This window comes from Chiloscyllium punctatum, chromosome 22 (genome assembly GCF_047496795.1).
Source record: "Chiloscyllium punctatum isolate Juve2018m chromosome 22, sChiPun1.3, whole genome shotgun sequence".
Lineage (NCBI taxonomy): Eukaryota > Metazoa > Chordata > Chondrichthyes > Orectolobiformes > Hemiscylliidae > Chiloscyllium > Chiloscyllium punctatum.
Window position 1 is genome coordinate 58,644,813 of NC_092760.1, and position 121,896 is coordinate 58,766,708.

A 121,896-nucleotide genomic window follows, 5' to 3' on the forward strand; every position below is an offset into this window, starting at 1 on the left:
GAAGTTCAAGTATTGCTCCTTTTCTAATAGATACATTCACATATTGAATAAGAAAGTTTTCTTGTACACATTTAACAAATTCCAAGCCCAGTCTATGTTTGGAAAGTTCAAATCCCACACCATTACAACCCTACTCTTTCTACAGATATCTGAAATTTGCTTATATATGTCTTCTCAATTTCCCACTGACTATTGGGGAAGCCTATAATGCAATCCCAACAAGGTAATCATCCCTTTCTTATTTCTCAGTTCTACCCATATAACTTCACTGGACGATCTCTCCAAGGAATATCCTCCCTCAGAAAAGCCATAATGTTTCCCCTAACCAAAATGCCACTCTTCCTCCTTTCTTGCCTCCCTTGCCTCCCTTTCTATCCTTCCTCTATTAAGTCCTGTCTATCTCTGAACCATGTTTCTGTAATAGCTATGATATCCCAGTGCCATGTTCTCACCCATGCCCTAGGTTCATCTGCTTTGCCTGTCAGACCTCTTGCATTGATCCATTCGGGATCATTACACACTGAGTAGACAAGCTGGTCTTTGGTTGAGTTGCAGACAAAACAAAACTCAATTGAAGATTAATTCAATAGGCATTATTGTTAAGTCAGCAACTGTAAAATCTATGTACTTAAGAGTCATAGAGATGTACAACATGGAAACAGACCCTTTAGTCCAACTCATCAATGCCGACCAAATATCCCAACCCAATCTAGTCCCACCTGCCAGCACCTGGCCCATATCCCTTCAAACCCTTCCTATTCATATACCGATCCAGATGTCTTTTAAATGTTGCAATTGGACCAGCCTCCACCACATCCTCTGGCAGCTCATTCCATACATGTACCACCCTCTGCATGAAGAAGTTGCCCCTTAGGTCTCTTTCATATCTTTCCCCTCTCACCCTAAACTCATGCCCTCTAGTTCTGGACTCCCCCAGCCAGGGAAGAGACTTTGTCTATTTATCCTATCCAAGCCCCTCATGATTTTATGAACCTCTATAAGGTCACCCCATAGCCTCTGACACTCAAAGGAAAACAGCCCTAGTCCATTCAACCTCTCCCTATAGCTCAAATCCTCCAACCCTAGCAACATGCTTTTAAATCTTTTCTGAACTCTTTCAAGTTTCACAACATTGTTTGGATAGGAAGGAGACCAGAACTGCATGCAATATTCCAACAGTGGCCTAACGAATGTCCTGTACAGCCGCAACATGACATCCCAACTCCTATACTCAATACTCTGACCAATAAGGAAAAGCACTATCCTATCTACCTGCCACTCCACTTTCAAGGAGCTATGAACTTGCACTCCAAGGTCTCTTTGTTCAGCAACATTCCCAAGGACCTTACCATTAAGTGTATAAGTCCTGCTAAGATTTGCTTTCCCAAAATGCAGCACCTCGCATTTATCTGAATTAAACTCCATCTGCCACTTCTCAGCCCATTGGCCCACCTGGTCCAGATCCTGTTGTAATCTGAGGTAACCCTCTTCACAGTCCACTACACCTCCAATTTTGGTGTCATCTGCAATCTTACTAACTGTACCTCTTATGCTCGCATCCAAATCATTTATGTAAATGACAAAAAGTACAGGACCTAGCACCGATCCTTGTGGCACTCCACTGGTCACAGGCCTCCAGTCTGAAAAACAACCCTCCACCACCACCCTCTGCCTTCTACCTTTGAGCCAGTTCTGTATCCAAATGGCTAGTTCTCCCTGTATTCCATGAGATCTAACCTTGCTAATCAGTCTCCCATGGGGAACCTTGTCGAATGCCTTACTGAATTCCATATAGATCACATCTACTGCTCTGCCCTCATCAATCCTCTTTGTTACTTCCTCAAAAAACTCAATCATGTTTGTGAGACATGATTTCCCATGCACAAAGCCATGTTGACTATCCCTAATCAGTCCTTGCCTTTACAAATACGTGTACATCCTGTCCCTCAGGATTCCCTCCAACAACTTGCCCAGCACCGACGTCAAGCTCACTGGTCTAAAGGTCCCTGGCTTGTCTTTACCACCCTTCTTAAACAGTGGCACCACATTTGCCAACCTCCAGTCTTCCACACCTCACGTGTGACTATCGATGGTACAAATATCTCAGTAAGGGGCCCAGCCATCACTTCTCTAGCTTCCCACAGTGTTCTCAGGTACACCTGATCAGGTCCTGGGGATTTATCCACCTTTACCAGTTTCAAGACATCCAGCACTTCCTCCTCTGTAATTTGGACATTTTGCAATCAAAACTACAATACGACCAGGTGGTGCCTACCTGTTTGGAATGAACTTGCTCTCTCTATACAGCAGCAATTTCCTTTCACAAGCTGCTGTTAAAATAGCAATTTTAATTATGGAAAAAGTAACAGTTTTGAATAGCTGTGAACAGCAAAATGGTACACGGTGGGTTATTTAATGTAAATTACTTTTCACACAATGTAAGTTTGCAAAAATGGGTTTGCTTCTAAACTTTTTAAAATGTAAAAACTGCTCCTTTAAGTATTAGTGAATGATTACGTAGTTATGTTTGAATTTTGTCCTGAAAGGAATTATATTACCAGGTAACCACGCATTGGCTGAATAATAACGAAAGTAAAACATTATGTTCTGCAGCAAGTACATGTCTAATGATGTTTGAAAATGCGTTCGAAGCTTGAAGTTTTCAAAACGAAGATGACAATTTGGACTCTTTGCAGTATTGTACTGTTAATTTCAACATCAGGTTGAGTATTACTGATCTAAGTTTACTTTTGTATTTGTGCAATGATGGTATGTCGTGGGTAATTTAAAAATGGCTACAGCTTTTACTTTCGTTGTAGCGAGTATCCTCGAGTAAAAACATAAAATTGCTGAAAATCCTAAACTGGCAGTGTTCGTGGATAAAGAAGCAAAGTGATGGTTTCAGCTTGACCTTATGTCGGAACTGTGAACAATGAGTAATGTAACCGATTTGAAGTACATAGGCAGGGAATCGGGGAGAGGCTGTCATAGCGACACAACAATGTGAAGTCACTGACGCTGTGGAAGGATTGATTTGAACGATTAAAGGGTTAGTGGTGCAGTAATACAAAAGAAAATGATTATGGGACAAGGAAATAAATGAGTAGACCTAGAAAATGTGTAAATGAGAATAACAAAATAATTACCAATAGCTGCTCTCTGATAAATGGGGATAATTACTGAATTCAGTGTTGAATCCAGAAGATTGCAAAGTGTTTAATCAAAAGATTAAAGTAGGTTCCCTCCGTCTTACACTGAATTGCATTAGTAACTAAAGTAATTATATTGAAATACAAGTAAACTACTTCTGTGTATTTTTTTTGTCTCTTCACGTACCTCCTGAAGGTAGGAACTCTTTGGAATATTGAAAGGAGCAGAGACGGGAAGCTCTGTGCAATGATGATATTACACAAGATGTGTTGGAACTGATGTAGGATTAGTGTGAAGTCTGGTGGGTTGCAGTGTAAGAACGGGAGGATTCTGTTTGGATTCTCAGTGGGAGATGCAGAAGGTCGGAGCTGAGTGTAAAAAATGGAATGAATATCTTGCTTAAGAAGAAATGAATGCATATTGAGGCACTAGAACAAGGCCTTGTTAGAACAGAGTGTTGAAGAAACTAGGAGAATTGAATCAAACCCTTTGGGAAAGCAGGGTGAAGGCAATGTGTTTGGTTTTGTTGTTAACTCTGTTTCTCTGGATCTGTTGAGTATCTCCAGCTTTTTCAGTTTAATTGCAAAATCCACTCTCTGCTGCATGAAAAAGACACAAGTAGACTGTAGCAACTCTTCCAATGTCGTTTGAGCTAAAAGCGTGGCAGGATAGTAAACGGCAACAATTAGATTCATAGTTTGGTCTGTTCCTGTTATCACTAAATTCCCCAGACAAGATTCGTATGGAAAAGGATTGCTGAATTACTAGTAAAGATCATACTCTAATATTAAGCATTAGTAAAATTTTATTAGATGTAGTTTTTGAACTTTTCAGTACTTATGAATCACAGAGTCATACTGCACAGAAATAGACTCTTTGCCCAACTTCTCTGCGCTGACCAGAAATCCCATTTGCCAGCATTTGGCCCATAATCATTAAATCCTTCCTATTCATGTGTCCACCCAGATGTCTTTTAAATGTGATTATTGTACCCACCTCCACCACTTACTATGGCAGCTCATTCCACACACACAACCCTCTGTGTGGAAAAGTTACCCGTCGTGCTTTTTAAATCTTTCCCCCTCACCTTAAACCTATTATACTAATAATTTATAAGCTTACAATTTCAGTGAGACTTGCAGAAAAATAATTTACCAGATCCTGTAGTTAATTTAGTTTTGAAAATAAAAAATATCTTTGGTTTGTAATTATATAAACAATCAGGTCAGGAATGCACCTACGTAATAATTCTTTGGCAGAGATAATTCTGCTCTTTGCTATTTGAAGTAAACTAATTTTTACAAAAAAATATATTCTACAATGCTGGGAACTGATTAAATAAAACTGTGTGGTGAGTTCTAACTACTTATTGAGCAGCTGTCATTGCCAGGGATAAGCAATGTTTAGCTGGTTGATGAACTCTGAGAACCATTTTGAATTTGAGGCTGCATTTACACACTATTGCACATTGGAAATAACTCAGTCTCTCATTGTTTCTATCAATTGCCAGAAAACAAAATCAGCAGCTTTAGATCACAATTAGTGATGGCAATATGTAGATGTGGAATGAACTCTACATTAATTCTACTTTTGTTACTACCATGGGGGTGGCACAGTGGCTCAGTGCACCAGGGTCTCAGGTTCAATTCCAGCCTTGGGTGACTGTCTGTGTGAAGTTTGCACATTCTCCCTGTGTCTGCATGGGTTTCCTCTAGGTGCTCCGGTTTCCTCCCACAGTCCAAAGACGTGCGGGTCAGGTGATTTGACAATGCTAAATTGCCCATAGTGTTAGGTGCATTAGTCAGAGGGAAATGGGTCGGCTGGGCCGAGGGGCCTGTTTCCACACTGTAGGGAATCTAATCTATGTGTAGATGGTAATATTTAAATAGGCTGATGGGAAAGCAAGTGAGAGAGACACTTTAAAAACATGCCAGGTTAGAGGTAGATTATAGATTAGAATTTACTGCAATAAAGAACAATCCGGAAGAATTGAGGAGGACAAAGGTAACTCGAAATATGCCCTTGAATTGTACAGAGTTGCCATGTATGAAGGACACCAGACAAGTGAAAAGTAAAATTGAATAAGTTGTGTATTTCATTTTACACTTGTACAAGTTGTTTGAAACTGTCAGGAGATTCTGATCAGTTTGCCAAAAATGTATTTTATTGCAAAAGGTATAAGGAATAATAGCAAAAGCAAATGTTCAGCAACATACTAACATTTATGACCACATGAATTCCTCAAGGTCTTAAAAGTGTGTTATAAAATTATATTTCCCTTAAGAGATAAAATCAAAGATCATGCGACTATATGCTGATCTCTATGCACTTGGGTCACCAAATGAGGAAACTCATATGGAAGTAATTTCTTCTGTTAGTACATATTTTAAAGAGTTTCTATCACCTTCTGTTCTTTGATCACGACTTGCCTGTCAAATGCCTCGTTGTTAATTTGTGCACCTGGGACAGTCGCACCTTCAATGTGAGTTTCCTGGCCTTGCACCTTATTGGAGCCTGGTTAACTGGCACTTACATAAGAATGGTAATACAACCAAGTGGTGCCTACCTGTTTGGAATGAATATGCTTTCTCTATATAGAAATTTGCATTCATGGGTTGCTATTCTGGCTGCAAAGTTGATAATCCTTTACTTATAATTTGGAAAAAGTAACAGCAAAATGATAAATGGTTTAGTCAAATCCTGTGCCAGGAAAGGAACATTAGTTTCTGAATCAGGAGGATTGGGTCCCAAAACAAATGGTTCAGGTCCAGCAGTGGAAGAGGGATAGTATTGACTCTGTCAGCAGTAAGGGGTGGTTCCAGGATGGCCAGGTAGGAATCAAATCTGGTGATGGGGCCTTGATGACTGGCCCAGAGTGGTCTTGGAGGAGGGGTGGTGTGGGTGGTGTTTGTTGGGTCTGGTGGTGTACAAAGTGGGGCTCACATCACAGAGGCAAAGGAGCTGTCTGATTTGAGGAAATATGGCGTCAGACAGAGGTACAGTTAGGAATATTTGAGATAAATTAGTGGCCTGATAATACGCACTCAGACTAAGTATTGAATAGTCTAACATTTCCTCAGTAACTATTTACTTGACCTCAGTACAACTTTCCAAATTCTCTGATTTAAAAGGATAATATCAGAAGGTTCCAAGTGTAGAGGGATTGGCCATTGGGATCCTTAATTTTCTTAATAATTTCTTTTGGAATCTGCTACCATAGGGATTCTGCAGGGTTCCCCTATACAACTTTCAACAATGCTGCAAAACTGATTATCTGGATATCTATAAGACCATAAGACATAGGAGCAGAAGGGGGCCATTCATCCCATCATGTCTGTTCCACCATTCAATGACATCATGGCTCATCTGATAATTCTCAACTCCATATTTCTGTCTTAATCCATAAGCATTGATTTCCTCACTGATTAATAATCTGTGTCTCAGCCTTGAATATGCTCAATGACCCAATTCTGACAGCTCTCTACAATAAAGAATTCCACATTTTATCAGAAAAAATGTCCTCCTAATCTGCCTTACAAGAAAACCCCTTACTCTGAGGTTACGTCCTCTTTTCATAGACTCTCTGACTATGGTATGCAATTAGATTAGATTATTTATAGTGTGGAAACAGGCCCTTCAGCCCAACAAGTCCAGACCGACCCTCCCACCCCCCTATATCAAACACTATGGGCAATTTAGCATGGCCAATTCACCTAACCTGCACATTTTTGGACTGTGGGAGGAAATCCACGCAGACAATGTGCAAACTCCACGCAAGACAGTTGCCTGAGGCAGGAACTGAACCCGGGTCTCTGGCACTGTGAGGCAGCAGTGCTAACCACTGTGCCACCATGCCACTGAATCTCTCTGTTAAGCTCCTATAAGAATTTGATATGTTTCAATACAGTTTCCATTCATTCTTTGAAACTGTAATGAGTACAGTCCACACCTGCTCAACGTTTCCTCATAGGAAAATCCCTCCACACCAGCGCATCAACCTAGTGAACTTTCTGTAGGCTCCATCCTATGCCAGTATATATTCCCTTAGATTAGGGGAGCAGGAATGTTTCTGGCATTCCATGCATCTTGTATAGATTTAGCAAGACCTCCCTTACAGATTAAAATTTTGCCAATGACCCACCCTTGACAGCCCTCTGCAGGAGAGAATTCCTCAGATTCACTGCCCTCAGAAAACCTGGACCAATGAAGTTACAGCACCCTTTTGGTCTGCTCTGGCCTCAGAGCATCTTGCTGCAAAAGCTTTAGAATCTCCACAACAATTGCTTTAAATTCAACATGGCAGAGCTATGTAAATTGTTCTGTTAAACTTTAAAGAAATGCACAAATGTCTTTTATTATGACACTGTTGTGGTATATATGAGATGATTCCATAATATTTTTCTCTTCCTTTAAAGATGCAATGGATCTAGAGATGTTTCAAAGTCCACTGCAAGTATTATTAAATGAAAATGTTCACTTGAAATGCAAGGCGACTGGCTATACTAGTGGCCCTCTTGACCTAAAAAGGGTAGGAGTTCAGTGGAAGCTTGATGGAGAAACAGAGGTGTATTCTTTTTCGGGAGGTCAACGTAATGTAAAGCGACTCGGAGCAGTAATTAATGATAGCAATTTACTGAAGGGAGATGCCTCACTTTTCCTTCCGCGAGTACAGATTGCAGATGAAGGAAGATACACTTGCATTGTGTTCCTAACACCCGAGAGTGCAGAACAGACATCAGAAATGAAAGTATCAGGTAAGGATCACAAAAACATATGTTTTCCTCTTGTGTTAAGTTATTTTAGGGAATGTGTCAGTCAACACATAATGATGACTTCCTCAACATGAATCCTGCTCTTCATCGAAACTTTGTTGATCTGTTTTATCCTCCTAAATAATATATCTGCTGAAATTATTCTTGTGAAGTGACATGGCATTACAGTGATCATGCCATATTTGGCTCTCCACTACTGACTCCCATTGAACATGGGAGTTGTGGCAGGGTCACAAAACCTACATATGTTCAGTTGTGCCTATGTCACTCTGGAAGTATCTCAGGTGCCCTTATTCATCGTAAGGTTGCATGTTGACTTAGTTAGAGATCTGTGTTCAGGGGTTTGATATCTTTGTTCTCTAGAAACAATAATGCATTATTCTTGAACTTCTTTTATAACACATACTTTTTGAAAAGGATCTCACATATATTTTTGATCAAACTTGACCCATTTATAACAGACAGACAGTTATAGCACAGAATGAGATCGTTTGGCCCATCACGTCCATGCCAGTCAACTACTTGGAGCGTTCCGTGACACCGAGGCCAGATCCATCCTTTGCAACACCAGGGACAGGTAGAACCTCAGTATGCAGTGAAACTTAGTGGTTGAATATTATGAGTTGAGGCACAGCTTGATGTAGCCAGACACAAGGTGACCATCGGATGAGGGTGACTTTAGGTATGGTCATCCCCCATACACCACATTTTCCAGAGCTTTGTACATGGTGTCCCTGTGGACACTCCATCTTTGAATTCCAGATCAAGTAGAAGATAGCTCAGGTGATCAACGAGGCACAGACTCTGGGAATGGGCCACTGCCTTATTTTTATTTCAAAAAACTTTATTCATTAAAAATATCTTTATACATACATAATCACAAATGCAGTTCAGTTGTGTACGGTAGCATAACATGGAAACAAACAAACATTAGAGTTTCACTCTGTCTAAATAAACCAGCGGCATCTCTTACTTGAACAGACAATACTTACATGCATTTGAGGTATCAGGAGAGTCTGATAACTGAATGGACTCCCATTTAATAACTGCAGGAACATCTTAGACAAGTGGTCTTTCCTCACTGTGCTTTGGCGGCAGCTGCCCTAGACTTTAGTGTGTCCCTCAGCAAGGTCCTTGACCTTGGAATGTGGCAGTCTACAACACTTGGTCAAAGTCGGACCATTGCCTGTCAGAGTGCCCTCACCTCTTCCATTCCTCTAAGTGATTGCTAACTGCCTGTCACAGGGTCCTCACCTTGCCTATACCTCTCTATGATGCTGACTGCCTATCTGCCCCCTCCATAAAATTATGCTTCTCCCAACAGCATTCAGTATACTTGTTTCCTTTTTCCCACCATATGCACTGGCTGCTGGATGGGGTCAGGAATCAGAATTGATCAACAATGGAAATTCTCAAATGAGATTATGACTTTGTGTTTTTGTTCTGGTCTAATTTCAAAATATATGCCAGATAAAAAAAATACAGAACAGGAAAATTTGGGACTCCAATCCCTAAATTTCTTTTCAAACCCATTTGTTTGTTGAAACTTTCAATAATTTATTGACATTACAAAGGTTAATTGTATTCAGATTTGAAAAGATCTGTTTTGTGACATAAAAGAACAAAAAGATGGTATTTGATCAAATCGTAATTTTCTCGGTTTTTAATAACTTATCCATACATTTTTACCAGCATCTTATTTTACTGTTATTGGCCTATGCAAGCCAACATATAATGAAATTTGTTTTCTTGCCACACAGCTCGGCCAAGTGTTAGCTTATCCACACGATCCCTTACCATTTTGAGTGGTTCAGAGAGCTCTGTGAGATGTGACGTGACTGGATTTTATCCTCAACAATTGAAGATCAACTGGATCAAAGTAACAAAGTGGGGAACAGAAAATGTTTCATTACAAAGATACACAAAGCAGTTTGGGACAAGTAGTGATAAAACATTTTATGTATCCAGTCAACTGAACATTAAACCAACAATGAAAGATGATGGTGACAAGTACAGATGTGTAGTGGAGCACTCAACGCTTCCTGATGGACTCACAGTGGAATGTATACTCACAGTCCGAGATGAGCTCTACATCGGGAGAAACAGCACTGTGAATGGTGAGTCAAAGGAAGGAAAAGAAAAGAGTGATTCAGAGAAGTGAAGGGGATAGGAAGGTGGTTACCCATCAGGGAAAGCAACATTTTCGAATGGGAAAAAGAAAGTGGCTAGTATTGCACTAATGCCTCAATATTAATAACAAATTCAAAATGCTACACAATCAGGGGGAGGTGATGGCCTATCAATAAAAAATATCAGAATCCACTGATGTCATTGAAACCATGGAGTGCCACAGTGGCTCAGCTGCTGCCTCACAGTGCCCAGGACCCTGGTTTGAATCCATCTTCAGATGACTGTGTGTGGAGTTTGCACATTCTCCCTGTCTTGACATGGGTTTCCTCTGGGTGCTCTGGTTTCCTTCCACAGTCTGTCAATTTGCAGGTTAAATGGACTGGTCATGAGAAAATGCAGGGTTACAGAGATAGGGTGGGTCTTGGTATGCTGTTCTTCGAAGGGTTGGTGTGGACTCGATGGGCCGAATGACCTGCTTCCACACTGTACAGATTCTATAACCGACAATTGGCAGAAACCATCTGGCTTACTAATGTCCTTCAGGGAAGGAAATCTGCCATCCTCACCTGGTCTGGCCACAGTTATGTGGTTGACTCTCAATTCCCCTCTGAAATGGCCTGGCAAGCCATTTGGTTGCATTAATCACTACAAAGTCTCAAAGAAATGAAACCTGAAGAACTGACTGGCATCAACTTGGGCATTGGAAAAGACAACAGCAGAAACATCCCTGTCAACCCTACAAAGTCTTTCTCATTAACATCTGGGAGCTTGTGTCAAAATTGGGAGAGCTCTCTCACAGACTAGTCAAGCCACAGCCTGTCACAGGAATACTCTCAAAATCATACCTGACAAACAATGTCCCAGACACCATCATCACCATTCCTAGATATGTCCTATCCCCAGCAGAGGCGACAGCACAGTATTGTCTCTCCTAGTTGCTCTGGGAGTCCTCGACATTGACTATGAACCCCATGAAGTCTCATGGCTTCAGGCTAAACATGGGCAAGGAAGCATCCTGCTGATTACCACGTACTGTCCTCTTTTAGCTGATGGATCGGTACTCCTTCATATTGAACAACATTTAGAGGAAGCACTGAGGGTGGCTAGGGCACAAAATATACTCTGGTTGGGCGATTTTAGTGTCTACCACTAAGAGTGGCTTGGCAGCAGTATTACTGTTTGAGCTGGTCTGGTCCTAAAGGACATAGCTGGTAGACTGGGTCTGCGGTAGGTGTGAGGGAACTAACAAGAGGGAAAAAAAACATACTTGATATCATCCTTATCCTCACTCCACATGATATCAAGAAATGGTTGGAGAATCTGGACACTGGACACTGGAAAGACTGTAGGCCCCGACAACAATAGTATTGAAGACTTATGCTTCAGATAGTGCCGCTTCCCTAGCCAAGCTCTCCCAGTAAAATTATTATACTGGCATCTACCAGACAATGTAGAAAATTGTCCAGGTATGACCTCAACATAAAAAGCAGGAAATATCCAACCTGGTAAATTACTATCCAATTAGTCTACTGTGGATCAGCAATAAAGTGATGGAAGGTGTCATCAACAGTGCGATCACCTGCTCTGTAATAACCTGCACAATGGAACCCAGTTTCAATTCTGCTAGGGTTACAGAACTCCTGATCTCATCATAGCCTTGTTCAAGCAAAGAGCTGAATTCCAGAGGTGAGGTGAAACAGACAGTCCTTGACATCAAGGTCACATTTGAATAAGTGTGGCCTCAAAGAACCCTAGCAAAACTGGAATAAATGGGCAGGCAGACTTTCTGCTGACTGGAGTTATACCTGGCACACAGGAATACGGTTGTCATTTTGGGAGGTCAGTTGTTTCGGTTCTAGAACATTGCTGCAGGAGTTCCTCAGGGTAGTATCTTAGGCCCAACCATCTTCAGCTGCTTCATCAACAACCTTCCCTCTATCATAAGGTCAGAAGTGAGATGTTCACCAATGATTGCACAATGCTTAGCACCATTTGTGACTCCTCAGATACTGAAGCAGTCCATGTTCAAATGCAACAAGATCTGGACAAATCCAAACTTTGGCTGACGAGGGACAAGAAACATCCATGCTACACAAATGCCAGACAATGGCTATCTTAAATAAGAGATAATCTAACCACCCACCCATGATATTTTATGGTGTTTCTATGGCTGAATCTCCCATTATCAACATCCTGGAGTTTATTATTGACCAGAAACTCAACTGGACTCACCACATAAACATAGTGGCTTCAAAAGCAGGACTGAGGTGAGGAATACTGCAGTGAGTAACTCACCTCCTGTCTCCCCAAAGCCTGTCAACCATCTACAAGGTACAAGTCAGGAGTGTTTGGAATGGTTCCTACTTGCCTGGGTGGATGTAGCTCTTACATTTGAGAAGCTTGACACCATGCAGAACAAAGCAGACCGCTTGATTGGCAGTACATCCACAAGCAACCACTCACCTCACCACCGACACTCAAAAGCAGCAGTGTGTACCTCGACAAGATGAATTGCTGAAGTTCACAAAAGATCCTTAGACAGTACCTTGCAAACCCACAGTCACTTGTATCTGGAAGGATAAAGGTGGTAGATACATGGGAACACCACCATCATCCTGATTTGGAAGTATATTGCCTTCCTACACTTGTACTTGAACAGATAATCCGATTTGGCAAAACAGATTAATCATTGTGAACTGAAACTAGATCTTCGACATGGAATAGCAAGTACAACAATGAAGTTTCCACTTATTTAGACTGCAACCCACATTATTTGTAGCTCTCACTTTTAGCTTCACAGATCTTCTAAGTAAAATTCCAGCCCCTTTCCTTTAAGAACTTAGCTAATTCTCTCCAGGCAGCAGCAACATCTTGCTGAACCGGTCCTTATTGTGCCACTCTTCACTGATGCATGATTGATCATTCCATAATCTTCTCAACTTCTCCCTCTTGTTCTCCTGCTTTTCTTTCTATCTGCATCTGTATACTGATTCCCTTATGTCTCTGGGTCTCCTTTCTGGTCACATAGCTTCTGTATATTATTAGCTTCCAGGTCAAGGAACAGCAAGTGACATTTCTTCTAATAGAATGAAAATATAATTTATCTCTTTATAACATACACAAAATCCCATTCAAACACATATAAACCAATCATAATTCCCCAGTTATTTAAAAGTAATTACATTGTTTCCTTATTGTTGCTGCTTCCAAGTCAGAAATCATCACAATATAGTATTTTATTCTTTCTGTTCCTGCAGATTAGATTGATTATCATATCATTATATAGACTGCCACTACTCTGTTTACAATGGAAAACAAGGTGATCAGCTGTACAAAATTTTCAACCAGATGCCCAGTTGATACAAATACTAGTGAACCTTGACATGAGCAAAACAAGAGGGAGCTTAGATATGTAAAGTGAGACTCATTACAAAAGCCCAATGCAATTTTCAGATGCCAATGGACAGATTATTTATCTTAATTCATCCAGCTACCAAAGTCCTACTGCCATCCAATCGTAGATCCCAGCTCATTAGATGAGATTCCCTACAGTGTGGAAACAGGCCCTTTGGCCCAACCAGTCCACACCAACCCTCCGAAAAATAACCCACCCCGATCTATCTCCCTCTGACTAACGCACCTAACACTATGGGCAATTTGGCATAGCCAATTCTCCTGACCTGCACATCTTTGGATTGTGGGAGGAAACCCATGCAGACACAGGGAGAATATGCAAACTCTACACAGACAATCACCCAAGGCTAGAATCGAACCTGGGACCCTGGTGCTGTGAGGCAGCAGTGCTAAGCACTGAGCGACCTTGCTGCCGATGTTTGAAAACATCTCTTTGAGATTGTTGCAGTGAATGTGACATAGGTACACCTATAGGTGCTGTCAGAGAGAAAGGTCTAAAATTTGGACTTAAAAGCAGTGAAGGAACAGTAAAATATTTCCAAATCGCATAATGTGTAGCTTTGACAGGGCAGTTGCAGGTGGTGGCGTTCCCATGTCCTTGTTGCCCTTATCCTTATAGTTGGTAAATGTTGTGGGTTTGGAAACTGTAATCATAGGAAGCTTCGTATGTTGCTGCTATGTGTTCATGAATGTCCTTTAGGAATGAAAACTGTCACTCTTACCCGGTCTGCCCTCTATGTGACTCCAGACCCACAGCAATGTGGTTGACTCTCAGATGCCCTCTGGAAAATTAGTGTGAACCATAAATACTAGCCTAGCCAGCACCCACATTCAACAAATGAAGTTAATGGAATGATATACACTGCTTCCACTGTACATTGTTGATGGAGAGAATGAATGTTAAGGGTCATGGATGGGTTGCTAATTAACCGGGCTGCTTTGTTCTGGATGGTGTCAGGTTTCTCATGTGTGGCTGAAGCTGCATTCATCCAGACAAGTGGAGAGGATTCCATCACACTCCTGAGATGTCACTTTCTTGATGATGTATAAGGTTTGGGAATTCAGGAAGACACCATAATTCCCAGCCTCTGACCTGCTCTTGTAGCCACAGTGTTTATATGACTAGTCCAGTTGAGTGTCTGGTCAATAGTAAACCTCAGGAATCTGGCTAGTGATAATTTTTGTTAATCATTTTACACACAAAAGTTTGCACACAATTATGAGATTGATGGGTCTAACTGTTATGTTTTATTGATTTTTCACCTGCTCGGGCACCATATTACAGTATGCAGCTTCAAATGTCTGGTTGCTGTCCTAATTTTACAAACTTCTCCAAAACGATTATAGTTTTCTCATAAATTGTTTACCATATCTCTCAAAGCAGACTGAGCCAAAAATCCTCAAGTTTTTAAAACATTTTTGAAGCACTGTTTTTATTTCAAGATTTCCCTTTCACACATAGTAATGAAAGATCTTTGACCGTAAGGTATAGGAGCAGAGCTGGACCTTTCAGTCGATTGAGACTGCTCCACCATTTAATCATGGTGAATGTGTTTCTCAGCCCCATTCTTCTGCCTTCTCCCTGTAAACCCTTGACCCCCTTACAGATCAAGAACTGATTTATGTCTCTTAAAGAGGCATGACTTGGTTTCGACAGTCTAATGCTGCAACAATTTCCACAGGTTCTTCCTCAGCTCAGTGTTAAAGAGACATCCATCATCTGAGGCGGTGCCCTCAGGTCTTAGTCTCTCCTTCAAGTGAAAATGTCTTCTCCATGTCCACTCTATCCAGGCATCTCAGCATTCTTCAATTTTCAATCAAATTCTCCTCATCCTGCTAAAGTCCGAGTACAGACCAGAATCCTCAAATGCTCCTTATATAACAAGCCTTTCATGTCTGGGCTCATTCCTGTACATTACCTCTGACCCTTAGATACAGGGCTCAAAACTGTTCACAATATTTCAAGTGCAGTCTGACCAGAGCCAAATACAGTTTCAGCAGTACATACTCTGCTCTTGTATTCGAGCCCTCTTAAAATGAATGTTTACATTGTATTTGCCTTCCTAATTGTCAATTAAACCTCTTAAGAGAATTTTGAACTATGACTCCCAAAGCACCTAGTGCTTCAGATTTCCAAAGCCTTTCCTCACACCCCACGCCTCTATTCTTCATACCAAAGTGCAGAACCTCACACCTTCCCACATTGTATTCCATCTGGCACTTATTTTTTCAATCTCCTAGCATGTCCAAATACTTCTGCAACATCAAGTCCTTCTGCTTCCTCAACACTACCTGTACCTTCACCTATCTTTGTTTCTTCTGCAAGCTAAACAGCAATGCCCTCAGTTCTTTCATCCAGATTGTTAATATATAATGTGAATATTGTGGCCCCAACACTGACTCCTGTGGAACTCCACATTCACTTGCTGCCATCCTGAAAAAGACTCCTTTTACCCATTCTCTACCTCCTGCCAAGTCAGCCAATCCTCCACTCCCACCAGTAACTTGCCGCTAACACCATGGACTCTTATTTAGCAACCTCCTGTGCAGCACCCTTTGTTGAGATATGCTCTGGTCTTCCCTTCTGAACCTGAAGGACAGAATCATTTCTAGTATTTACATTTCGTGTCTCCTTTTTATGATACCAATTGTTCATATTCTCAGCTTTACTGTTCTGAGGAACTAAGTATTAACATGAAAGCAGCCTGAGCACTTTGTTAATATCATGGATCATTATCAGTTTTCCTGAAGTTTTGAATGTATTTAAGTAGCTATTTGTTCTTATATTTTTAAATTTTCAGAGCTTCATGATCGTTCAGTCCTCGGTTTGGCTATAACTTGTAGTGTGGTATTAGTATGTGGACTTGTCATTGGAATTTACATTTGGAGAAAACAGTCAAAAGGTAAGAAATTGATTAAACTTTCAAATGAATGAAATACTCTTCATAATTTGTTTTCTCTTGTTCAGTTTTGGTTAATGGAAGTTGCTAGCAAGGCCATCACTTATAGTCCATCTCTTGTTGCCCCTGAAATAGTGCTGGTGGACCTTTACTTTGAAACCCTGTACTCTGCCTGATGAAGGTACTCCCACATTGCTCTTGGTTATAGTGCTAGAGAATTTTGAAACAATGATGATGAAGCAATGTGATCCATGTTTGAATCATGGGCCTGAACCTCTGAGCACTGACATGGTTGAGTGCGTAGAAGACAGCATTTCTTTGGTATCTCTGTCAGAGAGGAGTAGAGAGTGCATAGGACAAGCCCAGTTTATGCATGAAGTATCACATGACAACTTTATACATAGAAGGTTTTATTGTCATTGAATGAATGAATGAGTGAATAAATAAGTGGGTAAATGGTTGACTGAGTGAGTGAATGAATTAGTTAGTTGGGTGACATTAATAGTGTGAGTAAGTGGGTAGGTGGGTGAATGGGTACTCAGGTTGTGAGGTAGCCAGAGCTGGGGCAAATTGGAGGCATTTTTGAACATATGGGGTTGTGTTGGGGATACAGTTGGCTGGTTGGAGGTAATCTGGTCATGTTGGGAGGGTGTTGTGTCAGGTTGTGAGATTGTAATCACAGAATTTTCCATGATGTTATTGCTTAACCAACATCACCTTACAAACACATTTTGGGCACCCTATTGTATTAATGTTTGTGGGCATTTATGTAATTAAATTAAATGCCATTTTCCAACATGACTAATAAGGCCACACTTTGAAAATACTGCATTGCTGTTAAAGCATCTTTAGATATCCTGAGGTTGTTATAGAAAAGCAATGATTTGGAGTCACTGGTGTTGGACTGGGGTGTGCAAAGTTAAAAATCACACTACACCAAGTTATAGTCCAGCTGGTTTATTTGGAAGCACTAGCTTTTGGAGCACTGCTCCCAACCACCTGATCAAGGAGCAGTGCTCCAAAAGCTAGTGCTTCCAAATAAGCCTGTTGGACTATAACCTGGCGCTGTGTGATTTTTAACTTCATAGAAAAGCAAATCATTGTTTCTTCCTAACTTATCTTAGTATTCATAATTAACATGAAGATAATATTCTTCGAGATAATGACTTCACCAGAGCTCTACATTATTGAGTAATTCCAATAATATGATTAAAATGCCAATGAGTTTTCTGATAAGTGTGATGTAAAAGTATCATCTCTTATAGTTTTGATGAAATCCACCAAGATTAATGTTTGTTCCCGAAAATCCAGTTGTGATGCTGCAACAGAAGGAAAGCAGGAAGTGGACCATTGTGATGAAAATAGCAGACCAGATTTGGTGAATAATAGTCCATAGATCATCAGCTCCTCTCATGGCATGGGTGATGTAGTCAGTTACTCACATGATAATGTAGTCAAGTAGGTGCCAATGTCTAGAACAGGAGTGTTGCCATGATGCCTTGTTGGAAGACTTGAGTCGGAAAAGCTTGTAATCTTTACAAATGAGATATCTTTCCTTTGTTTGAATGCAGTGTCAAACCCAGACAGCACATAAGATAGCAGTGTCAGAGAAAAAGATGCACAAATAAGCCATTGCTAGGGAAGTGCTCAGAAAAGAAAAAAACCTAATAGAAGAAACAGATGATAGAGGTAATAAATGTGTTAAAATGTTTTTGTACTATTTAAAGTGGAAATAAAAGAATTGTTTGTTACTCAGGCATTGAATCCATGAAATATGACTTCAGATATTCATTGAAATATTAAAAGTGTCATTTAGAAATCTTTTCTGACCACTCTAGAAAAGTCCCTTAAAGTTATAGTTTCAGAGAGTTTGGAGTTACCTAAGCTTAGTAGTTACATAGAGTGAGTTGGACAATTAATGACCAACTCTAACTTGTAGATCACAATTTAATTACTCCCTGACTTACCACTGAACACCTAACTACCTCCCAGCTATGACCGTTGAGCTCAATTAAATACATACAACATGTTTACAATGTTTCTTATGTATTTTTGTGCTTATGTAGAAGTAAAGAACTCCCTCTCAAATGCTGAAGCCGGTATTAACAATCAAGGTGAACCTTCTGATGAGCATCAAGCCCTGATTGTGTCAAAAGATGAAGGTTTGGACTTGCTTATGTTATACATTACTCATGGAAAGTTAGACAATTAACAACCTACCCTAACCTGTGGGTAATTATTTAATTATTCCCTTGACTTATCACTGAACACCTAACTACCTCCCAGCTGTGACAATTGAGCTGAACTAAATATATAGGGATTTTTCAACATTGACAAAGATATATTGCTGTAGTTTCCATCATGCTACATGTTTACAACATTTCTTGTGTATTTTTGTGCTTATGTAGAATTACAAAACGCACTCTCAAATGCTGAAGCCAGTATTGACAAACCAGTGGGACTTTCAGATGAGCGTCAAAGTCTCACTGGGCAGAAAATGAAGGCAGGTTTAGACTCAATCAAGTTAAAAATTACTCTAGGAAAGTTAGACAATTAACAATATACTCTAACCGCTGGGTAAACTGTTTAAGTTACCCCAAGGCTTACCATCCAATTAGCCTCAACTCTGATCATTACACTGCTGTGCTGTGGTTGGAATCCAATCTCCCAACCACTCCCCCATGGGTTGACTCTACCTGGCCCAACACCCAATTGCCACTGTTGAATCAGGCAGACACCAATCGAACCCCTTGACAAACCATAAACACATCCATTTGTCATTAGCCCTACACTATCACCAGCTCTCACTCTTGCACCAAACTGCCTCACCCACCTAAACCCATAACTTCACAGACATGTCACCCCAACTACCTCACCCAGATGGAACCTAGACCCTCACTTACTGGCACCCAATATCTACACAGATGTTACCCAATTCCGTACCAACTATCAATCCACCCATACACACCCTGACACATAATCTGGTACTGACAGCTATCACATCCCACACCTATGTGCTTACCCTGTCACGATAGCTATCAAGATAGCTGCTGTACATTTAACTCAAAGAATATGGTACTTGCTGACATGAAGTAGGTTTGGTTTCAATGGTGGTCTTCCCTGCCGCTAGTAGCAATGTTTTATTTATTTGTTCATGGAATGTGGGTGGTATTGGTTAGTCCTGAATTTATTCCCCATGCCTAATTCCCCAAATGGGAGTAAACACTCAACCACATTGCTGTGGAATTACATGTAGGCCAGACCAGGTAAGGATGACAGATCTCCTTCCCTGAAAGACATCAGTGAACTAGATTGTCTTTTCCCCTGACACCTGATAATGGTTTCATGGTTGTCATTTGACTCTTACTTCCAGAATTTTGCTTCCATCCTTTGAAGAGGTTTGCAGTGCTTTTGCATGAATAAAAATGACATTAAACCAATGGGATAAGGGTGCAGTAATTCAATGATCGAGTTTTTGGCTTAAATTGCAAGAACGCATAGCATATGTTTGAACCTAATATATTTTTGTCCGAGGATAAGTGCTACTATTTTTTGGGTAAATGTTGCCTTAATTGACTTCTGCATAACTACTACTCACTGTTAACATGAACTGTGAGCAGGCTTCTAATTCTGCTGGCCTCAATATTTCTGAGGCAATTAGTTTCATTTACTGGCAGAAGTGAATCTTCAATCTTTGGTTGTTCAATGAACCATGGAATTTATTTTTAAACTGTCTTCTTGGTGTTCAATTATTGTTCAAACTTTGAGTAATTACATTGTTCAATTACTTTGATGGAAAAATGTGTGGAATTTCTTACAATAAATTTCTGTCTTTGAGAAAATGAATACTCATCTTGCCCAAATGTGATGGCAACAGTCACAATTCACCATTCCATCAAAACTATTCCATGCTTTAGTTAAGATATTTGCTCAGTTTCTTGATTACAGCTTTAACAAATGGGCCTGGTACTTCTGGGGCATTTCATAAAATACACAAATGCACTTAAATGACTTCTACTGTGGACATTTTTAGTTAGGAAACTACTGTCATGAAAAGAAAGAGATCTGGCAAGTCATACATTTATTACCATCAGTAACTGCACATGAGAAACCCTCCTGAGAAAGGAAAATCATGATCAATAGATAATGGAGGCAATAAACGTGATGAAATGCATTCTGTATTATTTAACATGGGGGATATCATTATTCATCCATTCAGGAATTGAATCTGCACATTGTGACTTCAACTATTCATGGAAGTATTAGCAGTGTCACTAAGGGAGACTGGCCAGAAATTTTGATGGATGGATGTCCTTTAAAAGTGCAGATTGGAATTTCAAGCAGGAATGGTATAGAAATCCTGACTTAACAGACTGAGGAAATTTCTCATGAAATTGAAAATACCACTTGACAATTCCCTGCATCTGGATCACTTGGGACAATATATTTAAAGTTGTTGGTGTTGGAGGGATCTAATTCAACTGAGCTGAGCAGCTACACAGGAAAAATTTGAGGATTAAAACCTACTCTAAGTCCTAGGTTATGTGTAAAACTGAACTTCCGACTGACAAGTGGCCTCATCCCTTTTCTGGAGCCACACCACAAACAACCCCACCCCCCACTGAGCCAAGAAACACTTGATCATGATCTGGATTCCAACCCTGACTGCTCCAAACAGCACACTCCCAGGACTCAATACTTTTCCACAACAAATCAACAAAGCAACCTCTCCCCCAACCATTGGATCCGACATGTTTGCCTATCCTAGGACCGTTAACAAGTTTTTCCTTGATGGAAGGATTAAAAAACAGGGGTCAAATTTAAGCTCAGCAGCAGCATGTTTAGAGGGGATGTGAAGACATTTGTGTTTTACACCAGAGGTGGTGGGAATATGGATCTCACTGCCTGGAAGGGAGGAGGAGGCAGAAAGGTGAAAGTAGGACTGCAGATGCTGAAAATTAGAGTCAAGATTAGAGTGGTCTGGAAGTTCACAGCAGGTCAGGCAGCATCTGAGGAGCAGAAAAATCAATGTTTTGGGCAAAATCCCTTCATCAGGAATGTGGCTAGAAGCCTTGCGGGTGGAGAGATAAATAGGAGGGGATGGCGCTGGGGAGAAGTTAGCTGGGATTGCAATAGGTGGATGGAGGTAGGGGTAAAGGTGATAGGTCGGAGAGGAGAGTGGAGTGGAGTGGAGTGGAGTGGAGAGGAGGTGGGAAGGAAGATTGACAGGTGGGACAGGTCATGAGGATGGAGCTGAGCTGAAAGTTTGGAACTGGGGTAAAATGGGGGGAGGGGAAATGAGGAAACTGGTGAAGTCCACATTGATGTCCAGGGGTTGAAAGGTTCCGAGGGAGAAGATGAGGCGTTCTTCCTCATCAGGTGGAGGCTGGTACAATTACAACATTTAAAAGGCATCTGGATGGGTGGATGAATTGGTCAAATACTGGCAAATGGGACTAAATTTATTTAGGATATCTGATTGGCCTGGAACGTTGGATCTGAAAGGTCTGTTTCCATGTTGTACATCTCTATGACTATATAACTCAATGACTCTATGTGGGCAAGGTATCATTCCTGGAATCTCAAATTCGAGAACTGATGGCATTTCCATCTAAAAATTCCACTAATCTGTCCTTGCAGGAAATATGTAATTGATTCAATGGTTTGACCATATTAAGATATTTTGCAAATGCATTGCAGGGCTATTTGAATCACATAGTTATCAAATAGTTTAAAGAATAGTTAAATCATGTTGACTGAGGTTAATGTATGGCATCAAATGACTAATGGGATGCTATATACACAGTGAGTATAATGTTAGAGAGAACATTAATGCAGCACAAATCTGAAAGGTAGTATGATTTGCACTGAGCTCACACAAATATGTTTGTAATTCATTATTACGTGATCACTGCATTGTCACTGCAAATACGACTCCTTTATGTTATTGGCTTTACATTATCTAGCTTGTATCTTTTTGATGATGTAGAGTCACAGGAAGTCTCTGAAAGTTAACAAAGAATTGTTTGGGACACAAAAACGATACAGAGAATAACTTGATAGAGAAACATTAATTGCTGTGATTTAAAGTGTGACCAATTAAGAAGTAATTCTCTGGGTGTATACCTGATCTAATGCAAACTTCTGATAATGGAATTAGGTTCAAGGTCTGGTAAATTGGTATTGACCTGACAGTATGTTTCATCCTTGTCTGTACATCACTGGTGCACTGTACATGTTTGCTACCTGCTGTAATATTTGATTTCAGTGCACTGCCAGTGATATCCATTGGCAGGTCCTTATATTGTAAGAGGCTACAGTTACTTAAAGCAGCTCCTATAGTGGCCTTACATTGTTCCTGCAAAAACTAGTGCAATCAAGTGCAAACTAAACTTATTCTCAGACACTTCTAACAACAATTAAAATGTGTGAGGTAAATCTGCTAAGGTTTTTATGAAGCACTGGAGTAGAGATTGAGGTGGTGAAGTAAAAAAGACCAGGTGTGCTGTGTTCTGTGGGGCATATGTAGTATCCTCACATGCGTTTCAAAGCTGATGGAAACAGAGCAGGTGAATGTCATAATGTCATTCCAAGACCATGACTACTGTTCAAGAAGAACTTCAACAATCCCACTCACTTTATCAATGTGACTGTGTTCACCTCCAAAGGAGATTTCCTGCCAAGTACACCATTAACAACATTCTCTGTATTGCTACCAACTAGCTACCAACAATCAGTGTTGAAATTTCAACTTATCTGCTGAACCCATTCATCACACACTGAACTGTGTGTCAAAACTTGCAGCCACAACCCACAGACCTCAAACACTGGCAGCATTCTGACCATGCAGAGTTCAACTGTTTGTGCACTTTTCAAAAATCTTTCACCATTTGATATGATTCCCCAAAGTACAGAGATTTACCAGAGCTGTGGTCAGCTTTGAAAGATGAAAGTCCTTGGTCTAAAAAGCATGCCTGATCTCAGTTGGAAATGGCGCTGGGGAGAAGTTCTACCTAAATTGTGGTCAGTTTCCTGATGGCAAAAGCCATCCTCATGGTAGTGACAGCATCAGCACTCAGGGGAACCTCAGCCCACCAAGGTCACTGAGGTTAAATGGAGGACTGCTTGGTCTCCATGTGAAATGACTGCTTCAGCCATCAGCAACGCTGGGTCCTATATTGCACAAAAGCAGGTTTACTTACCATATTGTAACTGATGGAGGTCCTCCCTGTTTTCCTAAATATTCACCCCTAAAGACACATCAGAAAGGATCTCTCCTTTTGCTCCTTTGCACTATGGAGCAAACCGTATGTACATCAATCAGCAGATTCTCTGTGTCAGATTATTGTGTGTTGGTCTCCCATGCCACTTCTTGAGAAAATTTCATCTTAGAAATACCAGAACGTCATTGGTTAAAAGATACAGTTTCACAGTTGACATCATTCTGGCAAGGTAAAATTCCCAGCTTCTCAAATTCAAGAACTCATTGCAATTTTGCCTGAAAACTGAACTGATCTATCATTACACCCAATTTCATAGATGCCATAACAGCCGGGGAAGCTAACATTCTAACATCGTCAAATTCAAGAACTGATTGCATTTCAATCTAAGAAAGCCATTCACCTCTCCCTCTAACAAACTGCACAATTTGTACAATGCTTTGACATACCCCACAAATGCATGCCTGGAGCAAAATCATTATTTTTTCATAGAGACAGTTGGACTGAGCACAAATAAGGTTTGTGTGATCAACCATTATCACTGTAGTTTCTACTCCCTTATATTACTGGAGTTATACTGTCTATTTTGTATTTTTGTGATGATGTAGAATCCCTGAATGTCATTAAGCATCAGGAAAATAACGCTGCAAATACAAACCAAGCTGCAGAGGATCCCTCAAATGAGAAAGGTGAGTTGGAAATATGAGCAATTAAATAGGCACAACTCTGAAAATGGAATTTGTTCAGGACCTGATTAATTTGCATTGAAATGACAGTATGTATTTAAACCTTGACTTTGCAAAAGAGGTGTATTGTACATTTTTGCTAGCGGCAATATTACTTGATATCAGTGTGCTATCAACGGCATGCATGTTGTTCATTGGCTGCATGTATCAGCAGGACCTTACATTACAGGGGAGGCGCTGACCGAGTACATTATTGCTGGAATGTTAATCCAGAGACCAAGGTAATATTCTGGGGACTGGGTTCGAATCCCACCATGGCAGATGGTGGTATTTGAATTCAATAAAAATCTGGAACTTATTGTCCAATGAAGATTGGTTCATCTGGTTCACTAATGTCCTTCAGGGAAGGAAACTGTCATCCTTGGCCCATATCCCTCTAAGCCCTTCCTATTCATGTATCCATCCAGATATCTTTTAAATATTGTGATTGTACAAGTTCCACCACTTCCTCTGGCAGCTAATTCCACACACGTACCACCCTCTGCATGAAAAAGTGCCCCTTAGGTCCCTTTTATATCTTTCCCCTCTCACCCTAAACCTATGCCCTCTAGTTCTCCCCACCCCTGGGAAAAGACTTTGCCTCTTTAACCTATCCCTGCCCCTCATGATTTCATAAACCTCCATGAGGTCACCCCTCAGCCTTCGACGCTCCAGAGAAAACAACCCCAGCCTCTTCAGCCTCTCCCTGTAGCTCAAATCCTCCAACCCTGGCAACATCCATGTCAATGTTTTCTGAACCCTTTCAAATTTCACAACATCCTTCTGATAGAATTGCATGTAATATTCCAAAAGTGGTTGAACTAATGTCCTGTACAGCCGCAGCATGACCTCTCAACTCCTTTACTTAATACTCTGACCAATAAAGGAAAGAACACCAAATGTCTTCTTCACTACCCTTTCTATCTGTGACTCTCCTTTCAAGGAGCAATGCACTCCAAGGTCTCTTTGTTCAGCAGCACTCCCGAGGACCTTACCATGAAGTGTATAAGTCCTGCTAAGGTCTGCTTTCCCAAAATGCAACACCTCATATTTATCTAAATTAAACTCTGTCTGCCACTTCTCAGCCCCTTGGCCTTTTGTTCAAGGTCCTGTTGCAATCGGAGGTAACCTTCTTCACTGTCCACGACATCTCTGATATTGGTGTCAGCTGCAAACTTACTAAATATACCTCTTGTGCTCACATCCAAATCATTTATATAAATGATGAAAAGTAGTGGACCCAACACCGATCCTTGTGGCACTCCACTGGTCACAGGCCTCCAGTCTGAAAAATAACCCTCCACCACCACCACCCTCTGTCTTCGTTCTTCGAGCTAGTATTCAAATGGTGAGTTCTTCCTGTATTCCATGAGAGCTAACCTTGCTAACCAGTCTCCCATGGGGAAGCTTGTAGATTGCTTTACTAAAGTCCATATAGATCACATCTACCACTCTGCCCTCATCAATCTTCTTTGTTACTTTTTAAAAAAAACTTTTAAAAGTTTGTGAGACATGACTTCCCATGCACAAAGCCATGTTGATTATCCCGAATCAGTCCTTGCCTTTCGAAATACATGTAAATCCTGTCACTCAGGATTCCCTCCAACAACTTGCCCACCACTGACGTTAGGCTCACTGATCTATAGTTCCTTGGCTTGTCCTTACCACCCTTCTTAAATAATGGTACCATGTTAGCCAAACTACAATTTCCATGTAACCCATGACCAGGTTCCTGATGGCAAAAGACATCTTTGTGTCTGCAACAACATCAGCACTCAGCAGAATCAAGATCACTGGGGCCAAATGGAGGACACGTTGGTCTCCTTCTGAAATGACAGCTCCAGCCATCAGCAACACTGGATCCTACAATGCACCAAAGCAGGTTTCCTTACCACATTGTAAATGGTGGAGGATGTCCATATTCTCCAGAATATTCAGCCTGAAAAATGCTTCAGAAAGCATCTCCCCTTTGGGTCATTTGCAGTCTTGTCGCAAATCCTATGTACGTTATTCAGCACAATTTCTTTGTGTCAGGTTTATGTGGGTTCATTCCACATTCCAGATCTTCAGCAAATTCTCTCATGGAAATGCCAGAACATCATGTTGAAATAGATGCAGTTTACAGTTAACATCATTTGGGCACGGCCAAAATCTGCCTTCTCAAAATAAAGAACTGGTTCCATTTTATTCTAAGAACACCACTGATCTATCCTTACACCAAACTAAATGGTTTATTCAATGATTTAACCACTTCAAAAATTTTCACAAGGGCATGCCACGACCATTTCAATCACCAAGTTATACAATTCTTCATATAATAGTTGACTCAGGTAAACGGATGGCATGAACAGCAGACTGAGGTGTAATACACACAGTGAGCAACAGCTCTGCAATAACTGAGGGAACATTAATGCAGCACTAATCTGAAAAGTAACATCATTTGTCCACAGAGACAGCTGTACTGAATCCAAATAAGGTTTGTGTGAAATCCATGATCACACAAAAGCATTGTCAATGCAGTTTGAACTCAAGCACACTACTTGGTTTACACTGTCTGCTTTCTATTTTGATGCTGATGTTGCAGGATCAGAGAATGAATATGAACGACCTGAAGGCACTGTTGGAAATGGACAGCAAAATGCACAGGATGACTCGAAAGAGAAAGGTGAGTTGCAATCATTTAAAAATGTGAGCAATTAAAAATTAATCAGTGGATGCTGGACCATTCCTATTACATAACAATGGAATTTGTTCAAGACCTGATAAATGGGTATTGAGATGACAGCACATGTTTAAACGTTGCCTTTGCAAATGAAGTGCACTGTACATTATTCCCACCGGTCACATTGCTTGATTTCAGTGTGCTCTCAACAGCATGCATGTTGTTCATTTGTGGCATGCGTCAACAGGTCCTTATATTGCAAGGGGCACAAGTAACTTGAAGACAATTGCCAGTTCCTTCAGTGGACTTACATTGTCACTGCATATATGAGTGCAATCACTTGTAAAACAAACATGTGCTCTTACACATTCACCAATGGTGATAAAGTCTGAGGTAGCGTGCAGAAATGTTTTCACTTGGCAGTGGTTTTGAGATGTGGGTGGAGAAATTATAAAGGAGGGATGTGCTATCCTCTGCGAGGAGCACGTGGTATCTACACAGGTGTTTAGAAACCGATGGAAGCAGAGCAGTTGAAGGTAGCAATGTCACTGCAAGACCATGAATGCTGTTCAGGAAAATCTTTAACAATCTCATGCAGTGACTGAGTTCATGTAGAGAAGCGATTTCATCCCAATCACACCATTCAACATAGCCCCATCATGCACCTCCCAACAATCAGTCCTCAAATCCAAAACTTGTCTAGTTAACTCCTTAATCACTCACTTAACACTGTGCCAAAACTTGCACAAACATCCTAAAGCCCTCAAACACTGGCAGCTATTCAAGCATGCAGTGTTCAAGTGTTTCCACACATTTCAACGACCATTTATCATTTGATATGATTTACCAAAGTACAGAGATTTCCCAGAGCTGTGGCCAACCATACAAGGTGAAAGCCCTTGGTCTAGAAATCAGTGCCAATCAGTTTTCATGGACTCAAAGGGAAATATGTACAATTTCCACATAGCCCATGACTGACTTCCTGATGGCAAAAGCCATCTTTGTGTCTGTGACAGTGTCAGCACTCAGGGGAACCTTACCCCACCAAGATCACTGGAGTCGAAATGGGGACAGGTTGGTCTCCTTGTGAAATGACAGCTTCATCCATCAGCAACACTGGGTCCTTCATTGCATCAAAGCAGCTTTCCTTACCACATTGTACCTGGTGGAGTTCCTCCCTGTTCTGCAGAATATTCAAACTGAAACGCCCTTCAGAAAGCATCTCCACTTTTTGCCCTTTGCACTATTGTTGCAAATCCTATGTACACCATTCAGCACAATTCCTTTGTGTCAGATTTTTGTGTGCTCACTCCACCACATGTCAGGTCTTCAGAAAATTCCATCCTGGATACGCCAGAACATCATTTTTAAAAGGTTGCAGTTTACAGTTGACATGATTTAGGCAAGATATAATCTGCCTTCTCAAATTGCATTACATTTTTGATTGCATGTTTTTCTATGAACTTCACTGATCTATCCTTACAATCAACTAAATGATTGATTCAATGATTTAACCACTTCAAAATATTTCACAAGTGCATGCCAGGACCATTTCAATCACCAAGTTGGAGAATTCTTCATACAATAATTGACTCAGGTAAACGGATGGCATGAACAGAAGACTAGGGCGTAATACACACAGTGAGCAACAGCTTTGTCAATAAATGAGAGAACATTAATGCAGCACGAATCTGAAAGGTGCATCATTTGTCCATAGGGACAGCTGCACTGAAGTCAAAAAAGGTTTGTGTGAAATTCATGATTGCACAAAAGCATTGTCAATGCAGTTCAAAATTGCAAGCACTGTTGGGTTTACACCATCTGCTTTATATTTTGATGCTGATGATGCAGGATCACAGAATGAATTGAAACAACCTGAAGTCATTGTTGGGAATGGACAACAAAATGTGGAGGATGACTCAAAAGAGAAAGGTGAGTCGCTCCAGTTTAAAAATGCTCACAGTTCAACGGTAATCATCACTAATTGAACACTGTGCCAATACTTGCACAACGATCTTAAACACAGGTGTTTAGAAGCCGATGGAAGCAGAGCAGGTGAAGGTCGCAATGTCGTTTCAAGACTATGAATGCTGTTCAAGAAAATCTTTAACAGTCTCACTCAAGTTATTGATGTGACTTAGTTCATGTAGAGGGGGTGTTTCATCCCAATTGCACTATTCACTACATCCCCATCCTTTAAACCCAACAATCAGTCCTCAAACCCAAGCTTGGCTGATGAAATCCTTAATCACTAATTGAACACTGTGCCAACAATTGCACAAACATCTTAAAACCCTCAAACACTGGCAGCTATACAAGCATGCAGTGTTCAAGTGTTTCCACACTTTTGAATGCCCTTTCATCCTTTGATATGATTGCCCAAAGTACAGAGATTTCCCAGAGCTGTGGCCAACTATACAAGGTGAAAGCCCTTGGTCTAGAAATCAGTGCCATTCAATATGTATGTCCTCAAAGGGAGATATGTACAATTGCCACATAATCCATGACCAGGTTCCTGATGGCAAAAGCCATCTTTATGTCTGTGACAGCATCAGCACTCAGGGGGACCTTACCCCAGCAAGACCACAGGGGCCAAAATGCAGACAGCTTGGTCTGTTATGAAATGACAGCTTCAGCCATCAGCAGCACTGGGTCCGACATTGCATCAAAGCAGATTTACTTACCACATTGTACCTGGTGGAGTTCCTCCCTGTTCTCCAGAACATTCAAACTGAAACAGCCTTCAGAAAGCATCTCTACGTTTTGTCCTTTGCACTATTGTTACAAATCCTGTGAACATTATTCAGCACAATTTCTTTCTGTCAGATTTTTGTGTGCTCACTCCAGCACACGCCAGGTCTTCAGCAAATTCTATCCTGGAAATGCCAGAACATCATGTTTAAAAAGATGCAGATTACAGTTGACATGATTTGGGCAAGGCCAAAATATGCCTTCTCAAATTCAGGAACTGATTGAATTTTCTTCTGAGAACTATCCCTATCCTTGAGAACTATCCTTGATCTATCCTTAAACCCAACCAAATGATTTATTCAATGAATTAACCACTTCAAACATTTCACAAGTGCATGCCAGGATCATTTCAATCACCAAGTTGTGGAATTCATCATACAATAGTTGCCTCAGGTAAATGGATGGCATGAAGAGAAAACGAGGGCATAATACACACAGTGAGCAACAGCTCTGCAAAAATTGAGAGAACATTAATGCAGCACTAATCTGAAAAGTAGTATCATTTGTCCATAGAGACAGCTGCATTCAACTCAAGTAACATTTGTGTGGAATTCATTATCACACAAAAGCATTTTCAATGCAGTTCAAACTTGCAACAGTACTGGGTTTATACCGTCTGTTTTATATTTTACTGATGATGATGCAGGACCACAGAATGAATATAAACAGCCTGAAGACACTGTTGGAAATGGACAACAAAATAAAGAGGATGACTCAAAAGAGAAAGGTGAGTTGCTCCAATTTAGCAATGTGAGAAATTAAAATGTAATCATCTGGGTGCTAGACCTGACCTCACACAAACCTCTGACAATGAAATTTCTTCAAATTGCCTTAACTAGTATTGAGATGACAGTGCGTGTTTCAACTTTGCCTTTACAAATGAGTTGTACTACATATTCGCACCTGCCACATTGCTTGAATTCAGTGAGCGCTAAACATAGAGTCATAGAGAGTCATAGAGATGTACAGCATGGAAACAGACCATTCGGTTAAACTCATCCCTACCAGATATCACAACCCAATCTCGTCCCAACTGCCAGCACATGGCCCATATCCCCCAAACCCTTCCTATTCATATACCCATCCAAATGCCTTTTAAATGTTGCAATTGTACTAGCCTCCACCACGTCCTCGGGCAGTTCATCCCAGACACGTACCACCCTCTGAGTGAAAAAGTTGTGCCTTAGGTCTCTTTTATATCTTTCTCCTCTCACGCTATACCTATGCCCTCTAGTTCTGGCCTCCCCCAACCCAGGGAAGTCACTATGTCTATTTATCGTATCCACGCCCCCATAATTTTATAAACCTCTACAACGTCACCCCTCAGCCTCCAACATTCCAGGGAAAATAGCCCTCGCCTGTTCAACCTCCCCCGATAGCTCAAATTCTCCAACCCTGGCAACATCCTTGTAAATCTTTTCTAAACCCTTTCAAGTTTCACAACATCTTTCCGATAGGAAGGAGACCAGAATTGCATGCAATATTCCAACAGTGGCCAAACCAATGTCCTGTACAGCCACAACATGACCTCCCAACTCCTGTACACAATACTTTGACCAATAAAGGAAAGCATGCCAAACGCCGCCTTCACTGTCCTATCTTCCTGCAAATCCACTTTCAAGGATTATGAACCTGCACTCCAAGGTCTGTTTGTTCAGCCACCCTCCCTCAGACCTTACCATTAAGTGTATAAGTCCTGCTAAGATTTGCTTTCCCAAAATGCAGCACCTCACATGTATCTAAATTAAACTTCATCTGCCACTCCTCAGCCCATTGGCCCATCTGATCAAGATCCCATTGTAATCTGAGGTAATCTTCTTTGCTGTCCACTACACCTCCAATTCTGGTGTTATCAGCAAACTCACTAACCATACCTCTTATGCTCACAACCAAATCATTGATACAAATGACAAACAGTGATGGATCCAACACTGATCCTTGTGGCACTCCACTGGTCACAGGCCTCCAGTCTGGAAAACAACCTTCCACCACCACCCTCTGTCATCTACCTTTGAGCCAGTTCTGTATCCAAATGGCAAGTTCCCCCTGCATTCCATGAGATTTAAGTTTGCTAATCAGTCTCCCATGGGGAACCTTGTTGAACACCTTACTGGAGTCCATATAGATCACATCCACTGTTCTGCCCTCATCAATCCTCTTTGTTACTTCTCCAAACAACTCAATCAAGTTTGTGAGACATGATATCCCATGCATAAATCCATGTTGACTATCCCTAATCAGTCCTTGCCTTTCCAAATACATGTACATCCTGTCCTTCAGGATTCCCGCCAACAACCTGCCCACAACCGAGGACAGGCTCACTGGTCTATTGTTCCCTGGCTTGTCCTTACCACTTTCTTAAACAGTGGCGCCACGTTAGCCAACCTCCAGCCACACTGGAACACTGTGCCAAAACCGGCACACACTACCTATGGCCCTCAAACACTGGCAGCTATTCAAGCATGCAGTGTTTAACTGTTTCTACACATTTCAATGATCTTTCATCATTTGATATGATTTCCCAAAGAACAGAGATTTCTCAGAGCTGTGGTCAGCTTTACAAGATGAAAGCCCTTAGTTTAGAAATCAGTGCCATTCAATAAGCATGGACTAAAAGGGAAAAATATACAAATTCCATGTAACCCATGAGCAGGTTCCTGATGGTAAAAGCCATTTTCATGGTTATGACAGCATCAGCATTCAGGATAACCTTACCCACCAAGATCAATGGAGTCGAATTGTAGGTTGGTCTCCTTGTGAAATGAGATCTTTAGCCATTAGCAGCATTGAGTCCTATATTCCGCTGTAGCATGTTTACGGACCTACGTTTGTGGAGGACCTCCGTGTTTTCCAGAATTTTCAGCCTGGAACCCTCATCAGAAAACATCTCCCTGTTTGGTCGACTGCACTATTGTTGCAAATGCTGTTTACGTTAGTCAGCAAAACTTCTATGAGTCAGATTTTTGTGTGCTCAGTTCCCAGTCTAGGTCTTGAGCAAATTCCATCTTGGAAGTGCAAGAACATCATATTTTTAAAAATGCAGTGTCATAATTAACATTGTTTGGATATGGAAAAAACCTGCCATTTCAAATTCAAGAACTGATTGCATTTTCTTCTGAGAACTCCACTGATCTATCCTTACAACTAACTAAATGATTTATTCAATGGTTTCACAAGTGCATGCCAGGACCATTTCAATCACAGAGTTACAGAATTCATCATACAATAGTTGACTCAAGTAAATGGATGGCTTGAACGGAAGTCTAGGGTGTAATCTATACAGTGAGCCACAGCTCTGTAATAATTGAAAGAACATAAATGAAGCACTAATCTGAAAAGTAGCATCATTTGTCCACAGAGACAGCTGCACTGAGCTCAAGTAAGGTTTGTGTGAAATTCATGATCACACAAAAGCATTGTCAATGCAGTTAATACTTGCAAACATTGCTGTGTTCACACCGTCTATTTTAAATTTTGATGATGATGATGCAGGACCACAGAGTTTCTCTGAACAACCTGAAGACACTGTTGGAAATGCACAACAAAATGCAAAGGATGACTCAAAAGATGAAGGTGAGTTGCAACAGTCTAAAAATGTGAGCAATTCAAACGTGATTATCTGGGTGCAAAACCTGACCTGATCCATAACTCTGACATTTGTTCAAGCCGTGGTTTTGAGATGGCAGTACATGTTTAAATGTTGCCTTTGCAAGTGAAGTGTACTGTACATTATTCCTGCCCGTTGCATTTCTTGATTTCAATGTGCTCTCAACTGCATTCATGTTGTTCATTGGTGGCAGGCATCAGTAGGCCCTCATATTCCAATGGGCAAAAGTCACTTCAAGAGAATCTCCAGCCCCTTAAGTAGCCTTACATTGTCACTACACAAATTAGTGCAATCACTTGTAAAACAAAGATGTGCTCTGACACATCCATCAATGGTTTAAAAAGTCTGAGGTAGCGTGCATAAGATTTCACGAGACATTGGGTTTGACAACAAGAAGGAGAATGTTAAAAACGAGGAATTATCTGCCCTCTGAGAGGAGCATGGGGTATCTACACAGGTGTTTAGGAGCTAATGTAAGCAGAGTAGGTGAATTTTGCAATGTCATTTCAAGACTATGAATGCTGTTCAGGAAAATTATGAACAATCGCACTAAAGATGTTGATGTGATTGTGTTCATGTAGAGAAGCCATTTCATCCAAATCACACCATTTACCATACCTGCATCATCCAATACCCAACAATCAGTCCTCAAATCTAAACTTGTCTGATTAACTCCTTAGTCACACACTGAACACTGTGCTAAAGGCAGCACACACTACCAATGGCCCTCAAACACTTACAATTATTCGAGCAAGTGTTTCTATACATTTCAATGACCTTTCATCCTTTGACATGATTTCCCAAAGTACAGAGATTTCCCAGAGCTGTAGTCCGCTATGGGAGTTAAAAGCCCTTAATTTAGAAATCAGTGCCATTCAATATGCATGGACTCAAAGGGAAATATGTACAATTGCCACGTAATCCATGACCAGGTTCCTGATGGCAAAAGCCACCTTTGTGTCTGCGATAGCATCAACACTCAGGGGAACCGTAACCCAACAAGATCAATGAAGGCAAATGGGGACAGGTTGGTTTCTTTGTGAAATGACAGCTTTAGTCATCAGCAACGCTGGGTCCTACACATTGCACCAAAGCAGATTTACTTTGCACATTGTACATGGTGGAATCCCTCCCTGTTCTCCACATATCCAAACTGAAACAGCCTTCAGAAAGCATCTCCACTTGTCATCCTTTACAGTACTGTTGCAAATCCTATGTACATTACTCAGCACAATTTCTGTATGTTAAATTTTTGTGTGCACACCCAACATGCCAGGTCTTCAGCAAATTCCATCTTGGAAATGCCAATATATCATTTTTAAAAAGACAACGATTCACAGTTGACACAATATGGGCAAGGTAAAAATCTGCCTTCTCAAATTCAAGAACTGATTGCATTTTCTCCTGTGAATTCCACTGATCTATCCTTACACCAAACCAAATGATTTATTCAATTATTTAACCACTTCCAGACATTTCACAAGTGCATGCCAGGACAACTTCAATCAACAAGTTGTAGAATTCTTCATAAAATAGTTGACTCAGGTAAACAGATGGCAGGAACAATAGACTGGGGCGTAATACACTCAGTGAGCAACAGCTCTGCAATAACTGAGAGAACATTAATGCAGCACTAATCTGAAAAGTAACATCATTTGTCCACATAGATAGCTGCACTGAATCCAAATAAGGTTTGTGTGAAATTCATGATCACACAAAAGCATTGTCAATGCAGTTTGAACTCAAGCACACTACTTGGTTTACACTGTCTGCTTTCAATTTTGATGCTGATGTTGCAGGATCAGAGAATGAATATGAACGACCTGAAGGCACTGTTGGAAATGGACAGCAAAATGCACAGGATGACTCGAAAGAGAAACGTGAGTTGCAATCATTTAAAAATGTGAGCAATTAAAAATTAATCAGTGGATGCTGGACCATTCCTATTACATAACAATGGAATTTGTTCAAGACCTGAAAAATGGGTATTGAGATGACAGCACATGTTTAAACGTTGCCTTTGCAAATGAAGTGCACTGTACATTATTCCCACCGGTCACATTGCTTGATTTCAGTGTGCTCTCAACAGCATGCATGTTGTTCATTTGTGACATGCATCAACAGGTCCTTATATTGCAAGGGGCACAAGTTACTTGAAGACAATTGCCAGTTCCTTCAGTGGACTTACATTGTCACTGCATATCACCAATGGTGATAAAGTCTGAGGTAGCGTGCAGAAAGGTTTTCACTTGGCAGTGGTTTTGAGATGTGGGTGGAGAAATTATAAAGGAGGGATGGGCTATCCTCTGCGAGGAGCACGTGGTATCTACACAGGTGTTTAGAGACCGGTGGAAGCAGAGCAGTTGAAGGTAGCAATGTCACTGCAAGACCATGAATGCTGTTCAGGAAAATCTTTAACAATCTCAATCAGTGACTGAGTTCATGTAGGGAGGCGATTTCATCCCATTCACACCATTCAACATAGCCCCATCATGCACCTCCCAACAATCAGTCCTCAAATCCAAAACTTGTCTAGTTAACTCCTTAATCACTCACTTAACACTGAGCCAAAACTTGCACAAACATCCTAAAGCCCTCAAACACTGGCATCTATTCAAGCATGCAGTGTTCAAGTGTTTCCACACATTTCAACGACCATTTATCATTTGATATGATTTACCAAAGTACAGAGATTTCCCAGAGCTGTGGCCAACCATACAAGGTGAAAGCCCTTGGTCTAGAAATCAGTGCCATTCAATATGCATGTCCTCAAAGGGAAATATGTACAATTGCCACATAATCCATGACCAGGTTCCTGATGGCAAAAGCCATCTTTGTGTCTGTGACAGCATCAGCACTCAGGAGGACCTTACCCCAGCAAGACCACAGGGGCCAAAATGCAGACAGTTTGGTCTCTTATGAAATGACAGCTTCAGCCATCAGCAGCACTGGGTCCGACATTGCATCAAAGCAGGTTTACTTACCACATTGTACCTGGTGGAGTTCCTCCCTGTTCTCCAGAATATTCAAACTGAAACAGCCTTCAGAAAGCATCTCCACGTTTTGTCCTTTGCACTATTGTTACAAATCCTGTGAACATTATTCAGCACAATTTCTTTCTGTCAGATTTTTGTGTGCTCACTCCAGTACACGTCAGGTCTTCAGCAAATTCTATCCTGGAAATGCCAGAACATCATGTTTAAAAAGATACAGATTAAAGTTGACATGATTTGGGCAAGGCCAAAATATGCCTTCTCAAATTCAGGAACTGATTGAATTTTCTTCTGAGAACTATCCTTATCCTTGGGAACTATCCTTGATCTATCCTTATACCCAACCAAATGATTTATTCAATGAATTAACCACTTCAAACATTTCACAAGGGCATGCCAGGATCATTTCAATCACCAAGTTGTGGAATTCATCATACAATAGTTGCCTCAGGTAAATGGATGGCATGAACAGAAGACAAGGACATAATACACACAGTGAGCAACAGCTCTGCAAAAATTGAAAGAACATTAAATCAGCACTAATCTGAAAAGTAGCATCATTTGTCCATAGGGACAGCTGCACTGAACTCAAGTAACATTTGTGTGGAATTCATGATCACACAAAAGCATTTTCAATGCAGTTCTGGGTTTATACTGTCTGTTTTATATTTTACTGGTGATGATGCAGGACCACGGAATGAATATAAACAGCCTAAAGACACTGTTGGAAATGGACAACAAAATAAAGAGGATGACTCAAAAGAGAAAGGTGAGTTGCTCCTATTTAGCAACGTGAGAAATTAAAAAGTAATCATCTGGGTGCTGGACATGACCTCACACAATGGAATTTTTTCAAGACTGGCTTAACTGGTATTGAGATGACAGCGCGTGTTTCAACTTTGCCTTTACAAATGAGTTGTACTACATTTTTCGCAGCTGCCACATTGCTTGAATTCAGTGAGCGTGAAACATAGAGTCATAGAGAGTCATAGAGATGTACAGCATGGAAACAGACCCCTCGGTCCAACCCATCCATGCTGACCAGATATCCCAATCCAATCTAGTCCCACCTGCCAGCACCCAGCCCATATCCCTCCAAACCCTTCCTATTCTTATACCCATCCAAATGCCTTTTAAATGTTGCTATTGTACCAGCCTCCATCACTTCCTCTGGCAGCTCAATCCACACAAGTATTACCCTCTGAGTGAAAAAATTGCTCCTTAGGTCTCTTTTATATCTTTCCCCTCTCACCCTATACCTATGCCCTCTAGTTCTGGACTCCCCGACCCCAGGGAAAAGACTTAGCCTATTTACTCTATACATGCCCCTTGTAATTTTATAAACCTCTATAAGGTCACCCCTCAGCCTCTGACACTCCAGGGAAAACAGCCCCAGCCAGTTCAGCCCCTTCCTATAGCTCAAATCCTACAAACCTGGCAACATCCTTGTTAATCTTTTCTGAACCGTTTCAAGTTTCACAACATCTTTTCAAAACGAAGGAGACCAGAATTGCACGCAATATTCCAACAGTGGCCTAACCAATGTCCTGTACAGCCGCAACATGACCTGCCAACTCCTATACTCAATACTCTGACCAATAAAGGAAAGCATACCAAATGCCTTCACTATCCTATCCCCACTTTCAAGCAGCTATGAACCTGCACTCCAAGGTCTCTTTGTTCAGCCACCCTTCCTCGGACCTTACCATAAAGTGTATAAGTCCTGCTAAGATTTGCTTTCCCAAAATGCAGCACCTCACATTTATCTAAATTAAACTTCATCTGGCACTCCTCAGCTCATTGACTCATGTGATCAAGATCCCATTATAATCTGAGGTAATCTTCTTTGCTGTCCACTACACCTCCAATTTTGGTGTCATCAGCAAACTCACTAACTGTATCACTTACACTCACATCCAAATCATTGATATAAATGACAACCAGTGATGGACCCAACACCGATCCTTGTGACACTCCACTGGTCACAGGCCTCCAGTCTGGAAAACAACTCTCCATCACCACCCTCTGTCTTCTACTCTTGAGCCAGTTCTGTATCCAAATAGCAAGTCCCCACTGCATTCCATGAGATTTAACCTTGCTAATCAGTCTCCCATGGGAAACCTTGTTGAATGCCTTACTGAAGTCCATATAGATCACATCCACTGTTCTGCCCTCATCAATCCTCTTTGTTACTTCTTCAAAAAACTCAACCAAGTTTGTGAGACATGATTTTCCATGCATAAATCCATGTTGACTATCCCTAATCAGTCCTTGCCTTTCCAAATACATGTACATCCTGTCCCTCAGGATTCCTGCCAACATTTGCCCACTACCGAGGTCTATAGTTCCCTGGCTTGTCCTTACCACCTTTCTTAAACAGTGGCACCACGTTAGCCAACTCCCAGTTTTCCGGCACTTTACCTGTGACTATCGATGATACAAATATCTCAGTAAAAGGCCCGGCAATCACTTCCGTAGCTTCCCACAGAGTTCTATAGCACGCCTGATCAGGTCCTGGGGATTTATCCACTTTTATGTGTTTCAAGATTTCCAGCACTTCCTCCTCTGTAATATGGACATTTTTCAAGATGTCACCATGTATTTCCCGACCTTTTATATCTTCCATGTCCTTTTCCACAGTAAATACTGGTGCAAAATACTCGTTCAGTATCTGCCCCATTTTCTGCAGCTCCATGCAAAGGCCGCCTTGCTGATCTTTGAGGGACCCTATTCTCACCCTAGTTACCCTTTTGTCCTTAATGTATTTATAAAAACCGTTTGGATTTTCCTTAACTTTATTTGCCAAAGCTATCTCATGTTCCCTTTTTGCCCTCCTGATTTCTCTCTTACGTATACTCCTACTGCCTTTATCCTCTTCTAAGGATTCATTCGATCTATCCTGTCTATGTTGTTCATTGCTGGCATGCATCAGCAGGCCCTTATATTACAAGGGTCAAAAGTTACTTGAAATGAATCTCCAGCCTTACATTGTCACTGCACAAATTAGTACAGTCACTTGGAAAACAAACATATGGTCTGCCAGTTACACGAATGGTTAAAATGTCTGAGGTAGCATGCACAAAGGTTTTTTTTCTCGGCAGTGGACTTGAGAAATTAAAAAGAAGGGATGTGCTATCCTCTGAGAGGAGCATGTGGTATCCACACGGGTGTTTAGAATGAAAGCAGAGCAGGTGAATGTGGTAATGTCATTCCAAGACCATGACTGCTGTTCAGGAATACCGTTAATAATCTCCTTCACGTTGTGGATGTGATTGTGTTCATGTAGAGAGACCACTTCATCCTAACCACACCATTCACCACATCCCCATCATCCAGCTCCCAACAATCAGTCCTCAAAACCATATTTGTATGATTAACTGCTTAGTCACACTGGAACACTGTGCCAAAACCGGCACACACTACCTATGGCCCTCAAACACTGGCAGCTATTCAAGCATGCAGTGTTCAACTGTTTCTACAGATTTCAATGACCTTTCATCATTTGATATGACTACCCAATGTACAGAGATTTCCCAGAGCTGTCGTCAGCTATGCAAGATGAAAGCACTTGGTCTAGAAATCAGTGCTAGTCAATTTTCATGGACTCAAAGGGAAATATGCACAATTTCCACATAGCCCAAGACCAGGTTCCTGATGGCAAAAGCCATCTTCGTGTCTGTGACAGCACCAGCACTCAGGTGAACCTTACCCCACCAAGAGCCAAGATGTCGAATTGCAGACAGGCTGGTCTCCTTGAGAAATGACAGCTTCAGCCATCAGCAACACTGTGTTCTACATTGTATCAAAGCAGGTTGACTTATCACGTTGTACCTAGTGGAGTTCCTCCCTGTTCTGCAGAATATTCAAACTGAAACAGCCTTCAGAAAGCATCTCCACTTTTCGTCCTTTGCACTATTGTTGCAAATCCTATGTACACTATTCATCACAGTTCCTTTGTGTGCTCACTCCACCTAATGCCAGTCTTCTGCAAATTCCATCCTGGAAACGCCAGAACATCATGTTTAAAAGGTTCCAGTTTACAGTTGACGTGATTTGGGCAAGATAAAAATCTGCCTTCTCAAATTCAAGAACTGATTGCATTTTCTCCTGTGAACTCCACGGATCTATCCTTACACCAAACGAAATGATTTATTCACTGATTTAACCAGTTCCAGACATTTCACAAGTGCATGCTAGGACCATTTTAATCACCAAATTGGAGAATTCTTCATACAGTAGTTGACTCAGGTAACCGGATGGAATGGAGAGCAGACTGGGGTGTAATATACACAATGAGCAAAGCTCTGCAATAATTGAGAGGACATTAATGCAGCACTAATCTGAAAGGTAGCATCATTTGTCCATAGGAACAGCTGCACTGAGCTCAAATATGGTTTGTGTGAAATTCATGATCACACAAAAGCATAACTAATGCAGTTCAAAGTTGCAAACATTGCTGGGTTTACATTGTCTGCTTTATATTTTGATGCTGATGATGCAGGATCACAGAATGAATTGAAACAACCTGAAGTCACTGTTGGGAATGTGGAGGATGACTCAAAAGAGAAAGGTGAGTTGCTCCAGTTTAAAAAATGCTCACAGTTCAACTGTAATCATCTGGTTGAAAGGTGTGAACTAATGCATAACTCTGACAGGGGAGTTTGTTCAAGATCTGATAAATCTGTATTGAGATGACTGCATGCGGTTAAACGTTGCCTTTGCAAATGAGGTTCACAGTAAATTATTCCCGCTTGCCACATTACTTGATTTCAGTGTGTTCTGAACGGCATGCATGTTGTTCATCGAGCGCAGGCATCAGCAGGTATTCATATTACAAGGGGCAAAAGTTACTTCAAGAGGATCTCAAGCTCCTTTACTGGCCTTACATTGTCATGATACAAATTAGTGCAGACACTGGTAAAACAAACAGATGCTCTCACACTACCATGAATAATTCAAAAGTCTGAGATAGCATGCACAAGGTTTTTCTCTAGGCATTGGGCTTGAGATCCAGATGGAGAATGTTAAAAGCAGGGATGTGCTGTCCTCTGAGGGTTGCACATTGTATCCACACAGGTGTTTAGAAGCCGATGGAAGCAGAGCAGGTGAAGGTCGCAATGCCGTTCCAAGACTATGAATGCTGTTCAGAAAAATCTTTAACAATCTCACTCAAGTTTTTGATGTGACTTAGTTCATGTAGAGGGGGCGTTTCATCCCAATTGCACTATTCACTACATCCCCATCCTTTAAACCCAACAATCAGTCCTCAAACCCAAGCTTGGCTGATGAAATCCTTAATCACTAATTGAACACTGTGCCAACAATTGCACAAACATCTTAAAACCCTCAAACACTGGCAGCTATACAAGCATGCAGTGTTCAAGTGTTTCCACACTTTTGAATGCCCTTTCATCCTTTGATATGATTGCCCAAAGTACATAGATTTCCCAGAGCTGTGGCCAACTATACAAGGTGAAAGCCCTTGGTCTAGAAATCAGTGCCATTCAATATGCATGTCGTCAAAGGGAAATATGTACAATTGCCACATAATCCATAACCAGGTTCCTGATGACAAAAGCCATCTTTGTGTCTGTGACAGCATCAGCACTCAGGGGGACCTTACCCCAGCAAGACCACAGGGGCCAAAATGCAGACAGCTTGGTCTCTTATGAAATGAAAGCTTCAGCCATCAGCAGCACTGGGTCCGACATTGCATCAAAGCAGGTTTACTTACCACATTGTACCTGGTGGAGTTCCTCCCTGTTCTCCAGAATATTCAAACTGAAACAGCCTTCAGAAAGCATCTCCACGTTTTGTCCTTTGCACTATTGTTACAAATCCTGTGAACATTATTCAGCACAATTTCTTTCTGTCAGATTTTTGTGTGCTCACTCCACCACACGCCAGGTCTTCAGCAAATTCTATCCTGGAAATGCCAGAACATCATGTTTAAAAAGATACAGATTACAGTTGACATGATTTGGGCAAGGCCAAAATATGCCCTCTCAAATTCAGGAACTGATTGAATTTCTTCTGAGAACTATCCATATCCTTGAGAACTATCCTTGATCTATCCTTAAACCCAACCAAATGATTTATTCAATGAATTAACCACTTCAAACATTTCACAAGTGCATGCCAGGATCATTTCAATCACCAAGTTGTGGAATTCATCATACAATAGTTGCCTCAGGTAAATGGATGGCATGAAGAGAAAACGAGGGCATAATACACACAGTGAGCAACAACTCTGCAAAAAGTGATAGAACATTAAATCAGCACAAATCTGAAAAGTAGCATCATTTGTCCATAGAGACAGCTGCATTCAACTCAAGTAACATTTGTGTGGAATTCATTATGACACAAAAGCATTTTCAATGCAGTTCAAACTTGCAACAGTACTGGGTTTATACTGTCTGTTTTATATTTTACTGATGATGATGCAGGACCACAGAATGAATATAAACAGCCTGAAGACACTGTTGGAAATGGACAACAAAATAAAGAGGATGACTCAAAAGAGAAAGGTGAGTTGCTCCAATTTAGCAATGTGAGAAATTAAAATGTAATCATCTGGGTGCTAGACCTGACCTCACACAAACCTCTGACAATGGAATTTCTTCAAATTGCCTTAACTGGTATTGAGATGACAGCGCGTGTTTCAACTTTACCTTTACAAATGAGTTGTACTACATATTCGCACCTGCCACATTGCTTGAATTCAGTGAGCGCTAAACATAGAGTCATAGAGAGTCATAGAGATGTACAGCATGGAAACAGACCATTCGGTTAAACTCATCCCTACCAGATATCCCAACCCAATCTCGTCCCAACTGCCAGCACATGGCCCATATCCCACAAACGCTTCCTTTTTAATATACCCATCCAAATGCCTTTTAAATGTTGCAATTGTACTAGCTTCCACCACGTCCTCGGGCAGTTCATCCCAGACACGTACCACCCTCTGAGTGAAAAAGTATGTGCCTTTGGTCTCTTTTATATCTTTCTCCTCTCACCTTATACCTATGCCCTCTAGTTCTGGCCTCCCCCAACCCAGGGAAGTGACTCTGTCTATTTGTCCTATCCATGCCCCTCATAATTTTATAAACCTCTACAACATCACCCCTCAGCCTCCAACATTCCAGGGAAAACAGCCCTCGCCTGTTCAACCTCCCCCGATAGCTCAAATTCTCCAACCCTGGCAACATCCTTGTAAATCTTTTCTAAACCCTTTCAAGTTTCACAACATCTTTCCGATAGGAAGGAGACCAGAATTGCATGCAATATTCCAACAGTGGCCAAACCAATGTCCTGTACAGCCGCAACATGACCTCCCAACTCGTGTACACTATACTTTGACCAATAAAGGAAAGCATGCCAAACGCCGCTTTCACTATCCTATCTTCCTGCAAATCCACTTTCAAGGACTATGAACCTGCACTCCAAGGTCTCTTTGTTCAGCCACCCTCCCTCGGACCTTACCATTAAGTGTATAAGTCCTGCTAAGATTTGCTTTTCCAAAATGCAGCACCTCACATTTATCTAAATTAAACTTCATCTGCCACTCCTCAGCCCATTGGCCCATCTGATCAAGATCCCATTGTAATCTAAAGTAATCTTCTTTGCTGTCCACTACACCTCCAATTCTGGTGTTATCAGCAAGCTCACTAACCATACCTCTTATGCTCACAACCAAATCATTGATACAAATGACAAACAGTGATGGATCCAACACTGATCCTTGTGGCACTCCACTGGTCACAGGCCTCCAGTCTGGAAAACAACCTTCTACCACCACCCTCTGTCATCTACCTTTGAGCCAGTTCTGTATCCAAATGGCAAGTTCCCCCTGCATTCCATGAGATTTAAGTTTGCTAATCAGTCTCCCATGGGGAACCTTGTTGAACACCTTACTGGAGTCCATATAGATCACATCCACTGTTCTGCCCTCATCAATCCTCTTTGTTACTTCTCCAAACAACTCAATCAAGTTTGTGAGACATGATTTTCCATGCATAAATCCATGTTGACTATCCCTAATCAGTCCTTGCCTTTCCAAATACATGTACATCCTGTCCCTCAGGATTCCCGCTAACAACTTGCCCACTACCGAGGTCAGGCTCACTGGTCTATAGTTCCCTGGCTTGCCCTTACCACCTTTCTTAAACAGTGGCACCACGTTAGCCAACTCCCAGTTTTCTGGCACTTCACCTGTGACTATCGATGATACAAATATCTCAGTAAAAAGCAATCACTTCCCTAGCTTCCCACAGAGTTCTCTGGCACCCCTGATCAGGTCCTAGGGATTTATCCACTTTTATGTGTTTCAAGATTTCCAGCACTTCCTCCTCTGTAATATGGACATTTTTCAAGATGTCACCATCTGTTTCCCTACCTTTTATATCTTCCATGTCCTTTTCCACAGTAAATACTGATACAAAATACTCGTTTAGTATCTGCCCCATTTTCTGTGGCTCCACACGAAGGCCGCCTTGCTGATCTTTGAGGGGGAAGTGAGGACTGCAGATGCTGGAGATCAGAGCTGAAAAATGTGTTGCTGGAAAAGCGCAGCAGGTCAGGCAGCATCCAAGGAGCAGGAGAATCCACGTTTCGGGCATAAGCCCTTCTTCAGGATTTTTTTCCTTGTAGATGGAGGAAGAGAGCTTCTTCAAGGAAGGCATCCTTGCAAGAGGATTCGCAATAGGTTAAAATCAACTAGGAGAAAGTGAGGAGATCAGAGCTGAAAAATGTGTCAAAAAAGATTCCTGAAGAAGGGCTTATGCCCGAAACGTCAATTCTCCTGCTCTTTGGATGCTGCCTGACCTGCTGATGTTTGAGGGACCCTATTCTCACCCTAGTTACACTTTTGTCCTTAATGTACTTGTAAAAACCCTTTGGATTCTCCTTAACTCTATTTGCCAAAGCTATCTCATGTCCCCTTTTTGCCCTCCTGATTTCTCTCTTACGTATACTCCTACTGCCTTTATACTCTTCTAAGGATTCATTCGATCTATCCTGTATATGTTGTTCAGTGCTGGCATGCATCAGCAGGCCCTTATATTACAAGGGTCAAAAGTTAATTGAAGTGGATCTCCAGCTCTCTTAGTGGACTTACATTGTCACTGCACAAATTAGTGCAGTCACTTGGAAAACAAACATATGGTCTGCCAGTTACATGAATGGTTAAAGTGTCTGAGGTATCATGCACTAAGGTTTTTTACTTGACACTGGGCTTGATATGCAGGTGGAGAAATTAAAAAGAAGGGATGTGCTATTCTCTGAGAGGAGCATGTGGTATCCACACGGGTGTTTAGAATGGGAGCAGAGCAGGTGAATGTGGTAATGTCATTCCAAGACCATGAATGCTGTTCAGGAATACCGTTAATAATCTCCATCACGTTGTGGATGTGATTGTGTTCATGTAGAGAGACCACTTCATCCTAACCACACCATTCACCACATCCCCATCATCCAACTCCCAACAATCAGTTCTCAAATCCAAATTTGTCTGATTAACTGCTTAGTCACACTGGAACACTGTGCCAAAACCGGCACACACTACCTATGGCCCTCAAACACTGGCAGCTATTCAAGCATGCAGTGTTCAACTGTTTATACACATTTCAATGACCTTTCATCATTTGATATGATTTCCCAAAGAACAGAGATTTCTCAGAGCTGTGGTCAGCTTTACAAGATGAAAGCCCTTAGTTTAGAAATCAGTGCCATTCAATAAGCATGGACTAAAAGGGAAAAATATACAATTTCCATGTAACTCATGAGCAGGTTCCTGATGGTAAAAGCCATTTTCATGGTTATGACAGCATCAGCATTCAGGATAACCTTACCCACCAAGATCAATGGAGTCGAATTGTAGGTTGGTCTCCTTGTGAAATGAGATCTTGAGCCATTAGCAGCATTGAGTCCTATATTCCGCTGTAGCATGTTTACGGACCTACGTTTGTGGAGGACCTCCGTGTTTTCCAGAATTTTCAGCCTTGAACACTCATCAGAAAACATCTCCCTGTTTGGTCGACTGCACTATTGTTGCAAATGCTGTTTACATTAGTCAGCAAAACTTCTATGAGTCAGATTTTTGTGTGCTCAGTTCCCAGTCTAGGTCTTGAGCAAATTCCATCTTGGAAGTGCCAGAACATCATATTTTTAAAAATGCAGTGTCATAATTAACATTGTTTGGGTATGGAAAAAACCTGCCATCTCAAATTCAAGAACTGATTGCATTTTCTTCTGAGAACTCCACTGATCTACCCTTACAACTAACTAAATGATTTATTCAATGGTTTCACAAGTGCATGCCAGGACCATTTCAATCACGGAGTTACAGAATTCATCATACAATAGTTGACTCAAGAAAATGGATGGCTTGAACGGAATTCTAGGGTGTAATCTATACAGTGAGCCACAGCTCTGTAATAATTGAAAGAACATAAATGAAGCACTAATCTGAAAAGTAGCATCATTTGTCCACAGAGACAGCTGCACTGAGCTCAAGTAAGGTTTGTGTGAAATTCATGATCACACAAAAGCATTGTCAATGCAGTTAATACTTGCAAACATTGCTGTGTTCACACCGTCTATTTTAAATTTTGATGATGATGATGCAGGACCACAGAGTTTCTCTGAACAGCCTGAAGACACTGTTGGAAATGCACAACAAAATGCAAAGGATGACTCAAAAGATGAAGGTGAGTTGCAACAGCTTAAAAATGTGAGCAATTCAAACGTGATTATCTGGGTGCAAAACCTGACCTGATCCGTAACTCTGACATTTGTTCAAGCCGTGGTTTTGAGATGGCAGTACATGTTTAAATGTTGCCTATGCACGTGAGGTGTACTGTACATTATTCCTGCCCGTTGCATTTCTTGATTTCAATGTGCTCTCAACTGCATTCATGTTGTTCATTGGTGGCAGGCATCAGCAGGCCCTCATATTCCAATGGGCAAAAGTCACTTCAAGAGAATCTCCAGCCCCTTAAGTGGCCTTACATTGTCACTACACAAATTAGTGCAATCACTTGTAAAACAAACATGTGCTCTGACACATCCATCAATGGTTTAAAAAGTCTGAGGTAGCGTGCATAAGATTTTACGAGACATTGGGTTTGACAACAAGAAGGAGAATATTAAAAAGGAGGAATTATCTGCCCTCTGAGAGGAGCATGGGGTATCTACACAGGTGTTTAGGAGCCAATGGAAGCAGAGTAGGTGAATTTTGCAATGTCATTTCAAGACTATGAATGCTGTTCAGGAACATTTTGAACAATCGCACTAAAGATGTTGATGTGACTGTGTTCATGCAGAGAGGCCATTTCATCCAAATCACACCATTTACCATACCTGCATCATCCAATACCCAACAATCAGTCCTCAAATCTAAACTTGTCTGATTAACTTCTTAGTCACACACTGAACACTGTGCTAAAGGCAGCACACACTACCAATGGCCCTCAAACACTAACAGGTATTTGAGCAAGTGTTTCTACACATTTCAGTGACCTTTCATCCTTTGACATGATTTCCCAAAGTACAGAGATTTCCCAGAGCTGTGGTCCGCTATGGGAGTTAAAAGCCCTTAGTTTAGAAATCAGTGCCATTCAATATGCATGGACTCAAAGGGAAATATGTACAATTGCCACGTAACCCATGACCAGGTTCCTGATGGCAAAAGCCATCTTCGTGACTGTGACCTCATCAACACTCAGGGGAACCGTAACCCAACAAGATCAATGAAGGCAAATGGGGACAGGTTGGTTTCTTTGTGAAATGACAGCTTTAGTCATCAGCAACGCTGGGTCCTACACATTGCACATTGCAGATTTACTTTGCACATTGTACATGGTGGAATCCCTCCCTGTTCTCCACATATCCAAACTGAAACAGCCTTCAGAAAGCATCTCCTCTTTTCATCCTTCACAGTATTGTTGCAAATCCTATGTACATTACTCAGCACAATTTCTGTATGTTAAATTTTTGTGTGCACACCCAACATGCCAGGTCTTCAGCAAATTCCATCTTGGAAATGCCAATATATCATTTTTAAAAAGACATCGATTCACAGTTGACACAATATGGGCAAGGTAAAAATCTGCCTTCTCAAATTCAAGAACTGATTGCATTTTCTCCTGTGAATTCCACTGATCTATCCTTACACCAAACTAAATGATTTATTCAATTATTTAACCACTTCCAGACATTTCACAAGTGCATGCCAGGACCACTTCAATCAACAAGTTGTAGAATTCTTCATAAAATAGTTGACTCAGGTAAACAGATGGCAGGAACAATAGACTGGGGCGTAATACACTCAGTGAGCAACAGCTCTGCAATAATTAAGAGAACATTAATGCAGCACTAATCTGAAAAGTGGCATCATCTGTCCATAGGGACAGCTGCATTGAACTCAAGTAAGGTTTGTGTGAAATTCACGATCACACAAAAGCATTGTCAGTACAGTTCATACTCACAAACACTGCTGGGTTTACACTGTCTGCTTTATATCTTGATGACGATGATGCAGGATCACAGAATGAATCTGAACAACCTGAAGGCATATTTGGGAATGGACAACGAAATGCAGAGGATGTCTCGAAAAAGAAAGGTGAGTTGTTACAATTTAAAATTGCAAGCATCTGGGTGGTAGACCTGACCTAATACCTATCTCTGACAATGGAATTTATTCAAGACTTGCTAAATTGGTATTGAGCTGACAATACGTGTTTCAACTTTGCACTTACAAATGAAGTGTACTGTATATTATTCCCGACTGCCACATTGCCTGATTTCAATGAGCTCTCAACAGCATGCATGTTGTTCATTGGCTGCTTGTATCAGCAGGTCCTTATATGACAAGAGGCAAAAGTTATTTGAAGAGAATCTCCAGCTTCTTTAGTGACTTACACTGTCACTACACAAAATAGTGCAATCATTTGTAAAACAAACATGTGGTATGACACTTCCATGAATGGTTGGAAGTCTTAGGTAGCATGCACTAAATTTTTCACTGGGCATTGGGCTCAAGATCTAGATGGAGAAAGTAAGAAGCAGGGATGTGCTGCCCTCTGAGGGGACCATGTGGTATCCACACTGATGTTTAGAAGCCAATGGGAGCAGAGCAGGTGAATGTTGCAATGTTGTTCCAAGATCATGAATGCTGTTCAGAAAAATCATTAACAATCTCACTCATGCTTTTGATGTGATTGTGTTCATGTAGAGAGGATACTTTGTCCCTACCACACCATTCACCACATCCCCATTATCCAACTCCCAACAATCAGTCTTCAAATCCAAATTTGTCTTCATCATTCATTCATCACTCACTGAGCACTGTGCCAAATCTTGCACAAACAACATAAAGCCCTCAAACACTGGCAGTTATTCAAGCATGCAGTGGTCAAGTGTTTCTACACATTTCAATGACCTTTCATAATTTGATATGATTTCCAAAAGTACAGAGATTTCCACAGAGCTGTGATCAGCTGTGCAAGATGAATGCCCTTGGTTTAGAAATCAGTGCCATTCAATATGTATGGACTCAAAGGAAAATATGTACAATTACCACATAACCCGTCAGCAGGCTCCTGATGGTAAAAGCAATCTTCACGGCTGTAACAGCGTCAGCACGCAGGTGAACATCAGCCCACCAAGATCAATGGAGTTGAATTGTGGTCAGGTTGGTCTCCTTGTGAAATGACAGCTTCGGTCATCAGCAACACTGGCTCCTATATTGCACCATAATAGGTTGACATATCCACATTAGTGGACAACCTGCATGTTCTCCAGAATTTTCAGCCTGGAATACTGATCAGAAAGCATCTCCCTGTTTGGTCCTCTGCACTATTGTTGCAAATCCTGTTTACATTAGTGAAATTTCTAGGTGTCAGATGTTTGTGTGCTCAGAGCTGACTCTCGGTCTTGAGCAAATTACATCTTGGAAGTGCCAGAACATCATTTTTAAAAAAAACAGTGTCCTAGTTAACATGGTTTGGGTATGGTAAAAATCTGCCATCTCAAATTCAAGAACTGATTGCATTTTCTTCTGAGAACTTTATTAATCTATTCTTACATGAAACTAAATGATTTATTCAATGGTTTAACCAATTCAAAACATTTCACAAGTGCATGCCAGGATCATTTCAATTACCATGTTATAGAATTCATCATATAATAGTTGACTCAGCTAAATGGATAGCATGAACCGAAGATTAGGGTGTAATCTACACAGTGAGCAACAGCTCTGCAATAATTGAGAGAACATTAGTGCAGCCCTAATCTGAAAAGTAGCATCAATTGCCCATGGGGACATCTGCGCTGAACTCAAAGAAGGTTTGTGTGAAATTCATGATCAACAAAATCATTGACAATGCATGTCAAACCTGTGAACAGTACTGGGTTTACACTGTCTGTTTATATTTTGATGCTGATGATGCAGGATCACAGAATGAATCTAAACAACGTGAAGGCACTTCTGGGAATGGACAACAAAAAGCACAGAATGACTCGAAACAGAAAGGTGAGTTGTTACAATTTAAAAATGCAAGCAATTAAAAAGTGCACATCTGGGCATTAGGTCATGTCTTTCCTAATGCATAATTCTGACAATGGAGTTTATTTCAAGACCTGATAAATTTTATTGAGATGACAGCACATGTTTAAATGTTGCTTTTGCAAATGAGGTGCACTGTACATTGTTCCCGCCTGTCACATTACTTGATTTCACTGTGCTCTCAATGACATGTGTGTTGTTCATCAGCTGCGTGCATCAGTAGGTCCTTATATTACGAGGGGCAAAATGTACTTAAAGAGAATCTCCAGCTCCTTTAGTGGCCTTATATTGTCACTGCACAAATTAGTGTAGTCACTTGTGAAACAAACATGTGCTCTGAACCTTTTGTGAATGATTAAAAATTCTGAGGTCGCAAGCGCTAAGTTTTTCACGAGGCACAAATTACAAGGGAGGGATGTGCTGTGCTCTGAGGGGAGCACGTGGTATCTACACAGGTGTTTAGAAGCCGATGGAAGCAGAGCAGGGTGAATGTTGCAATGTCATTCCAAGACCATAAATGGTGTTCAGGAAAACCTTTAACAATCTCACTCATGTTGTTGATGTGATTTTGTTCATGTAGAGAGGCCTTTTCGTCCCAATCACACCATTCAACACTTGCCCATCATCCAACGCGCAACAATCTGTCTTCAAATCTACTTTTATCTGTTTATCTCCTTCATCACTGACTGAGCACTGTGACAAAGCTTGCACAAAAAAAACATAAAGCCCTGAAACACTAGCACTTATTCAAGCATGCAGTGTTCAAGTGTTTCTACACTTTTCAATGTCTTTCATCATTGGATATGATTTCCCAAAGTATAGAGATATCTCAGAGCTGTGATCAGTTGTGCAAGATGAAAGCCCTTGGTTTAGAAATCAGTGCCATTCAATATGTATGGACTCAAAGGAAAATATGTACAATTTCCACGTAAGACATGAGCAGTTTCCTGGTAGTAAAAACCATCTTCATGGCTGTGACAGCACCAGCACTCAGGGAATCCTAAGCTCACCAAGATCAATGGAGTTGAATTGTGGACAGTTTGTTCTCCTTGTGAAATGACAGCTTCAGCCATCAACAACACTGGGTCCCATATTGCATCGTAGCAGATTGACATACCCACATTTGTGGAGCCAGAAGCCATGTTCTCCAGAATTTTCAGCCTGGAACACTCATCAGAAAGCATCTCCCTGTTTGGTCCTCCACACTATTGTTGCAAATCCTGTTTACATTAGTCAGCAAAATTTCTATGTGTCAGATTTTTGTGTGCTCAGTCCCCACTCTAGGCCTTGAGCAAATTCCATCTTGGAAATGCCAGAATATCATTTTTAAAAAGATGCAGTGTCATAGTCAACATTGTTTGAATATGGTAAAAATCTGCTACCTCAAATTCAAGAACTGATTGCATTTTCTTCTGAGAACTCCACTGATCAACCCTTACAACCAACGAAATGATTTATTCAATGATTTAACCACTTCAAAACATTTCACAAGTACATGCCAAGACCATTTCAATCACAGAGTTAGAGAGTTCATCATACAATAGTTGACTCTGGTAAATGGAAGGCATGAACAGAAGTCCAAGGTGTAATATATACAGTGAGCAACAGCTCTGTAATAATTGAGAGACCATTAATGCAGCACTAATCTGAAAAGTAGCATCATTTGCCAATAGGGACATCTGCACTGAGCTCAAGTAAGTTTTGTATGAAATTCATGATCACATAAAAGTATTGTCAATGCAGTTCCTACTCTCAAACATTGCTGGGTTTACACTGGTTATTTTAAATTTTGAAGATGATAATGCAGGACCTCAGAGTTCCTCTGAACAAATTGAATCGCATGTTGGGAATGCACAACAAAATGCAAAAGATGACTCAAAAGAGGAAGGTGAGTTGCTACAACTTAAAAAGGTGAGCAATTAAAATGTGATTATCTGGGTGCAAGACCTGACCTAATCCATAACTCTGACAATGGAATTTGTTCAAGATGTGGTTTTGAGATGGCAGTACATATTGCCTTTGCAAATGAAGTGTACTGTACATTATTCTCGCCTGTCGCATTTCTTGATTTCAGTGGGGTCTCAACGGCATGCATGTTGTTCTTTGGTGGCAGGCATCAGCAGATCCTTATATTCCAAGGGGCAAAAGTTACTTCAAGAGAATCTCCAGCCCCTTTAGTAGCATTCTATTGTCACCACACAAATTAGTGCAATCTCTTGTAAAACAAACATCTGCTCTGAGACTTTTATGAATGGTTAAAAAGTCTGAGGTAGCATGCACAAGCTTTTTATGAGGCATTGTGTTTGAGATCCAGATGGAGAAACTATAAAGGAGTGGTGTGTTGCCTTCTGAGGGGAGCATGTGGTATTCACACAGGTGTTTAGAAGCCGATGGAAGTAGAGCAAGTGAAGGTCACAATGTCGTTCCAAGACCACGAATGCTGTTCAGGAAAATCTTTAACAATCTCACTCATGGTGCTGATGTGATTGTGTTCATGTAGAGTGGCCACTTTGTCCCAACCACACCATTCACCAGATCCCCATCATCCAACTCCCATCCAAATTTGTCTGATTATCTTCTTCATAACTCACTGAACACTGTGTGAAATCTTGCACAAACAACATAAAGCCTTCAAACATTGGCAGCTATTCATGCATGCAGTGTCAAGTGTTTCTACACTTTTCAATGACCTTTCATCATTTGATATGGTTGCCCAAATCACAGAGATTTCGCAGAGCTGTGATCAGCAATACAAAATGTAAGCGCTTGGTCTAGAAATCATTGCCATTCAGTATGCATGGACTCATGAGAGGCAACACACCAACCACGAGTCTCGTTCGTTCCCAACAAACCTTCTATCTGAGCCTCTAACTATTGAGTCCCCAATGACTAACACTCTCCTCCTTTCCCTCCTTCCCTTTTGTGCAACAGGGATGGGCTCTGTGCCAGAGACCTGGACCCCACTGCTTGCCCCTGATAAGTCATCTCCTCAACAGTATCCAAACAGTATACATGTTTTTCAGGGGAATGACCACAGGGGATCTCTCCACTGACTGTATTTTCCCCGTTTGAGCAGTCACCCAGCTTTCTTCTTGCTTAGGAGTAACTACTTCCTTGTCACTCCTATCTATCACAGCCTCTTCCTCCCAAATGATCCGACGTTCATCCAGCTCCCGCTCCAGTTCCCTAACATGGTCTTGGAAGAGCGAGAGATGGGTGCACTTCCTGCAGATGTACTTGGATGGGGCACTAATAGTGTCCCTGACCTCAAACATCATGCAGGAGGAACATTGATCTCCCTGCACTGCCATCCCTGCTAGTCCCCTAGTCACGAAGTGAAAAGGGACACTTATCTGATATGTCCCTGGTCTTTAAGGTTGGAGGAGGTGGTTGGGTGGGAGACTCAACAAAGGTAGGGACTTGGGTTGAGAAGACACTGACTTATATAGCAGGATGGAAATAAAAGTAAGAAGTCCCCCCTTTCCCAGAAATCTCTGCTCTTTGACTTCAAATTTAAAAGCACAAATCAGAGACTCACCGCTCCCCGCAGGCCCCTGGTCCAAGCTCCCACCCTTCAAGTTGTTGCTGCCGCTGAAAAACAGAAATGGTTGGTATGTTGCCTCCCAGGTGCCAGGGTCCGTGATGTCTCGGATCGTGTCTTTGGGGCCCTGAAGGGAGAGGGTGACCAGCCTCAAGTCGTTGTCCATGTAGGTACCAACGTCATAGGTAGAAAGAGGGATAGGGATGTAAGGCAGGATTTCAGGGAGCTAGGGTGGAAGCTGACAGCTAGAACAAACAGAGTTGTTATCTCTGGTTTGTTACCCGTGCCACGTGATAGGCAAGGAATAGGGAGAGATATCAGCTAAACACAAGGCTGCAAGGATGGTGCAGGAGGGAGGGTTTCAGGTTTTTGGATAATTGGGGCTCATTCTGGGGAAGGTGAGACTTGTGCAAACAGGATGATCTCCACTTGAACCAGAAGGGTACTAATATCCTGGGTGGGAAATTTGCTGGTGCTATTCAGGTGGGTTTAACTAGCTCAGAAGGGGGATGGGAACCAGAGGTGTAGTTGCAGTGCACAGGAGGATGAGAGTAGAAAGGACAGGGACAGGATTTCAGGGTCACAGGAATGTGCTGGCAGACAGCAAACTGGTTTGAAGTGTGTCTACTTCAATGCCAGAAGTATCTGAAATAAGGTAGGTGAGCTTGCAGCATGGATAGGTACCTTGGGACTTCGATGTTGTGGCCATTTCAGAGACATGGATAGAGCAGGGTGAGGAATGGATGTTGCAGGTTCCAGGGTTTAGATCTTTCATTAAAAACAGGCAAGGCAGTAAAAGAGGGGGAGGTGTGGCCTTGTTAGTCAAAGATAATATAACGGTGGCTGAGAGAATTTTTGCTGAGGACTCTGCTGAGGTAGTATGGGCTGAGGTTAGAAATAAGAGAGGAGAGGTTACACTGCTTGGAGTTTTTTATAGGCCTCCGCAGAGTTCCAGGGAAGTGGAAGAGAGGATTAGCAAAATTATTCTGAGTAGGAGTGAAAGGAACAGGGTGGTCATTATGGGGGACTTTAACTTCCCTAACATTGACTGGAAATGTTATAGCTCTAGTACGTCGAATGGATCAGCTTTTATCCAATGTGTACAGGAGGGTTTCCTGACACAGTATGTCAAACTACTGACAAGAGGGGATGCCACACTGGATCTGGTGCTTGGTAACGTATCAGGCCAGGTGTTTGATTTAGTTGTAGGTGAGTACTTAGAAGAGAGTCACCATATTTCAGTTACATTTAGATTAGCGATGGAAAGGGATAGGTACATGCCACAGGTCAAGAGTTATTGATTGGGCAAGGGCATTTATAATGCGATTAGGCAAGAATTAGGATGCATAGAATGGGGTAGCAAAGTGCAGGGGATACAATCAAAATGTGGAGCTGGTTTAAGGAACAGATATTGCGTGTCCCCTGTCGGGCAGGAAGGAAGTGATAAGGTAAGGGAACCGTGGTTTACTGCAGAAATTGCATCTCTAGTTAAGAAGAAGAAGGAGGCTTATGTGTTGATGAGGCAAGATGGTACAGATGAGGTGATAGAGAGTTACAGATCAGCTAGGAAGATTTAAAGAGAGAGTTAAGAAGAGTAAAGAGCAGACATGAACAGTCTTTAGCAAATAGAATAAAGGAGAACCCTAAAGCTTTCTATAGGCATGTGAGGAATAAAAGGATGGTTAGGGTAGGAATAGGGCCAGTCAAGAAAGAAGTGGGAAATTGAGTATGGAGCCTGTAGTGATCGGAGAGGTGCTAAATGAACATTTCTCATCGGTGTTCACTCAGGTAAAGGAGAATATTGTTGAGGAGAAGAATGAGGTACAAGATATTAGACTAGAAAGGATCGAGGTTAGTTACGCACAGGTGTTATCAATTCTAGAAGGACTGAAAGTAGACAAGTCCCTTGGGCCAGATGGGATTTATCTGAGGATTCTCTGGGAAGCTAGGGAGGAGATAGCAGAGCCGTTGGCTTTGATATTTGAATCGTCATTATCTATAGGTTTAGTACCTGAGGACTGGAGGATTGCAAATATGTCATTGTTCAAGAAGGGCAGCAGAGATGACCTAGGTAATTATAGACCAGTGAGCCTTACTTCTGTTGTAGGAAAGGTTTTGGAAAGGATTATAAGAGATAAGATTTATAATCATCTAGCCAGCAACAATTTGATTTCAGATAGTCAACATGGTTTTGTCAAGGGCAGGTCGTGTCTCACAAACCTCATTAACTCTTTTGAGAAGGTGACCAACCATGTTGATGAGGGTAGGGCAGTTGACGTGGTATACATGGACTTCAGTAAAGCCTTTGATAAGGTTCCAAATGGTAGGCTGTTGGAGAAAATGCAGAGGCATGGAATTGAAGGTGATTTAGCAGTTTGGATTAGAAACTGGCTTTCAGGAAGAAGGCAGTGAGTGGTGGTTGATGGAAAATATTCAGTTTGGAGTCCAGTTACTAGTGGCGTGCCACAAGGATCTGTTTTGGGACCACTGCTGTTTGTCATTTTTATAAATTACTTAGATGCAGGCATAGGTGGATGGATTAGTAAATTTGCAGACGACACTAAAATCGGTGGAATAGTGGACAGTTTGGAAGAATGTTACAGGTTGCGGGGGGACTTGGATAAAGTGCAGAATTGGGCTGAAAGGTGGCAAATGGAGTTCAATGCAGTTAAATGTGAGGTGATGCACTTTGGGAAGAATAACAGGAAGGCAAAGTACTGGGTCAATGGAAAGATTCTTGGTAGCGTGGATGTGCACAGGGATCTTGGAGTCCATGTGCATAGATCCCTAAACGTTGCCACCCAGGTGGATAGTGCTGTGAAGAAGTCATACGGTGTGTTAGGTTTCATTCATAGAAGGATTGAGTTCCAGAACCGCAATGTCATACTGCAACGCTGGTGTGGCCACACTTGGAAATATTATGTACAGTCCTGGTCGCCCCATTATAGGAAGGATGTGGAAACATTGGAAAAGGTGCAGAGGAGATTTACCAGGATGTTGCCTGGTCTGGAGGGAGGGTCTTATGAGGAAAGGCTGAGAGACTTGGGTCTGTTCTCTTTGGAAAGAAGGCGGCTTAGGGGGGATTTGATAGAGACATACAAGATGATCAGAGATTAGATAGGGTAGGCAGTGAAAGACTTTTTCCTAGGATGATGACATCAGCTTGTACGAGGGCATAACTATAAATTGAGGAGTGATAGATTTAAGACAGATGTCAGAGGAAAGCTCTTTGCAGAGAGAGTGGTAAGGGTATGAAAGGCTGTACCCGCTAATGTAGTCAACTCTGCCACAAATGGGAGACTTAACCAATCCTTAGATAAGCACATGGATGATTTTGGGAAAATGTAGGGGGACAAGCTGAGAATAGTTCACAAGTTGGTGCAATATCGAGGGCCAAAGGGTCTGTTCTGTGCTGTATTGTTCTCTGTTCTATGTTCTATAAAGATAAATATGTAAATTTCCACATAACAAATGACCAGGTTCCTGATGGCAAAAACCATCTAAGTGTCTGCGACAGCATCAGCACTCAGGGGAACTTTAGCCCACCCACCAAGATCACTGGAGTCGAAATAGGGACAGATTGGTCTCCTTATTAAATGACAGCTTCAGCCAGCAGCAATGCTGGGTTCTACATTGTATCAAAGCAGCTTTCCTTACCACACTGTACCTGGTGGAGTTTGTCCCTGTTCTGCAGAATATTCAAACTGAAACAGCCTTCAGAAAGCATCTCCACTTTTCGTCCTTTGCAAATCCTGTGTGCGTTATTCAGCACAATTCCTTTGTGTCAGATTTTTGTGTGGTCACTCCACATACAAATTTCATCGTCTAAACACCAGAACATCATTTTTAAAAAGATGCAGTTTACAGTTGATACTATTTGGCGAAGGTAAAAATCTGCCTACTCAAATTCAAGAACTGTTTGCATTTCTTTCTGAGAACACCAGTGATCTCTCCTTACATCCAATTACGTGATTTATTCAATGATTTAACCACTTCAAGATGATTCACAAGTCAATCACCAATTTGTAAAATTCTTCATCCAATAGTTGACTCAGGTAAATGGATGGCATGAACAAAAGATAGGGTGTAATATACACAGTGAGCAATAGCTGTGCAATAGTCGGGAGAACAGTAATGCAGCACTAATCTGAAAAGTAGCATCATTTGTCCATAGGGACTGCTGCACTGAAAACAAATAAGGTTTGTGTGAAATTCATGATCACACAAAAGTATAACCAATGTCGTTCCAAGTCACAAACACTGCTGCGTTTACATGATCTGCTTTATGTTTTGATGCTGATGATGCAGGATCACAGAATGAATCTGAACACCTTGAAGGTACTGTTGCACAGGATGATGCAAATGAGAAAGGTGAGTTGTTACAACTTAAAAATGTGAGCATTTAAAAAGTGATTATCTGTGTGTGAGATCTGACCTATTGCATAACTCTGACAATGGAATTTGTTCAAGACCTGATAAATTGGTATTGCGATTGCCAAAGGGCAGAAATGGCTGTCACGAGGAGTCATAATTTTAAAGTGATTGGAGGAAGGTATAGGGCTGATTTCAGCTGTTGGATCTTTATGCAGAGGGTGGTGAGTGTGTGGAATGCACTGCTGGTGGTGGTAGTAGAGTCAGAGACATTAGGAACGTTTAAATGACTGCTGGCCAAGCAAATGGATGCCAGCAAAGCAAGGAGGGTGTTTGTTCAGTTGATCTTAGGTTGAGATAAATGCTTGATGCAACATCATGGGCCAAAGGGCCTATGCTGTGCTGTACTGTTCTCAGTTCAGGGTTCCATGTTCTACCTGTTTAAACTCTGCCTTTGCAAATGAGGTGTACTTAACATTCTCCGCCTCCGCCGTATCTGCTCCCAGGAGGACCAGTTCCACCATAGGACACACCAGATGGCCTCCTTCTTTTGAGACCGCAATTTCCCTTCCCACGTGGTTAAAGATGCCCTCCAACGCATCTCATCCACATCCCGCACCTCCGCCCTCAGACCCCACCCCTCCAACCGTAACAAGGACAGAACACCCCTGGTGCTCACCTTCCACCCTACAAACCTTCGCATCAACCAAATCATCCACCGACATTTCCGCCACCTCCAAAAAGACCCCACCACCAGGGATATATTTCCCTCCCCACCCCTTTCTGCCTTCCGCAAACCGTTCCCACCATGACTACCTGGTCAGGTCCACACCCCCCTACGACCCACCCTCCCATTCTGGCACTTTCCCCTGCCACCGCAGGAACTGTAAAACCTGTGTCCACACCTCCTCCCTCACCTCTATCCAAGGCCCTAAAGGAGCCTTCCACATCCATCAAAGTTTCACCTGCACATCCACCAATATCATTTATTGTATCCGTTGCTCCCGATGTGGTCTCCTCTACATTGGGGAGACTGGGCGCCTCCTAGCAGAGCGCTTTAGGGAACATCTCCGAGACACCCGCACCAATCAACCAAACCGCCCCGTGGCCCAACATTTCAACTCCCCCTCCCACTCTGCTGAGGACATGGAGGTCCTGGGCCTCCTTCACCGCCGCTCCCTCACCACCAGACGCCTGGAGGAAGAACGCCTCATCTTCCGCCTCGGAACACTTCAACCCCAGGGCATCAATGTGGACTTCAACAGCTTCCTCATTTCCCCTTCCCCCACCTCATCCTAGTTTCAAACTTCCAGCTCAGTTACTGTCTCCTTGACTTGTCCGACCTGCCTATCTTCTTTTCCACCTATCCACTCCACCCTCTCCTCCTTGACCTATCACCTTCATCTCCTCCCCCACTCACCCATTGTACTCTATGCTACTCTCTCCCCACCCCCACCCTCCTCTAGCTTATCTCTCCATGCTTCAGGCTCACTGCCTTTATTCCTGATGAAGGGCTTTTGTCCGAAACGTCGATTTCGCTGCTCATTGGATGCTGCCTGAACTGCTGTGCTCTTCCAGCACCACTAATCCAGTATTTGGTTTTCAGCATCTGCAGTCATTGTTTTTACCTTTACATTATTCCCGCCTGCCACATTTCTTGATTTCAATGTGCTCTCAAATCCATGCGTGTTGTTCATTGTCTTCAGACAGCAGCAGGTCCTTATATTCCAAGGGGCAAACTTAAAGAGAATCACCAGCTCCTTTAGTGGCCTTACATTGTCATTGCACAAATTAGTGCAATCACTTGTGAAACAAAAATATGCTCTCACCCTTTCATGAATGGTTAAGAAGTCTGAGGTAGCATGCACAAGTTTTTTACTAGGCGTTGGGTTTGAGAACTAGATGGAGAAAGTAAAAGGGATGAATGGTCTGTCCTCGGAGAGGAGTACGTGGTATTCATACAGGTGTTTTAGAGACAATAGAAGCAGAGCAGGTGAATGTCACAATGTTGTTCCAAGACTATGAATGCTGTTCAGGAAAGTCTTTCACAATCGCACTCATGTGACTGAGTTCATGTAGAGAGGCCATTTCGTCCCAAACACACCATTTCCCATATACTCATCATCCAATATCCAACATTCAGCCCTCAAATCCACATTTGTCTGATTAACTCGTTAGAACACTCTGCCAAAACCGGCACACCCTACCAATGGCCATCAAACACTGACAGCTATTCGAGCATGCAGTGTTCAAGTGTTTGTAGACATTTCAATGACCTTTTATCATTTGATATGATTTCCAAATTACAGAGATTTTCCAGAACTATGGTCAGCTATATTAGATCAAAGCCCTTGGTCTAGAAATCAGTAACATTCAATATGCATGGACTCAAAGGGAAATATGAACAATTTCCACGTAACACATGACCACATTCCTGATGGCAAAAGCCACGTTTGTGTCTGCGACAGCATCAGCACTCAGGGGGACCTTAGCCCTCTAAGATGACTGGAGGTGAAATAGGGACACGTTGGTCTCCTTGTGAAATGACAGGCACAGCCATCAGCAACACTGGGTTCGATATTGCACCAAAGCAGGTTTACTTACCACGTTGTACCTGGTGGAGTTCCTCCCTGTACTGCAAAATATTCAAACTGAAACAGCCTTCAGAAAGCATCCCCACTTTTCGTCCTTTGCACTATTGTTGCAAATTCAGCGTACATTATTCAGCACAACTTCTATATGCCAGATTTTTGTGTACTCACCCCACATGCCAGATCTTGATCAAATTCCATCTTGGAAATGCCAGAATATCATTTTGGAAAAGACATAGTTTCACAGTTGAAAACCTGGGGGGGGCGGGGAACAACATAATCATCTGCCTTGTCAAATTCAAGAACTGATTGCATTTTCTCTTGTGAACTCCATGGATCTATCCTTACATCAAACAAAATGATTTACTCAATGAATTAATAACTTCCAGACATTTCACAACTGCATGCCAGGACCATGTCAATCACCAATTTATCCAATTCTTCATACAATAGTTGACTCAGGTAAGTGGAGGGAGTGAAAAGCGGGCAACGACGTGATACACACTGTGAGCAGTAGCTCTGCAATAATTGAGAGCAATTAATGCAGAACTAAGCTGAAAAGTAGCATGATTTGTTCATCAAGACAGCTGCACTGAACTCAAATAAATTTAGTTTGAAATTCATGATCACGGAAAAGCATTGTTAATGCAGTTCATACTCACAAACACGGCTGGGTTTGCCCTGTATGCTTTATATTTTGATGATGATGATGCAGGATCACAGAATGTCTCTGAACAACCCAAAGCCTCTGTTGGGAATGGACAACCAAGTGCAGAGGAGGCCTCGAAAGAGAAAGGTGAGTTGTGACAATTTAAAAACGTCATTAAAACGTAAATTCAAAAGGAATCATCGGGCTGAAAGACCTGACGTAATGCAAAACTCTGACAGTGGAATTTCTTCAAGACCTGAGAAATTGGTATTGAGATGACAATACATGTTTAAACTTTGCCTTTGCAAATGTGGTGTACTGTACATCCTTCCCACCTGTCACAACACTTGAATTAAGCTTGTTCTCATTGGCATGCATGTTATTCCTTGGCTGCTTGCATCAGCTGGTCCTTATGTTTCAAGGGGCAAAACTTACTTTTTGAGAATCTCCAGTTCCGTTAGTGGTCTTACATTGTCTCTTCATAAATTAGTGCAATCACTTGTAAAACAAACATGTCCCCTGACACTTTCATTAATGGTTAACATGTCTGAGGTAACATGCACTAGGTTTTTCACCGGGCATTGGGTTTGAGATGCGGGTGGGGAAGGTAAAAAGGAGGGATGTGTTGTCCTGATAACGGAACATGTGGTATCCACACAGGTGTTTAGAGGCCTATGGAAGCAGAGCAGGTGAATGTTGCAATGTCGTCACTAGACCACGAATGGTATTCAGGAAAATCTTTCACAATCTCACCATTGTTGTTGATGTGACTATCTTCATTTGGAGAAACCATTTTGTCCCAACTATTCATGACATTGCCATCATCCAACTCCCAATAATCAGTCCAAATCTGCCTGATTAACTCCTGAATCACTCACTGAACACTGTGGGAAATCCTGCACAAACAACATAAAGCCCTCAGACACTGACAGCTATTCTAGCATGAAGTGTCCAAGTGTTCCTACACATTTCAATGACCTTTTATCATTTCATATGATTTCCAAAGTACAGAGATTTCCCAGAACTATGGTCAGCTATATTCGATGAAAGCCCTTGGTCTAGAAATCAGTAACATTCAATATGCATGGACTCAAAGGGAAATATGTACAAATTTTCACGTAACCCATGACCATGTTCCTGATGGCAAAACCCACCTTTGTGTCTGCGATAGCATCAGCACTCTGGGGAACCTTAGCCCACTAAGATGCCTGGAGGCGAAATAGGGACAGGTTGGTCTCCTTGTGAAATGACAGCTACAGCCATCAGCAACACTGGGTTTTACATTGCACCAAAGCAGGTTTACTTACCACATTGCACTGATGGAGTTCCTCCTTGTTCTGCAAAATATTCAAACTGAAACACCTTCAGAATGCATCTCCACTTTTTGTCCTTTGCACTCTTGTTGCAAATCCAGCGTACATTATTCAGCACAACCTCAGTATACCAGATTTTTGTGTACTCACCCCACATGCCAGGTCTTGAACAAATTCCATCTTGGAAATGGCAGAATATCATTTTGGAAAAGACATAGTTTCATAGTTGTCAACATGTGGGCAAGATAGGCATCTGCCTTCTCAAATTCAAGAACTGATTGCATTTTCACTTGTGGACTCCACGGCTCTATCCTTATGCCAAACTATCTGCTTTATTCAATGGTTTAATCGCTTCCAGACATTTCACAAGTGCATGCCAGGACCATTTCAATCACCAATTTATAGAATTCTTCATACAATAGTTGACTCAGGTAAATAGAGGGAATGAACAGCAGACGAGGATGTGATACACACCGTGCAAAACAGCTCTGCAATAATTGAGAGCAATTAATGCAGAACTAAGCTGAAAAGTAGCATGATTTGTTCATCAAGACAGCTGCATTGGACACAAATAAATTTTGTGTGAAATTCATGATCATGGAAAAATATTGTTAATGCAGCTCATACTCACAAACACTGCTGGGTTTACACTGTCTGCTTTATATTAAGATGATGATGATGCAGGATCACAGAATGTGTCTGAACAACACAAAGCTTCTGTTGGGAATGGACAAACAAGTGCAGAGAATGACTTGAAAGAGAAAGGTGAGTTGTGAAAATTTAAAAATGTGTTTAAAACGTAAATTCAAAAGTTATCATCTGGCTGAAAGACCTGACCTAATGCAAAACTCTGACAGTGGAATTTCTTCAAGACCTGAGAAATTGGTATTGAGATGACAATACATGTTTAAACTTTGCCTTTGCAAATGTGGTGTACTGTACATCCTTCCCACCTGCCACAACATTTGAATTCAGTGTGCTCTCAACGGCATGCATGTTATTCCTTGGCTGCATGCATCAGCTGGTCCTTATGTTTCAAGTGGCAAAACATACTTTTTGAGAATCTCCAGTTCCATTAGTGGCCTTACATTGTGTCTTCACAAATTAGTGCAAATACTTGTAAAACAAACATGTCCCCTGACACTTTCATCAATGATTAACATGTCTGAGGTAGCATGCACTAGGATTTTCAACAGGCATTGGGTTTGAGATGCAGGAGGAGAAAGGAGGGATGTGTTGTCCTGATAACGGAGCATGTGGTATCCACACAGGTGTTTAGAGGCCTATGGAAGCAGAACAGGTGAATGTTGCAATATCGTTCCAAGCCCACGAATGATATTCAGGAAAATGTTTAACATTCTCACTCATGTTGTTGATGTGAATATTTTCATTTTGAGAAACCATTTCCTCCCAACCATTCACGACATTGCCATCTCCAACTCCCAATAATCAGCTCAAATCTGCCTGATTAACTCCTGAATCATTCACTGAACGCTGTGCGAAATCCTGCGCAAACAACATAAAACCCTCAGACACTGACAGGTATTCGCGCATGCAGTATCCAAGTGTTCCTACACATTTCAATGACCTTGTATCATTTGATAAGATTTCCAAAGTACAGAAATTTCCCAGAACTATGGTCAGCTATATTAGATGAAAGCCCTTGGTCTAGAAATCAGTAACATTCAATATGCGTGGACTCAAAGGGAAATATGTACAAATTTTAACGTAACCCATGACCATGTTCCTGATGGCAAAACCCATCTTTGTGTCTGCGACAGCATCAGCACTCAGGGGAATCTTAGCCCACTAAGCTGCCTGGAAGCGAAATAGGGACAGGTTCGTCTGCTTCTGAAATGACAGCTAGAGCCATCGGCTATACTGGGTTCTACATTGCACCAAAGCAGGTTTACTTACCACATTGTACCTGGTGGAGTTCCTCCTTGTTCTGCAAAATATTCAAACTGAAAAAGCCTTCAGAAAGCATCCCCACTTTTCGTCCTTTGCGCTACTGTTGCAAATCCAGCGTACATTATTCAGCTCATCTTCTATATGCCAGATTTTTGTGTACTCACCCCACATGCCAGATCTTGAGCAAATTCCATCTTGGAAATGCCAGAATATCATTTTTGCAAAGACATAGTTTCATAGTTGTAAACATGTAGGCTAGGTAATCATCTGCCTTCACAAATTCAATAACTGATTGCATTTTCTCCTGTGAACTCCACGGATCTATCCTTACACCAAACGAAATGATTTATTCACTGATTTAACCACTTCCAGAAATTTCACAAGTGCATGCCAGGACCATTTCAGTGACCAACTTATAGAATTCTTCATACAATAGCTGACTCAGGTAAATGGAGAGAATGGACACCAGATGAATACATGATACTCACCGTACACAGCACCTCTGCAATAATTGAGAGAAATTAATGCAGAACTAAGCTGAAAAGTAGCATTATTTGTTCATCAAGACAGCTGCACTGAACTCAAATAAGTTTAGATTGAAATTCATGGTCATGGAAAAGCATTGTTAATGCAGTTCATACTCACAAACACTGCTGGGTGTACCCTGTCTGCTTTATATTTTGATGATGATGATGCAGGATCACAGAATGTCTCTGAACGACCGGAAGCCTCTGTTGGGAATGAACAACCAAGTGCAGAGGATGACTCAAAAGAGAAAGGTGAGTTGTGACAATTTAAAAATGCAATTAAAATGTAAATTCAAAAGTAATCATCGGGCTGAAAGACCTGACGCAACGCAAAACTCTGACAGTGGAATTTCTCCAAGACCTGAGAAATTGGTATTGAGATGAAAATACATGTTTAAACTTTGCCTTTGCAAATGTGGTGTACTGTACATCCATCCCACCTGGCACAACACTTGAAATCAGCTTGTTCTTAATGGCATGCATGTTATTCCTTGGCTGCATGCATATGCTGGTCCTTATTTTTCCAGGTGGCAAAACTTACTTTTTGAGAGTCTCCAGTTTCGTTAGTGGCCTTACATTGTATCTTCACAAATTAGTGCAATCACTTGTAAAACAAACATGTCCCCTGACACTTGCATCAATGATAAACATGTCTGAGGTAGCACGCACTAGGATGTTCACTTGGCATTGGGTTTGAGATGCGGTTGGGGAAAGTAAAAAGGAGGGATGTGTTGTCCTGATAACGGAACATGTGGTATCCACACAAGTGTCTGGAGGCCTGTGGAAGCAGAGCAGGTGAATATTGCAAAATCGTCACTAGACCACGAATAGTATTCAGGAAAATCTTTAATAATCTCACTCATGTTGTTGATGTGACTATCTTCATTTGGAGAAACCATTTTGTCCTAACTATTCCTGACATTGCCATCATCCAACTCCCAATAATCAGTCCAAATCTGCCTGATTAACTCCTGAATCACTCACTGAACACTGTGCGAAATCCTGCACAAACAACATAAAGCCCTCAGACGCTGACAGGTATTCGAGCATGAAGTGTTCAAGTGTTCCTACACATTTCACTGACCTTTTATCAGTTCATATGATTTACAAAGTACAGAGATTTCCCAGAACTATGGTCAGCTATATTAGATGAAAGTCCTTGGATTGGAAATCAGTAACATTCAATATGCATGGACTCAAAGGGAAATATGTATAATTTTCACGTAACCCATGGCCATGTTCCTGATGGCAAAAGCCACCTTTGTGTCTGCGATAGCATCAACACTCAGGGGAACCTTAGCCCGCTAAGATCCTGGAGGCAAAATCGAGACAGGTTGGTCTGCTTGTGAAATGACAGCTCCAGCCATCAGCAACACTGGATTTTACATTGCAACAAAGCAGGTTTAGTTACCACATTGCACCTGATGGAGTTCATCAGGTGTTACCACATTGCACCTTCAGAAAGCATCTCCACTTTTCGTTCTTTGCACTACTGTTGCAAATCCAGCATACATTATTCAGCACAACCTCAGTATACCAGATTTTAGTGTACTCACCCCACATGCCAGGTCTTGAACAAATTCCATCTTGGAAATGGCAGAATATCATTTTGGAAAAGACATAGTTTCATAGTTGTCAACATGTGGGCAAGATAGGCATCTGCCTTCTCAAATTCAAGAACTGATTGCATTTTCACTTGTGGACTCCACGGATCTATCCTTACGCCAAACTATCTGCTTTATTCAATGGTTTAATCGCTTCCAGACATTTCACAAGTGCATGCCAGGACCATTTCAATCACCAACTTATAGAATTCTTCATACAATAGTTGACTCAGGTAAATGGAGGGAATGAACAGCAGACGAGGATGTGATACACACCGTGCACAGCAGCTCTGCAATAATTGAGAGAAATTAATGCAGAACTAAGCTGGAAAGTAGCATGATTTGTTCGTCAAGACAGCTGCATTGGACACAAATAACTTTTATGTGAAATTCATTACCATGGAGAAGCATTGTTAATGCAGCTCATACTCACAAACACTGCTGGGTTTACACTGTCTGCTTTATATTAAGATGACAATAGACAATAGACAATAGACAATAGATGCAGGAGTAGGCCATTCTGCCCTTCGAGCCTGCACCGCCATTCAATATGATCATGGCTGATCATTCCTAATTAGTATCCTGTTCCAGCCTTATCTCCATACCCCTTGACTCCACTATCTTTAAGAGCTCTATCCAATTCTTTCTTAAAAGAATCCAGAGACTGGGCCTCCACTGCCCTCTGGGGCAGAGCATTCCACACAGCCACCACTCTCTGTGTGAAGTAGTTTCTCCTCATCTCTGTCCTAAATGGTCTACCCCGTATTTTTAAGTTGTGTCCTCTGGTTCGGCACTCCCCCATCAACGGAAATATGTTCCCTCCTGCCAGAGTGTCCAGTCCTTTCATAAGCCTATACGTTTCAATCAGATCCCCTCTCAGTCTTCTAAACTCAAGGGTATACAAGCCCAGTCGCTTCAGTCTTTCCGTGTAAGGCAATCCTGCCATTCCAGGAATTGACCTCGTGAACCTACGCTGCACTCCCTCAATAGCCAGAATGTCTTTCCTCAAATTTGGAGACCAGAACTGTACACAGTACTCCAGGTGTGGTCTCACCAGGGCCCTGTACAGCTGCAGAAGCACCTCTTTGCTTCTATACTCAATCCCTCTTGTTATGAAGGCCAGCATGCTATTAGCCTTCTTCACGACCTGCTGTACCTGCATGCTTGCCTTCATTGACTGGTGGACAAGAACACCCAGATCTCTCTGAACAGCCCCTTTACCTAATTTGATACCATTGAGGTAGTAATCTGCCTTCCTGTTCTTGCCACCAAAGTGGATAACCAGACATTTATCCACATTAAACTGCATCTGCCATGCATCTGCCCACTCACCTAACTTGTCCAGGTCACCCTGTAATCCCCTAACATCCTCATCACATTTCACCCTACCACCTAGCTTTGTGTCATCAGCAAATTTGCTAATGTTATTGCTGATACCATCTTCTATATTATTTACATATATTGTAAAAAGCTGCGGTCCCAGCACGGATCCCTGCGGTACCCCACTGGTCACTGCCTGCCATTTCGAAATGGAGCCGTTAATCACTACCCTTTGTTTCCTGTTAGCCAACCAATTCTCTATCCAATCTAGTACTTTGCCCCCAATCCCGTGCGCCCTAATTTTACTCACTAACCTCTTGTGTGGGACTTTATCAAAAGCTTTCTGAAAGTCCAGGTACACTACATCCACTGGATCTCCCTCGTCCATCTTCCGAGTTACATCCTCAAAAAATTCAAGAAGATTAGTCAAGCATGATTTCCCCTTCATAAATCCATGCTGACTCTGTCCTATCCTGTTACTATTATCCAGATGTGCCGTAATTTCATCCTTTATAATAGACTCCAGCATCTTTCCCACCACTGAGGTCAGACTAACTGGTCTATAATTTCCTGCTTTCTCCCGCCCACCCTTCTTAAAAAGTGGCACAACATTAGCCGCCCTCCAATCCTCAGGAACCAACCCCGATTCTATTGAACTCTGGAAAATAATCACCAGCGCATCCACGATTTCCCGAGCCACCTCCTTCAGTACCCTGGGATGCAGGCCATCAGGTCCCGGAGACTTATCAACCTTCAGACCTAACAGTCTCTCCAACACCAAATCCTGGCAAATAGAAATTCCCTTAAGTTCAGGTCCTTCAGCCACTGTTACCTCAGGGAGATTGCTTGTGTCTTCCCCAGTGAACACAGATCTGAAGTACCCATTTAATTCCTCTGCCATTTCTTCGTTCCCAGTAATATATTCCCCTGCTTCTGTCTTCAAGGGCCCAATTTTTGTCCTAACCATTTTTTTGCCTTGGACATACCTAAAAAAGCTTTTACTATCCTCCTTTATATTCTTGGCCAGTTTACCTTCGTACCTCATTTTTTCTCTGCGTATTTCCTTCTTACTAATCCTCTGTTGTTCTTTAAAAGCTTCCCAGTCCTCCGTTTTCCCGCTTATCTTCGCTAAGTTATACTTTTTCTCTTTTAACCTTATATGTTTCTTTACTTCCCTTGTCAGCCACGGCCGCCCATGTCTCCTCCTGGGATCTTTCTTCCTTTTAGGAATGAACTGATCCTGCATCTTCTGCATTATACACAGAAATATCTGCCATTGTTCCTCCACGGTCTTCCCTGTTAAGGTATTAAACCATTGAACTTTGGCCAGTTGCTCCCTCATAGCTCCATATTTCCCTTTATTCAACTGAAATATTGTCACTTCAGATTGTACCCACTCCCTCTCAAATTGCAGATTGAAGCTTATTGTATTATGGTCACTACTTCCCAATGGCTCCTTCACTTCGAGGTCACTGACCAATTCTGGTTCGTTACACAATACCAGATCCAGAATCGCCTTATCCCTGGTCGGCTCCAGCACCAGCTGCACTAAAAATCCATCTCTGAGGCACTCCACAAAGTCTCTTTCTTGAGGCCCGATACCATCCTGATTCTCCCAGTCTACCTGCATGTTAAAATCCCCCATAACAACTGTAGTAACATCTTTGCGACAAGCCAATTTCAGCTCCTGATTCAACTTACCTCCAACATCCAGACTACTGTTTGGGGGCCTGTAGATGACTCCCATGAGGGTCTTTTTACCCTTAGTGTTTCGAAGCTCTATCCACACTGACTCTACATCCCCTGACTCTAGGTCCGCCCGCGCAAGGGACTGAATATCCTCCCTTACCAACAAGGCCACCCCACCCCCTCTGCCCGTCAGTCTATCCTTACGATAACACATGTAGCCTTGAATATTCATTTCCCAGGCCCTGTCCCCATGAAGCCATGTCTCAGTTATCCCCACAATATCGTATCTGCCAATTTCCAAAAGAGCCTCAAGCTCATCCACCTTGTGTCTAATGCTTCGTGCATTCATATATAGAATTTTTAATTTGTTACTGCTCTCACCCTTCCCCTCAACCCTTATTTCACTCAACTTTACAGCATGATGCCTTTTCCAGTTTTCTGCCTCCTTGATACAGTTGTCTTTCTTGACTTCTCTTGTTCTAACTACCCCTTCAATTTCCTTTTTAAACATCCAGCTTGTCCCCTCCCCCCCGCTACTTAGTTTAAATGTAGCGGTGTTGCAGCAGAAAACCTGCCTGCCAGAATGCCGATCCCTGTTCTATTAAGGTGCAAGCCATCTCTCTTGTAGAATTTATGGTTACCATAAAATATACCCCAGTGATCCAAGAACTTGAAACCTTGCTTCCTGCACCAGTTCCCCAACCACACGTTCAAGTCCATTATCTCCCGGTTTCTGGCCACACATGATGATGATGCAGGATCACAGAATGTGTCTGAACAACCCAAAGCCTCTGTTGGGAATGGACAACCAAGTGCAGAGGAGGCCTCGAAAAAGAAAGGTGAGTTGTGACAATTTAAAAATGCAATTAAAACGTAAATTCAAAAGTAATCATCGGGCTGAAAGACCTGATGTAATGCAAAACTCTGACAGTGGAATTTCTCCAAGACCTGAGAAATTGGTATTGAGATGACAATACATGTTTAAACTTTGCCTTTGCAAATGTGGTGTACTGTACATCCTTCCCACCTGCCACAACATTTGAAATCAGTGTGCTCTCAACGGCATGCATGTTATTCCTTGGCTGCATGCATCAGCTGGTCCTTATGTTTCAAGGGGCAAAAACTTACTTTTTGAGAATCTCCAGTTCCGTTAGTGGCCTGACATTGTGTTTTCACAAATTAGTGCAATCAGTTGTAAAACAAACATGTCCCCTGACACTTGCATGAATGGTTAACATGTCTGAGTTAACATGCACTAGAATTTGCAACAGGCATTGGGTTTGAGATGCGGGTGGGGAAAGTAAAAAGGAGGGATGTGTTGTCCTGATAACGGAACATGTGGGATCCACACAAGTGTTTAGAGGCCTATGGAAGCAGAACAGGAGAATATTGCAGTGTCGTCATGAGACCACGAATGGTATTCAGGAAAATCTTTAACAATCTCACCATTGTTGTTGAGGTGACTATCTTCATTTGGAGAAACCATTTTGTCCCAACTATTCACGACATTGCCATCATCCAACTCCCAATAATCAGTCCAAATCTGCCTGATTAACTCCTGAATCACTCACTGAACACTGTGTGAAAACCTGCACAATCAACATAAAGCCCTCAGACACTGACAGGTATTCGAGCATGAAGTGTTCAAGTGTTCCTACACATTTCAATGATCTTTTACCATTTCATAAGATTTCCAAAGTACAGAGATTTCCCAGAACAATGGTCAGCTATATTAGATGAAAGCCCTTGGTCTAGAAATCAGTAACATTCAATATGCATGGACTCAAAGGGAAATATGTACAATTTTCACATAACCCAAGACCGTATTCCTGATGGCAAAAGCCGTCATTGTGTCTGCGACAGTATCAGCACTCAGGGGAACCTTAGCCCACTAATATGCCTGGAGGCGAAATAGCGACAGGTTGGTCTCCTTGTGAAATGACAACTACATCCATCAGCAGCACTGGTTTCTACATTGCACCAAAGCAGGTTTACTTACCATGTTGAACCTGGTGGAGTTCCTCCTTGTTCTGCAAAATATTCAAACTGAAAAAGCCTTCAGAAAGCATCTCCACTTTTCGTCCTTTGCACTATTGTTGCAAATTCAGCGTACATTATTCAGCTCATCTTCTATATGCCAGATTTTTGTGTACTACCCCACATGCCAGATCTTGAGCAAGTTCCATCTTGGAAATGCCAGAATATCATTTTTGCAAAGAAATAGTTTCATAGTTGTAAACATGTAGGCTAGGTAATCATCTGCCTTCACAAATTCAAGAACTGATTGCATTTTCTCCTGTGAACTCCACGGATCTATCCTTACACCAAACGAAATGATTTATTCACTGATTTAACCAGTTCCAGACATTTCACAAGTGCATGCCAGGACCATTTCAGTGACCAACTTATAGAATTCTTCATACAATAGCTGACTCAGGTAAATGAAGAGAATGGACAGCAGATGAGTACTTGATACACACGGTACACAGCACCTCTGCAATAATTGAGAGAAATTATTGCAGAACTAAGCTGAAAAGTAGCATTATTTGTTCATCAAGACAGCTGCACTGAACTCAAATAAGTTTAGATTGAAATTCATGGTCATGGAAAAGCATTGTTAATGCAATTCATACTCACAAACACTGCTGGGTTTACCCTGTCTGCTTTATATTTTGACGATGATGATGCAGGATCACAGAATGTCTCTGAACGACCGGAAGCCTCTGTTGGGAATGGACAACCAAGTGCAGAGGATGACTCGAAAGAGAAAGGTGAGTTGTGACAATTTAAAAATACAATTGAAACGTAAATTCAAAAGTAATCATCGGGCTGAAAGACCTGACGCAACGCAAAACTCTGACAGTGGAATTTCTTCAAGACCTGAGAAATTGGTATTGAGATGACAATACATGTTTAAACTTTGCCTTTGCAAATGTGTGTACTGTACATCCTTCCCACCTGCCACAACATTTGAAATCAGTGTGCTCTCAACGGCATGCATGTTATTCCTTTGCTGCATGCATCAGCTGGTCCTTATGTTTCGAGGGGCAAAACTTACTTTTCGAGAATCTCCAGTTCCGTTCGTGGCCTTACATTGTGTCTTCACAAATTAGTGCAATCACTTGTAAAACAAACATGTCCCCTGACACTTTCATCAATAGTTAACATGTCTGAGGTAGCATGCATTAGGTTTTTCACTGGGCATTGGGTTTGAGATGCGGGTGGGGAAAGTAGAAAGGAGGGATGTGTTGTCCTGATAAGGGAACATGTGGTATCCACACAGGTGTTTAGAGGCCTATGGAAGCCAGAGCAGGTGAATGTTGCAATGTCGTCATTAGACCACGAATGGTATTCAGGAAAATCTTTAACAATCTCACCATTGTTGTTGATGTGACTATCTTCATTTGGAGAAACCATTTTGTCCCAACTATTCACGACATTGCCATCATCCAACTCCCAATAATCAGTCCAAATCTGCCTGATTAACTCCTGAATCACTCACTGAACACTGTGCGAAATCCTGCACAAACAACATAAAGCCCTGAGACACTGACAGGTATTCGAGCATGAAGTGTTCAAGTGTTCCTACACATTTCAATGATCTTTTATCATTTCATAACATTTCCAAAGTGTAGAGATTTCCCAGAACTATGGTCAGCTATATTCGATGAAAGCCCTTGGTCTAGAAATCAGGAACATTCAATATGCATGGACTCAAAGGGGAATATGTACAATTTTCACGTAACCCATGACCACGTTCCTGATGTCAAAAGCAACCTTTGTGTCTGCGATAGCATCAACACTCAGGGGAACCTTAGCCCGCTATGATGCCTGGAGGCGAAACAGGGACAGGTTGGTCTCCTTGTGGAATGACAGCTCCAGCCATCAGCAACACTGGGTTTACTTACCACATTGGACCTGATGGTGTTCCTCCGTGTTCTGCAAAATATTCAAACTGAAACAGCCTTCAGAAAGCATCTCCACTTTTCGTCCTATGCAGTATTGTTGCAAATCCAGCATACATTATTCAGCACAACCTCAGTATATCAGATTTTTGTGTACTCACTCCTCATGCCAGGTCTTGAGCAAATTCCATCTTGGAAATGGCAGAATATCATTTTGGAAAAGACATAGTTTCATAGTTGTCAACATGTGGGCAAGATAGGCATCTGCCTTTTCAAATTCAAGAACTGATTGCATTTTCACTTGTGGACTCCACGGATCTATCCTTATGCCAAACTATCTGCTTTATTCAATGGTTTAATCGCTTCCAGACATTTCACACGTGCATGCCAGGACCTTTTCAATCACCAACTTATAGAATTCTTCATACAATAGTCGACTCAGGTAAATGGAGGGAATGAACAGCAGACGAGGATGTGATACACACCGTGCAAAGCAGCTCTGCAATAATTGAGAGAAATTAATGCAGAACTAAGCTGAAAAGTAGCATGATTTGTTCGTCAAGACAGCTGCATTGGACACAAATAACTTTTATGTGAAATTCATGACCATGAAGAAGCATTGTTAATGCAGCTCATACTCACAAACACTGCTGGGTTTACACTGTCTACTTTATATTAAGATGATGATGATGCAGGATCACAGAATGTCTCTGAACGACCGGAAGCCTCTGTTGGGAATGGACAAACAAGTGCAGAGAATGACTTGAAAGAGAAAGGTGAGTTGTGACAATTTAAAAATGTGTTTAAAACGTAAATTCAAAAGTAATCATCTGGCTGAAAGACCTGACCTAATGCAAAACACTGACAGTGGAATTTCTTCAAGACCTGAGAAATTGGTATTGAGATGACAATACATGTTTAAACTTTTCCTTTGCAAATGTGGTGTACTGTACATCCTTCCCACCTGCCACAACATTTGAAATCAGTGTGCTCTCAACGGCATGCATGTTATTCCTTGGCTGCATGCATCAGCTGGTCCTTATGTTTCGAGGGGCAAAAACTTACTTTTCGAGAATCTCCAGTTCTGTTAGTGGCCTTACATTGTCTCTTCACAAATTAGTGCAAATACTTGTAAAACAAACATGTCCCCTGACACTTTCATCAATGGTTAACATGTCTCAGGTAGCATGCACTAGGTTTTTCACTAGGCATTGGGTTTGAGATGCGGGTAGAGAAAGTAAAACCGAGGGATGTGTTGTCCTGATAACGGAACATGTGGTATCCACACAGATGTTTAGAGGCCTATGGAAGCCAGAGCAGGTGAATGTTGCAATGTCGTCATTAGACCACGAATGGTATTCAGGAAAATCTTTAACAATCTCACTCATGTAGTTGATGTGAATATTTTCATTTGGAGAAACCGTTTCATCCCAATCATTCATGACATTGCCATCATTCAACACCCAATAATCAGTCCAAATCTGCCTGATTAACTCCTGAATCACTCACTGAACACTGTGTGAAAACCTGCACAATCAACATAAAGCCCTCAGACACTGACAGGTATTCGAGCATGAAGTGTTCAAGTGTTCCTACACATTTCAATGATCTTTTATCATTTCATAAGATTTCCAAAGTACAGAGATTTACCAGAACTATGGTCAGCTATATTAGATGAAAGCCCTTGGTCTAGAAATCAGTAACGTTCAACATGAATGGACTCAAAGGGAAATATGTACAATTTTCACATAACCCAAGACCGTATTCCTGATGGCAAATGCCGTCATTGTGTCTGCGACAGTATCAGCACTCAGGGGGACCTTAGCCCACTAATATGCCTGGAGGCGAAATAGCGACAGGTTGGTCTCCTTGTGAAATGACAACTACATCCATCAGCAGCACTGGTTTCTACATTGCACCAAAGCAGGTTTACTTACCATGTTGAACCTGGTGGAGTTCCTCCTTGTTCTGCAAAATATTCAAACTGAAAAAGCCTTCAGAAAGCATCTCCACTTTTCGTCCTTTGCACTATTGTTGCAAATTCAGCGTACATTATTCAGCTCATCTTCTATATGCCAGATTTTTGTGTACTCACCCCACATGCCAGATCTTTAGCAAATTCCATCTTGGAAATGCCAGAATATCATTTTTGCAAAGACATAGTTTCATAGTTGTAAACATGTAGGCTAGGTAATCATCTGCCTTCACAAATTCAAGAACTGATTGCATTTTCTCCTGTGAACTCCACGGATCTATCCTTACATCAAACGAAATGATTTATTCACTGATTTAACCAGTTCCAGACATTTCACAAGTGCATGCCAGGACCATTTCAGTGACCAACTTATAGAATTCTTCATACAATAGCTGACTCAGGTAAATGAAGAGAATGGACAGCAGATGAGTACTTGATACACACGGTACACAGCACCTCTGCAATAATTGAGAGAAATTATTGCAGAACTAAGCTGAAAAGTAGCATTATTTGTTCATCAAGACAGCTGCACTGAACTCAAATAAGTTTAGATTGAAATTCATGGTCATGGAAAAGCATTGTTAATGCAATTCATACTCACAAACACTGCTGGGTTTACCCTGTCTGCTTTATATTTTGACGATGATGATGCAGGATCACAGAATGTCTCTGAACGACCGGAAGCCTCTGTTGGGAATGGACAACCAAGTGCAGAGGATGACTCGAAAGAGAAAGGTGAGTTGTGACAATTTAAAAATGCAATTAAAACGTAAATTCAAAAGTAATCATCGGGCTGAAAGACCTGACGCAACGCAAAACTCTGACAGTGGAATTTCTCCAAGACCTGAGAAATTGGTATTGAGATGAAAATACATGTTTAAACTTTGCCTTTGCAAATGTGGTGTACTGTACATCCATCCCACCTGGCACAACACTTGAATTCAGCTTGTTCTCAATGGCATGCATGTTATTCCTTGGCTGCATGCATATGCTGGTCCTTATTTTTCCAGGTGGCAAAACTTACTTTTTGAGAGTCTCCAGTTTCGTTAGTGGCCTTACATTGTATCTTCACACATTAGTGCAATCACTTGTAAAACAAACATGTCCCCTGACACTTGCATCAATGATAAACATGTCTGAGGTAGCACGCACTAGGATGTTCACTTGGCATTGGGTTTGAGATGCGGTTGGGGAAAGTAAAAAGGAGGGATGTGTTGTCCTGATAACGGAACATGTGGTATCCACACAAGTGTCTGGAGGCCTATGGAAGCAGAGCAGGTGAATATTGCAATGTCGTTACTCGACCACGAATGGTATTCAGGAAAATCTTTAATAATCTCACTCATGTTGTTGATGTGACTATCTTCATTTGGAGAAACCATTTTGTCCTAACTATTCCTGACATTGCCATCATCTAACTCCCAATAATCAGTCCAAATCTGCCTGATTAACTCCTGAATCACTCACTGAACACTGTGCGAAATCCTGCACAAACAACATAAAGCCCTCAGACGCTGACAGGTATTCGAGCAAGAAGTGATCAAGTGTTCCTACACATTTCACTGACCTTTTATCAGTTCATATGATTTCCAAAGTACAGAGATTTCCCAGAACTATGGTCAGCTATATTAGATGAAAGTCCTTGGATTGGAAATCAGTAACATTCAATATGCATGGACTCAAAGGGAAATATGTATAATTTTCACGTAACCCATGGCCATGTTCCTGATGGCAAAAGCCACCTTTGTGCCTGCATTAGCATCAACACTCAGGGGAACCTTAGCCCGCTAAGATGCCTGGAGGCAAAATCGAGACAGGTTGGTCTGCTTGTGAAATGACAGCTCCAGCCATCAGCAACACTGGGTTTTACATTGCAACAAAGCAGGTTTAGTTACCACATTGCACCTGATGGAGTTCATCAGGTGTTACCACATTGCACCTTCGGAAAGCATCTCCACTTTTCGTCCTTTGCACTACTGTTGCAAATCCAGCATACATTATTCAGCACAACCTCAGTATACCAGATTTTTGTGTACTCACCCCACATGCCAGGTCTTGAACAAATTCCATCTTGGAAATGGCAGAATATCATTTTGGAAAAGACATAGTTTCATAGTTGTCAACATGTGGGCAAGATAGGCATCTGCCTTCTCAAATTCAAGAACTGATTGCATTTTCACTTGTGGACTCCACGGATCTATCCTTACGCCAAACTATCTGCTTTATTCAATGGTTTAATCGCTTCCAGACATTTCACATGTGCATGCCAGGACCATTTCAATCACCAACTTATAGTATTCTTCATACAATAGTTAACTCAGGTAAATGGAGGGAATGAACAGCAGACGAGGATGTGATACACACCGTGCAAAGCAGCTCTGCAATAATTGAGAGAAATTAATGCAGAACTAAGCTGAAAAGTAGCATGATTTGTTCGTCAAGACAGCTGCATTGGACACAAATAACTTTTATGTGAAATTCATGACCATGGAGAAGCATTGTTAATGCAGCTCATACTCACAAACACTGCTGGGTTTACACTGTCTGCTTTATATTAAGATGATGATGATGCAGGATCACAGAATGTCTCTGAACGACCGGAAGCCTCTGTTGGGAATGGACAAACAAGTGCAGAGGAGGCCTCGAAAAAGAAAGGTGAGTTGTGACAATTTAAAAATGCAATTAAAACGTAAATTCAAAAGTAATCATCGGGCTGAAAGACCTGATGTAATGCAAAACTCTGACAGTGGAATTTCTCCAAGACCTGAGAAATTGGTATTGAGATGACAATACATGTTTAAACTTTGCTTTTGCAAATGTGGTGTACTGTACATCCTTCCCACCTGCCACAACATTTGAAATCAGTGTGCTCTCAATGGCATTCATGTTATTCCTTGGCTGCATGCATCAGCTGGTCCTTATGTTTCAAGGGGCAAAAACTTACTTTTTGAGAATCTCCAGTTCCGTTAGTGGCCTGACATTGCGTTTTCACAAATTATTGCAATCACTTGTAAAACAAACATGTCCCCTGACACTTGCATCAATGGTTAACATGTCTGAGTTAACATGCACTAGAATTTTCAACAGGCATTGGGTTTGAGATGCGGGTGGGGAAAGTAAAAAGGAGGGATGTGTTGTCCTTATAACGGAACATGTGGTATCCGCACGAGTGTTTAGAGGCCTATGGAAGCAGAGCAGGTGAATGTTGCAATGTCGTCATTAGACCACGAATGGTATTCAGGAAAATTTTTAACAATCTCACCATTGTTGTTGAGGTGACTATTTTCATTTGGCGAAACCATTTTGTCCCAACTATTCATGAAATTGCCATCATGCAACTCCCAATAATCAGTCCAAATCTGCCTGATTAACTCCTGAATCACTCACTGAACACTGTGTGAAAACCTGCACAATCAACATAAAGCCCTCAGACACTGACAGGTATTCGAGCATGAAGTGTTCAAGTGTTCCTACACATTTCAATGATCTTTTATCATTTCATAAGATTTCCAAAGTACAGAGATTTCCCAGAACTATGGTCAGCTATATTAGATGAAAGCCCTTGGTCTAGAAATCAGTAACGTTCAACATGAATGGACTCAAAGGGAAATATGTACAATTTTCACATAACCCAACACCGTATTCCTGATGGCAAAAGCCGTCATTGTGTCTGCGACAGTATCAGCACTCAGGGGAACCTTAGCCCACTAATATGCCTGGAGGCGAAATAGCGACAGGTTGGTCTCCTTGTGAAATGACAACTACATCCATCAGCAGCACTGGTTTCGACATTGCACCAAAGCAGGTTTACTTACCACATTGTACCTGGTGGAGTTCCTCCTTGTTCTGCAAAATATTCAAACTGAAAAAGCCTTCAGAAAGCATCTCCACTTTTCATCCTTTGCACTATTGTTGCAAATTCAGCGTACATTATTCAGCTCATCTTCTATATGCCAGATTTTTGTGTACTCACCCCACATACCAGATCTTGAGCAAATTCCATCTTGGAAATGCCAGAATATCATTTTTGCAAAGACATAGTTTCATAGTTGTAAACATGTAGGCTAGATAATCATCTGCCTTCACAAATTCAAGAACTGATTGCATTTTCTCCTGTGAACTCCACGGATCTATCCTTACACCAAATGAAATGATTTATTCACTGATTTAACCAGTTCCAGACATTTCACAAGTGCATGCCAGGACCATTTCAGTGACCAACTTATAGAATTCTTCATACAATAGCTGACTCAGGTAAATGAAGAGAATGGACAGCAGATGAGTACTTGATACACACGGTACACAGCACCTCTGCAATAATTGAGAGAAATTATTGCAGAACTAAGCTGAAAAGTAGCAGTATTTGTTCATCAAGACAGCTGCACTGAACTCAAATAAGTTTAGATTGAAATTCATGGTCATGGAAAAGCATTGTTAATGCAATTCATACTCACAAACACTGCTGGGTTTACCCTGTCTGCTTTATATTTTGATGATGATGATGCAGGATCACAGAATGTCTCTGAACGACCGGAAGCCTCTGTTGGGAATGGACAACCAAGTGCAGAGGATGACTCGAAAGAGAAAGGTGAGTTGTGACAATTTAAAAATGCAATTGAAACGTAAATTCTAAAGTAATCATCGGGGTGAAAGACCTGACGCAACACAAAACTCTGACAGTGGAATTGCTTCAAGACCTGAGAAATTGGTATTGAGATGACAATACATGTTTAAACTTTGCCTTTGCAAATGTGTGTACTGTACATCCTTCCCACCTGCCACAACATTTGAAATCAGTGTGCTCTCAACGGCATGCATGTTATTCCTTGGCTGCATGCATCAGCTGGTCCTTATGTTTCAAGGGGCAAAACTTACTTTTCGAGAATCTCCAGTTCCGTTCGTGGCCTTACATTGTGTCTTCACAAATTAGTGCAATCACTTGTAAAACAAACATGTCCCCTGACACTTTCATCAATAGTTAACATGTCTGAGGTAGCATGCATTAGGTTTTTCACTGGGCATTGGGTTTGAGATGCGGGTGGGGAAAGTAAAAAGGAGGGATGTGTTGTCCTGATAAGGGAACATGTGGTATCCACACAGGTGTTTAGAGGCTTATGGAAGCCAGAGCAGGTGAATGTTGCAATGTCGTCATTAGACCACGAATGGTATTCAGGAAAATCTTTAACAATCTCACCATTGTTGTTGATGTGACTATCTTCATTTGGAGAAACCATTTTGTCCCAACTATTCACGACATTGCCATCATCCAACTCCCAATGATCAGTCCAAATCTGCCTGATTAACTCCTGAATCACTCACTGAACACTGTGCGAAATCCTGCACAAACAACATAAAGCCCTTAGACACTGACAGGTATTCGAGCATGAAGTGTTCAAGTGTTCCTACACATTTCAATGACCTTTTATCATTTCATAAGATTTCCAAAGTACAGAGATTTCCCAGAACTATGGTTAGCTATATTCGATGAAAGCCCTTGGATTGGAAATCAGTAACATTCAATATGCATGGACTCAAAGGGAAATATGTACATTTTCACGTAACCCATGACCACGTTCCTGATGTCAAAAGCCACCTTTGTGTCTGCGATAGCATCAACACTCAGGGGAACCTTAGCCCGCTAAGATGCCTGGAGGCGAAATAGGGACAGGTTGGTCTCCTTGTGGAATGACAGCTACAGCCATCAGCAACACTGGGTTTACTTACCACATTGGACCTGATGGTGTTCCTCCTTGTTCTGCAAAATATTCAAACTGAAACAGCCTTCAGAAAGCATCTCCACTTTTCGTCCTATGCACTATTGTTGCAAATCCAGCATACATTATTCAGCACAACCTCAGTATATCAGATTTTTGTGTACTCACCCCTCATGCCAGGTCTTGAGCAAATTCCATCTTGGAAATGGCAGAATATCATTTTGGAAAAGACATAGTTTCATAGTTGTCAACATGTGGGCAAGATAGGCAACGGCCTTCTCAAATTCAAGAACTGATTGCATTTTCACTTGTGGACTCCACGGATCTATTCTTATGCCAAACTATCTGCTTTATTCAATGGTTTAATCGCTTCCAGACATTTCACAAGTGCATGCCAGGACCATTTTATTCACCAATTTATAGAATTCTTCATACAATAGTTGACTCAGGTAAATGGAGGGAATGAACAGCAGACGAGGATGTGATACACACCGTGCACAGCTGCTCTGCAATAATTGAGAGAAATTAATGCAGAACTAAGCTGAAAAGTAGCATGATTTGTTCGTCAGGACAGCTGCATTGGACACAAATAACTTTTATGTGAAATTCATGACCATGGAGAAGCATTGTTAATGCAGCTCATACTCACAAACACTGCTGGGTTTACACTGTCTGCTTTATATTAAGATGATGATGATGCAGGATCACAGAATGTCTCTGAACAACCCAAAGCCTCTGTTGGGAATGGACAAACAAGTGCAGAGAATGACTTGAAAGAGAAAGGTGAGTTGTGACAATTTAAAAATGTGTTTAAAACGTAAATTCAAAAGTAATCATCTGGCTGAAAGACCTGACCTAATGCAAAACACTGACAGTGGAATTTCTTCAAGACCTGAGAAATTGGTATTGAGATGACACTACATGTTTAACCTTTTCCTTTGCAAATGTGGTGTACTGTACATCCTTCCCACCTGCCACAACATTTGAATTCAGTGTGCTCTCAACGGCATGCATGTTATTCCTTGGCTGCATGCATCAGCTGGTCCTTATGTTTCGAGGGGCAAAACTTACTTTTCGAGAATCTCCAGTTCCGTTAGTGGCCTTACATTGTCTCTTCACAAATTAGTGCAATCACTTGTAAAACAAACATGTCCCCTGACACTTGCATCAATGGTTAACATGTCTGAGGTAGCATGCGCTAGGTTTTTCACTAGGCATTGGGTTTGAGATGCGGGTAGAGAAAGTAAAACGGAGGGATGTGTTGTCCTGATAACGGAACATGTGGTATCCACACAGGTGTTTAGAGGCCATTGGAAGCAGAGCAGGTGAATGTTGCAATGTCGTCATTAGACCACGAATGATATTCAGGAAAATCTTTAACAATCTCACTCATGTAGTTGATGTGAATATTTTCATTTGGAGAAACTGTTTCGTCCCAACCATTCATGACATTGCCATCATTCAACACCCAATAATCAGTCCAAATCTGCCTGATTAACTCCTGAATCACTCACTGAACACTGTGTGAAAACCTGCACAATCAACATAAAGCCCTCAGACACTGACAGGTATTTGAGCATGAAGTGTTCAAGTGTTCCTACACATTTCAATGATCTTTTATCATTTCATATGATATCCAAAGTACAGAGATTTCCCAGAACTATGGTCAGCTATATTAGATGAAAGCCCTTGGTCTAGAAATCAGTAACGTTCAACATGAATGGACTCAAAGGGAAATATGTACAATTTTCACATAACCCAAGACCGTATTCCTGATGGCAAAAGCCGTCATTGTGTCTGCGACAGTATCAGCACTCAGGGGAACCTTAGCCCACTAATATGCCTGGAGGCGAAATAGCGACAGGTTGGTCTCCTTGTGAAATGACAACTACATCCATCAGCAGCACTGGTTTCGACATTGCACCAAAGCAGGTTTACTTACCACATTGTACCTGGTGGAGTTCCTCCTTGTTCTGCAAAATATTCAAACTGAAAAAGCCTTCAGAAAGCATCTCCACTTTTCATCCTTTGCACTATTGTTGCAAATTCAGCGTACATTATTCAGCTCATCTTCTATATGCCAGATTTTTGTGTACTCACCCCACATACCAGATCTTGAGCAAATTCCATCTTGGAAATGCCAGAATATCATTTTTGCAAAGACATAGTTTCATAGTTGTAAACATGTAGGCTAGATAATCATCTGCCTTCACAAATTCAAGAACTGATTGCATTTTCTCCTGTGAACTCCACGGATCTATACTTACACCAAACAAAATGATTTATTCACTGATTTAACCAGTTCCAGACATTTCACAAGTGCATGCCAGGACCATTTCAGTGACCAACTTATAGAATTCTTCATACAATAGCTGACTCAGGTAAATGAAGAGAATGGACAGCAGATGAGTACTTGATACACACGGTACACAGCACCTCTGCAATAATTGAGAGAAATTATTGCAGAACTAAGCTGAAAAGTAGCAGTATTTGTTCATCAAGACAACTGCACTGAACTCAAATAAGTTTAGATTGAAATTCATGGTCATGGAAAAGCATTGTTAATGCAATTCATACTCACAAACACTGCTGGGTTTACCCTGTCTGCTTTATATTTTGTTGATGATGATGCAGGATCACAGAATGTCTCTGAACGACCGGAAGCCTCTGTTGGGAATGGACAACCAAGTGCAGAGGATGACTCGAAAGAGAAAGGTGAGTTGTGACAATTTAAAAATGCAATTGAAACGTAAATTCTAAAGTAATCATCGGGGTGAAAGACCTGACGCAACGCAAAACTCTGACAGTGGAATTGCTTCAAGACCTGAGAAATTGGTATTGAGGTGACAATACATGTTTAAACTTTGCCTTTGCAAATGTGTGTACTGTACATCCTTCCCACCTGCCACAACATTTGAAATCAGTGTGCTCTCAACGGCATGCATGTTATTCCTTGGCTGCATGCATCAGCTGGTTCTTATGTTTCAAGGGGCAAAACTTACTTTTCGAGAATCTCCAGTTCCGTTCGTGGCCTTACATTGTGTCTTCACAAATTAGTGCAATCACTTGTAAAACAAACATGTCCCCTGACACTTTCATCAATAGTTAACATGTCTGAGGTAGCATGCATTAGGTTTTTCACTGGGCATTGGGTTTGAGATGCGGGTGGGGAAAGTAAAAAGGAGGGATGTGTTGTCCTGATAAGGGAACATGTGGTATCCACACAGGTGTTTAGAGGCCTATGGAAGCCAGAGCAGGTGAATGTTGCAATGTCGTCATTAGACCACGAATGGTATTCAGGAAAATCTTTAACAATCTCACCATTGTTGTTGATGTGACTATCTTCACTTGGAGAAACCATTTTGTCCCAACTATTCACGACATTGCCATCATCCAACTCCCAATGATCAGTCCAAATCTGCCTGCTTAACTCCTGAATCACTCACTGAACACTGTGCGAAATCCTGCACAAACAACATAAAGCCCTTAGACACTGACAGGTATTCGAGCATGAAGTGTTCAAGTGTTCCTACACATTTCAATGACCTTTTATCATTTCATAAGATTTCCAAAGTACAGAGATTTCCCAGAACTATGGTTAGCTATATTCGATGAAAGCCCTTGGATTGGAAATCAGTAACATTCAATATGCATGGACTCAAAGGGAAATATGTACATTTTCACGTAACCCATGACCACGTTCCTGATGTCAAAAGCCACCTTTGTGTCTGCGATAGCATCAACACTCAGGGGAACCTTAGCCCGCTAAGATGCCTGGAGGCGAAATAGGGACAGGTTGGTCTCCTTGTGGAATGACAGCTACAGCCATCAGCAACACTGGGTTTACTTACCACATTGGACCTGATGGTGTTCCTCCTTGTTCTGCAAAATATTCAAACTGAAACAGCCTTCAGAAAGCATCTCCACTTTTCGTCCTATGCACTATTGTTGCAAATCCAGCATACATTATTCAGCACAACCTCAGTATATCAGATTTTTGTGTACTCACCCCTCATGCCAGGTCTTGAGCAAATTCCATCTTGGAAATGGCAGAATATCATTTTGGAAAAGACATAGTTTCATAGTTGTCAACATGTGGGCAAGATAGGCAACGGCCTTCTCAAATTCAAGAACTGATTGCATTTTCACTTGTGGACTCCACGGATCTATTCTTATGCCAAACTATCTGCTTTATTCAATGGTTTATCGCTTCCAGACATTTCACAAGTGCATGCCAGGACCATTTTATTCACCAATTTATAGAATTCTTCATACAATAGTTGACTCAGGTAAATGGAGGGAATGAACAGCAGACGAGGATGTGATACACACCGTGCACAGCTGCTCTGCAATAATTGAGAGAAATTAATGCAGAACTAAGCTGAAAAGTAGCATGATTTGTTCGTCAGGACAGCTGCATTGGACACAAATAACTTTTATGTGAAATTCATGACCATGGAGAAGCATTGTTAATGCAGCTCATACTCACAAACACTGCTGGGTTTACACTGTCTGCTTTATATTAAGATGATGATGATGCAGGATCACAGAATGTCTCTGAACAACCCAAAGCCTCTGTTGGGAATGGACAAACAAGTGCAGAGAATGACTTGAAAGAGAAAGGTGAGTTGTGACAATTTAAAAATGTGTTTAAAACGTAAATTCAAAAGTAATCATCTGGCTGAAAGACCTGACCTAATGCAAAACACTGACAGTGGAATTTCTTCAAGACCTGAGAAATTGGTATTGAGATGACACTACATGTTTAACCTTTTCCTTTGCAAATGTGGTGTACTGTACATCCTTCCCACCTGCCACAACATTTGAATTCAGTGTGCTCTCAACGGCATGCATGTTATTCCTTGGCTGCATGCATCAGCTGGTCCTTATGTTTCGAGGGGCAAAACTTACTTTTCGAGAATCTCCAGTTCCGTTAGTGGCCTTACATTGTCTCTTCACAAATTAGTGCAATCACTTGTAAAACAAACATGTCCCCTGACACTTGCATCAATGGTTAACATGTCTGAGGTAGCATGCGCTAGGTTTTTCACTAGGCATTGGGTTTGAGATGCGGGTAGAGAAAGTAAAACGGAGGGATGTGTTGTCCTGATAACGGAACATGTGGTATCCACACAGGTGTTTAGAGGCCTATGGAAGCAGAGCAGGTGAATGTTGCAATGTCGTCATTAGACCACGAATGATATTCAGGAAAATCTTTAACAATCTCACTCATGTAGTTGATGTGAATATTTTCATTTGGAGAAACTGTTTCGTCCCAACCATTCATGACATTGCCATCATTCAACACCCAATAATCAGTCCAAATCTGCCTGATTAACTCCTGAATCACTCACTGAACACTGTGTGAAAACCTGCACAATCAACATAAAGCCCTCAGACACTGACAGCTATTCGAGCATGCAGTGTTCAAGTGTTCCTACACATTTCAATGATCTTTTATCATTTCATATGATATCCAAAGTACAGAGATTTCCCAGAACTATGGTCAGCTATATTAGATGAAAGCCCTTGGTCTAGAAATCAGTAACGTTCAACATGAATGGACTCAAAGGGAAATATGTACAATTTTCACGTAACCCAAGACTGTATTCCTGATGGCAAAAGCCGTCATTGTGTCTGTGACAGTATCAGCACTCAGGGGAACCTTAGCCCACTAATATACCTGGATGCGAAATAGGGACAGGTTGGTCTCCTTGTGAAATGACAACTACATCCATCAGCAGCACTGGTTTCTACATTGCACCAAAGCAGGTTTACTTACCACATTGTACCTGGTGGAGTTCCTCCTTGTTCTGCAAAATATTCAAACTGAAAATGCCTTCAGAAAGCATCTCCACTATTCGTCCTTTGCACTATTGTTGCAAATTCAGCGTACATTATTCAGCTCATCTTCTATATGCCAGATTTTTGTGTACTCACCCCACATGCCAGATCTTGAGCAAATTCCATCTTGGAAATGCCAGAATATCATTTTTGCAAAGACATAGTTTCATAGTTGTAAACATGAAGGCTAGGTAATCATCTGCCTTCACAAATTCAAGAACTGATTGCATTTTCTCCTGTGAACTCCACGGATCTATCCTTACACCAAACGAAATGATTTATTCACTGATTTAACCAGTTCCAGACATTTCACAAGTGCATGCCAGGACCATTTCAGTGACCAACTTATAGAATTCTTCATACAATAGCTGACTCAGGTAAATGAAGAGAATGGACAGCAGATGAGTACTTGATACACATGGTACACAGCACCTCTGCAATAATTGAGAGAAATTATTGCAGAACTAAGCTGAAAAGTAGCATTATTTGTTCATCAAGACAGCTGCATTGGACACAAATAAATTTTGTGAGAAATTCATGATCATGGAAAAACATTGTTAATGCAGCTCATACTCACAAACACTGCTGGGTTTACACTGTCTGCTTTATATTAAGATGATGATGATGCAGGATCACAGAATGTGTCTGAACAACCCAAAGCCTCTGTTGGAAATAGACAAACAAGTGCAGAGAATGACTTGAAAGAGAAAGGTGAGTTGTGAAAATTTAAAAATGTGTTTAAAACGTAAATTCAAAAGTAATCATCTGGCTGAAAGACCTGGCCTAATGCAAAACTCTGACAGTGGAATTTCTTCAAGACCTGAGAAATTGGTATTGAGATGACAATGCATGTTTAAACATTGCCTTTGCAAATGTGGTGTACTGTACATCCTTCCCACCTGCCACAACATTTGAATTCAGTGTGCTCTCAATGGCATGCATGTTATTCCTTGGCTGCATGCATCAGCTGGTCCTTATGTTTCAAGTGACAAAACATACTTTTTGAGAATTTCCAGTTCCATTAGTGGCCTTACATTGTGTCTTCACAAATTAGGGCAATGACTTGTAAAACAAACATGTCCCCTGACACTTTCATCAATGATTAACATGTCTGAGGTAGCATGCACTAGGATTTTCAACAGGCATTGGGTTTGAGATGCAGGAGGAGAAAGTAGAAAGGAGGGATGTGTTGTCCTGATAATGGAGCATGTGGTATCCACACAGGTGTTTAGAGGCCTATGGAAGCAGAACAGGTGAATGTTGCAATATCGTTCCAAGCCCACGAATGATATTCAGGAAAATGTTTAACATTCTCACTCATGTTGTTGATGTGAATATTTTCATTTTGAGAAACCATTTCCTCCCAACCATTCACGACATTGCCATCTCCAACTCCCAATAATCAGTTCAAATCTGCCTGATTAACTCCTGAATCACTCACTGAACGCTGTGCTAAATCCTGCGCAAACAACATAAAGCCCTCACACACTGACAGGTATTCGCGCATGCAGTATCCAAGTGTTCCTACACATTTCAATGACCTTGTATCATTTGATATGATTTCCAAAGTACAGAGATTTCCCAGAACTATGGTCAGCTATATTAGATGAAAGCCCTTGGTCTAGAAATCAGTAACGTTCAACATGAATGGACTCAAAGGGAAATATGTACAAATTTTCACGTAACCCATGACCATGTTCCTGATGGCAAAACCCATCTTTGTGTCTGCGACAGCATCAACACTCAGGGGAATCTTAGCCCTCTAAGCTGCCTGGAAGCGAAATAGGGACAGGTTGGTCTGCTTCTGAAATGACAGCTACAGCCATCGGCGATACTGGGTTCTACATTGCACCAAAGCAGGTTTACTTACCACATTGTACCTGGTGGAGTTCCTCCTTGTTCTGCAAAATATTCAAACTGAAAAAGCCTTCAGAAGGCATCTCCACTTTTCGTCCTTTGTACTACTGTTGCAAATTCAGCATACATTATTCAGCTCATCTTCTATATGCCAGATTTTTGTGTACTCACCCCACATGCCAGATCTTGAGCAAATTCCATCTTGGAAATGCCAGAATATCATTTTTGCAAAGACATAGTTTCATAGTTGTAAACATGTAGGCTAGGTAATTATCTGCCTTCACAAATTCAATAACTGATTGCATTTTCTCCTGTGAACTCCATGGATCTATCCTTACACCAAACGAAATGATATATTCACTGATTTAACCACTTCCAGACATTTCACAAGTGCATGCCAGGACCATTTCAGTGACCAACTTATAGAATTCTTCATACAATTGCTGACTCAGGTAAATGAAGAGAATGGACAGCAGATGAGTACTTGATACACACCATACACAGCACATGTGCAATAATTGAGAGAAATTATTGCAGAACTAAGCTGAAAAGTAGCATGATTTGTTCATCAAGACAGCTGCACTGAACTCAAATAAGTTTAGATTGAAATTCATAGTCATGGAAAAGCATTGTTAATGCAATTCATACTCAAAAACACTGATGGGTTTACCCTGTCTGCTTTATACTTTGATGATGACGATGCAGGATCACAGAATGTCTCTGAACGACCCGAAGCCTCTGTTGGGAATGGACAACCAAGTGCAGAGGATGACTCGAAACAGAAAGGTGAGTTGTGACAATTTAAAAATGCAATTAAAACGTAAATTCAAAAGTAATCATCGGACTGAAAGACCTGACCTAATGCAAAACTCTGACAGTAGAATTTCTTCAAGACCTGAGAAATTGGTATTGAGATGACAATACATGTTTAAACTTTGCCTTTGCAAATGTGGTGTACTGTACATCCTTCCCACCTGCCACAACAGTTGAAATCAGTGTGCTCTCAACGGCATGCATGTTATTCCTTGGCTGCAGGCATCAGCTGGTCCTTATGTTTCAAGGGGCAAAACTTACTTTTCTAGAATCTCCAGTTCCGTTAGTGGCCTTACAATGTGTCTTCGCAAATTAGTGCAATCACTTGTAAAACAAACATGTCCTCTGACACTTTCATCAATGGTTAACATTTCTGAGGTAGCATGCACTCGGTTTTTCACTGGGCATTGGGTTTGAGATGCGGGTGGGGAAAGTAAAAAGGAGGGATGTGTTGTCCTCATAACGGAACATGTGGTATCCCCACAGGTGTTTAGAGGAAAATGGAAGCAGAGCAGGTGAATGTTGCAATATCGTCACTAGACCACGAATGGTATTCAGGAAAATCTTTCACAATCTCACTCATGTAGTTGATGTGAATATTTTCATTTGGAGAAACTGTTTCGTCCCAACCATTCATGACATTGCCATCATTCAACACCCAATAATCAGTCCAAATCTGCCTGATTAACTCCTGAATCACTCACTGAACACTGTGTGAAAACCTGCACAATCAACATAAAGCCCTCAGACACTGACAGGTATTCGAGCATGCAGTGTTCAAGTGTTCCTACAGATTTCAACGATCTTTTATCATTTCATATGATTTCCAAAGTACAGAGATTTCCCAGAACTATGGTCAGCTATATTAGATGAAAGCCCTTGGTCTAGAAATCAGTAACGTTCAACATGAATGGACTCAAAGGGAAATATGTACAATTTTCACATAACCCAAGACTGTATTCCTGATGGCAAAAGCCGTCATTGTGTCTGCGACAGTATCAGCACTCAGGGGTACCTTAGCCCACTAATATGCCTGGAGGCGAAATAGCGACAGGTTGGTCTCCTTGTGAAATGACAACTACATCCATCAGCAACACTGGGTTTTACATTGCAACAAAGCAGGTTTACTTACCATTTTGAACCTGGTGGAGTTCCTCCTTGTTCTGCAAAATATTCAAACTGAAAAAGCCTTCAGAAAGCATCTCCACTTTTCGTCCTTTGCACTATTGTTGCAAATTCAGCGTACATTATTCAGCTCATCTTCTATATGCCAGATTTTTGTGTACTCACCCCACATGCCAGATCTTGAGCAAATTCCATCTTGGAAATGCCAGAATATCATTTTTGCAAAGACATAGTTTCATAGTTGTAAACATGTGGGCCAGGTAATCACCTGCCGTCACAAATTCAAGAACTGATTGCATTTTCTCCTGTGAACTCCACGGATCTATCCTTACACGAAACGAAATGATTTATTCACTGATTTAACCACTTCCAGACATTTCACAAGTGCATGCCAGGACCATTTCAGTGACCAACTTATAGAATTCTTCATACAATAGCTGACTCAGGTAAATGAAGAGAATGGACAGCAGATGAGTACTTGATACACACTGTACACAGCACCTCTGCAATAATTGAGAGAAATTATTGCAGAACTAAGCTGAAAAGTAGCATGATTTGTTCATCAGGACAGCTGCACTGAACTCAAATAAGTTTAGTTTGAAATTCATGGTCATGGAAAAGCATTGTTAATGCAATTCATACTCAAACACACTGCTGGGTTTACCCTGTCTGCTTTATATTTTGATGATGATGATGCAGGATCACAGAATGTCTCTGAACGACCGGAAGCCTCTGTTGGGAATGGACAACCAAGTGCAGAGGATGACTCGAAAGAGAAAGGTGAGTTGTGACAATTTAAAAATACAATTGAAACGTAAATTCAAAAGTAATCATCGGGCTGAAAGACCTGACGTAATGCAAAACTCTGACATTGGAATTTCTTCAAGACCTGAGAAATTGGTATTGAGATGACAGTACATGTTTAAACTTTGCCTTTGCAAATGTGGTGTACTGTACATCCTTCCCACCTGGCACAACACTTGAATTCAGCTTGTTCTCAACTGCATGCATGTTATTCCTTGGCTGCTTGCATCAGCATTTCCTTATGTTTCAAGGGCAAAACATACTTTTTGAGAATCTCCAGTTTCGTTAGTGGCCTTACATTGTCTCTTCACAAATTAGTGCAATCACTTGTAAAACAAACATGTCTCCTGACACTTTCATCAATGGTTAACATGTCTGAGGTAGCATGCACTCGGTTTTTCACTGGGCATTGGGTTTGAGATGCGGGTGGGGAAAGTAAAAAGGAGGGATGTGTTGTCCTGATAACGGAACATGTGGTATCCACACAGGTGTTTAGAGGCCATTGGAAGCAGAGCAGGTGAATGTTGCAATGTCGTCACTAGACCACGAATGGTATTCAGGAAAATCTTTCACAATCTCACTCATGTTGTTGATGTGACTATCTTCATTTGGAGAAACCATTTTGTCCCAACTATTCACGACATTGCCATCATCCAACTCCGAATAATCAGTCCAAATCTGCCTGATTAACTCCTGAATCACTCATTGAACACTGTGTGAAATCCTGCACAAACAACATAAAGCCATCAAACACTGACAGCTATTCGAGCATGCAGTGTTCAAGTGTTCCTACACATTTCAACGATCTTTTATCATTTGATATGATTTCCAAAGTACAAAGATTTCCCAGAACTGTGGTCAGCTATATTAGATGAAAGCCCTTGGTCTAGAAATCACTAACATTCAATATGCATGGACTCAAAGGGAAATATGTACAAATTTTAACGTAACCCATGACCATGTTCCTGATGGCAAAACCCATCTTTGTGTCTGCGACAGCATCAGCACTCAGGGGAACCTCAGCCCGCCTGCAGGCGAAGTTGGGACAGGTTGGTCTCCTTGTGAGATGACAACGACACCCATCGGCAGCACTGGTTTCTACATTGCACCAAAGCAGGTTTACTTACCACATTGTACCTGGTGGAGTTCCTCCTTGTTCTGCAAAATATTCAAACCGAAACAGCCTTCAGAAAGCAACTCCACTTTTTGTCCTTTGCACTATTGTTGCAAATCCAGCATACATTATTCAGCACAACCTCAGTATGCCAGATTTTTGTGTACTCACCCCACATGCCAGATCTTGATCAAATTCCATCTTGGAAATGACAGAATATCATTTTTGCAAAGACATAGTTTCATAGTTGTCAACATGTGGGCCTTCTCAAATTCAAGAACTGATTGCATTTTCTCCTGTGAACTCCACGGATCTATCATTACACCAAATGAAATGATTTATTCACTGATTTAACCACTTCCAGACATTTCACAAGTGCATGCCATTTCAATCACCAACTTATAGAATCCATCATACAATAGTTGACTCAGATAAATGGAGGGAATGAACACCAGACAAGGATGTGATACACACCGTGCACAGCAGCTCTGCAATAATTGAGAGAAATTAATGCAGAACTAAGGTGAAAAGTAGCATTATTTGTTCATCAAGACAGCTGCACTGAACACAAATAAGTTTAGTTTGAAATTCATGGTCACAGAAAAGCATTGTTAATGCAGTTCATACTCACAAACACTGCTGGGTTAACACTGTCTGCTTTATATTTTGATGATGATGATGCAGGATCACAGAATGTCTCTGAACGACCGGAAGCCTCTGTTGGGAATGGACAACCAAGTGCAGAGGATGACTCGAAAGAGAAAGGTGAGTTGTGACAATTTAAAAATACAATTGAAACGTAAATTCAAAAGTAATCATCGGGCTGAAAGACCTGACGTAATGCAAAACTCTGACATTGGAATTTCTTCAAGACCTGAGAAATTGGTATTGAGATGACAATACATGTTTAACCTTTGCCTTTGCAAATGTGGTGTACTGTACATCCTTCCCACCTGCCACAACATTTGAAATCAGTGTGCTCTCAACGGCATGCATGTTATTCCTTGGCTGCATGCATCAGCTGGTCCTTATATTTCAAGAGGCAAAAATTTACTTTTTGAGAATCTCCAGTTCCATTAGTGACCTTGCTTTATCTCTTCACAAATTAGTGCAATCACTTGTAAAACAGACATGTCCTCTGACACTTTCATCAATGGTTGACATGTCTGAGGTAGCATGCACTAGGATTTTCACTGGGCATTGGGTTTGAGATGCGGGTGGGGAAAGTAAAAAGGAGGGATGTGTTGTCCTGATAACGGAACATGTGGTATCCACACAGGTGTTTGGAGGCCTATGGAAGCAGAGCAGGTGAATGTTGCAATGTCGTCACTAGACCTCGAATGATATTCAGGAAAATCTTTAACAATCTCACTCATGTTGTTGATGTGACTATCTTCATTTGGAGAAACCATTTTGTCCCAACTATTCACGACATTGCCATCATCCAACTCCCAATAATCAGTCCAAATCTGCCTGAGTAACTCCTGAATCACTCACTGAACACTGTGTGAAATCCTGCAGAAACGACATAAAGCCCTCAGACACTGACAGGTATTCGAGCATGCAGTGTTCAAGTGTTCCTACACATTTCAATGAGCTTTTATCATTTGATATGATTTCCAAAGTAAAGAGATTTCCCAGAACTATGGTCAGCTATATTAGATGAAAGCCCTTGGTCTAGAAATCAGTAACATTCGATATGCGTGGACTCAAAGGGAAATATGTACAATTTTCACGTAACCCATGACCATGTTCCTGATGGCAAAACCCATCTTTGTGTCTGCGACAGCATCAGCACTCAGGGGAACCTTAGCCCTCTAAGATGCCTGGAGGCGAAATAAGGACAGGTTGCTCTGCTTCTGAAATGACAGCTACAGCCATCAGCAACACTGGGTTTTACATTGCACCAAAGCAGGTTTAGTTACCACATTGCTCCTGATGGAGTTCCTCCGTGTTGTGCAAAATATTCAAACTGAAATACCTTCAGAAAGCATCCCCACTTTTCGTCCTTTGCACTATTGTATTCAGCACAACCTCAGTATACCAGATTTTTGTGTACTCACCCCACATGCCAGGTCTTGAACAAATTCCATCTTGGAAATGCCAGAATATCATTTTGGAAAGACAGAGTTTCATAGTTGTCAACATTTGGGCAAGATAGGCATCTGCCTTCTCAAATTCAAGAACTTATTGCATTTTCACTTGTGGACTCCACGGCTCTATCCTTATGCCAAACTATCTGCTTTATTCAATGGTTTAATCGCTTCCAGACATTTCACAAGTGCATGCCAGGACCATTTCAATCACCAACTTATAGAATTCTTCATACAATAGTTAACTCAGGTAAATGGAGGGAATGAACAGCAGACGAGGATGTGATACACACCGTGCACAGCAGCTCTGCAATAATTGAGAGAAATTAATGCAGAACTAATCTGAAAAGTAGCATGATTTATTCATCAAGACAGCTGCATTGAACACAAATAACTTTTGTGTGAAATTCATGATCATGGAAAAACATTGTTAATGCAGTTCATACTCACAAACACTGCTGGGTTTACACTGTCTGCTTTATATTAAGATGATGATGATGCAGGATCACAGAATGGCTCTGAACAACCCAAAGCCTCTGTTGGGAATGGACAACCAAGTGCAGAGAATGACTTGAAAGAGAAAGGTGAGTTGTGAAAATTTAAAAATGTTTTTAAAACGTAAATTCAAAAGTAATCATCTGGCTGAAAGACCTGACGTAATGCAAAACTCTGACTGTGGAATTTCTTCAACACCTGAGAAATTGGTATTGAGATGACAATACATGTTTAACCTTTGCCTTTGCAAATGTGGTGTACTTCCCACCTGCCACAACATTTGAATTCAGTGTGCTCTCAATTGCATGCATGTTATTCGTTGGCTGCATGCATCAGCTGGTCCTTATGTTTCAAGGGGCAAAACTTACGTTTTGAGAACCTCCAGTTCCGTTAGTGGCCTTACATTGTCTCTTCACAAATTAATGGAATCACCTGTAAAACAAACATGTCCCCTGACACTTTCATCAATGGTTAACATGTCTGAGGTAGCATGCACTAGGTTTTTCACTCGGCATTGATTTTGTGATGCGGGTGGGGAAAGTAAAACGGAGGGATGTGTTGTCCTGATAACGGAAGATGTGGTATCCACACAGGTGTTTAGAGGCCATTGGAAGCAGAGCAGGTGAATGTTGCAATGTCGTTCCAAGCCCACGAATGATATTCAGGAAAATCTTTAACAATCTCACTCATGTAGTTGATGTGAATATTTTCATTTGGAGAAACAGTTTCGTCCGAACCATTTATGACATTGCCATCACCCAACACACAATAATCAGTCCAAATGTGCCTGATTAACTCCTGAATCACTCACTGAACACTGTGTGAAATCCTGCACAAACAACATAATGCCCTCAGACACTGACAGGTATTCGAGCATGCAGTGTCCAAGTGTTCCTACACATTTCAATGACCTTTTATCATTTGATATGATTTACAAAGTACAGAGATTTCCCAGAACTATGGTCAGCTATATTAGATGAAAGCCCTTGGTCTAGAAATCAGTAACATTCAACATGAATGGACTCAAAGGGAAATATGTACAATTTTCACATAACCCAAGACCACATTCCTGATGGCAAACTCCGTCATTGTGTCTGCGACATCATCAGCACTCAGGGGAACCTTAGCCCACTAATATGCCTGTTGGCGAAATAGGGACAGGTTGGTCTCCTTGTGAAATAACAACTACATCCATCAGCAGCACTGGTTTCTACATTGCACCAAAGCAGGTTTACTTACCACATTGTACCTGGTGGCGTTCCTCCTTGTTCTGCAAAATATTCAAACTGAAACTGCCTTCAGAAAGCATCCCCACTTTTCGTCCTTTGCACTATTGTTGCAAATCCAGCATACATTATTCAGCACAATTTCTATATGCCAGATTTTTGTGTACTTACCCCACATGCCAGATCTTGAGCAAATTCCATCTTGGAAATGCCACAATATCATTTTTGCAAAGACATAGTTTCATAGTTGTAAACATGTGGGCCAGGGCATCACCTGCCGTCACAAATTCAAAAACTGATTGCATTTTCTCCTGTGAACTCCACGGATCTATCCTTACACCAAATGAAGTGATTTATTCACTGATTTAACCAGTTCCAAACATTTCACAAGTGCATGCCAGGACCATTTCAATCACCAACTTATAGAATTCTTCATACAATAGCTGACTCAGGTAAATGGAGAGAATGAACAGCAGATGAGGACATGATACACACCGTGCACAGCACCTCTGCAATAATTGAGAGAAATTAATGCAGAACTAAGCTGAAAAGTAGCATTATTTATTCATCAAGACAGCTGCACTGAACTCAAATAAGTTTAGATTGAAATTCATGGTCATGGAAAAGCTTTGTTAATGCAGTTCATACTCGCAAACACTGCTGGGTTTACCCTGTCTGCTTTATATTTTGATGATGATGATGCAGGATCACAGAATGTCTCTGAACGACCGGAAGCCTCTGTTGGGAATGGACAACCAAGTGCAGAGGATGTCTCGAAAGAGAAAAGTGAGTTGTGACAATTTAAAAATGCATTTAAAACATAAATTCAAATGTAATCATCGGGCTGAAAGACCTGACGCAATGCAAAACTCTGACAGTGGAATTTCTTTAGGACCTGAGAAATTGGTATTGAGATGACAATACATGTTTCAAATTTGCCTTTGCAAATGTGGTGTACTGTACATCCTTCCCACCTGCCACAACAATTGAAATCAGTGTGCTCTCAACGGCATGCATGTTATTCCTTGGCTGCATGCATCAGCTGGTCCTTATGTTTCAAGGGGCAAAAACTTACTTTTTGAGAATCTCCAGTTCTGTTAGTGGCCTTACATTGTCTCTTCACAAATTAGTGCAATCACTTGTAAAACAAACATGACGCCTGACACTTCCATCAATGGTTAACATGTCTGAGGTAACATGCGTTAGGTTTTTCACTGGGCATTGGGTTTGAGATGCGGGTGGGGAAAGTAAAAAGGAGGGATGTGTTGTCCTGATAACAAAACATGTGGTATCCACACAGGTGTTTAGAGGCCTCTGGAAGCAGAGCAGGTGAATGTTGCAATGTTGTCATGAGACCACGAATGATATTCAGGAAAATCTTTAACAATCTCACTCATGTTGTTGATGTGACTATCTTCATTTGGAGAAACCATTTTGTCCCAACCATTCACGACATTGCCATCATCCAACTCCCAATAATCAGTCCAAATCTGCCTGATTAACTCCTGAGTCACTCACTGAACACTGTGCGAAATCCTGCAGAAACGACATAAAACCCTCAGACACTGACAACTATTCGAGCATGCAGTGTTCGATGTTTGTACACATTTCAATGACCTTTTATGATTTGACATGATTTCCAAAGTACAGAGATTTCCAAGAACTATGGTCAGCTATATTCGATGAAAGCCCTTGGTCTAGATATCAGTAACATTCAATATGCATGGACTCAAAGGGAAATATGTACAATTTTCATGTAACCAATGACCACGTTCCTGATGGCAAAAGCCACCATTGTGTCTGTGACAGCATCAGCACTCAGGTGAACCTTAGCCCGCTAAGATGCCTGGAGGCGAAATAGGGACAGGTTGGTCTCCTTGTGGAATGACAGCTACAGCCATCAGCAACACTGGGTTTTACTTGCACAAAAGTAGGTTTACTTACCACATTAGACCTGATGGTGTTCCTCCTTGTTCTGCAAAATATTCAAACTGAAACAGCCTTCAGAAAGCATCTCCACTTTTCGTCCTTTGCACTATTGTTGCAAATCCAGCGTACATTATTCAGCACAACCTCAGTATATCAGATTTTTGTGTACTCACCCCACATGCCAGGTCTTGAGCAAATTCCATCTTGGAAATGCCAGAATATCATTTTGGAAAAGACATAGATTCATAGTTAACAACGTGTGGGCAAGGTAGGCATCTGCCTTCTCAAATTCAAGAACTGATTGCATTTTCACTTGTGGACTCCACAGATCTATCCTTATGCCAAACTATCTGCTTTATTCAATGGTTTAATCGCTTACAGACATTTCACAAGTGCATGCCAGGACCATTTCAATCTCCAACTTATAGAATTCTTCATACAATAGCTGACTTAGGTAAATGGAGAGAATGAACAGCAGACGAGGATGTGATACACACCATGCTAAGCAGCTCTGCAATAATTGAGAGAAATTAATGCAGAACTAATCGGAAAGGTAGCCTGATTTGTTCGTCAAGACAGCTGCATTGAACGCAAATAAGTTTAGTTTGAAATTCATGGTCACGGAAAACCATTGTTAATGCAGTTCATACTCACAAACACTGCTGGGTTAACACTGTCTGCTTTATATTTTGATGATGATGATGCAGGATCACAGAATGTCTCTGAACAAACCGAAGCCTCTGTTGGGAATGGACAACCAAGTGCAGAGGAGGCCTCGAAAGAGAAAGGTGAGTTGTGACAATTTAAAAAAGCATTTAAATGTTAAATTCAAAAGTAATCATTGGGCTGAAAGTCCTGTTGTAATGCAAAACTCTGACAGTGGAATTTCTTCAACACCTGAGAAATTGGTATTGAGATGACAATACATGTTTAAACTTTGCCTTTGCAAATGTGGTGTACTGTACATCCTTCCCACCTGCCACAACAATTGAAATCAGTGTGCTCTCAACGGCATGCATGTTATTCCTTGGCTGCAGGCATCAGCTGGTCCTTATGTTTCAAGGGGCAAAACTTACTTTTCTAGAATCTCCAGTTCCGTTAGTGGCCTTACAATGTGTCTTCGCAAATTAGTGCAATCACTTGTAAAACAAACATGTCCTCTGACACTTTCATCAATGGTTAACATTTCTGAGGTAGCATGCACTCGGTTTTTCACTGGGCATTGGGTTTGAGATGCGGGTGGGGAAAGTAAAAAGGAGGGATGTGTTGTCCTCATAACGGAACATGTGGTATCCCCACAGGTGTTTAGAGGCAAATGGAAGCAGAGCAGGTGAATGTTGCAATATCGTCACTAGACCACGAATGGTATTCAGGAAAATCTTTCACAATCTCACTCATGTAGTTGATGTGAATATTTTCATTTGGAGAAACTGTTTCGTCCCAACCATTCATGACATTGCCATCATTCAACACCCAATAATCAGTCCAAATCTGCCTGATTAACTCCTGAATCACTCACTGAACACTGTGTGAAAACCTGCACAATCAACATAAAGCCCTCAGACACTGACAGGTATTCGAGCATGCAGTGTTCAAGTGTTCCTACAGATTTCAACGATCTTTTATCATTTCATATGATTTCCAAAGTACAGAGATTTCCCAGAACTATGGTCAGCTATATTAGATGAAAGCCCTTGGTCTAGAAATCAGTAACGTTCAACATGAATGGACTCAAAGGGAAATATGTACAATTTTCACATAACCCAAGACTGTATTCCTGATGGCAAAAGCCGTCATTGTGTCTGCGACAGTATCAGCACTCAGGGGTACCTTAGCCCACTAATATGCCTGGAGGCGAAATAGCGACAGGTTGGTCTCCTTGTGAAATGACAACTACATCCATCAGCAACACTGGGTTTTACATTGCAACAAAGCAGGTTTACTTACCACATTGTACCTGGTGGAGTTCCTCCTTGTTCTGCAAAATATTCAAACTGAAAAAGCCTTCAGAAAGCATCTCCACTTTTCGTCCTTTGCACTATTGTTGCAAATTCAGCGTACATTATTCAGCTCATCTTCTATATGCCAGATTTTTGTGTACTCACCCCACATGCCAGATCTTGAGCAAATTCCATCTTGGAAATGCCAGAATATCATTTTTGCAAAGACATAGTTTCATAGTTGTAAACATGTGGGCCAGGTAATCACCTGCCGTCACAAATTCAAGAACTGATTGCATTTTCTCCTGTGAACTCCACGGATCTATCCTTACACGAAACGAAATGATTTATTCACTGATTTAACCACTTCCAGACATTTCACAAGTGCATGCCAGGACCATTTCAGTGACCAACTTATAGAATTCTTCATACAATAGCTGACTCAGGTAAATGAAGAGAATGGACAGCAGATGAGTACTTGATACACACTGTACACAGCACCTCTGCAATAATTGAGAGAAATTATTGCAGAACTAAGCTGAAAAGTAGCATGATTTGTTCATCAGGACAGCTGCACTGAACTCAAATAAGTTTAGTTTGAAATTCATGGTCATGGAAAAGCATTGTTAATGCAATTCATACTCAAACACACTGCTGGGTTTACCCTGTCTGCTTTATATTTTGATGATGATGATGCAGGATCACAGAATGTCTCTGAACGACCCGAAGCCTCTGTTGGGAATGGACAACCAAGTGCAGAGGATGACTCGAAAGAGAAAGGTGAGTTGTGACAATTTAAAAATACAATTGAAACGTAAATTCAAAAGTAATCATCGGGCTGAAAGACCTGACGTAATGCAAAACTCTGACATTGGAATTTCTTCAAGACCTGAGAAATTGGTATTGAGATGACAGTACATGTTTAAACTTTGCCTTTGCAAATGTGGTGTACTGTACATCCTTCCCACCTGGCACAACACTTGAATTCAGCTTGTTCTCAACTGCATGCATGTTATTCCTTGGCTGCTTGCATCAGCATTTCCTTATGTTTCAAGGGCAAAACATACTTTTTGAGAATCTCCAGTTTCGTTAGTGGCCTTACATTGTCTCTTCACAAATTAGTGCAATCACTTGTAAAACAAACATGTCTCCTGACACTTTCATCAATGGTTAACATGTCTGAGGTAGCATGCACTCGGTTTTTCACTGGGCATTGGGTTTGAGATGCGGGTGGGGAAAGTAAAAAGGAGGGATGTGTTGTCCTGATAACGGAACATGTGGTATCCACACAGGTGTTTAGAGGCCATTGGAAGCAGAGCAGGTGAATGTTGCAATGTCGTCACTAGACCACGAATGGTATTCAGGAAAATCTTTCACAATCTCACTCATGTTGTTGATGTGACTATCTTCATTTGGAGAAACCATTTTGTCCCAACTATTCACGACATTGCCATCATCCAACTCCGAATAATCAGTCCAAATCTGCCTGATTAACTCCTGAATCACTCATTGAACACTGTGTGAAATCCTGCACAAACAACATAAAGCCATCAAACACTGACAGCTATTCGAGCATGCAGTGTTCAAGTGTTCCTACACATTTCAACGATCTTTTATCATTTGATATGATTTCCAAAGTACAAAGATTTCCCAGAACTGTGGTCAGCTATATTAGATGAAAGCCCTTGGTCTAGAAATCACTAACATTCAATATGCATGGACTCAAAGGGAAATATGTACAAATTTTAACGTAACCCATGACCATGTTCCTGATGGCAAAACCCATCTTTGTGTCTGCGACAGCATCAGCACTCAGGGGAACCTCAGCCCGCCTGCAGGCGAAGTTGGGACAGGTTGGTCTCCTTGTGAGATGACAACGACACCCATCGGCAGCACTGGTTTCTACATTGCACCAAAGCAGGTTTACTTACCACATTGTACCTGGTGGAGTTCCTCCTTGTTCTGCAAAATATTCAAACCGAAACAGCCTTCAGAAAGCAACTCCACTTTTTGTCCTTTGCACTATTGTTGCAAATCCAGCATACATTATTCAGCACAACCTCAGTATGCCAGATTTTTGTGTACTCACCCCACATGCCAGATCTTGATCAAATTCCATCTTGGAAATGACAGAATATCATTTTTGCAAAGACATAGTTTCATAGTTGTCAACATGTGGGCCTTCTCAAATTCAAGAACTGATTGCATTTTCTCCTGTGAACTCCACGGATCTATCATTACACCAAATGAAATGATTTATTCACTGATTTAACCACTTCCAGACATTTCACAAGTGCATGCCATTTCAATCACCAACTTATAGAATCCATCATACAATAGTTGACTCAGATAAATGGAGGGAATGAACACCAGACAAGGATGTGATACACACCGTGCACAGCAGCTCTGCAATAATTGAGAGAAATTAATGCAGAACTAAGGTGAAAAGTAGCATTATTTGTTCATCAAGACAGCTGCACTGAACACAAATAAGTTTAGTTTGAAATTCATGGTCACAGAAAAGCATTGTTAATGCAGTTCATACTCACAAACACTGCTGGGTTAACACTGTCTGCTTTATATTTTGATGATGATGATGCAGGATCACAGAATGTCTCTGAACGACCGGAAGCCTCTGTTGGGAATGGACAACCAAGTGCAGAGGATGACTCGAAAGAGAAAGGTGAATAGCGACAATTTAAAAATACAATTGAAACGTAAATTCAAAAGTAATCATCTGGCTGAAAAACATGACTTAATGCAAAACTCTGACAGTGGAATTCCTTCAAGACCTGAGAAATTGGTATTGAGATGACAATACATGTTTAACCTTTGCCTTTGCAAATGTGGTGTACTGTACATCCTTCCCACCTGCCACAACATTTGAAATCAGTGTGCTCTCAACGGCATGCATGTTATTCCTTGGCTGCATGCATCAGCTGGTCCTTATATTTCAAGAGGCAAAAATTTACTTTTTGAGAATCTCCAGTTCCATTAGTGACCTTGCTTTATCTCTTCACAAATTAGTGCAATCACTTGTAAAACAGACATGTCTCCTGACACTTTCATCAATGGTTGACATGTCTGAGGTAGCATGCACTAGGATTTTCACTGGGCATTGGGTTTGAGATGCGGGTGGGGAAAGTAAAAAGGAGGGATGTGTTGTCCTGATAACGGAACATGTGGTATCCACACAGGTGTTTGGAGGCCTATGGAAGCAGAGCAGGTGAATGTTGCAATGTCGTCACTAGACCTCGAATGATATTCAGGAAAATCTTTCACAATCTCACTCATGTTGTTGATGTGACTATCTTCATTTGGAGAAACCATTTTGTCCCAACTATTCACGACATTGCCATCATCCAACTCCCAATAATCAGTCCAAATCTGCCTGAGTAACTCCTGAATCACTCACTGAACACTGTGTGAAATCCTGCAGAAACGACATAAAGCCCTCAGACACTGACAGGTATTCGAGCATGCAGTGTTCAAGTGTTCCTACACATTTCAATGAGCTTTTATCATTTGATATGATTTCCAAAGTAAAGAGATTTCCCAGAACTATGGTCAGCTATATTAGATGAAAGCCCTTGGTCTAGAAATCAGTAACATTCGATATGCGTGGACTCAAAGGGAAATATGTACAATTTTCACGTAACCCATGACCATGTTCCTGATGGCAAAACCCATCTTTGTGTCTGCGACAGCATCAGCACTCAGGGGAACCTTAGCCCTCTAAGATGCCTGGAGGCGAAATAAGGACAGGTTGCTCTGCTTCTGAAATGACAGCTACAGCCATCAGCAACACTGGGTTTTACATTGCACCAAAGCAGGTTTAGTTACCACATTGCTCCTGATGGAGTTCCTCCGTGTTGTGCAAAATATTCAAACTGAAATACCTTCAGAAAGCATCCCCACTTTTCGTCCTTTGCACTATTGTATTCAGCACAACCTCGGTATACCAGATTTTTGTGTACTCACCCCACATGCCAGGTCTTGAACAAATTCCATCTTGGAAATGCCAGAATATCATTTTGGAAAGACAGAGTTTCATAGTTGTCAACATTTGGGCAAGATAGGCATCTGCCTTCTCAAATTCAAGAACTTATTGCATTTTCACTTGTGGACTCCACGGCTCTATCCTTATGCCAAACTATCTGCTTTATTCAATGGTTTAATCGCTTCCAGACATTTCACAAGTGCATGCCAGGACCATTTCAATCACCAACTTATAGAATTCTTCATACAATAGTTAACTCAGGTAAATGGAGGGAATGAACAGCAGACGAGGATGTGATACACACCGTGCACAGCAGCTCTGCAATAATTGAGAGAAATTAATGCAGAACTAATCTGAAAAGTAGCATGATTTATTCATCAAGACAGCTGCATTGAACACAAATAACTTTTGTGTGAAATTCATGATCATGGAAAAACATTGTTAATGCAGTTCATACTCACAAACACTGCTGGGTTTACACTGTCTGCTTTATATTAAGATGATGATGATGCAGGATCACAGAATGGCTCTGAACAACCCAAAGCCTCTGTTGGGAATGGACAACCAAGTGCAGAGAATGACTTGAAAGAGAAAGGTGAGTTGTGAAAATTTAAAAATGTTTTTAAAACGTAAATTCAAAAGTAATCATCTGGCTGAAAGACCTGACGTAATGCAAAACTCTGACTGTGGAATTTCTTCAACACCTGAGAAATTGGTATTGAGATGACAATACATGTTTAACCTTTGCCTTTGCAAATGTGGTGTACTTCCCACCTGCCACAACATTTGAATTCAGTGTGCTCTCAATTGCATGCATGTTATTCGTTGGCTGCATGCATCAGCTGGTCCTTATGTTTCAAGGGGCAAAACTTACGTTTTGAGAACCTCCAGTTCCGTTAGTGGCCTTACATTGTCTCTTCACAAATTAATGGAATCACCTGTAAAACAAACATGTCCCCTGACACTTTCATCAATGGTTAACATGTCTGAGGTAGCATGCGCTAGGTTTTTCACTAGGCATTGATTTTGTGATGCGGGTGGGGAAAGTAAAACGGAGGGATGTGTTGTCCTGATAACGGAAGATGTGGTATCCACACAGGTGTTTAGAGGCCATTGGAAGCAGAGCAGGTGAATGTTGCAATGTCGTTCCAAGCCCACGAATGATATTCAGGAAAATCTTTAACAATCTCACTCATGTAGTTGATGTGAATATTTTCATTTGGAGAAACAGTTTCGTCCGAACCATTTATGACATTGCCATCACCCAACACACAATAATCAGTCCAAATGTGCCTGATTAACTCCTGAATCACTCACTGAACACTGTGTGAAATCCTGCACAAACAACATAATGCCCTCAGACACTGACAGGTATTCGAGCATGCAGTGTCCAAGTGTTCCTACACATTTCAATGACCTTTTATCATTTGATATGATTTACAAAGTACAGAGATTTCCCAGAACTATGGTCAGCTATATTAGATGAAAGCCCTTGGTCTAGAAATCAGTAACATTCAACATGAATGGACTCAAAGGGAAATATGTACAATTTTCACATAACCCAAGACCACATTCCTGATGGCAAACTCCGTCATTGTGTCTGCGACATCATCAGCACTCAGGGGAACCTTAGCCCACTAATATGCCTGTTGGCGAAATAGGGACAGGTTGGTCTCCTTGTGAAATAACAACTACATCCATCAGCAGCACTGGTTTCTACATTGCACCAAAGCAGGTTTACTTACCACATTGTACCTGGTGGCGTTCCTCCTTGTTCTGCAAAATATTCAAACTGAAACTGCCTTCAGAAAGCATCCCCACTTTTCGTCCTTTGCACTATTGTTGCAAATCCAGCATACATTATTCAGCACAATTTCTATATGCCAGATTTTTGTGTACTTACCCCACATGCCAGATCTTGAGCAAATTCCATCTTGGAAATGCCACAATATCATTTTTGCAAAGACATAGTTTCATAGTTGTAAACATGTGGGCCAGGGCATCACCTGCCGTCACAAATTCAAAAACTGATTGCATTTTCTCCTGTGAACTCCACGGATCTATCCTTACACCAAATGAAGTGATTTATTCACTGATTTAACCAGTTCCAAACATTTCACAAGTGCATGCCAGGACCATTTCAATCACCAACTTATAGAATTCTTCATACAATAGCTGACTCAGGTAAATGGAGAGAATGAACAGCAGATGAGGACATGATACACACCGTGCACAGCACCTCTGCAATAATTGAGAGAAATTAATGCAGAACTAAGCTGAAAAGTAGCATTATTTATTCATCAAGACAGCTGCACTGAACTCAAATAAGTTTAGATTGAAATTCATGGTCATGGAAAAGCTTTGTTAATGCAGTTCATACTCGCAAACACTGCTGGGTTTACCCTGTCTGCTTTATATTTTGATGATGATGATGCAGGATCACAGAATGTCTCTGAACGACCGGAAGCCTCTGTTGGGAATGGACAACCAAGTGCAGAGGATGTCTCGAAAGAGAAAAGTGAGTTGTGACAATTTAAAAATGCATTTAAAACATAAATTCAAATGTAATCATCGGGCTGAAAGACCTGACGCAATGCAAAACTCTGACAGTGGAATTTCTTTAGGACCTGAGAAATTGGTATTGAGATGACAATACATGTTTCAAATTTGCCTTTGCAAATGTGGTGTACTGTACATCCTTCCCACCTGCCACAACAATTGAAATCAGTGTGCTCTCAACGGCATGCATGTTATTCCTTGGCTGCATGCATCAGCTGGTCCTTATGTTTCAAGGGGCAAAAACTTACTTTTTGAGAATCTCCAGTTCTGTTAGTGGCCTTACATTGTCTCTTCACAAATTAGTGCAATCACTTGTAAAACAAACATGACGCCTGACACTTCCATCAATGGTTAACATGTCTGAGGTAACATGCGTTAGGTTTTTCACTGGGCATTGGGTTTGAGATGCGGGTGGGGAAAGTAAAAAGGAGGGATGTGTTGTCCTGATAACAAAACATGTGGTATCCACACAGGTGTTTAGAGGCCTCTGGAAGCAGAGCAGGTGAATGTTGCAATGTTGTCATGAGACCACGAATGATATTCAGGAAAATCTTTAACAATCTCACTCATGTTGTTGATGTGACTATCTTCATTTGGAGAAACCATTTTGTCCCAACCATTCACGACATTGCCATCATCCAACTCCCAATAATCAGTCCAAATCTGCCTGATTAACTCCTGAGTCACTCACTGAACACTGTGCGAAATCCTGCAGAAACGACATAAAACCCTCAGACACTGACAACTATTCGAGCATGCAGTGTTCGATGTTTGTACACATTTCAATGACCTTTTATGATTTGACATGATTTCCAAAGTACAGAGATTTCCAAGAACTATGGTCAGCTATATTCGATGAAAGCCCTTGGTCTAGATATCAGTAACATTCAATATGCATGGACTCAAAGGGAAATATGTACAATTTTCATGTAACCAATGACCACGTTCCTGATGGCAAAAGCCACCATTGTGTCTGTGACAGCATCAGCACTCAGGTGAACCTTAGCCCGCTAAGATGCCTGGAGGCGAAATAGGGACAGGTTGGTCTCCTTGTGGAATGACAGCTACAGCCATCAGCAACACTGGGTTTTACTTGCACAAAAGTAGGTTTACTTACCACATTAGACCTGATGGTGTTCCTCCTTGTTCTGCAAAATATTCAAACTGAAACAGCCTTCAGAAAGCATCTCCACTTTTCGTCCTTTGCACTATTGTTGCAAATCCAGCGTACATTATTCAGCACAACCTCAGTATATCAGATTTTTGTGTACTCACCCCACATGCCAGGTCTTGAGCAAATTCCATCTTGGAAATGCCAGAATATCATTTTGGAAAAGACATAGATTCATAGTTAACAACGTGTGGGCAAGGTAGGCATCTGCCTTCTCAAATTCAAGAACTGATTGCATTTTCACTTGTGGACTCCACAGATCTATCCTTATGCCAAACTATCTGCTTTATTCAATGGTTTAATCGCTTACAGACATTTCACAAGTGCATGCCAGGACCATTTCAATCTCCAACTTATAGAATTCTTCATACAATAGCTGACTTAGGTAAATGGAGAGAATGAACAGCAGACGAGGATGTGATACACACCATGCTAAGCAGCTCTGCAATAATTGAGAGAAATTAATGCAGAACTAATCGGAAAGGTAGCCTGATTTGTTCGTCAAGACAGCTGCATTGAACGCAAATAAGTTTAGTTTGAAATTCATGGTCACGGAAAAGCATTGTTAATGCAGTTCATACTCACAAACACTGCTGGGTTAACACTGTCTGCTTTATATTTTGATGATGATGATGCAGGATCACAGAATGTCTCTGAACAAACCGAAGCCTCTGTTGGGAATGGACAACCAAGTGCAGAGGAGGCCTCGAAAGAGAAAGGTGAGTTGTGACAATTTAAAAAAGCATTTAAATGTTAAATTCAAAAGTAATCATTGGGCTGAAAGTCCTGTTGTAATGCAAAACTCTGACAGTGGAATTTCTTCAACACCTGAGAAATTGGTATTGAGATGACAATACATGTTTAAACTTTGCCTTTGCAAATGTGGTGTACTGTACATCCTTCCCACCTGGCACAACATTTGAAATCAGTGTGCTCTCAACTGCATGCATGTTATTCGTTGGCTGCATGCATCAGCTGGTCCTTATGTTTCAAGGTGCAAAAACTTTCTTTTCGAAAATCTCCAGTCCGTTAGTGGCCTTACATTGTCTCTTCACAAATTATTGCAATCACTTGTAAAACAAACATGTCCCCTGACACTTTCATCACTCGCTAACATGCCTGAGGTAGCATGCACTAGGTTTTTCACTGGGCATTGGGTTTGAGATGCGGGTGGGGAAAGTAAAAAGGAGGGTTGTGTTGCCCTGATAACGGAGCATGTGGTATCCACACAGGTGTTTAGAGGCCTATGGAAGCAGAGCAGGTGAATGTTGCAATATCGTCACTAGACCACGAATGATATTCAGAAAATCTTTCACAATCTCACTCATGTTGTTGATGTGACTATCTTCATTTGGAGAAACCATTTTGTCCCAACTATTCACGACATTGCTATCATCCAACTCCCAATAATCAGTCCTCAAGTCCAAATCTGCCTGATTAACTCCTGAATCACTCAGTGCGAAAACCTGCACAGCAACAGAAAGCCCTCAAACACTGACAGCTATTCGAGCATGCAGTGTCCAAGTGTTTGTACACATTTCAATGACCTTTTATCATTTGATATGATTTCCAAAGTACAGATTTCCTAGAACTATGGTCAGCTATATTAGATGAAAACCCTTGGTCTAGAAATCACTAACATTCAATATGCATCGACTCAAAGGGACAAATGTACAAATTTTAACGTAACCCATGACCGTGTTCCTGATGGCAAAACCCCATCTTTGTGTCTGCGACAGCATCAGCACTCAGGGGAATCTTAGCCCGCCTGCAGGCGAAATAGGGACAGGTTGGTCTCCTTGTGAGATGACAACTACATCCATCAGCAGCACTGGTTTCTACATTGCACCAAAGCAGGTTTACTTACCACGTTGTACCTGGTGGAATTCCTCCTTGTTCTGCAAAATATTCAAACCGAAACAGCCTTCAGAAAGCATCTCCACTTTTTGTCCTTTGCACTATTGTTGCAAATCCAGCATACATTATTCAGCACAACCTCAGTATGCCAGATTTTTGTGTACTCACCCCACATGCCAGATCTTGATCAAATTCCATCTTGGAAATGCCAGAATATCATTTTTGCAAAGACATAGTTTCAAAGTTGTCAACATATGGGCTCGGTAATCATCTGCCTTTTCAAATTCAAGAACTGATTGCATTTTCTCCTGTGAACTCCACGGATCTATCCTTACACCAAATGAAATGATTTATTCACTGATTTAACCACTTCCAGACATTTCACAAGTGCATGCCATTTCAATCACCAACTTATAGAATCCATCATACAATAGTTGACTCAGATAAATGGAGGGAATGAACACCAGACAAGGATGTGATACACACCATGCACAGCAGCTCTGCAATAATTGAGAGAAATTAATGCAGAACTAAGGTGAAAAGTAGCATTATTTGTTCATCAAGACAGCTGCACTGAACACAAATAAGTTTAGTTTGAAATTCATGATCACGGAAAAGCATTGTTAATGCAGTTCATACTCACAAACACTGCTGGGTTAACACTGTCTGCTTTATATTTTGATGATGATGATGCAGGATCACAGAATGTCTCTGAACGACCGGAAGCCTCTGTTGGGAATGGACAACCAAGTGCAGAGGATGACTCGAAAGAGAAAGGTGAGTTGTGACAATTTAAAAACGTGATTAAAACGTAAATTCAAAAGTAATCATCGGGCTGAAAGACCTGATGTAATGCAAAACTCTGACTGTGGAATTTCTTCAAGACCTGAGAAATTGGTATTGAGATGACAATACATGTTTAATCTTTGCCTTTGCAAATGTGGTGTACTGTACATCCTTCCCACCTGCCACAACATTTGAAATCAGTGTGCTCTCAACGGCATGCATGTTATTCCTTGGCTGCATGCATCAGCTGGTCCTTATGTTTCAAGGGGCAAAACTTACTTTTCGAGAATCTCCAGTTCCGTTAGTGACCCTACATTATCTCTTCACAAATTAGTGCAATCACTTGTAAAACAAACATGTCTCCTGACACTTTCATCAATGGTTAACATGTCTGAGGTAGCATGCACTAGGATTTTCACGAGGCTTTGGGTTTGAGATGCGGGTGGAGAAATTAAAAAGGAGGGATGTGTTGTCCTGATAACGGAACATGTGGTATCCACATATGTGTTTAGAGGCCTATGGAAGCAGAGCAGGTGAATGTGGCAATTTCGTTCCAAGCCCACGAATAATATTCAGGAAAATCTTTAACAATCTCACTCATGTTGTTGATGTGACTATCTTCATTTGGAGAAACCATTTCGTCACAACCATTCACGACATTGCCATCATCCAACTCCGAATAATCAGTCCAAATCTGCCTGATTAACTCCTGAATCACTCACTGAACACTGTGCAAAATCCTGCACAAACAACATAAAGCCCTCAGACACTGACAGGTATTCGAGCATGCAGTGTCCAAGTGTTCCTACACATTTCAATTACCTTTTATCATTTGATATGATTTCCAAACTACAGAGATTTCCCAGAACAATGATCAGCTATATTAGATGAAAGCTCTTGGTCTCGAAATCAGGAACATTCAATATGCATGGACTCAAAGGGAAATATGTACAACTTCCACTTAACCATGATCACGTTTCTGATGGCAAAAGCCGTCTTTGTGTCTGCGACAGCATCAGCACTCAGGGGAACCTTAGCCCACTAAGATGACCTAAAGTGAAATAGGGACAAGTTGGGCTCTTTTGAAATGACAGTTACAGCCATCAGCAACACAGGTTTCTACATTGTACCAAATCAGGTTTACTTACCACATTGTACCTGGTGGAGTTCCTCCTTGTTCTGCAAAATATTCAAACTGAAATAGACTTCAGAAAGCATCTCCACTTTTCGTCCTTTGCACTATTGTTGCAAATCCAGCATACATTATTCAGCACAACCGCAGTATGCCAGATTTTTGTGTACTCACCCCACAAAAATCTTGAGCAATTTCCATCTTGGAAATGCCAGAATATCATTTTTGATAAGACATAGTTTCATAGTTAACAACATGTGGGCTAGGTAATCACCTGCCTTCTCAAATTCAAGAACTGATTGCATTTTCTTCTGTGAACTCCACGGATCTATCCTTACACCAAACAAAATGATTTATTCACTGATTTAACCGCTTCCAGACATTTCAGAAGTGCATGCCAGGACCATTTCAATCACCAATTTATAGAATTCTACATACAATAGCTGACTCAGGTAAATGGAGGGAATGAACAGCAGATGAGGATGTGATACACACCGTGCACAGCAGCTCTGCAATAATTGAGAGAAATTAATGCAGAACTAAGCTGAAAAGTAGCATTATTTGTTCATCAAGACAGCTGCATTGGACACAAATAAGTTTAGATTGAAATTCATGGTCATGGAAAAGCATTGTTAATGCAGTTCATACTCACAAACACTGCTGGGTTAACACTGTCTGCTTTATATTTTGGTGATGATGATGCAGGATCACAGAATGTCTCTGAACAACCAGAAGCCTCTGTTGGGAATGGACAAACAAGTGCAGAGAATGACTTGAAAGAGAAAGGTGAGTTGTGACAATTTAAAAATGTGTTTAAAAGGAAAATTCAAAAGTAATCATCTGGCTGAAAGACCTGACCTAATGCAAAACTCTGACAGTGGAATTTCTTCAAGACCTGAGAAATTGATATTGAGATGACAATACATGTTTAAACTTTGCCCTTACAAATGTGGTGTACTGTACATCCTTCCCACCTGCCACAACATTTGAATTCAGTGTGCTCTCAACGGCATGCATGTTATTCATTGGCTGCATGCATCAGCTGGTCATTATGTTTCAAGGGGCAAAACATACTTTTTGAGAATCTCCAGTTCCGTTAGTGGCCTTACATTGTCTCTTCAGAAATTAGTGCAATCACTTGTAAAACAGACATGTCTCCTGACACTTTCATCAATGGTTAACATGTCTGAGGAAGCATGCACTCGGTTTTTCACTGGGCATCGGGTTTGAGATGCAGGTGGAGAAATTAAAAAGGAGGATGTGTTGTCCTGATAACGGAGCATGTGGTATCCACACAGGTGTTTAGAGGCCTATGGAAGCAGAGCAGGTGAATGTTGCAATGTCGTCACTAGACCACGAATGATATTCAGGAAAATCTTTAACAATCTCACTCATGTTGTTGATGTAACCATCTTCATTTGGAGAAACCATTTCGTCCCAACCATTCATGACATTGCCATCATCCAACACCCAATAATCAGTCCAAATCTGCCTGATTAACTCCTGATTCACTCTCTGAACGCTGTTTGAAATCCTGCACAAACAGCATAAAGCCCTCAAACACTGACAGGTCTTCAAGCATGCAGTGTTCAAGTGTTCCTACACATTTCAATTACTTTTTGAGGTTTAATATGTTTGTCTGGTCTTGAGGAACTGCCAGCTTTGAAACATAAGAACATCATTATTAAAACTATACCGTTTCTCAGTTGACATAATTCGGATAAGATAAAAATTCTCAAATTCAATAAGTGGTTGCATTTCCATCTGAGATCTCCACGAATCTCTCCTTAGTCACAACTATATGGTTAATTCAATGATTTAACCACTTCATGACATTTCACAAGTGCATGCTCGGACCATTTCAATCAGCAAGTAATAAAATATCTTCACACAATAGTTGACTCTGGCAAATGGATAGCGTGAACAGCAGACTGGGGTGTAATACACACAGGGAGCAACAGCTCTGCAATAACTGAGAGAACAGTAATGCAGCACTAATCTGAAAAGTAACATCATTTGTCCATAGGGATAGCTGCACTGAACTCAAATAAAGTTTGTGTGATATTCATGATCACACAAAAGCATTGTTAATGTAGTTCATACTCGCAAACACTGCTGGGTTTACACTGTCTGCTTTATTTTTTGATGATGATGATGACACAACATCACAAAATGTCTCTGAGAAACATGAAGCTAGTTTTGGGAATGGAAAACAAAATGCAGTGGATGATTCAAAAGAGAAATGTGAGTTACTACAATTTAAAAATGCAAACTTTTGAAAACTAATTATCTGGGTGAAAGACCTGACCTAATGCAAAACTCTGACAATGGAATTTGTTCAAGACCTGATAAATTGTTATGGACCTGACAGCACATGTTTTAACTTTGCCTTTGCAAATGAAGCGTATTGTACATTTTTGCCGCCTGCCACATTACTTAATTTCAAGGTGCTGTCAGCGACATAATTTCTTCAATGGTTTGACCACTTCAAGACATTTCACAATTGCATGCCAGGATCATTTGAATCCCCAAGTTATAGAATTTGTCAAAGAATAGTTGGCTTAGGTAACTGGACAGCATCAAAAGTATTATCAAGTGTAATACACAGAGTGAGCAACAGCTCTGCAATAATTAAGAGAACGTCAGTGCATCACTGATCTGAAAAATAGCATTATGTGGTCATCAATGTGGTTGGACTGACTTCAGATGAACATGTGTGAAATTCATGGTCACACAAAAGCATTATCAATGTACTTTCTGCACCATTATGTTGCTGGGTTTACATTGCCTGTCTTGTATTTTTTGACGATGTAGGATCCCTGGATTTCACTAAACATCAACAAAGTAATGCTGCGAATACAAACCAAGTCACAAAGAATCACTTGAGATGGAAAGGTTAGATGCAATGATTTAAAAGTGTGACCAATTCCAAATAATTATGAGTGAAGTACCTGATGAAATACAAAAGTGTCACGAATGAATCTGATCAAGCCCTGGAAAATTGGTATTGAGATGACAGTATGTTTTAGTTCTTGCCTTTGCATCACAAACACACTGTACATTTTTGCTGCCTGTTGCATTGCCTGATTTCAGTTCTCTGTCAATGAAATCTATTCTGTTCATTAGGTTCATGCATCAGCAGGACCATATATTGCAAGAGAAAAATGTTACTGAAACACACACTCCAACTTGTACAGTGGCCTCATATTGTTAGTGCACAAATTATATAGGAAAGTAAAATTCTGCTCTGATCTGATCAACAACTGCACAATTTTTTTCCAAAAAATCCACATTCTGAACACTCTTCAGAAAACATTTCCACTTGGTCCTTTGCGCTATGGGAACAAATCTTACGTAGATCGTTCAATACACATTCTCTTTGTCGGGTTATTGAGGTTTGATCTCCCAACCGTTTTCTTGACCAAATTGCAAGATTGTTGCAGCTATTATGTACGTCATTCCACACCTTTGTCTCTGTGTCAGAGTCACATTGTGTTGTGATGAACCCTCGTTCCTGTTATTGAGCAAATTCCATCTTGGAGACTCCAGACTATTAGTATTAATAAAAAGATCATTTTCATAGATACCATCACATTCGGGTAGTTTACAAATTCCAGAACAGAACACATTTTAATCTGAAAAATCTGATCTGTCCTTGAACAAAGTACATGATTTGTACGATGATTTGACCACTTTCAGATACTGAGCAAGTGCATTCCAGGACCACTTGAATCACCAAATTATCAAATTCATTATATTGAACCCAAGTTAACACATGTGAATGTCATTATTGCACTAAAGCAGTGACACAGCACTTTCTACTCCCATGTGTTGCTGGGTCTTCACAATCTATTTTGTTACTTTAAGGTGATGCAGAATCACAGGAGGAGTCTGAAAATTCTCATGGCACTGCTGGGAATGGAAAAGAAGATGCAGTGGATCACTCAACAGAGAAAGGTGAGTTGCTACAATTTAAAAATGTGATGAATTAAAATGTAGTTGTGTGCAAGATCTGATGGAAAGCAAAATTCTGACAGTGGAATTTGGTCAAGACCTGATAAATTGGTATTGAGATAACAGTACATGTTTAATCCTTGCATTGACATCAGAGGTGCAATGTACATTTTTGCTACTTGATGCTTCATTTGATTTCAGTGTGCTGTCAACACAATCCAACTCGTTCATTGGCTGCATGTGTCAGCATGTCATTATATTGTGAGAGACAAGAGCTACTTCAGGACAATCCCCAACTCTTATCATGGCTTTATATTGCCAATGCCAAAATGGTGCACATATTTCTAAAATAATGTTGTGCTCTAACACTTTAAACAATGATTGAACTGTGTGAGATAGCAAGCACAACATTATTCAGCAGGCAAGAGAACTTGTGGTCTTGGTGAATAAATTAAAAAGGAGATATTTGCTGTGTTTTGAGGGGAGCACATGGAATCCACACAATTGTTAGAGGTCAATGGAAGCAAAGCAGATTAATATCAGAATGTTGTTCTCAGATGATGAACGCTGTTTAGGAAGACATTTAACAATTACTTATGTTATCAATGTGACTGAGTTCATAAGTTCCCAGTTCATATCTCTGAACCAAAATTGAAGAGATATTCCTGTATTCAGTATCGCAGTGACACAGTCTGGAAAGAGTGTCCTGGCATTCTTGGCATCACTGTGAAGAATTCTGGAAAGAGTGTCAAAAACAGGGGCAGCACAGTGGCACAATAGTTAGCAATGCCACCCCACAACATGATGCGTAGAGTTTGCACCGATTCTCTAGTTTCCTCCCACAGTTCAGAGATTGCAAATTAGGTGGATTGGCCATGCTAAATTGCTCGTATTGTTCAGGGATGTGGTGGCTAGGTGGATTAACCATGGGAATTGCAGGTTACAGGGAGAGGGGAGAGGTATGGGTCTGGGTGGGTTGCTGATCAGAAGGTCAGTGTGGAGTCAATGAGCTGAATGGCCTGCTTCCAACTTTGTAGAGTTTCTTTGATTCTGTGATAGTTCGAAAAATAAAACGAAAATAGTGAAGAGCCAGTGAGGGTTCTAACATGCCTCCACCATCAAAACAGAAGCACCATTTCTTAAGAAAATGTATTTCATGACAAGGTTAGTCACACGTAAACAATTACAAAAATGCAAACTCACAGCTGTTCATTGTTCCTCCCACCTTATTCTTAATTACTATTCAACTTGCTTGGTCACGCCTTCAAACTTACAACAGTTACATTCGTGGTAAAGCATCAGCAATTACATTTTCTTTACTGGCAGTATGTATATTGTTTTACGTTAAACGGTTGTAGATCTAAGCACCACCTGAATAACCTTGGTGTCTTACTTTTGAGTCATTCCTCAAATGTGAATGGATTATAATCTGTTTAGTTTTAAAGTTCCCATGTTGAAAATAAATTTTGAAGTGTTGAAGAGCAAATGCCACCAATACTTTTGTTTCAATACTAAAATAGTTTGACAGGGTAATGGGAACCGGAGCTATGGATCGGAGGATGGGGTAGCTCATGAACAGGCAAATACAGCATACAGATAGACAGTTAGCAATCAGTGTTATGGTTTGATGTATGTTTATTTTAACGCAAAAAGTGTCAGGAATGAAAGTGATGAATTTAGAGCATGGATCAGTACTTGGAACTACAGTGTTGTGGCCATTTCAGAGACTTGAATGTCATGGGGCAGGAATGGATGTTGGATGTTCCAGAGTTCCAATGTTTCAAAATAAATAGGGAGGGAGGTAAAAGAAATGGAGAAGTGGTATTGCTAATCAGGAATAGTATAACAGCTACAGAATGGGAGTTCGTTGAGGAGGGTTTGTCTACTGAGTCATTATGGATGGAAATCAGGAGCAGGAAAGGAGCAATAACTTCATTGGGAGTTTTCTATAGATCCCCCATTAGCAACAGAGACATGGAGGAGCAGGTTGAGAGGAGGACTTTGGAAAGGTGCAGAAGTAACAGGGTTGGTATCGTGGGTGACTTTAACTTCCCTAATATCGATCGGAACCACCTTAGTGCAAGTAGTTGGATGGAGTAGATTTTGTCAGGTGTGTCTCGGAAGGATTTCTGACCCAATAAGTAGATAGACTATCGAGAGAGGAGGCGATATTACATTTCGTTCTTGGCAATGAACCAGGCCAGGTGTCAGATCTCTCGGTGGGAGAGCATTTTGGAGATAGTGATCACAATTCTCTGACCTTTACTATTGTCATGGAGTGGAATAGAAGCAGACGGGATGAGAAAGTATTTAATTGGGGGAGGGGACTTACAACGAAATTAGGCAGGAACTGTGGAGTATAAATTGGGAGCAGATATTCTTAGGGAAATGCACGACAGAAACGTGGAGGTTATTTAGGAAGCACTTACTATGAATGCTGGACAGGTTCTCCCACTGAAGCAAGGAAGGGATGGTCCGATGAAGGAACCTTGGATGACAAGGGATGTGGAACATCTTGTCAAGAGAAAGGAGGAAGCTTACTTAAGGTTGAGGAAACAAGGATCAGACAGGGCTCTAGAGGGTTACAAAGTAGCCATGTAGGATCTAAAGAATGGGCTTAGGAGACTTAGAAGGGGGCATGAAAAAGTCTTGGCAGGTAAGATTAAGGAAAACCCCAAGGCATTCTACACGTTTTTGGGGAACAGGAGGATGGCCAGAGTGAGGGTAGGGTTGATCAGGGATAGTGGAGGGAACATGTGCCTGGAGTCAGAAGAGGTAAAGAAGGTTCTTAATGAATACTTTGCTTCAGTATTCAGTAGTGAGAGAGACTTTGTTGTTTGTGAGGACAATGTAAAACAGGCTGATATGCTTGAACAGATTGATGTTAAGAAGGAAGATGTGCTGGAAATCTTTTAAAACATGAGGATAGATAAGTCCCCTGGGTCAGACGGGATATACCCAACACTACTACAGGAAGTGAGGGGAGAGATTGCTGTGACTTTGGCTATGATCTTTGCATCCTCACTGTCCACTGGAATAGTACCAAATAATTAGAGGGTAGTAAATGTTTTCTCCCTTGTTAAAGAAAGGGAGTAGGTATAACCCTGGGAATTACAGACCAGTCAGTCTTACATCGGTGGTGGGCAAATTATTGGAGAGGATTCTGAATGACAGGATTTATGATTATTTGGAAAAGCACAGCTTGATTAGAGATAGTCAGCATGGCTTTGTGACTGACAGGTCATACTTTACAAGCCTTATTGAATTTTTTGTGGATGTGACAAAACACATTGATGAAGGAAGACCAGTGGATGTGGTGTATATAAGGTGTTTGATAAGGCTCATTCAGAAAGTAAGGAGGCATGGGATACAAGGAAATTTGGCTGTCTGGATATGGAATTGGCAGGTCCATGGAAGACAGAGGATGGTAGTAGATTGAAAGTATTCAGCCTGGAACTCATTGGCCAGTGGATTTCTGCAGGGATCTATTCTGCAATTTCTGTCTTTGTGATTTATATAAATGACATGGATGAGGAAGTCGAAGGGTGGGTTATTAAGTTTGTCGATGACATGAAGGTTGGTTGAGTTGTGGATAGTGTGGAGGACTGTTGGAGGGTGCAGTGGGATATTGACAGGATGCAGAGCTGGACATTATCCGAGGAGCAAGAAAATCGATGTTTCGGGCAAAAGCCCTTCAGCAGGAATTCTTGATTCTTTACACAGGTTGTTTACACAGAGTGTGGTGGGTGCGTGGAATGCACTGCCAGCAGCGGTGGTCGAGTCAGATACATTAAGGGACATTTAAATGTCTCTTGAACAGGCACATGAATGATAGTAAAATGTAGGGCATGAAGGTTAGTTTGAATTTAGAGTAGGATAAAAGTTCAGCACAACTTGAGGGCTGAAGGGCCTGTGCTGTGCTGTACTGTTCGATGCTTTGTGCTCTAATACCAACTCTGATGTTGATCCAGCTTTTTTGAAAATTAAACCATAGACTTCTCTATTCCAGCCTCATCATCATCCTACAGGAGAACCCTCCAACTCCCAAATCAGTAGCATCTCTTGTTGATTTGATTGGTTTTGTTCAAGTTGGGTGCAGTCTGTACAGTTTCATTCATTAAAGTTATTGTTAGTTTTTCAGAGACTGATCAGCAATGGGTAAGCCATACCATCTTTGTCTGCTTTCATAGCAAATTAGTCTAAGGTACTAAAATTAGGTACATACTTTCAAAAAAATCTGTTTATGTTAAGATTTGAGGATTATGTTCAGATTTTCATATTTTTCTTCTTCACACAGACAATGATTCAAGTTAAGATGAGATATATTCCAGAAACAAGACACTTAAATATGAAGAAATGTGGTGGACAACATTCACAGACTCTGTACATTTCTGTTTATGTTACTGCACGAAATCACAACTTCAATCAACCTGTTGTTTTTTTTATTATGAATTTCTGCTGCTGGGTATTGTGGAAGTTTCAGAAGGATGGAGCTAATCATAGTGACCAGTTGGTGCAGAATTTTCTCAAACATTGTAAAGAATTTGGCTGAATGTTGATGTTTGGTTCATCCAACCTATCTGTACCAGAACTGTCAATCCAGAGTAGCATTTTCCATTTTTTTCCCCTACTGTAACACGTTTTGAATTTGAAAATTGCCACGATCCCTCAGTGAAACTGAGAACAAGGGCAGATCCCGCGGTGAAACGGAGAACAAGGGCAGATCCCTGAGAAGGTTTTGAGCGAAGGAACCTGTGAGATACAGGAAACAGAAATTGCTTTATCTTTGAGGATGTTTCTGGTTCCTTTGCAGCAGGAATCAGGCATCAAACATTTTTCAATCAGACCACGGCCACCACTTTCACTCAACACCCCTGTAAGGGATCTGACCTTGTTCTCAGCTTCACTGAGGGATCATGGCGATTTTCAAATTCGAAATGTGTTACAACAGAGGGATAAAAAAAAGGAAAACACTGCTTTGGTTTGACAGTTCTGGTACAGATAATGTGGATGAACTGAGCATCAACATACAGTAGGCGGCATGGTGGCTCAGTGGTTAGCACAGTGCCAGGGTTTCGGGTTCGATTCCTGCCTCGGACAATTGTCTGTGTGGAGTTTGCACAATCTCCCTGTGTCTGCGTGGGTTTCCTCCGGGTGCTCCGGTTTCCTCCCACAATCCAAAGATGCAGGTAAGATGAAC

At 41.2% G+C, this 121,896-nt stretch overlaps 1 protein-coding gene across 1 annotated transcript; it reads left to right on the forward strand.

Moving 5' to 3' along the window:
- The first annotated feature begins 6,130 nt into the window (after positions 1-6,130).
- On the forward strand, positions 6,131-121,318 carry LOC140493887 (uncharacterized). The gene is made up of 46 exons (XM_072592881.1): positions 6,131-6,146; positions 7,566-7,904; positions 9,683-10,039; positions 16,268-16,369; positions 18,433-18,528; positions 24,195-24,275; positions 26,896-26,976; positions 28,825-28,905; positions 30,371-30,451; positions 33,217-33,297; positions 35,131-35,211; positions 37,013-37,093; positions 40,826-40,894; positions 42,771-42,851; positions 46,950-47,030; positions 48,863-48,943; positions 50,774-50,854; positions 52,683-52,775; positions 58,737-58,799; positions 62,106-62,186; positions 64,022-64,117; positions 65,962-66,042; positions 73,094-73,174; positions 74,989-75,084; positions 76,938-77,018; positions 78,843-78,938; positions 80,791-80,871; positions 82,685-82,780; positions 84,632-84,712; positions 86,525-86,620; positions 88,457-88,552; positions 92,336-92,416; positions 94,239-94,319; positions 96,136-96,231; positions 98,074-98,154; positions 100,005-100,085; positions 101,937-102,017; positions 103,840-103,920; positions 105,737-105,832; positions 107,675-107,755; positions 109,606-109,686; positions 111,521-111,601; positions 113,448-113,528; positions 115,557-115,637; positions 116,610-116,699; positions 120,994-121,318. The coding sequence occupies exons 1-46, from the start codon at positions 6,131-6,133 to the stop codon at positions 121,008-121,010; spliced, it is 4,278 nt and encodes a 1,425-aa protein (XP_072448982.1). The 3' UTR covers positions 121,011-121,318.
- Positions 121,319-121,896: the final 578 nt, after the last annotated feature.

Excerpts from the sequence above, each read along its gene's own strand:
- LOC140493887 (XM_072592881.1), top strand. Across the intron at positions 77,019-78,842 it reads GGATGACTCGAAAGAGAAAG|ATGATGATGATGCAGGATCA; the intron begins GTGAGTTGTGAC and ends CTTTATATTAAG. Across the intron at positions 94,320-96,135 it reads GGATGACTCGAAAGAGAAAG|ATGATGATGATGCAGGATCA; the intron begins GTGAGTTGTGAC and ends CTTTATATTAAG.